The following is a 144,179-nucleotide window of genomic DNA, read 5'->3' as shown; positions in this document are numbered from 1 at the left end:
GTTGTGGGTAATGAGTAGTTAGGGTAGATTAGGGTAGGTAACGCTTTTCCCTGAGTTTTCTCTTCTGTTTTTACAGTTTAATAAATATGTAGTAAACCCTTTACAGTATGTGTGACATGCTTGTAGATCAGGGCCTTGGCATGAGTGTACATGATTTCTTTTCTATTACAATTTGTGTCCTATGCTACAAACAAATCCCAAATTAGCTGTATCATTGGCAGCTACGCCAAAGCAACCTTGCAAAGATTAGACCATTCATTGCAACCACCAATCATAGTTACTATGGATCCCAACGTGTTTCTTTCAGTAAGTATGTTTTCAATGTCACATACAGTGCTTCCAGATTTGGTATTGAGGACACTGTGTTATGTCTGACTGCAGTCTGATGTTCAAGGAAACCCTTAGAAGCTGAGTGGTAGTAAGCACTCTTGTAGTATCGTGTTCATGACTCACATAGATCATTTGTTACACTGTTCAGCATGATTACTTATTTGGATGTAAACTCAGACACCTCCATTCATGCAATTTGCTGACTGTTCGCTTAGATTTGTGAGCAATGTTATATGTGTTAGTTTTGCATGGAGGCAACATTTTGCAGGCACTATTTAATGGCTTAGATATCCCTTGAGTAAGCATTATTCTGTCCAACACAGCATGATGGTGTATAATTTCTCTTTTCATCAGATATTACCCTCAGGAAGGGCAGAGTATGGTAGAATCCAGGCCACTGTGCATAGTTAGCAGGCTACATTATTTCAGGACAGTTGTATTGACAAGCTATGTAATTTGACAGGAGGCAAAATTCAGTGGTCTACTGCACGATTGATGTGTCACATTACACAGAGACAAAGTGGTTGTGGAAGTGCTATTTATTGAAAAGTGCTGTAGTGCTATATGTACATTGTCCATGATTGTGAGTCCATTATAGTGACATCTTCCATTGTGATCCTACACAAGTGCTAAAGGAAAATGCATTTGACATGCTGGTGTGATGTGTCAGACAGTGCAGAGGGACAGGATTTGCCAATGAGTAATTGAGAGACAATCACACAAGGCAGCTGACAAGGTATACAGTGGTTTGCAGAAAAGTCATTGAATACAGTTGTTGCAAGACTGGCATGTTACAAAGCGCAGGACCTTGGTAATAGGTGGCCATGTGGCAGGGACTAGTGCTTCCGGGTACTTTTACGTGTGAAGGTGATCTGGTCTATGTCTTCCTCTTCTGATGTGTGTGTTGCCTTCTCTGTCCTTGGTGGTGGTGGTTGTGAAGGGGCAATACACACCTCAGTGTTTGAAGACGTGGAGTCAGACATCCCGGTAGCTGCTACCTGTGAGGGTCTTAAGGGCAGTACTGCTGCAAGGAGGATCTGCTGGCTCTTAAGAATAGCAGCCACATCACAATGGTAGGCAGCCTGGTCGGGCCTGATGGGTTCAATGTTGCACTCGTGCACGCGTTGACAGGATTGCTGTTGTAGGTGTTGGGTCAACTGTATTACAGCTGTGCTGTTTTCCTTCAGCCTTTTCTAGTTCCTGCAAGATAGTTGTTCACCCTTGCATAGCTGCTGCCTGTTCTTAAGTAGACATCATGCACAAACACACCCCCTCTAGGCTGGCTGCCATAGTTTGCATCCCCACTCGCACCTCCTTGGCCAGCTCCCGCTGTACTCCGACTACAGTTCTCTCAAAGCTGGTGCCTGTGTCATCTGAGTCGTCAGCTGTATTGGAGCTGGCAGGTCTTACAATTGCGGTGGTGGGTGGGTCCTCTGTGATGGCTGCTTGATCTGTGCTCCTCCTTGTGACTGAAGGTGGGGTCTGGAGGGTTCCAAGGACATCTTGGAGGGTCTGGTGGCTGATGTCTGTCAGCTCGTCATCCATGTCATCAGGGTAGTCCTGGACAGGCATATCCGCAGGAGATCCATCGTCCTCTGGAATGAAATAGGGTACAATTAGTGTGTCTGTATTGTGGCATTGGTGATGTGACATGCCTGCCTTGAGATGATTTCACATTGTGATCTTGGTTACTGTTCATTGATCCAGTCTTTCAGATGGGCATTCTTCCAGGCCTATGCCCCACCTGTACGTCATATGTATTGTGGTAAGTTATTAGACTTGTCAGCATCATCTCCTCTAGGTGTTGGTTTTGGCCAAACAGTGATTTGCTACCCTCTTGTCCTACTCAACCCTCCGTCTACTCCATTCCCATGGTGTGGGTGCTCTGATGGCACTAGCAGCACACTTAACAATCTGGACCTGCCCCAGTCTCTGATCTTTCACATCCACTTATATGTAGTTGAAATGTATCGTATACTATGCATAGCATTGTTATGGCACGATATGGATGTCAGCATTGGTAATGTGTACAGCTGATGTTGGGGAATGTGTGGTACATTGGATTGCCCTGCTAGTCGTAGCAGTGTCCTATTTCCTCCTCTGACTGTGCAGGTGTATTTCAGTGACAAGTTACATGTGTCCTCCCCCTCAATGCTGTTGTCTGAGCAGTATGACATTTGGGATGTTGCATTGTGACCCAGGCACAGGGTGGACCCTGACATATGCAGCATGGGTATGACATTAGTGCTGTGTACCTCCTAATGTTGTTGACATTGGCTGATGTTTGTGGCAACTATGGGCATTCACAATTGACAGGACTGGAACATTTGTCTTGTTTCAGGGGATTGTTAAAGTTGTTATCCTCAACCCTCTAATTTAGGTGTATATTATCCATGGGGACGTTACTGCCATTGGCTACTTGAGCTGCACACACAGCAGAGGTGGTAGTGGCAAATGTTGTCACTGTTACATTCCAGTTGTCGGTATGGCTAGAGGTTGTTAATTGGGCCCTAGTTAATGTAGGGAGTATAGTGGCTGACGTGTGACAGGATGTCAGTTTGACATTGTGCTCTTCCCTCCTGGCGTGGCTTTACCTTTGCTACATTGTTGGCATGGCAGCATACCCCCATGGAACTGTTGTTGGTGTTGTGTTATGGTGTGCCCCAGCTTTTCTCTGTACAGGCCATGCCCCCGTGCGTACCCCTTTACCTATGCCACTCCATGTATATGATGACTTCCATGCATTTTGTTGTTGGTATCTCCCCCCCGGTTGTAGTTGACATTAGTGCATTTTAATTCCCCATGCGACTTACCCTGCATGTGCATTGTCTCCTGTGTACATAACGTGGCACCCGTTGACCTAAAATAAGCTTCCTAAAGTAAGGACTCTTAGGGCCAGATGTAGGTAGGTAAAAATTAGCGACTCGCAAATTGAGAGTATTTGCGACTCGCAATTTGCGAGTCGCTAACTGCAATGCAGGTAGAAAGTGCGAGGACAATTTGCGACTCGCACACGGAGTCGCACCGCAGATAGCGAGTCCGCTGTTTGCGAGGTCGCTTTTTGCGACCGTGGAAAAAACGGACTCGCAATTTGCGAGTGGGTGTCGCAAATAGCGACTGTGCTGAAAATTTAATGCAGGTGCTGCAGAACACTCTGGAAAACACTTCAGAACACTCTGGAGAACACTTCCTGGCACATGATGATGACATCACAGCCAGGAAGTTTACAAATACACCTGGGAGGAGGGAGGACCACACCCATTTTAACTGCAGCACAGCTAACTGACAGAGCTCCAGCAACCATGGCTGACAATCCTAGGAAAAGGAAGCTAAAGTTTTGCTGAGAAGGAGTTGGAGGTGCTGACAGATGAGTGCTGTCAGCACCATGACGAGCTGTTTGGCAGGGCAGCCCTCACCGTGCCAGACACAGAAAAGAAAAGAATTTGACAGCAGATCCAGGACAAGGTCAACTCCCTGGGGGTCAGCCACCGGAGTGTGGAAGAACTGAAGAAAAGGTGGTATGACCTGCACTCCCGGACCAAGGAGAGGGTGGCAGAGCGGCTCCGGGAGATGAGAGGCACAGGAGGGGGACCATCGACGGTACCACCACTCACACCCCTGGAGGAAAGGGTAGAGGAGACCCTTGAGCCTGAGGCTGTCAGTGGGATGGGAGATCTGGACACCTCTGAGCCAGGACCATCAACCGGTGAGTACCATGTGACATGTATGTACCCTCATCAATGCCATACCCCCACCCACCTTGTACACAGGTGCATGCACAACCAAGATAGCTCCATTTCAGAGTAGCAAACACCGGAATGATGCATTATGGACAATGTAGTCAAGTAGGCAATTGTTTATTAGGAAGTTGAAAACAGATAGTAGACACTGACAGTGTGTTCCCTATGTCCCACAGATCTCCCACAAGACACCCCCACCAGCCCAAGCAGCCAGGGGCCAATGGTCAGCCAGCACACACAGGAGACAAAAGGGACCAGCCACCACTGCTCCCTGCACCACCAACACCATGCCCTCTCTGGAAACACCTGTTGCAACAGTGGTGTGCGAGCCTGCACCAGGTACAAGCCAGAGTGCCACGTCAGACAATACAGGGCCTCCACCGCTTTGTAGGCGACGTAGGAGATCAACAGCAGAGCAGCAGGCAGAGTCAGGGCATGCCTCCACATCACCAACAGAGGCCCAACTGCTACGGGGTCAGCGCCTGCAAAACCAACAATTAAGGAGGATTAGTGGGGTATTGCAGCGCTTTGAAAGAAATCATGCCATCAGTATGCAGCAGGTGCATTCGGAATTGCAGGTCGTCGGTAACAACACGGGTGACCTTGCACTGTCTATGCGCCAACTAGTGGCAGGAATGCTAACACAGAGTGGCAGTGCACTGCGCAGGGACCGCCAGCTGCTGCAATGCCTGGACAGGATGGCCTCCTCTATAGTTAGGCTGGCTGTCAACACAACAGGGCTGTCTAGGCGCACAGTCAGCCTCCAGGTGGACATGGGCCACTTTGCGGGTGATGTGGCACGGGGACTGGGCCGTCTCTGCCAATCAATGGACCTCATGGAGGCACGGCAGGTGGCCATGGGCACAGGCGACATGCCACAGGACAGTGAGGAGGGCTCCACTGTCAGCAGTGTCTCTGCCAGTGACACCAGGGTGCTACGTAGTGGAAGCACAAGACAGAGCACTGCTGACCCCCCTAGTACCAGCCAGGCTGGCCTACCCCGCCGTAGGGTGTGAGCTCCACACTGTCCTTGGGTTTGGGGCACATGATGTCAATGTGTCCCATGCCAGGTGCACTATTGAAGCCCCGGAACTGTTTCTCATGTACATAGTTTGGTTATTTGCACTTATTAAATCATTTGTTCTTTCCACTTAACACATGGACTCTTTGTTATATTGGTGAGTATGGTAGAAGTTTGCACGTACCTTCCAAAGTATTGGTTTGCAATGTGTTCCCGTCTCAGCCTGCCTTGATTTGCGATGCTCCTATCCCCATGATGGCGATGTGGTTGCTCTTGCTCTTCATCCTCAGAATTTGGGTCTTCAGGGGTGAGAGGTAGCCCACGTCGGGTGGCAATGTTGTTCAGGATAGCGCATGCAACAACTATTTTGAAAGCCGTTATTGGGGTATACTGGAGGGCACCTCCACTTCGGTGTAGGCATATGAACCTTGCTTTCAGCAGTCCGAAGGTACGTTCTATCAGGTTCCTGGTCCTCTTATGTGCACTGTTGTATCGCCTCTCGCAATCATTGCTGGGTGTTAAGTACGGAGTCAGTATCCATGGTCGGAGTGCATATGCACTGTCACCTGTTTGGCACAAAACGTACACTGTTAGCAAGGCATGGGTGGTTTGCACATTGACCTGTGTGCATGTCTTCAAGGTGTATTCAGCTCTACCTAGGAGGTATCTGTCTCCAAACTCCCCACATTCCAGGCGTTGGTGTATCCCACTGTGCCTAAAAATGTAGGAGTCATGAGTACTACCTGGAAATTTGGCAACCATGTCAGTGATGATATAATGAGCGTCACATACCACCTGAATATTGAGTGAGTGGGTACACTTCCTATTGCGGAACAGATATTCCAAGTTTGCAGGAGGGCATATTTGTATATGTGTCCCATCTACACACCCTATGACATGGGGGAAGTTGGCAATCCTGTAAAATTCCAACTTGGTGGTGTTGATTTCTGCCTCATTCCTGGGTAGGTATATGTATCGGGACATGTGTGTGAGTAAGGCGTCTAGGAATGCCCTACAGAACCGTGATAGTGCACTTTGGGATGCCCCACCTGCCACAGCAATGACCCCCTGATAGCTACCCGAGGCCAAGAGGTTCAGTGAGCATAGCACTTGCACATGCATAGGGATGGCGCAGACGCACACAGTCTGGCGTTCTAGCTGTGGTTTGAGTAAATCTATTAAATCTAGTATAGCTGCGCTGCTAAGTCTATATTTGTCATAAATTTCCTCCTCAGTTTGCTGGAAGAGTGTCTGCCTTGTTCTGTAAATCTTCTCCTGTCTCTGGCTCCTCCTCCTCCTCTGCTGGGCGGCGTGGGCTCTCCTCCTCACTGCTATCAGGTATATCTCCGCCATCTAGAGTAACCCAGATGCCTTCTGGGTCTCCTTTTATACTTTGGTAATGGTTACCACCTGCTCTGAGTTAGTGGTAAATTGGAAGTGCAAAATGGGCTTTTTGCGACTAGTCGCAATTTGCGAGTTGCTATTGCATATGGTTTGCGACTCGCAAATTGCGACTTCCTATTTGCGAGACGCAAAATGGGGTCGCAAATTTTGCGAGTCGGTAACGGCTCGCATCGCATTTTGCGAGTCGGAAATGGGATTTTTGGATCCCATTTCCAATTTTGCGGGGTCGCAAATTGCGAATCGGGCCATTTGCGACTCGCAAAAGTTTGCTACATCTGGCCCTTAATGCTTTACACTGATATGCCTCTTCAAATATGCCAGAGCAAACACTCACTTAAATCAAAAATTGTTAGATAAGTACATCATAAACATGTCATAAATCTTGACTTACTATTACTACAATTATCTAATTAAACATTCAGGGGGTCATTCCGACCACAGCGGAAGCACCGCCAACAGGCTGGAGGTGCTTCCTGGGCTATTCTGACCGCGGCGGTAAAGCCGCGGTCAGAAAAGGGGAACCGGCGGTTTCCCGCCGGTTTTCCCCTGGCCCAGAGAATCCTCCATTGCGGCGCTGCTTGCCGACCCCCTTCCCGCCACCCTGTTTCTGGCGGTTCTTACCGCCAGGAACAGGATGGCGGGAACGGGTGTCGTGGGGCCCATGGGGGCCCCTGCACTGCCCATGCCGCTGGCATGGGCAGTGCAGGGGCCCCCTAACAGGGCCCCACAAAGATTTTCACTGTCTGCTTAGCAGACAGTGAAAATCGCGACGGGTGCCACTGCACCCGTCGCACCCCTGCAACTCCGCCGGCTCCATTCGGAGCCGGCATCCTTGTTGCAGGGGCTTTCCCGCTGGGCTGGCGGGCAGGCTTTTGGCGGTCGCCCGCCGGCCCAGCGGGAAAGCCAGAATGGCCGCCGCGGTCTCCTCTTTAGTATTTATACAAATCCAATTTCGTCAGTCCGTCTGAATCCAAGTGAACTGAATACACTAAAGCTGTTGTGTTGATTTCTAAAGTTCATTTAATTCAAACACAAATGTTCTTGATATCCTTATCATCACCTCTAGTTTGGTAGAAATCCATAATAAAACAAAATGTCCAAATTTCTTGCAACGACATCTCAGCCAACACGTGTTTCGTCACTTGACTTCCTCAGGGCTGGAATATAGTTGTTCCTCTTAAAAGGTTTTTCTGGAACCCAAGAGTCATCAAGAGAACATGACATTAACTAAATTTAGTGGCAATGAGTTATTTAGCAGATGCGTGGAACGCTAGGGCCGACGTGGAAACCAATATCCGAAAGCAAGGTTTTGTGAATACATTAGTATCCCCAAAAAATATTTAGATGTTAATTCAATCAGACACCCAAAGAGTGACTTGCCTTATCATGCACTCACCATCACAGTATCGAAAAGTGGAGAAAGAAGAACCATATGCAGACATTATATAATTATGTTTGATTGAGAGACCATAAGAGAAAAAAGTTAAAGTTAGAGTTAATATATAACCTATTTGTTGTCACATTATGCACAAACAACTGAGTACACCCAAGAAAGTCCAAAATCACCCAAAGGATTAGAAGGAATCGAAAGTTACCTTAAAGTAATCCAAACAAATTGTAAACTATGCAACGTTCCAAATAATTAGCTTCTCTGTTGTCAGAGTTAATCTACCAATAATCTTTCCACTGAGTCAGTACGTGGCTCCCAAAAGCAAATCCTATGAGGAAAGGATGTATATGAATCTACTTTAGCTATCCCCTTGTTGTCCGTCATATAATAATGCATCTCATCAGCAGAAACTAATTATATTCTCGCCTGCCCAATTCAGTGCCTAAAAATACTTTTTAAATCATGTACATTAGTAACCTTCTGTTACCAGTCCTATTAATAAACCTGCGTAGTTTGACTGCCTATTCAATTAACCATACCTTCTCGTACTCTTCCCGATAAATTATCAGGGGAAGCGTGGCCTGCCAGCACACCGCCCCCGTAATTGACTCGCTGCGTGTCTTTTTATACCAACCACCAAACACTGAGTAGACGCGAGTAATAGCTCGTATGCTGTGACCAGATCCACATAAAGACGCCGTGTACGGCGTGTCCCTGAATCACTAATGAAGACTCAACCTTAAACAAAATAAAGAAAGGACTACTTTCCTTGTGTTTTCATAAATACAAACAAAGGGCTAACACTATTGATGTATGCTGCTTCAACTGGAGAAACGGTGGACAGTTAGTCCATCCATTATGTGTGTAAAGCAGGATTGAACCTTGCTCTTCCATATCACACAAACAATATATAGAAAAACCTAATTTAGAGAGGATATTCAATATAAATCATTGTATCATTATATACATCAGTGTAACCCTTTAACCCAAAATTGTTTATACTGTGACAACAAATATTGATGTGTGGAATTAAAGAGAGTAAATTGTTATGCAACCAATCGAAAGACAGTCCAAAGCACTTAGAGATGAATATAAATAGGGTGAAAATAGAAATGTTATGAACTTGTCCCTAGTAACATCACACATGTATACCAGTGCAACATATTAAGGTTATACAAGAATAAGATTACATACCATAACATACCATTGTTTGACGAGATGATAAACAATTTGTGGTTAGTTATTAAGCACTCCTTGCAGAGATAACATAACACATATCTTATCCTAGACAAATTAGTTCATACTATATTATCATATTTGACAAGTCATAACCCAAACTCGTATAGGGTAGTATGTTCAGTCTCCCAGAAAGTATTCCAATTCCCTATCTAAGTTCAATCCATCTTCTACTGCCCTTAACCTCATTATCCACATCGCTTCTCTTCTACGTAACGTTAATTCCCTATTACCACCTCTCTGATCTTTTAATACCTGTTCGCAGCCAAAGAGGGTAAACCCAACTCTTGTATTTTGAGATCCACAGCTGATCATATGCGCTACTACTGGATATCTTATGTCCTGTTGAGCCAAAGCTCTAGCATGTTCTCCAATTCTTACTTTTAAAGGTCGGATTGTGCTACCAACATAATATTTCTTGCACTTGCAAACCAAAACATAGACTACGAAAGGAGTATTGTAGTTCATATTTGACCTAATGGGAAATGTCTCACCCAATAAATTAGAAAATATTTCTGCCCATGACAGGCCCATTTGCAGAGTCCACAAAATCCACATTTGTATAATCCCACTCTCTGTGTTTGTAACCAATTAGCCTTGGGAACACTTCTAGGAAAGCTTGGACTAAGGATCTCTTTCAGTGACCTCCCCCTTCGAAAGGTGAAGATAGGCTTACTCGTTAGAAATTCAATCATTGTTTCATCTCGAAGTAGAATATGCCAATGTTTGGTGGTATATTTCTTCAAAATTCTCGTACTATCCGTAAAGTCTGTGACTAATCTCACTTTCTCTTCCTTGTGTATCCGTACATCTTTATTTCTTGATGACAACTTTACATATCGCGGAACGTGTCTTATTCTATTCTGTGCCTTAATGATAATATTGTCACTATAACCTCTACTTCTAAAACGATTGCCCATTTCTTCAATGCACTTTTCAAATTCCCTGTCATTACTACAGTTCATCCGTGCCCTAACCATCTCCCCATAAGGTATTGACTCTATTTGATGTTTGGGATGTGCACTTGCCGCATGTAATACTGAATTACAGGCAGTCGATTTACGAAACAGTTTACTCTCAATATGACTATTTTCTATATTCAGTTCTACATCCAGAAATTCAATACTGGTCGTGCTATGTTTGCACGTAAATTTAACATTCATATCAATCGAGTTAAGATGTTTGACAAAATCCAATAATTGACCAACATCACCTGTCCACAACATGTTGTACTCATCAATGTAATGTCCCCAATAGAGGATATAAGTCTGCCAAGGGGCAGCACCTGGACCCCAGACCCACCTCTCCTCATACCGGCCCATAAATAGTCCTGCACAAGAGGGGAAGAATCTGGAGCCCATGGCCACCCCCTGTTTTTGTCTAAACCAATCCCGCTCAAACATGAAAAAATTATTCTCAAGAATCAAGGAAATCATTTCCAACAACATCCTTGTATGTTGCCATCTATTCACAGGTTGCTTATTCAAAAACCATTCTGTAGCTTCCAGACCCACATTATGTTGAATACACGTATATAAAAAACTACGTCTAAGGTGACCAATAACATGCCGTCTTCCCATTCCACGTCATTGAGGATACTTAGAATATGCATTGTGTCTTTAATGTATGATGGTAACTTTTGTACTACAGGTTTCAAAAAAACGTCTACATATTCAGATAATTTTTCGGTTGGGCCACCTATGCCTGAAATAATGGGTCTACCCGGGGGAAAGGGCAGATCTTTAAGAAATTTAGGCAGTGTATAAATACAAGAGAATCTAGCTCTTATCACCTTCAGATACAGATATTCATCCCTATTCAATAAATTAGATTGGTACCAGGTTTCTAATTTATCATTAATAACACTGCTCAATTTTAAGATTGGGTTGGAGTCCATTTTTTCATAACAATGTATTTGACTCAATTGTGAACGTATCTCCTGCACATAATCAGTTTTATTCATTAAAACAACATTACCTCCCTTACCATCCTGTCTTATAATCTGATCGTTTTGACTCAATTCTTTGAGTGCTCTCCATTCTCCTCGATTTAAATTGCTAATAGTTCTACGTGAACCATGTTTGTATTTATGTAAATCCAAATCCCTACACACCAGATCAAAAAAAGTATCTAGATTCCTATTATAAGATGTTTTGGGAATCCATCTCAATTTACATTTCAAACCACTACTCCCACCTCCAGTACGGGTGATATCCAGGTCCTCCAGCACTTGTTCAAAAATAATCGGAATAATGGTCAAAAAACTCTTCACATATTGTTGAAATTTTCCTTGGTGCACCGTGTCTCCCCTCTTAATACACCTTCTTTGTGTACAAACTGCGTTGTCTCCTGGTAGTCTGCGCTGTCCTGTCCTTGAATCCCCGTGACAATCTCCTCAGGGAGGAAGGCTGCCACCATCTCCTCCATGTGGTCCAGGGCCTCCTTGTGTGCTGGACTCCCACCTCCAGTCTTCAGTGCTGCCTTCCTGTTCCTGGCCATCTTTTCCTTGGTCCTGCACTTGCAGTCATGCCAGCATTTCTTGCACTCGATGACTGTTCTGCGTACTTCTGACACACTGTTAATCTTGTCAACAATTTGTTGCCATATTGCCTCTCTCCTACTGATTGGCAACTTTGAGGTGACAAACAGTTGGTGCTGGTGTTCCATCACCTCTTTTACCAGGATTTCCTGCTCCTCTGCACTGAAGCAACATTTTCTTTTCTTCTTCTCCCTGTCCTGGTTCTTGTGTGGGTCCTCCTGGCTGGCTCCTGGTCTGTTGTCATCTTCCTGGGGTCTGTACAGACATCTAGAATCCATTTTGGCTCTCCGCTGCTGAAATGGCTGTGTTTGCGGGGAATTTTGATACTATTGCGTCAACAAACGCTGCATATCTGGTTTGCGGTGTCGTAAATCGGCCAACAGTCATTTCCGCTGTGTTAACATTGTTTTCCTTTACAACTTGACACTGCGGTGTGTGACTTACACACTGTGGTTTGCAAATTTGATGCCTGCACGGTGCAAAGAAGTGCTGTTAGCCGGTGGTAATATTTTTGACTCAAAACTGCGTCGGTGCAGTTTTGCATCAAAAAGTATAAATATGGGCCTTAATCACTTCTAATGAGTGCTAAAGTGCATGTGCTCACTCTTTAATACATGGTAACATTGGCTTATCCCCAGTTGGCATATTTACTTTACTTATATGTGTCTAGTAAAGTGGTGCTTCCTGTGCCTAAACATTAAATGCTACTAGTGGCCCTGCAGCACTAATTCTGCCACCTACTTAGTAGGGCTTTAAACATTTCAATGGCAACAATTAGTGAGTGTGCTTCATTGTACCTGTTTTAAGCTGTTTTTAAGAGTGTTTTTACAACTATTTTTTGTGTGAGTGACGATATATGTTTTAATACTTCTGGGTCTCATACTTTCACCATTTCCCTGCCCACCTGCACTTTATTTCTTGCAGGTTATACTGCCCATTTCTATTTGGGACTTCTCAGTTCTTTCTACTGGGTGCCAGGTGTGCACTGGCTATTGCTGCTGAGCTTTTTTTTCCAGGGAATTGGGCCTGCTAGAGCCCTCCCCTTTCAGAGTTTTGTGGCGGCCATCTTGGGGGTAAACAGGTCAGCAGGCTAGCTGCTGACCTGTGCTTACGGCTTGGTTGGGCCCTCAGCATTTAAACCGAGGGCGACAAGGCCGTGCAGCAGATGTGCACAGCGGGTGTGCCTAAGGCAAGCCTGTCTGCACCCATCTGAGCTAGACCGGGCCCCGGGGCAGGGTACTCTGGCCCTTTTAGGCAAGATTTGGCTCGCATTTACTATTCCCCGCAATCTCTTAATATTCTAGCTGAAAGACAGGAGTGTAAGGGCTGTGTTCCGGTTGTCCTGGATCAGTTAGATGGGTGGAACTGCAGTAAGTGCACTTGGGCACCCGGGATTATGCCTCACATAGGCTCAACCTACGCCCCTCAGCATGATCTCTCAAAGAGCTGGGATGGGATAGAGAACGCTAGTGTGAAACAAAGGACGTGTGCCCTTATCAATGCTCGCTCTCTATTCAAACATAGGACTGAAATTGAAGATATGATTGAATGCCAGAACTTGGATTGCTTATTTATCACCGAGACCTGGGCCAAAGAAGATTCGGGCCCCGATTTTATAGCAGCCTCCTCACCTGGATACACGTTCTTTAGATTTGATAAAATTGTTGGCAGAGGAGGTGGGTTAGCTATTGTTTTAAAGTTGAAATACTGTTGTCACCGTGAAGCCAGAAATGCTTCACCAGATATCTGTGAAGGCGCCTATGTCGAGAGAGGAAGTCTGCTGTTGTCATCTGGGAACCCAGAAGATGCTGTACCCAGGAGAGAAATGGTTGAAGCTCCATAAACCAACGCAAAATCCATGGATTAGTGTCTTTGTGTCTGGCCAGCCAAGTGAGAGGAGCATGATCGGTGTACAATGTGAACGGATGTCCTAGAAAATTGTATTGAAGTGTTTCAAAGGCCCATTTAATGGCTAGGCACTCTCTTTTTATAATCGGATAGTCCTGTTCTCTGGGCACTAATTTCCGACTAATGTAAACAGTGGGGTGAAGGCTCTCTCCGTCGAGTTTTTGAGACAGGACCGCTCCGATTCCAACATCCGAGGCGTCAGTTTGTAGAAAGAAAGGTTCTGTAAAGTTTGGACATTGTTGTACTTGTTCTGTGGTTAGAATCTTCTTCGGGGTTTCAAAACTACGAAGCTAAGGGGTCGTTAGAGCTGTTATTTTGTTCGGGTTACCCTTTTTTAACAGATCTGTCAGGGGTGCAGCAATGATAGAATATCTGGTTATGAATCGTCGGTAGTACCCTACCATCCCTAAAAAAGAACGTATGTCTCATTTTGAGGTCGGTTGTGGTAAGTCTAGGATGGCTTGTACTTTGTCAACCTGGGGCTGTATCTGTCCATTTCCTATGTTATACCCTAAATAGGCAATGTTGTCCCTCTCCAGCTTACATTTCTCAGGGTTCACTGTTAGTCCTGCCTCGAGCAATGTTTGGAATACCGCTTCTAGATGTTGTAAATGATCTCTCCAACTATCAATAACAATATCATCGAGATAATCTGCAGCATATCCTTTGTGCCCTTTTAACAGTATGTCCATTAACCGTTGGAATGTGGCGGGGGCCCCATGCAACCCAAAAGGGAGAACAGTAAATTGATATAGTCGCTGAGAGAACGCTGTTTTTTTCCTTATTGGGAGGATGCAGGGGAATTTGCCAATACCCTTTTGTCAGGTCAAGGATAGACAAATAATGTGATTTACCTAACTTTTCCAGTAGCTCATCAGCCTGGGGTATAGCATAAGTGTCAAATTGTGAGATAGTATTAAGTTGTCTGAATTCGATACAGAAGCGAATAGACCCCCTGGGTTTCGGAACCAGTACCACTGGTGAACACCAGGGACTTATAGATGGTTCAATGATGCCAGAATGTAGCATTTATTTTGACTTTGTGTTCTACTATCTCTCTCCTGGCCTTTGATATATGATATGGTCGGATTTGAACAATTTTCCCTGTCTCGGTTTTGATGGAATGCTATGTGAGAGAGGTTTTCTCGGGGACTAGGGAAAAAAGGCTTTGATAACTAAGAAGAGCCGTTCGCGTCCTCCTGCACGCAATGTGATCCAAACGGTAGATATGTAATACTTGAAGGTACCCTAGATGGGTCCCCATTAGCCCTGGTTGCACTATACTCCCCAAACTCGAACCAGCGCGACTTCTTATCCACGCTAACTACTGGCAACTTTAGTGACCCTACATTGGAAAGCATATGGGGTGGCGACTTTAATAGCGTCCTAGACACTCACATGGATCGCTCATTTCCCCCACTCAATGCAGCCCCCGCCAATCGTGCTTCAGAATCCTGGCGCATTGGGCGTCAAATAACGGAATAAGTGATATATGGAGGGTGCATCACCCCACTCAGCGCGAGTACTCTTACTTCTCCCCAGTCCATAGATTTATTCTTTGTATCCGCCACCGTCAATTACAAAATATGCTTATCCGAATATTTAGCACGCATAATATCAGATCACAACCCATTATGCCTAACGTTGACATGGGGACACATACAAACTTGGATACCAACATGGCGTTTGCAACCAGAAGCCCTCCTAGATCCTCCTTTTCAAAAAGATATTTCCAAAAGCTTAACCGATTACTTTCTATCAAACAAAAATACAACCTCTTCCCGTGCCATAGAATGGGACGCTCATAAAGTGGTGATAAGGGGTCATTGCTTATCGGCTACGGTGGGGGTCAGAAAGGTACTCATTAAGGAATTACAAGACTTAGAAATAAAGCTCCGCAACGCAGAAAATGCAAACGATAACAGCGAACCCGCATTAGCAACACTACATCTGCTTAGGGCTTCTCATAAGGAGACAGACAACAGACTGTGTAAACACGATTACAGACACTATAGGACCAGACAACACGCCGAAGGTGATAGATCTGGTAGATTATTAGCTTGGCTAACTCAGCAACCATCACAACCAACACCCATTGGCGCAATACGCCTAAATCCTGACACAATCGTTAATACCCAAGCAGGTATAAATGATGCCTTCTCCACATATTATCGGACCCTATATATGCCTCCTCCACCACCTCCAGAGCAACACATAATCAACACACTAAGCCTGGTCCCCCAAAATCAACTTATCCTTGACAACACCGCCACTCTAGATGGCCCCGTTACTATTGAAGAGGTGCGCCTTGCATTATCACAAATAGCATGCAGTAAAACACCCGGCTCAGACGGTTTACCGATAGAATACTACAAGTCCCATGCTTCCCTATTATTACATCCACTAACAGAAGTATTTAACGAAGCACACCATAAATTGCAATTACCGGACTCAATGTGCGAAGCACTGATAGTCGTCCTCCCAAAATCAGGCCGCGACCCTCTAGATGTTAAATCATACAGGCCGCTCTCCTTGCTGAATACAGACTGCAAACTATTAGGTAAAATACTCGCAAATCGGCTCCTCCCTTATTTATCGACTTTGATACACCATGATCAATCAGGCTTTATCCGTGGCAGAAGCACTTTCCTGAACATTAGAAGACTTTTACACATAATACACAGTAATACAAACTCAGTAGCAGTGGCCCTATCTTTAGATACAGAAAAAGCATTTGACACACTTAGTTGGAACTATTTGCTACACACTCTTAAAGCGTTCGGCTTTGGTGCCGGTTTTATTGACTGGATCAGGACGCTCTACTCTAGGCCCACTGCCCGTGTTAAAAATGGACGTGTTATCTCTGAAGCATTCCCAATAGGCAGAGGTACCAGACAGGGCTGCCCATTATCCCCATTGCTGTTCGCTATTGCTATGGAACCACTAGCGATTAAACTATGGAGCTACGCACACATATGGGGTATACCGGAGGCTAACACCCACTACGTCGTATCTATGTATGCAGATGACACCTTAATATATCTGCGCGACCATTCAGCCTACATGGCTGAGGCCCTGCAGTTACTGGACTCCTTTGCTATCGCCTCCGGACTGCACGTCAACTGGTCCAAATCAAGCATATTCCCCATTTCTCCGTCCCCGGTAGCTCACCATATGTCGCTACCACAATACAAACTGCCCTGTCACATATAACCTTTAAATAGCTGGGTGTGCAAATATATCACTCTATCACGGATCTAAAAGAAGGAAACATAGATAGAATCCTTGGCTCCGTTCGCGGCTCAATTCCCTTCTGGAGCTCACTCCCCCTATCTCCAATGGGCCGTGTGGCAATAGCCAAAATGCTCATCCTTCCAAGGTTTCTATATTATTTTACAGCTCTTCCGCTGTGTTTACCGCGTTCCTTTTTTAATAAGCTGCAATCAATACTAACGGATTTACTCTGGGGTAAAGACAGACGCAGAGTGGCGCTGTCAATAACGCAACATCCGCAGGAGATGGGCAGATTGGGAATGCCTAATTTCGAAAGATATTACGCAGCCGCCCAATTATCACGGCTGTCTACATGGCTATGCGACACCCCGTCGGCCGAAAGCAGGATGTTACAGACACATATACCATCACAGAGGCTGCTACTTTCGATACTAACTAGCACCCCCCCATACGTCTCCAAGACTAATATTACTAGAGGCGGCTCGATTCTGCTGGCGCAGATATGTCCAAACTAAGTCTGCATCTTTCCCCTATTCGCCTCTGCTCCCACTACTTCAACTCCCGGACACCCAAAACCTGTCAATACACCATGATACACGCGAAATGAACACGCTCCAACTGGGTGACTTATACTCCTGTTCCGTGTTGCGCACTTTCGCTGAACTGGTAACTGCAGGCACTATGCAAAACGGGGCCTTCCTAACATTTAACGCCATAAGGCTATTGCTTAACAAGATCTGGGGCGCAGTAGACTCGGAACCTCCCGAATCCTCGCTGCTTACCACTATACTAACTATTGGCAGCTCAAAGAGCATTATTACCACATTATATAAAGCATTGCTTGAAGTAATATGCACAACACTACCAAACGCAAAGGCGCGCTGGGACGCTGTCCTTCCTACCCCACTACCACAGAAGACCTGGATCACTGCTCTCACAACAATCAAATCAATATCCCGCAATCCTCGCCTACGGTATACTCAATTTAATTATCTTCACCAATCATACTTATCACCAGCCCGCATCCAAAAAATCTACCCCCATACAACACCAACATGCCCTAGATGCGCTACACCAGCAGCTGATTTCTACCATATGGTTTGGAAATGCCAATCCATAAACTTGGCCTGGCAACGCGTGACGGAGGTTACAGCAGAGATCTCATCCCACATCCTTGTGTCCACTCCTGATTCCTGCTTACTCAGCATAATGCATCGCATTAAAGCAGACAAACACACGCACAGGTTTATCGACCTGGCTTTCGTGGTGTATAAACGCTTGATAGCAATACATTGGAAAGCTCCACATGCTCCTTCCCATGCGTCATGGCTACGAGATTTACACAGCCGCTCTCAGGCTGAAGCCCAGACACTTCACTTGCTACAACACAGAGGTCTCATCCTAGCTGGCCCGGAGATCTGGGACACATTCGTGGTTGCAATGGAGGCCAGAGACGACATGTATCCCCCATGAACAGGTCTCAATCCATTGCACACCACAGCCTGAGCTGACGCTGTTGAAGCTGGGACCGCACAGCAGCAACCTTGGTTTGCTCTTAAACACACTCATTACCACTATTCTTCCTCTCCCTCAGAAGACATTTCTAACCTGTGCCCAATTACTCCTCACACGCTTATACAAGCCTGTAATATACAATCACAAGTAAAATAGTCCTGCCCCTGAACCCGACAACACCGCAGACACCCTTAACACCCCTGAAGTGATTACTATATTAGTTACGGATATCGTTAGTATCTGGCCAATCCCCGTAAGCTGCAATCAGCCCTCATAACAGCTCGCATCTTAAATGTCACTGCACTCTCCTTATACAACGCCCTTAACTCTCTCACATTATTAAGATAAGTTGTTAAAGTTTTCCCTTCCTGATATCCCCGCTTTTTTCTTCCAATTCCCCTCTCCCCTCCTTTCTCTTTTACCCTCTTGTAGTGGCAATGCTGTGTAAAAATTATACAATTGTGTAAATGTATTGCAAAATAACATACAGCTATCGTATTGATGTGTGCAGTTTGCGTTCAATAAACAGATTAAAAAAAAAAATAAAAATAAGAAGAGCGTTTTCTATTTGTTTTTGTTGTTCTGGAAAGAGAGTTGAGGGGAGGGTAGGAAGCTCGCCTTTACTTTGTTCAGACTGTGGGGAAAGTGTGATTTTAAGAGGCTTAGTTTTGTTGATCAAGAAACCTGTTCGTATCCACCCAGTTGTCTCATCTACTTCTTCCCATTTTTTTAGGAGATTTATGTGGTTGATTTGAGTATGATTGGGTCTATCGGTTAGTTCTATCTGTAAGTGACAGGACTTACTACCTTCCTTACTATATAAGGACCCTGCCATTTCTCCAGCAATTTATTCTCTGAGCTGGGAAGTAATATCAGCACAAGGTCTCTGGGTTGCAATGTTCTAAGGAAGGTATTCCTATCGTAAAACTGTTTTTGTCTTGTTTGTGGCCTCCTCCAGGTGTTTTCTAACATCTTCCCATACACTGTGGATTTGTTCTTTTAGACAGTTGGTATAGTCTAAGATGTATTTTCGTTCTTCCCCCGATTCATCCCACTTTTCGGCTTCCATGTCCAATAGGGTTCGGGGTTGGCGCCCGAAAACTAACTCGAAAGGGCTGTGACCAGTTGAGGATTGAACATGCGTTCTTATGGCATACAGTACCAGAGGTAGTTTCCTATCCCAATCTTTACCTGAGTCAGGCATAACCTTTCGTAAAAGCATTTTTAGGGTACGATTATACCTCTCAACTTGGCCATCCGTTTGGGGATAATAGACTGAGGTTCGGATGTGGGTTACTCTGAGTATATGACAGATTTCCGACATTAGTCGGACATAAATGGATTACGTAGCTCTTTAGGAAATCTCACCCTTGAAAAGAAACCAATCAAAGCCTGTGCTTAGATCTTAGTGGTCATGTTCCTCAAAAGGATGACTTCAGGATATCTGGTAGCATAGTTAATGAGGACCAGAATACACGTTACCTTTTGAGGATGGCGTTAGGGGACAGACTAGATTCATCCCTACTGAGAAAAGGGGATGTCAATAATAGATAGAGGGAAAAGAGGTGCTCTCCTATTCGTTCCGGGTTTAATCAACTGACACTTAGGACACTGTTGACAAAAGTGTTGTATATCGCAAAAGACACCAGGCCAGTAAAATCGTCGTAACAAGTATTCATCTGTTTTCTCCCGACTGAAATGGTCTTGCCCATGAGACTATGAGCCAAGTGTAGTGCCTGAGTACGATATGGTTGAGGAACTAATAGTTGTCGTCTTTCCTGTTCTTCCTTCCGTATAACCCTATATAAAAGCCCATTATGAACCAAAAAGTAGGGACCCACCTGTCCATTATCATCAGTCCTGGCTGCTTCCCAGGCATGTCGGAATGACAGGTCTTCCCTTTGACTTTGTTTAAACAGTGGTAGGGATGCTAATATTGACGTAGGTTCTGTGAGTTCTTTGTTATGTGAGAGCCCCTTCTGAAAGCTTCTCTTCCCCTCTCTTTTCTGTCTTTTACTCTGTTTGACCCGTTTGTTTCTTGGAGGAATGGAAGTCTGCGAAAAAGGGGTCTCGGCCCACAATTCATCTACTCAGTTGTTTTCTTTTATACTATCTAATAGGAAGCAAAAAGGACCGTAGTCAGTACCTATAGTTGCTTCTTCTACTAGATGCAGAAGAGCTTCCATTTTTAACTTCTCTGTCTGTCCTTTCCACTCAATTAATATCATTATTAACGGATATTGTCTCATTTCCCCATGTATGCAACAAATAGAAACCGTCTCCTGACTGGTAGATAAAGCGGTTGATACTAAACTTGCACAAATGACTGACTGACTACAGCCAGAGTCAATGAGAGTCTTGGTTGCTCTTCCATTTATAAGAAGTTCTTGGGTGTATTGAGGTACAGTTTTAACCATAAAGAAGAGTCTTTTTCTAGTAACCCCTATTTCCATGGGTTCGGACTTATCCATCTTGTGAGGACAGTTCCGGGCTATGTGCCCCCATTCTGTGCAGTGGTAGCACTGTGGTGATTGATTTAAAGGTTTGTCTGTAGCTTTTAACAGGATGGTTTCTTCTGGTTCCTTTTCCGGCTTTTTCCTGTGTGTGATATTGGATGAATGACTACTTATTGACAATCCTTTTCCTGACTTAAATTCCGGGGCTCTGTGAAATGCACAAGCCAGTTCTATGGCCATGTTGGTATCAACCTTGGGGTGCTGTTTTATCCAGTTTGTGGGGGTAATGCCTCAAGAAACTGTTCCAATAGAATGACCCTAATTACGTCGTCCCTGTCGCTGCTTTTGGGAGCGAGCCATGTAAGACCCAAATCTTGAACTCTATAGTAAAGTGTTCGGGGGTTTTCCATCGGAGTCCACCTTGTTTTCCGAAACTTGAGACGATAGAACTCTGTGTCATGTCCCATTCATTCTAATATGCCCTTTTTTATGTCAGGGTATGGAGTAGTGCCTCCTGGGTTGATAGCCTGGTATGCAGCTTGAAGTGTTCCCCGTAAAAGCAGGGCAATATACTGTCCCCTCCTGTCTTCCGACCATGTTGCCGAGGTGGCCACGTGTTCAAAGATAGTAAAGAACGCATATGGATCTTCTCCCTCTTGGAACTTCTGTAGGACAGAGTTCAGAACGTTAGGATGGACGCGACTTGAGGCTTTGGTATCGGTAAGCTTACGTAAGGCTGTTTCATGTACCAACTGGTTGTTGGCGATGATTGTGGCTTGGCTTTTCAGCACGTTTTGGAGTGTTTTATGGTCGGTACGTGCTTCTTTCTGCTGTTTCTCCCATACCAGTTGCAGATGGCATTGGCCTTCTGCCAACTGGTGGATCATATCGTCCAATGAAGGTTTGTCTTCCATTTTATTTGTCTGATATGATTATTCCTCCTTTCTTCCCTATTTGTGTGGAAATCCCACTTCTGACACCATTATTGTGGGTTCCTTGGGAAGAAAGGGATTTCTATTCGAGAAAAATGAGAAGACAAGAACTATTTTTGTGCTCCAGACTGTTAAGCTTTCTTCATTACTCCCTCCTGGAGCTTTCCAGACGAAAAAACAGCCAACCAAAATAAAAAATAAGTGTTTCTTTTCCTATTTCTTCGTTTGTAATTCTTATCTACTCTTCTTATGTTTTTAGTTCTCTTGTTTCTGTTTCTTTGATCGGAATCTTTTTCCCTTTTAGTTCCTTTCTTTATTGTTTCTTTTTATTCGTATCATAGGCTCCTTGACTCTTTTCGCTGATGTACTGTTTTTCTTTCTTCTAGGTCACTTGGTCCAGTCGCGGCGCAGTGGCGTCCCGTGGGAAGAGAAGGATCATGGAAAATCAGGTAAGTGTTTTGTTTACTGCCATTATTATTACCCAAAAAAATAAAGGGGAAAGAAGGGTGAGGGTCCCAGGGCAGTGTGAGAGGGAAAACGTGAGCAACCAAACTAAGCACGGTGTCTGTGAAAACGTGCAGGGAGCGGTGTGCGATACCTCGTAATGCCTTCAAGTGCCCAATTCTCCCTTTCTCCCATTCTTCACTCCGTTAGTACCTCCTCCCACCTCCCCCGTCCACCAATAACCTGTGTGTCTGGAATACGGGTACGCACCTGAAGAAGGCACGTCCCTGCGGGGACGTGGCTGGGAGTTTCTGTGTTGTCCGTCAAAGGTGCTGAATCTTCAACACCCTCTGCGTCTTGGCAGGTAGACCTTGGGGTGTTCTAATCATCGCTCTTCTCAGCGGCTGGTTCCGTACGTTCGGAACCCGCTCCTCTCACCCTCTCATCCTTTTCCTCTTCCCTTTGTCTCTCTGCTCTGATTCCTTCCGAATGCGCTGCTGTTTCAGTTCCGGTTTCGTTTTGTGTTCTTTCAAAGCAGATATCCGGATTAACCCTCCAGCCACGGGTCCATTCCAAGGTACCCCCGGGGTATGTACATAAAGGCCCCGTGGGTCCTTCAGATGGTGTGGATGTTGTGACCCTGTTACAACCTACTTTAAGGTTCGTCTGAAAAAGGTCCTGTTCTTTGAGGGCCTTTTGATTAATTGTCCTACAGGACCTAAAAACACTCGCCGGCCATTATGGAGCCTATGACCACGGCTTCCAAGTGCATTCTACTGGGGGATTTTATTATTCAACTTGAGGACACTCAGGACCCCAATACTGGCGAGTTCCTGATCCTCATGGCAAATTTTGATTGGCAGCTTAAGATTACATAGGCCACCCACCAGGCCCGACACTTACTGGATGGGATATTTGTTTGCCATGACAATTGTGCCCTTCTGGAGAATAGGGCCCACAAGTGGACAGATCACCATCTTCTTACTTTTAGGATGACAGAGACCTTTCCTCTGTCTCACCCTTCCTTTCCCCTAAAGCACGTTAGACAATGGAGTAGGATTAAGGAAGAGAATCTTATCCCGGCCTTGACAGACAGCTAAGGAACAATCCATGTCGGCTAGCAACAGATTTGACCTTGGGGTCAGAATGGCTATTGATCATCTGGCCACCCTAAGGACACCCCGCTTCCTGCTCAGGAAAAAAGCTGGTTTTCCTTGTTATGCTACGGACATTAAGGTCTTACAAAGAATATATCGATGACAGGAAGGCAGGTGGAAATTAAATCAGAATTCTGCGGAAAAAGGGAAACTTAGATCTGCACTTAGTGATTATAAACATGCAATCAATAAAGCTAAAACTGTTTTTTTCTCACGTAAAATCAAAGAAGCAAATAATGTCCCTAGAGAACTTTTTAGAGTGGTACGCTCCCTCACTGTTCCTACTTCCCCCCCCAGAATTGGAAAATTCACAAGAATTTTGCAACAAAGTTGCAATTTTTTTCAAAAATAAAGTCGTCCAAATTCAAGCTAATTTTCCATAGTACTCTGGGGTGCCAGATCCTCATGAGCAATTAAATGGTTCGGAGAGCATTGATACCTCTATTGTCACTAATTTCCAGCCTCTGCGGATGGAGGGGATAAAGGAACTTATGGGGAGAATCAAGTCGGGCTCTCCCACCGATCCCTGCCCTCATCACATACTGAAGCTTGCCCCAGAGTTAGTGTTCTCGGCCCTTGTACCTGTGTATCAGGAGATTTTGAACAGCGGAACATTTCCTCCCTCATGGAAGGAAGCGTGACATTCCTTAGGAAAAGAAACCTGGTGGTGCCATGAGCGATCTCAAGAACCTCCGGCCTACAGATTTGCAGCCTTTTCAGGCAAACATTTTTGAAAAACATCTTAACACAGAATTGGCACAATTTTTACAAGACACGGGATGCCCGGCTCCTTCTCAGCATGGCTTTAGGAAAGCTCATAGAATAGCTCTGAATCCTCCCGTATCACCACCTCGGATTTTATTTGCAGACTGGTTGATAAAGGTGATGGAGCTATTTTAGTTTTATTGGATTTATCTTCTGCATTTGATACCATTTCACTGCACTTAATGCTACAACGTCTTCACCAAGCGGGCGTTAGAGAGAAAGCTTTGAGTATTCTGAAGTTCTTCCTGTTCAAGAGATCTACCATAACAAGTTGTGGGGATTTTAGAGCTCCCCCTTTTCAACTACCTTGTGGGGTCCCACAGGGCTCCTCTCTCAGCCCTACTCTGTTTAATCTTTATGTGGCCCCACTGGCTAGACTTATCTGTTCTTTTGACTTTCTGGCTGCCTCCTATGCCGATAATACTCAGCTAATTATTCCTGTTAATATGAACTGAGAGGAGGTAGCAGACAGTTTCCACCACTGGATGAGCGAGATGTATAAATGGGTGGGCCACAATTGGCTCAAAATGAATGGCGATAAAACAGAGATTCTCCTCTTTGGCTCTAGCAGTCAGTTGTGCAGTTCACGGTGGTGGCCACAATTTTGTGGTGCCCTGCCTGTCCCCATGGCATTCACTAGAAATCTCAGGATTGTGTTGTACAGTTCCCTGTCCTTCAAGTCCCAAGTAAATTCGACCACCAAAGACTGCTATTGGATTCTAAAAACCTTGAAGAAAATCTTCCTCTACCTCCAGAAGGAACTTAGAATCTCTGTGTCTCTTGCCTTGGTGATCTCCAAACTAGATCACTGTAATGCGCTGATGTTAAATATTGACAAAGGCTCTCTCGACAAATTGCAACTGATTCACAACACTGCTGCCCGCTTGATCTTAGATCTCCCTAGCTCAGCTTCGGCTAGTGGCAGCCTGAGACAGTTGCATTGTTTACCTGTCAAGAAGTGCATTACATTCAATGCTCTTTCTGTAGCTCATAAGGCTCTTCATGGGTATGGTCTGAATACCTCTGTTCTTCCATACAATGGTATGTGCCAGGTTGACAGCTTAGGTCATCAGGTCTTCATTTGATTTCTGTCCCTCGTAGCCGTAAAGCTAGGTGGGGTGACAAAGCTTTATTAGAAGCAGCAGCAAAATGCTGGAACACTTTCCCTCTGTCCATTAGGAAGGATGATAAATATCTGTCTTTTAGGAAGCAGCTTAAAACTTGGCTTTTTCAACACTAATTCCAGTTGTTTTTGGTAGCTTCCCTGCTTCCTCTTTCGGTGCTCTTTTTATTTTTCACTTGTTGCCACTCAGTGTTTTGATGCTATGCCCGGAATGTGCTCTATAAATACCAATACAGACATACATTCATTTTTCAGGCCTTCCTTTGCAGCTTGTTTGTGTAGTTTTAAGTTGCCAAATTGGCCTGGTACAAGAAACTTTTTGCCAGGCACCGAGACAGCTGTCAGGGCAGGGTGCAGTGTATTTGAAAAACAGGGCATATACTTTTAATGTTTATATGTGTTTTAGATGCCTGGTGGTGAAAAGCTCTTAAATTCCTTTTTCACTACCACAAGGCCTGCCTCTCCAGTAGGATAATATTGGTATTATCTTATTATATTTAATAGGCTGTAATTTCCAAATGGGAGCAGGTAACTAGTTCATTTTAGGTGTCTTTGGAATTGTAAAAACAAATCCTAACTTATGGTGAAGTTGGATTTTAAGTTATAATTTTGAAAATGCCAGTTTTAGAAAGTTGGCTTCTTCCAGTCTTAGCTGTTTAGCGCCTGTAGCCTAGATCTGGGTCACACGACTGCTGGGCTTTGTGTATTCCTCCTAGATAGCCACACACAATAGAAAGCTTCAGTGTTCCTGAGGGGGCCATCACTGGCAGGATGGGAGGACGGAGATGGACCCATCCCTGCTTACACTTAAAAAGGTTATGTCCTCCACACAAAGGACTGCATACTCCATGTATGTAGTCTGGAGCCAGAATAGGATAGGCAGGTTGCCTGGGGGTCATCTAGGGGAAACCCTTTAGAAACTTCACCCACTTCCAAGGCAGAACTGGGTATAAATGCTGGACTCAAGACACCAACTATTGAGTACACATCTGGACCTGTGAATACTTTGCCAGTAAAAGGGACTGCTGTCCTGCTGAGAGGAGTGCCACTCTGCTGGACTGCTGCTCTGAATGACTGCTGCCTTGCTCTACTGACCTGCTGTCTGCTGCCCTCTTGCCTGGGTGAGAAGGGCAGGACCTCCATCTGAACCCAGAACCCCAAAGAGACTCCAAAGTCTTGTTGCCTGGCCCCTGTGTCTTGAGCCTCAGGGACATATGGCTCCAGCAACCTTGAACCAAGCCCTTAGACTCTGCCATCTGAGAGTCTACCCTTCCAAATGGTGTCACCCCAGTCCTGGACCCTTGGAAGTGGGCCTGAAGTGCTTTTCCGGGCTCTGTGTTCCAAAAGAACTGACACATCTCCTTTGTTGCACAATCCCACGCAGAATTGATGCATTGCTGCTGTTACATGGTTCAGAACCATCGCAAAGACCTGCATCACAGCCTGTCACTTCATCGGATCCACCACTGTGCAATGCATCCTCAGTGCAGGCCATTCCATCCCTCATCATTTACAGCCTCAACAACAATACCAGAATCTGGATCACACCCTCACAGCTCCTAGGAATTGATGCACCACCTCAACTGTGCAACACATCCTTGATGCCATACTCACATTGCAAGCCCTCTTCAATGGGGTTCTTGACAATAATGCAGGACCTCACACTGCAACCTTACTGCATCTCGGAAGCGACGCATCACTTCAGCTGTGTGACACATCTTTGACGCAGATCTGAGCAATGATCCACAAACCAGGATTTAAGGTACTTTGTTCAATGGGCCATGCTGGATCCCTGTAGCTGACCTGAGCTCCATTGCCATCGGCCTGAACTTGTGACTTTTCAATGGTCCAGTGTGGTGCTTTATGCTTTTTGGCACTGTTTTTACTGAAAACTTTAAACCTACATATCTCTGTGTCTAATGGCTTTATTTTGCTAAACTGGTGTGGGATCCTCTGTGGTGGGTTTTCACAGTGTTGCTGTTTGAAGTGTTGCAAAAATACTTTAAACACTACCTCCAAGTTAAGCCTCACTGCTCTGTGCCAAGCTACCTGAGGGTTGAGCACAGGTCAATTCAGGGTTTGCTTGTGTCTCACCCTGAGAAGTATTGCAGTTGCTGCTTGAGAAGAGTTTCACCTCCCCTCAACCAGTCACCCAATTTCTTGCAGCTACTCACCATTTATGAACAGAAAATGTTATCTGATCTGACCACAAGCATACAGATGCTCATTTGTATCTACACTGGACTTCATGTCACCCACACACATAAATCTCTGCATCATTTACAGTCAAGCCCTCAGAATGAGATGCATCTGTAGCAATGTGGACACTTGTAAAGAACGTCTACAGAAGCTTGCTAGATAATTTCAAATGCAAGGCTATCCTCTGAATATCATATACCAAGAAAAGTATTCGCAGTTACCTAGAGAAGCACATACAGTATTTGGAATACCGATGGCAGAAGCAAAAGTTACAGATTTAAATTTTTGGCTGTCTATTATCCATCCGCTAGTAATTACAAAAACATAGGGCCTGATTCTAACTTTGGAGGACGGTGTTAAACCGTCCCAAAAGTGGCGGATATACCACCTACCGTATTACGAGTTCCATAGGATATAATGGACTCGTAATACGGTAGGTGGTATATCCGCCACTTTTGGGACGGTTTAACACCGTCCTCCAAAGTTAGAATCAGGCCCATAGTGTAAAAAACATTCCCGTTATTATCCACCTGTCAAAAATTACCAAAGGTTTACCCAAAACTGACAGTTATTGGTTATCACAGAGTTCCCAGTTTGCGAGCTCTTCTTGTGAGAGCCAGACTCAAGCAAACTGTAACAAATGCAGGGGTTAATTGCAGTGGTTTTAAAAGATGCATTTGATTTGAGTTAGGGCTGGGCATAATTTTTATAACATCGGAGTAATCTGAGTAATGTCTATAAATAAGTATTATTCTTGAGATACAAAATTACCAAAATTACGTAATTATGCTAGTTTGAATAATTAAGAGTAATTTGGGGCACACTCCTACCACAGGAGCATAGGAACAGCAACCTCAGAAAGAGTGGCTGCTGATTCTGCTGTTCATATCCTGTAGCATTTCGTGCTATTTTCTTAGCATCAACTGAATTCTCTCAGCCATTTTGAACGGAAGGCTGCATTTTGCACTAAGAAAGAAGTGATAAGTGTTGGATTATGCTTATCACATTATTGTGCACAATTCTGAGTAGTTTTACTGTAGTTGAGAGTAATTACGCTAGAGAGAATTACACCTGTTACACCCACCCCAATGTGAATACCATGTACAAACATCATCAGTAATAAGTTCTGTTACACGAAGAACTTTTGACACAATACTGCCTCTTACATGTTACTAAACAAGCATTGTCTATGTGACTCAGTGCAAACACTAAACCTGTAATACAACATTATGAAGGCCTTTCTCAGTACATGATTCAGGAATCACAAATCAGCAATAATTAGTAAGAAACTTGACCAGCCTGTAGGTAATTATTTTATCCTTGTGGACTATTTGTTAAAGATTTTCCCTGTTGAACATGTCTTAAAGGAAGGACTACTAGTCTCCAGAGAAAACGTCTGGATTTACTGTTTAAAATAATTGGCCCTCATTATGACATTGGCGGTAAGTCCAGCTTGTTGTGACGGCCGCCAACATACCACTGCGGTGGTGAATATCCGTTTGTCATATTATGACACACACACACACACCAATCCGACAGAATACAACCACATACACAAATCCACCAGCCCAAAGGCCAGTAATAAAGTGGCGGTCCCAACACCCATACCGTTACGCTAACAAAACAATGCCCACCACATTGTGACCCACGAATCACCATGGTGGACATTCAATGGCAGTAAACCATTGGCGGTACATACTGCCTTGCGCAAAATGGACACCTACATACAAAACAACACTACATTGGCCAATACTAAAAACACACACCTGACACTTATACACACAACACACCCACCCACCCACAGCACTATAAAACACACAACCATATTACCCACAACCCTTTACAATCAACAATTACTGCCAGGAGATTGACAAAAACAGCACAGAGACAAGTAGATGCACACACCACTTACACCCATACATCCCTCACGCACCCCACATCACACACCCCACCACATTACTCAACACACTCTCACCATCACACACCACACAACACCCATGTCCCCCACAAAGGCACCCCTGTTTCACTGATGAGGAGTTAAGGATCATGGTGGAGGAAATTGTCAGGGTAGAGCCACAGCTGATTGGAGCACAGGTACAGCAGATATCTATTGCAAGGAAGATGGAGCTATGGTGGAGAATCGTAGACCGGGTGAACGCCGTGGGACTGCACCCAAGGACAAGGAACGACATCAGGAAGAGGTGGAATGACCTACGGGGGCAGGTACTTTCCATAACAGCAAGGCACCAGCTCACCATACAGAGGACTAGCGGTGGACCCCCACCTTCTCCCCCACAGCTCACAGCATGGGAGGAGCAAGTCTTGGCAATACTGCATCCGGAGGGACTCACTGGAGTAGCCGGAGGACTGGACACTGGTAAGTCAATATTTACTACTCACCACCCCCCATACCTGCATGCCATGTCACACGCTCACCCTCACTCCCAACAGTCCACTCCATCCCACACACTGCACCTACACATATGACTAACCACAATGCCAAGCCATGCATGCCATACCAATTCATGGACAGCCCTCCGAGCCCTGCATGGACACCCATCACCAAAGCATGCACAGCAGAGGGGAACTAACAATTACACAATACATCACCATACACAAGCAAAAGCTGGCAGGGCAACAGCAACGAAGATAGGGATGAACAATATGTCACAGACATGAAGCATAATACATCACTTACATCCTCCCAGCCAATGTCAGCGGAGAGGAGGTGCCACGAAAAACCAGGTCCCCAACAGAAGATGCCCCCAGTGATGAGAGTAACTCTGGACTTCAGGATCTGGACCAACAACCTGGCCCATCAGGGACCAATGGACAGCCGGTCACCCAATCCCACTCACAGTCCACCACAGAGCCTCCCCCATCAGTATCCAAAACCACAGCACCCACCCAGTGTACCCACACCTCTGTCCCCAGGACACATCAAGCAGCAGTGTGCCCACCTGTACAGGGACCCCAGGCCACATCTCATACCCAAGACATTCAGGGAACTGGGGTCAGTGGCAGTGGGCACACCACTGAGGGGACAGAGGCACAGGCCAACAGGGACAATGGGAGGACCACTGTGTGCCAGGGGGAGGACAGGACCAGGGAACCGACTCTCCAGGAGGTACTCTCCGAGATCCTGTGATTCTACCAACATTCCCAGGACATGATGGGCCAGATCCTTGACAACGTGCAAGAGAACAGACAGCTGCAGGAGGGACAGTATCAGGGGATCAGGGAGGACTTGCAGGCCATTAACACCACCCTGATCTCCATAGCAGGGGTGCTGGCAGACATGGCCAACATCATGAGGGAGGCAACAGCACAGCAGCGGGCCCCTACCACTAGCCAGTCCATTGACCAGCCTTCTGCCTCCGCTGCAGCCAGTGGGCAGGAGGCCCCGCTACAGGACTCACAGACCACCAGCACCCCTCCCCCTGCAGAAGGTGAACCACCCCGCAAACTTTCCCTGTGAACCAGACAGAAGCCAGAGACACTAGCCAAGACCACTGCCAAGAAATAAGACTCTCCTGATTGTCCCACTTGTGTCCCACCCTGTCACCTTGTCTATTTTGAACTGTCTTTGCTCCCCTTCCAATGGCCCCTTGGACACTGGACCTGTGCTACAAACACACTGGAACAATACCCTGGACCTTCCTCCATCATCACCCCAGTCCATTGCACTTTTCTCTCAATTTCATAGCACTACAATAAATACCCTTGAACACAACTTGACTACTAGTATTTTATGTTTTGAAAATGTACATTTATAGAAAAAGTCACATCTTGTGAAAATGATCTGAACACTATGGGAGCATATAATTAAAGACCTGTAGCTGTCTGTAATCAGTACATCAGTACACAGTTGTTATATCACCAACATCTGTAAAATGACAAGCCATAGGTGACAGTAAGTTGAGATGCAAAGGAAGTTAATGTCATCATGCTACAGCCACACAGAATACACCAATAGTCATAGGAATGGTGAGTTATATTGTCTCACCTGTGTGTCATTGAAAGTATTTACAGATAACTGATGTTCTGTTGTCCGCAGCCTCCTCCTCCTCATCCTCACTTTCCTCAGGGTCTACTGCTGCCTACTAGTGCAAGGAGTTCGCCCTTCTCTGCACAAAGTCCTCAGACCATATAGGAAGAAGTTGGCACAGAAACTGAAATAAAAGACTAAGGGGGTTATTACAACTTTGGAGGAGGTGTTAATCCGTCCCAAAAGTGACGGTAAAGTGACGGATATACCACCAGCCGTATTACGAGTCCATTATATCCTATGGAACTCGTAATACGGCTGGTGGTATATCTGTCACTTTACCGTCACTTTTGGGACGGATTAACACCTCCTCCAAAGTTGTGATAACCCCCTAAGTTTATTAAACCTCAAGAGGTGGTACTACAGTTCAAACAGCACCCTTCGGTAATGTTTGAAGTAGCACACTGAACTAAGAGAGCATGGTCCTTTTGTACCCACGCAGGGGCTAAAAGAAGGTGGTACAATTATAGAAGCAAGACTTATATACATTTAAGGTCATATGGAAATGCACAGTCGACAAGTAGCAGGGGCTGACAGTTTTCAAGGACTAGTAGACACATTACTGTGGGTTGCTAATTACTAACAGCTGCAGACCTTACTGGGGATGTGTAAAGTGGGAGATGCTAAATATAACTTGTCACTAGACAGATTTGCAAGAGTAGTTAACAGGAAGGTAGGACAGAGCACATGGCAGCATGTGGCAGAGAAAATGGCTGCCATGAATACAAATGGATTCCGCAAAATGTTCACAAGAGTTGCTAAATACAAGATGTCTTCTGCTAATGCTTAATCTAATCGCTACTAAATTACAACAGACGACCCTTTCAGCATTAGCTGAAGACATTCGTCTTTCTGGGATAATCTAAATATTCATCTTGTATATTTATGCTCATCATTTCAGCTATTTCCTTATCTAACATGTGTTGTGCTTTCATTTCTGTAATATCTCTTTTGGTAGGCATTCAAGCAGTGATACACATGGAGCAGAACATTGGAACCACACTGAATACAGATACAGCATGTGAAAAATATTGCAATCATTACACACAGGATAGTCAGTAGTTTCCAGCCCCAAGCGGAAACAAGAGCCCAAAACCATCCAGAAAAAGTCCAAGTACCAGTCTCTGTGTGAATTTCTGCAGTAATTTTATGCAATTTAGATATTGTATCATATACTGAAGGTGAGTGATCTGGAATGAAAACGCAGCAACTACTACCGATGATGCGACATGCACCACCTCGATCAGCTAATATCGCATCTAGTACCATACGATTTTGGAGTGCTACAATCCTCGCAATTTGGAGCTCCTCTGTAATATTCCCAAGTGCCAGAGCTGCCTGATTGTAACAGCTTCCACAACCCTAGTCAATCGTCTCACTTTCCTACTGTTTAACGCAGCACCCACAAAGGAGAACAACCCTAAATTAAAATCAACATATTGTTGCAGGCTAGTGTCCGTTTGGTCTACCTCATTTGTACTTATTGTCCTTTTATATCTATTTTTAATGATGTCATTGAACAGTTTAAAATCTCGGTGATATGATGCAGGTGCCAAAAAAACAGGGGGTAATAGAAAAGATACATAACACACACCTGGCCACCCAACAGGTAGTTGGTAATATCCATAGTTACCACAAACAAAATATGTATTATGTGAAGCTGTAAAACTACTATTATTTACACCCTCAATAATTAAAATCAAGGTACAATCGCTTGTCCCCACTGGAATTCTCCCAGTGCTACGTATACATAAATCTGCTTTAGTTTTTGTAACAGAAATCACAAATTGTTCTTTCTTGTCAGAGTCTCTTATATTTGTGAAGACATATGGTATTGAAACATTGTCCAGTTGATACTCTTCCCATTCCCATTTAGTTCCTTTGGCTTGGGGATACCCATCTTTGTCTTGGTAGCATACTTTATTAAGGCAAAAAAGAAGTCCACCCTCTGTACGTTTTCCAGATGCACACAAAAGCGTATACCAAGCTTGACAAGAACCATTGTGTGAAAAAGGAAGAGGAATGAAAGGTGTTCCTCCGTTCTTTTGATGCGCAGGTATCATTCCACATACCCAACAGTTAGTAGTATTTGTAGCATTATGAGTATGATGCAACATCTGAATGAAAGTATTATTGAAGTACGATTGACGGTGCTTCTGCTCATGATAGGGAAGCATAAAGTAATAGTGATCCTCTGGTACTGGAGTAGTGGCAACAAAAAACTCACGAGCAGGAGCCATGTTTTCAACAAACCAGGTGATTATTGCCATAACCACCAAAACAACAACAAACCCCATAGTACTAATGATCACTTTGGTCTTCATTTTAGCAACAGTGCTAATCGACCCTTCCAGAAATTAATTAAAAACAATTGTTGGAGATCTTATCCCTGGGCAGCTGCTGATTTCTTCACCATGGGCCAAGACGGGTGTCACTACTCTAATGCATGGCTGATCCCTGCCCTTGCCACATTGGCTCTCCGTTTCACTAACCCAGGGCAGTAGCTCAACCAGTTTTGTCCAGCACTACAGATTCTTTCCTCGGTCTCAAATTATATCGCGATACTCCAGAAATCGTATGGTCCGGCAAGAACTCCGCAGATTCGTCAGGTGATATAGCACAGCCTTTCTCCGTAGTCAAGATCTCCCGATGATCGGTCAGCACAGCAGGTTCCACCAAGGTAGGTAGCACTCTCTTGCAGTGAGTACTATGGACCCAATTCTTTCGGTTCGTCACTCGAACTGCTGTCCTTGTCGCAAGGAGCACCTGCTCTGGGCCTCCCCACCTTGGTTCCAAGCTGCTTGATCTTTCAAAGGACTTAATCATCACCTGGTCACCAGGTCGGAGTTCATGGCCTTCACCTGTAGATCTGTCATGAAGTGCTTCTCGAACCTGTTGATGAATTGAAACCAAATTGTCGGTTAACTGTGCCAAATAATCATTCATCAGGACACAAGGTACATCATATACAGAATTTGGTTTAGGAACTCCCCAAATGTTCATTGGCCTTCCAAATACTATTTCATAGGGGGTCAGGCCTGTTCGAGAGTGTGGCACTGACCTAATAGACAATAATGCCAACGGTAATGCATCCAGCCAAGTTAAAGATGTGGAAGCCTGTATCTTATCTAACTTCAGCTTCAAAGTAGCATTATACCTTTCCACCAACCCTGCTGATTGTGGGTGGAAAACTGCATGGAACTTCTGTTTGATCCCTAATCCTTTCAGGACATACTTAATAACTTCCTCAACAAAATGAGGTCTGTTATCATTCCATAAAAGTCTGCAAACACCAAACCTAGGGAAAAATTATTTCAAAAGCACCTTTGCTGTGGTAATGGCAGTATTATCCTTTGTGGGGTATGCCTCTATCCATTTACTAAAGGCACATACCACCACCAAGACATACTTTAAATTGTTGCAGCGTTCAAGCTAAATATAATCCATTTTTAGAACTTCGAAAGGTGCAGATGGTGTAGCAAACCCTCCCACAGGAGTTCGTGTCTCTTTTCCAGGATTGTATTGTAAACAGATCAAATAAGTCTGTACTACTCTCTTAGGTGTACTGGAAATTTCTGGATGCTCCCAAACTTGCATAAGCAACTTCGATATTGTTGAAGCTCCAACATGTGCCAGCCCATGTGCCATCTGAACCATAGGTTGTACAAAAGCTATAGGCGATTTCCATTTATCCATCTGCTTATTCCGCCAACAGCCCTCGTCATCCAATTCTCCTTCTTCAGACCATTGCTCACGTTCTTTCACAGAAGCAGATTTCTGTATATCTAATACGTCTTGTCTAGCATCATGCCAACGTTCAGCTTGTGACTTCACTACATACATAGAAGTAGTAATTTGCTGCATCGCAGTCTCACGTGCTATGCGGTCCACAAGGGCATTACCTTTCCCTATCTTATTGGTCACTCTCTTGTGTGCACTACATTTCACAATAGCTAGTTTCTTTGGATATGTCAATGCAGTCAAGAGGTTATGCACTAATTCTCCGTGCATTATCTGCATCCCGTGGGATGTGAGAAAGCCTCTGTCCTTCCAAAGCAAACCAAAATCATGAGCCACTCCAAAAGCATAGCGGCTGTCTGTATAAATGTTCAAACATAAGTCAGTACTAAGCTCACATGCTTGTGTCAAAGCTATTAGTTCAGCTGCTTGAGCTGACTTCTGTGGTATACGAGCTGTCTCCCCTACAGTGTGTATTGTGGTGATTGCATATGCAGCTGAGGTCGTACTGTCTGGCAACTTCAAACAAGACCCATCAACCCACAATTCCCCTTCTACATCTGAAAGTGGCGTATCTTGCAAATCAATACGACCCTTTGTCTGTTCTTCGGTAAGGAATATACAATCATGTGTTTCTTGTGACTGAGGCTGAGTCACCGGATATGGCAACAAAGTGGCTGGATTTAGTGTTGCACATCTCTTCAGTGCAATGTGAGGCGCCAACAATGTCAATTCATATCGACATCATATCTAGGAGAGTGCTAGTTAAATGTTGCATCTTTGTTTGATTTAAAAGAGCATCAACCGCATGGGGTACTAACACCAACAGCTTATGTGACAAAACTATCCCTTCACTCTGACGTATTGACACAGCTGTTGCCGCAACTGAACGAAAACACCCAGGCAATGCTCGAGGGACAGGATCAAGTACTGCTGAAAAATATCCACAGGGACGCAGCTTATCGCCATGTGTCTGTACTAAAACTGACAATGCACATCCATCTTTCTCATGTACATAAAGTGAAAAGGGCTTTGTGTAATCTGGAGTACCTAACACTGGTGCTGAACAAAGGGCTTGTCGTAGCTGCCGGAAAGCAGTCTCACATTCATCTGTCCATGGGAGGGGCATTGGAGTATCTTTAGTCAAAAGTGCTAGCAAAGGTTTGACAATGTGTGAAAACCCTAATATCCATTGCCTACAAAAAGAAGTAAGACCAAGGAATGCACGAACATCTTTCTGAGTAGAGGATGCTGGTGTGTCTAAAATTGCTTGAATACGATCTGATGTAAGTGCACGGCCCTCCTTAGACAAAAGGTGACCTAAATAGGTTACCTTTGGTCTACAGTACTGCAATTTCTTTTGTGACACTTTATGATGGTGTGAAGCAATAAAAGAAAGTAAGGACATTCACATTGCTCAGAGGTATCAGCTGTCAACAAAATATAATTGACATATTGTATGAGAGCCACACCTTCAGGCAAAACAAAAGAATCAAGTTGTCGTTTTAACGCTTGACTATAAATACCAGGACTGTCAGTATAGCCTTGAGGAACTCTGCAAAATCTATATGATTGTTTATAACAAGGAAAACCAAACAAATATCGGCTGTCAGGATGAATAGGAATAGAAAAGAAAGCATTCTTCAAGTCTATCACAGAGAACGTAGTTGCTGTCGGGGGAACCAAAGTAAGAAGTTTTGTGATGTCAGATACCACAGGATATTGTGGTACCACAATCTTATTCACTTCTCGTAAATCAATAATGAATCGGTAAATCCTAGTATCAGTATCCTTTTTCAGAATAGGAAGAATTGGACTGTTACAAACATTATACGGAACTTCCTCAACAACTCCAACTGCAATAAGATCATGCACAATTCGTGTGAGTGCTTCTTCGCCCACCTGTGAAATTTTGTATTGAGGCAAACGTGGCAATACAGCTCCCTCCTTGACACTAATATGTACTGGTGGAATAATCATTTGTCCCACATCAGTATCTGAAGTAGCCCACAAAGTACTAGGGAGTTAAGCTAATCCAATATCCTCTTTAACAAGACAAACTATTTCCATCACAGGATGATTATCATTCAAAATAACATGCACCCCTTCAGGAGAGCATCGTATTGTAGCCCTGAAATACTTGAGCATATCAAGACCCACAATATTGTCTGGTGTATTTGGAGAAAGCAAAAACAGACATGGAGCAGTAAATCTATCAACATGGAATGCAAGTGGTTGTGACAATGGGCTAGGGGAAGGTGTTCCATCAAAACCTATCAATGTAATGGTTAAGCCAGACAGGTGAGCCCTTGGAACCAATTGTTTAGACAAGGCGCTACGAGTAGCTCCTGTATTAACCAGAAACTGATCAGTAGAACCCAAAACATGTGCTGTAACATGGGGACCCCTCTGATCTACCCCATCCTAGACAATCCTATGCAAAAGCAGAATCTTGGAAATCAGGCTGCACATAGTTAGACATCTGGTATTGGTTCCGTCTTTCAAAAGTGTTAAACCCATCCTGCCCTCGTACATTAGCATCAACCCTAGCATCATCATTCGTGCTTCTTCTAGGCCCTGAATATCCTGAGCAATTTGTCATTTGTCCCCGACCACATGAACACTGTTGAACACGTAGTGCTGGACAATCGGCAGCCCAATGTCTAAATTTCTTACAATACTCACACTGATCAACAGACAAATTTGAACGAGTGTAAGAAGAACCATAAGATCCACGTCCACCTCTATCACTACCTCTAAAAGGCGGACCATAAGCTTGAGCCAACATAACCTTTGTCTTTAATTCTTTAATCTTTTTATACTCACTACCTTTTGCTTCTAATTCCTGACGTTCATAATACTGAGCCATAGTCAAAAGAGAAACCGGAGTAGAGGTAGTCCATGAACTTTCACTAGCTTTTAGATGACTGGCTATTCCTGGTAACAGATTTGCGACATATTTATCGACGAACAAATGCATGCCCGTACCATCTGACAATAAATGGCCGCTAAAATCGGGAAATGCTTCTTCAAAGCATGTAAAGAAACCAGAGACCGATGCATCTGCCTTTTGCTTACAAGATGCTAAAAAAGTCCAATCTTTCTTTTTAGCTTAACTCATGTGGCTGCGGGAAGATCTAGAATAAACTGATACAGCTTTTTCGCAGGTTCCCTATCCCCGTCCATCTGTTCTAATTCTTTCCATGACACCCCAAAAACTACACGATCATCAACTTTACGAACAGTTCTCCACATATCTGGCGGTAATATCAATCCGAAAAATAAATCAATGTCAGCCAAAGTCATAGTACAAGAACTAATTGCTCCCTCAACTTCCTCATAAAAGGCAGCTGGATTTTTCCGCGGTTCAGGTAATGCTGTTTTAAGTGCCATTATATCTGCCCTATTCCAAGGAGTATACACCCAATTATAAATAAAATAACCCTTAGCATCAACAGAAGTTTTATCATCACTTGTACCCGATCCTTTAGGAGGAACATATAAAGGCGCGGCCTCCCGCATTGGTTTTGCGTGAACTATCATAGTCTTATCTGTTCCGAAGATGGAAGCTTGCACCCTGCCAGTCTGAGATGTCTGTGCAACTACGTCCACGGCCCTTTTCTCCTTTTGCAAATGGACTGCCGCAACACATAATTTCACCAAACGCCTGATTGCATCAGCCACTTGGGAGAAAACAAAAAGACCATCACGCATTTGCTTATGATCAGCTGCTACATCATCGGGCTCTAACTCATCAGAATATTTCCGAAATAGTTCAATAACTTCTGTGCCAAATGCCTCAGTAAAATATAGCTGCTCCTTTTTCGTTCACCCTTTCATGTTGTCTAAAAGTTCAGAAGCAGAGCCAACGCTACCAATTGCTTTACAAGCAATAGATCTAAGCTCAGATGCACGGTCAGCAGGCAACATAGAGCGACTGTCTCGTATCTTCCGTTGCTCCGAACCGGGGACCTCAGCTAACTCATGAGGGGCAGAAGGAATGACATACGGAGGTGGAGGGCAATCTAGTAACAAAAAATCATCATGCCGTTTATTAAGGATAGGATAGAGAGGTTGCCGAACAGTGTATTGGCCAGTTACCTGTAATTTACGTTCTTTCTCTTCTATCTCCTTTAAATCGTTTATTTCTTTCTTTCTCATTTCCAATGCTTTCACATATACATTCTTCCGCTGCTCTTTCTCAAGCAAGGCTTGCTCACGCTTCACTCGTCCATGCACTTCTTTCTACCACATTTGTACACAGTCAAACATATCTTGCCTAGACCTTCGCTTACACATACATTGTTCTACATACTCAATCTTTCGCAAATCAAATGACCCATGCATAGGCCAACGTAACTCAGGATCCGCTCAAGTGTATTTATTCCATAATGTGCTGTACATTATAGAAGAAAGACCATGTTTAACATACATATCTCTATTGGCCGTCCCCTCTGTGGGTGCCGGTTGCGATTCTTCCAGTCTCAAATTGGTACCATTACAAAAGCAACATATCCTACGAAGTGCGCTAAAAACAGGCATGCCAAAAATAGTGCAGAATATGCAGTATTATAATCAAAGTAGCACTTAAAGTACCTCTAGTACGATGTGCCGTTTAAATCTAAATTAAACTGGAGAAAATTCTCCTCATTACCTGCCTATATAAATTGCAATTTATATATCAATTCAAAGGACACAAATTGACTAGTCACCCAAAACACGAGAGCCGCAGTAAGTGGTGAAACAAAAGCATCAACTCCCACAGCAAGTGCCGTAAAACGTCTCTTACCAATCACAGGGCGTCCAGGTTCCAACTGCCAAGTTCTAAAATTGACCAAATGGTCACTGCACGACGAATGAACAAAAAGGAACTCAGTCGAGGACCTGCATGGTCAAATCAGAAAGAAGTGAAAAACGCTGTGGTTGCCAAGACTCGGGTCTCCTCAGGCATTGATCATCCGCAGCGAAATCCTAATCCTTCATCGCAACCAATCCGTCAGGCGTCCGAGTCGCCGATGAGTCCCTGTTCAGGCGCCAATTTGTCGAAGTAAGCCTCAGCAAGGCTTACTAGTGCAAGAGGTTCACCTTTCTCTGCACAAAGTCCTCAGACCATGTAGGAGGAAGTTGGCACAGAAACTGAAATAAAAGACAAAGTTTATTAAACCTCATGAGGTGGTACCACAGTTCAAACAGCACCCTTCGGTAATGTTTGAAGTAGCACACTGAACTAATACAGCATGGTCCTTTTATACCCACGCAGGGGCTAAAAGAAGGTGGTACAATTATAGAAGCAAGACTTATATACATATAAGGTCATATGGAAATGCACAGTCGACAGGTAGGAGGGGCTAACAGTTTTCAAGGACTAGTAGACACATTACTGTCGGTTACTAATTACTAAAAGCTGCAGACCTTACTGGGCATGTGCAAAGTGGGAGATGCTAAATATTCCTTGTAACTAGACAGATTTTCAACAGTAGTTAACAGGAAGGTAGGACAGAGCACATGGCTAGCACATGGCAGCATATGGCAGAGAAAATGGCTGCCATGAATACAAATGGATTCCGTGAAATGTTCACAATAGTTGCTAAATACAAGATGTCTTCTGCTAATGCTTAATCTAATCGCTACTAAATTACAACATTCTCATCCGGTGTCTCCGTTGGACTTCTCTCTCCCAACGGTCATGCTGGGTCCCGTATTTCTGATAGTTTTATCCGGGTCGTCGTCAGGTGACTTGGCTTCCAGGTTCTGGAAGGCGCCCCCGGGGCACTGTCCCGGGGGGATCAGATTGTAGTGGAGTCACGTCGGCTCTGCTACATTTTTCTCACGTCACTCTTAATGTCTCTATTGGTTTTGCCCCTCTGAAAATTATCATCAGTTTCCGTGATATATCACTCCCTATCACACGATCATTGGTGAGAAGCTGTCAATGCCTGTTCAAAATGGCTTATTCTTAAATGTGCTGTTGTTTAAGTGGTAATAAACCTATGTTGTCTGGTCTTCTTAGCACTCTGAGGTGGTTTATTGAAGATTAAGGGGCACATGTACTTGCGATTTTTCCTGTCACAAACGGCCTAATTCCATAATGGCACCGTTTGCGACAGGAAAAAACATTTTGGGATGTACAGAGCCTATTTTGTGATTCGGTAATCTATTTACCGAATCGCAAAATAGGTTTGCGTGTCACAATTAGGAAGGGCCGTACCCTTCCTAATTGCGAGTCGCAGCGCGATGTAGCATTGTTTTGTGACCGTGAATGCGCTCAAAAAACGATTGCAGTTAGCACCAGTTTCAAACTGGTGCTAACCCATTCGCAAACAGGAAGGGGTCCCTATTGGGCCCCTTCTCCTTTGTGAATGACAGCAAAAATATTTTTTCAGAGCAGGCAGAGGTCCAACGGACCACTGCCTGCTCTGAAAAATTTTAAAGAAAACTTTTCATTTTTATTTTTGAAATGCATCTCATTCTCCTTTCAGGAAAACTGCTCCATTTAAAAAAAAAAAAAAAACTGCTGTATTTAAAAGCAGTCACAGGCATGGTGGTCTGCTGTCTCCGGCAGGCCACCATCCCTTTGAGGGCTGCATTCCCAATGAGGTGGAAAATTGCAACCTACCTCATGAATATTCATGAGGCAGGTCATTTGTGACCCCATTGGGAATCGCAAACAGTGTAAAGTACACTGTTGTACATCCGATTTTGAGACTTGCAAATTGCGAGTCGCTAAGACTCGCAGTCTGCGAGTCGCAAAACCGGATCTTTGTACATGTGGACCTAAATGCTTTCTCCTTTTGAACTCTATCTTTTTTCATGCATTGTCGAGTATCTCTCTGTTATACCCTTTCTTTCACACTCTCTAAAACTCTTTTCTCTTCATCTACATAACCATTTTGTGTGCTGCATATTCTCTTTGTTAGATATGTCACGGAAACCGATGGAGGTGGAATTAGAAAATAATTTAAGAATCATGGAATCTGGGTATATTATACTTTTTGACAGCAAAGAACCGGTGGGTATAAATTCAAGAGAAGGAATGCATGTCCATGTTTGAAAACGTAATAGTGATCAGCTGTATCTGTATTATATTTTGAAAAGTCAGATAATATAAGTGAACCAGCCAAGTTTTTTATAAGCTATTTTTAAACAATGTTTGTGCTAATTTTTGTTAATTTTAGTTTTTTTCCAGATCTGAAGATAATAGGTTTGGTGTTGAAGAAGCAAAGGAGCTGTGATGCATGATGTGCCCACTAGGGTGAGATCGAATTATTGTGTTTGGGGAGGTGGGAGCTTTTGCCCAATGAGGCATAATCAATCACCGACGAAGGTTATTAGAAAGGTGCAATAATACAAAATGAATTTGTTGTTGAAATTGTGCATTTTTAAACAATATATGAGCTTGGAATGGTAAACTTAGAGTGCTGTGTGAAATGTGCACACAGTTGCTCTTGTTATGTGAAAGTGCTTCAGTATATCTATTGCCCACAGGGGCTGAACATTGGAGGATTTATTTGCTTATAATGTGCTTTCTGAGCACTATGAAATGTTATTTATCCATTGCGTTAATCTGTGTGACAAGAGATTTTTGATTTGTGGTTTGTTTATGCCCACTTCAGTTCTGGGTGTTTTCTTTTGTATTGTGTTACCACTAGTAGGGGCTTGCGAGCCGTGGAAGGGGTGGGGTGGAGAGGAGGTGCGGGGTGGACACCTAAAATGTAATTACATTTTTTTTTAAACCAACACTTTGCTTTTTCGGTGCGGTCCCCCGCCGCTCCACTCCTCTTCCCTTCTGGCTGCACAGACACAGGCTCCCAGCCTGCTCTGCGGCCAAACCTGACGCTGCCCAAAGCAGCGTCAGGATTGGTTTGGAGCGCTCTGGCTGGGCGCTCCCAGGCAGACTGGGAGCCTCTGCAGGCTCTTTCCAGCCCGGCAACAAAGTTGCCGGGCTGGAGACAGCCTACAGCGCCTGTGTGTTTGGCCGGCCCGAGACCACTCCCCCTCAGTGCACGGCACCCTGTGGCCCCACCCCTTTTAAAGAAAACAATAATAAACATTGTTTATTATTGTTTTCTTTAAAGGGTTTAGCAGCTGCTGCTGCTGGTGGGAGGGTGATTCTCCTCCTCCCATACGGAGGAGCAACCACTGGTTACCACACTTTTAGTTTATGGAAATAAATCATGTGTGAGGTTAAAAGAGAAAGGCAACATGGAGCCTCTCAGGTTGAGAAAGACACAGAGTGCCGAAACGCGGGCCGCTGTGTTTGCTTATTAAATTACACTGTTTCTTATGGCATCCCAAGTGCTATCCTCTTTGTATATCAGTTGAGGAGAAAGTGGAATCTAATTGACGCTGTTGGCACCAGTAGGTAGTTATAGTTACAACCACGTTTCCATAAAAAAAGTGTTTTTGGAGTCTATATCTTTGGAGACTTTAGATGGATCTTCACAAAATTTTCCCAAAAAGTGTTACTGAGAATCTTGTTGCACATGGGAAGTTTCGGGGTGATCTGTGAAGTGGGGGCTGGGAAAAAGGGGGTTATAAAACAGTACTTCCCTTTTTAATTCCCATAGGGATTTTGAACACAATTGCAGCCAGAACTGATGGACGGAATTACACCAAATTTAGCAGAAATGTAGCTTTTGGTCCTGAAAGAAGCCTTTTTGCTGTCTGGTGTAAAACCATTCAGTAGTTTTTGAGCTATTAAAGCACCCAGGTGGGCCAGGTCACGGGGGGATTATGTAACAAAAGGAAAGGGGTCCATGGGTCCTCCTCCTGAGACTCTTGGAGCCCCAGGGACTACCACCTCCCTGGGGACAAACAGTTCTTTTTAAGGTGGTAGGCCCATATGGCCTTCTCTGCAGCCCTGAGGACCATGGCCTTCCCAGGGATGAATATTTAATTTATGTGGGGGGGCGCTCAGCCCCCCTGCAGCCTTGGGGACCACCAGCTCCCTAGGGCCGAAATTATATCATTAATGGAGACCGCTATGGACACCCATCCCTGGGAGCACCACCTCGCTGGGGCAATTAATGGCAAATAAGGGGGTGGCAAGTAGCTGCCATGCAACTCCGGGCACCACCACCCCCCTGGAACTGAAATAAGATCTTGAAGGTGGTATGGCAGTCAAAAATGCCTACTCTGCCCTCTATATGTTTTATAAACATTTTTGAAGGACTAGGCACTGAGTCATCAGGTCCTAAAATGTCTGCTGACATATCTTTGTTGATGTGGTGGTAGCCAGTCCGACTTCATCGTTAAATCTGTCAGCTCCATGGATCCTCGGTGATGTGATATATACATACATTTTAAACCTTAATTTCTCTGAAACCACTGAACAGATTTACACAGAAACACAAAAAGCACACTTTCTGGGCCAACATCTAGCTTCCTACCAAATTTGTGCAATTCCGCTGTCCTATGGAAAATTACATGGGGAAAACATGTTTCGGAACCCCACTCTAACCTTCGGTCAGCCTTTGTTTGACAAATCACTCCAACACTTTCCAATGCAGATGCTGTGGTGGATTAACTTTTTTTGGAGAGTTTAGTGAAGATTTGTCAAATGGCACCAAAGGTATAAGCAAAACAAATAATTATTTTTTCCACTGAAATGTTGTCCTACCTATAGTTACCAAGTGTATTATTTTAATGCCTAAGCTCCAGAAAAGCCCTGCACCCATCTCTCCCCAAGCACTAAACCTCCACTTCACACGACTTTTATCCATACCTAGGACAGATTTGACACCGGGCTTAGCCTGCATCCAGGGTCTATACTGACCCCTCCACAAGAGGTCAACCCCCACTGTGCACAAACCTTTGCCAAATGAATGAATGCAAGTAAGTACGGTTGCTCTAAATAACGTGCTACATGTTTTTACTGCCATGTCATAATTACTGTATATACAGATGTGCATCATTTAATAAGCTATTCAATACTATTGATGAGTATGGCGAGAGGTCATGAATCGTGAGAGGCGAAGCCTCGATTGAGTCAAGCTGCCCCACACTTCCCTCTGAAATATTAATAAATAGCACAACAATTGTAATAAATAACACATTCAAAGTTTTTTTTTCATATGTATTTAACTTTACCAAAACAAAGATGAAAGGGGTTAAATTTATACAACTTGGTAAAAGCACACTCAAGCTATCATGTCTATTAGGACAGCTGTTTCCATCTGTATATTAATTGTTGCATACAATCTGTATGGCAGATAAATGGTTGTTAGTACAGTTGCTCTTAATAACATGTTTTGGGTCTCTATATTTTCAGTTTCAAGGTACAAATAAACGTTTCATTTGTGAGTTTGTTGAAGCATGGATAAGTACTTTCCTTGAGGACATATGCTCTAATCAAGGAACATCTGCTATGGCAAATAGTTTCATGGAGCTGAAAGTATGCTAATATCTCAATCGTCAGGCCCGTTCCTGGCTGAAATCTTTTATGCTCCTGGTCCTTAAGTTCTGGAAATTCATTCCACTGGTGGTTCACTGTCCCTTACACTGTCATATTACTTTGAACACGTATATTATGTCTGAGGCTTTCTCCATCAGTTTTCCAGTCATTTACTGTTTTCACTTTCTATTGTGTTAATCGTAATAAGCTACATTGGCCCCGATTCATGGTAAGACGGTTAAAAGTGGTAAGGGCACAAATCGTTGCGCCTGCTTCGGCCTTATAAGTTTAACATTGATGCATTTCAAATAATTGTCCCCTTTCATACTTTGCAGGTAGCAATTGATGGATGTTGCACGAGCTGAAAATGAGGTAAAATATACTTTATTCAGCCACACAAACATTGGTGCCGTACATTGTTCCTCATTCCTACTTCACTAAAGCAGAAACATTTGTGCAAATAAGGCTGTGATAATGCCATAACAACGAATGCATTTTGGCATGGGTGCATGGTGTTACAATTATTGGACGGCTGCAAATGAAATCCATTGCCCTCAGTACTAACTTTGAAATATTGGCATATTAGATTTCACGTATTTCCTTGCACAAACAGGACTTGGGGCCCTGAAAGCAAAGTGGTTTTACAGTATAAATTGCATATTTATTCCTTTCTTATTTGCCTAATCCTAGAAACTTTTACGGGATGCGTCCAATATAGATAAAATCAAATTAAAATCTCCAACCACTATCGGATCAGGATAAGAAGCAAGATCCATCTTGACTTCTATCAAGGCTTCCAGATTGTAAATTGTTGGATCATAGTAAAATAGACAGGAATATATACTTCACCAGGTGCTTGGAATGAACACGATAATTCATCCCTCTTTTTGTCTACCTTTACCATACTGACTTCTACTGGGTAAGCCAACTAATCAAAATAGCTGTGCCTCTGTCCACTGCAGAATCAAAAGAATACATTCCTTTAAGTATCTATCAAAACCTTGTTTTCAGTTATATTCCGCCGCGCCTTCTCTTGAGTAAGGTGCATTTCTTACAGCATGATAATCTGGGTATTTCTTTCTTTTAAGTAAGTGACTATGGCGGTCATTCCAACCGCGGCGGGCAGCGGAAGCCGCCCGCCTGGCGGGAACCGCCGAATGACCGCACCGGTCATTCTGGCTTTCCCGCTGGGCCGGCAGGCGACCGCCAAAAGACCGCCCGCCGGCCCAGCGGGAAAGACCCAGCAACGATGAAGCCGGCTCCGAATGGACCCGCGGAGTTGCTGGGGTGCGACGGGTACAGTGGCACGCGTCGCGATTTTCCGTGTCTGCAAAGCAGACACTGAAAATCATTATGGGGCCCTGTTAGGGGGCCCCTGCACTGCCCATGCCAGTGGCATGGGCAGTGCAGGGGCCCCCAGGGTCCCCACGACACCCGTTCCCGACATCCTGTTCCTGGCGGTAAAAACCACCAGGAACAGGATGGCGGGAAGGGTGTCGGAATCCCCATGGTGGCGCTGCAAGCAGCGCCGCCATGGAGGATTCCCTGGGCCAGGGGAAAACCAGCGGGAAACCACCGGTTCCCCTTTTCTGACCGCGGCTTTACCGCCGCGGTCAGAATGGCCCAGGAAGCACCACCAGCCTGTTGGTGGTGCTTCCGCGGTCCCCGGCCCTGGCGGTCATGGACCGCCAGGGTCGGAATGACCCCCTATATGATTACTTTTCCTAGGATTATTAAGGTCATTAATTTTCATTGCCACAAGTCAAATCATTTCTGTGCTTTATTTTTGCCTTTGACACTTTTTCCCCTGAATTATTATTTTCATAGATGCGCCTTCTATTCCATCTTTGCTCATAGCCTATCACCCGCAATCCCTTGCCCAACCCAATTCCTCTGTCTGTCATTTTAATTTATGTAATAGTTTTTTTATTTTTGTGGTTTTAAATAGCGCAAATTTATCTGAAGGGCATACAAGATTTTTCCAAGAGAAAAAGAAGAATATGGATAAGAATGAATTTAAAAATAACAAATATGCATCTAAGAGTTCTCAATGATCCAGCAGTCAGAATCAGGGGAAACAGTCAGGCAGATTTTATCTGGAAATATTGGATTAGTCAAAAAGGGATGAGGAAAAGTGACTATAGCTTCATCCACATTGTCTGTCAAACAGGAGGATATTGAGTTACTTTTAAAATGTAGCCACACTCAACATTGTCTGAAGATCTGGTGGGAGGAAATCCAGATCCTTGTTGTACTGTCAGTGAATGCTTGCTTCATAAATGTTCTTGCCTGAGTGTTGGAGGTTCCAACAGAAGTGCTTCAGCATTTCATCATCCCTGTTTAGAACCACAGATTGTCAGTTTCTCAATCAAGTAATAATACAGCACATTGTGGAGGTTTTCGTGGGTGATGTAGGCAGTTTTATATTGGAATGTTACTTCAATTGGAAGCCATTCAATGTTAAACATTAAGGGATAGATTTACATGAAAGTGGCGCCACTGTTCTTGCTTCCCCCTTACGACACCATGTGCGTGCCGTATTCACAAACCGGCGCACCATGACCCACATTAGGACAATGGTGTCATAATTTTTGACGTTATTGTGGTACTTTGCAGGATTAGCACCATAAATTGTGCAGCTAATCCTGCAAGGCCCATTGAAAGTAATGGGAGCACCATTTTAACGACTGCCTAGGGCAGGCGTTAAAAATGACACTAAAAATGGTGCAGTCAAATGTTGTAAATTTCACTTTGTAATTTTTACATGCCTCCGTCCGTAACAACGCTCCCCTTGCATGCATTATGCCTGGCGAAGACATAATGTGGCGCAAGGGGTTACAATGTGGTGCAATGCATGCATTGAGACACTTTGTAAATATGGCAGAGGAGAATGGCCCCTTTAACGCCATATTAGCATCAGATGAAATGATGCTAGTGTGGCGCTGAGAGGCGCTAGGGCATTGTAAATCTGGCCCTAAACCTGGTTAGGACACAAATCGTTGCGCCTGGTTCGGCATTATAAGTTGTGCAACATTATCATATTTCAAAGAATTTTCCCTTTTCATATTTTGCAGGTAAATGTTGTCCGAGCTAAACATGAGGCACAATATACCTTATTCAGCTGTACAAACATTGATACGCTCCATTGCCCCTCATGTCTACTTCACTAAAGCAGAAACATTAGTGCAAATTAGGCTGTAATAATGCCATTGCAACGAATAAATTTTTTGCATGAGTCATGCTGTTACAATTATTGGAAGGCTGAAAATGTAATCCATTACCTCTAGTACTGACTTTGATACATTAACATGTTAAATTTGACGTATTTCCTTGCGCAAACAGGAGTGGGGACTCTGAAAGCAAGTGGTTTTAATATTTTTTTTAAAATAAAAATGTAATTTTAGATAGAAATAGTTCATGTTTTGAATGGAGAACATTTGTGTAAAATGAAATTAGCCTGGTGCTTATAAAATCCAATGTAATCACTTATATGAAAGCGGTTAGCAAGAGCTAACTGCACTCATCAAATGGAAAGGAAGGATACGCGATTACACATTTGACTTGATTTTAATAGTCACTTTAAGGATCCAGCACTTTACCCACCTGTTTTTGCGACTGCTCCAATTTAAATTCAGCGAGACAGCACATGCTTAACAAAACGCAGCAGTAACAGCCTTTCACTCCCCACAGCGTAACCGACTCTGGAAGTTTTTTTAAACGTATCGGTCAGTGGCAGACCAGGCACCTTGTCCTCTGCTGAAGAATTGTCATTCAGTCGCGCGTTCCCGCCAAGCTGTGCGGCTGATTAGTCCGCTGCACCTTACTTGCAAGTCCTGAGTGTGCTATTTGTTAAGTACTGCTATGGGCCTGTCTGTCTTGAAAAGTTCTGAGCGCCTGCCCCATCCCTGATTTCCCACGGGTTACTTTTTGAGTTTCCAGAAAGTTCTTCCACTTTTGAAATGAGCATTTACATTGGTAGCTAAAGCTTTGAATTCCTCTAAAGTTCTGCAAAGCGTGGTACGATACGGGATCATCAAATCACAGCACGGGCCTCATTACCTCTCCTTGCTCGCCAGCGTAATTATTGAAAGAACTTCTAAGAACTATGTAGAGATGTGACAAGCTTTAAATGCAAGAAAAGGCACTGTCGACTATCACAACTTCATCACAACTATATAATACCACTGACACCAACAATTTCAAGGTTAAGTGTCAATCTTATACGAAATTACTGGAGTATTTCCTGCAATAAAGAAATACCATGGACAGAAGTAAACCATAACGTTGGTCAAAGTCATGGAAACGTACCTTATGCAAAAAAAAAAAAAACTTTGGTTCCAGTTTTGACCAGGAAGCTCTTTTCACATTGACTTCAGGAAGCAAACCTTGGTAGTGTCTTTACCCTTTTTAAAATTATTTCGAAGCTGACTTTACTTTGGATGGTAAATACATCATATTTGAGTGTGTATTATTTTGTGAATTGGATTACTGAAAGCCTTGTACTGTCACCCAAGGTAAATTTACATCTGTCAGAATAGATTATTCATTTCCAAACAATTTTGCTCCGTTGCAGCAGCAGTATTTTATCAGTATGTGATGCATAGCGTAGACTTATGCACGATGAAAGAATTCTGAAACTCAGTTTGACCAACAATTTATGTTTTACTTTTATGAATTCTCCTCCATCAGAGCAACCACGAGTATATGTGCATCATACAACTGCAGACATAGGATTGATTGATGGTAGACTAGGTGCTAGACTATAGTTTTTTTAATGTCCAGTGGTTTCCTTGGACTCTACTCTTGAGAATATTTTGAGAACAGAATCATGTTGACATATAAAGATAGGGTCATAGTAATATCTTGCTTTGTTTTTACCCTTGTGGGGATACCAATAAAACAATTTTTACCCACCACCATACAATTTTGCAGGATTCAGCTTAATTAGTAGGTATAGTAGTAGGGATGCAGTAGTAGGGATGCAGACTAGATTATGGTCTATGTAAAAAGGACCCTGGCACAAGGTCATTCTGAACTTGCATTCAGATTGATGAACGGCCCTGTGTTGAAGCAAGCCTGATTTCCTCTGGCTGTATCAGGAATGTTAGGGCTTTACAGAGTCATTACTGCACGTATTGAAGAGTTGGGGACCAATGGGTAAAATGTATGGTTCCCTAGCAATGCTGGCTGTCTTGTATTCATGGCAATATAAGTAAAGAGGGGCCACTAAATAAACCACTGCATTTGGAGCGATATGTATGAGTTCAATGCATTATTCAAAATGAATTCAAAATATAAGAGAAACACTTTATCAGTTTTAATTGGTAATTCAGTTGATTATTTCCATTGTGTTGCTTATATCAAATGAACTGCGCTGCCCAGCATCAAGACCTCCCAACCACCATCTTTGTTGTGTAATGCACATTTACTTTGTTTAAAGGCTTGATGTCCAATGCTGCTTGAGGAATTTCATGGTGATGATATATTATTCAATACATAATCTCCACAGAAAAAGGCTTTGGGTCAGACTTTCTGCCCTTGGTTTCTTCATCCAAGCACACTGCCAGCATTTGTTTTAGATATTGTAAATCACATCCACGATTAGCTACCACAAGTACCTTATTTTCATTTTATTTCTATTGGCTGTTTCCTTACGCCTCTCTTGGGGTGGATAAGGCACTATTTAACATCTTAAAATTATAATCATCACAAATCAAGTTTTTTTAGTCTCAATTAGGCACCGTATACAAAAGTACCAGCAGAGCAAGGAAAACGTGCATGTTCTTAAGCTAAACCCAGTATTTTTCTTTCATTGTAAGCTTTGTTACAGTCAATTTGGGTCTGGCTCTTTTGGACTCAATTTAAAGGAAAGCTGTGTGTTTTTTAATCTAAAGTGGATCACTTTCTTCTCACTGCCTGTCAGCGGATGGGCTCTTGTAAGCAAGCTCTGATGAAATAGCCACTTTTAGTAAATGTGTTGTCCATTTACTGATCCTCAGTCATAGTCACAATCTTACACTTTCAGTGTCAGTCTCTGTCTAGCCCCATCGCTAATAACAATTGATACACCTTCAATGGCGACTCATCTATTTTCGCCTGACTCTGGATAGATATACTGGTAATGGCTTGTTTTGGCCTTAAAGGGAGATTTGCTTGTTTACCATGTCAGATCTGAATAATGCACCTCACACTTCTGTCAGTAGAAGGCATCTTGCAAACAACCACTGATGAAACCGCAGCTCGAAATATGCATGTTATATCCTTTTTGAGCCTCTGACACCAGTTCACAATTGCATTCTCAAACATTTACTAAATGTAACAGCAAATGAACCCCTTGCCCAAGTAAATAAAACTGCTGGAAAAAGATAACGTTTAGTCAAATGACCCAGATACATTACAAGAAACCCTTTTAAGGAGGGGGCAGGGGGGTCTCATGAATGGCACACAAATAAACTATTGCATTAAGCTAACAAGACGTTAGCATATGTCAAGTCAATTAACTAGCTGGCAGAAAGAAAGTAACTGAAGGATCAAACAGGGGGTAAACAGTCTACCACACAGCTTAAATCAGGGCTCAAGATACAGGATTCTAAGCTAACATTTGGGCTCTGCTTGTTAGAATGATCTGGAATAATGTGATAAATATGAAACAGAACTAAGTGTTCTTTAGCTATGAAACAGGTTCAAGTAATGGCACTAACCTCCATAAAAAGTCTAAACAGGCACAAAAGACAGAGAGAACACAGGAGATAGAATGTCATAAAACCTGTCAGCAAAAATATTACTAAAAGACACACTTAAAGAAGGAAAAGAAATGCAAAACACTCAGGATTGGCAAATGGGTAATCTGGAAAATCTACATTACATTTCAAAGTTGATGATATGACTGAAAGAGCAAATGACAATTGGGAAAAGGTGTCAGCTGGAAGCCCAAGCTATGACCAATATTACTAATGAAAAAAGATTCAGACTGTGAAAAAATGTAAAACTGCTCTCGAAGGACAAACAGTTGAATTGCATTGTCATTATATCAGAGGAAATTGGAAATGCAATAGATGCCAGTGGGAAAGAGATCAGCAAATTTGTTATCAGGATGTTTAGTGGGTGTTGGAGGCATCTCGGTCCTGTTGGCTAAGACATTGGCCCAGCCAGGTGGAGCATGCTATTCCTGTCTGGGATGGTCAGATACACCCATTAGATAACCTGTTCTCACCCTTAGGTAGCTAGACACAGAGCAGTCAGGCTTATCCCAGAGGCAATGGGTAAAGCAATAGCACAGCACGTTCCCACAACACCTCAGCTGAATGACCCCAAAAATAAACTTCACACGGGTTGCATGTATTGAAAACTTGTATTCAACACACACACATGATCAACACAGATCAATTACAATGTGATCTCTGCCTATAGGTCAATGAGCATACAATGCATAATAGTAGACACTGTACACGTAGGTGTGAATCTCAATGAACAAAGCAGCACGTGATAATAGACCCCACTGTGTTACCACCAATCACTGTATATACATTTGGAGAAAACACACCTTCCCTTCCCCAACCAGCATAAGGTACCTACCAGCTGTCAGCACTAGGATCACTCTCACATCACCCACAATCAGTGTAACACGCGTAAATCAGGGTGTGCCCCGGGGCTGTCAGTAGCAGTAAAAAATGTATATCAGAGTACTCACACTCTCCAACCCAGACTCATGGACTAAGCCACACTATAAAGTGCTATGTCAATCCTAGGACCTCCCTGGCAGAACCAGAGTACCCAGTAACACTAAGGTGCTGTCCAAGCACTCACTCTTTCTCACTTGGACTCACTCCTTCACATCCACCCGGTGCTTAGGCATGGGGCCCGGTTATTAGTTGGCACAGGTGGGCACGCACACACTGTAGTATGCACTTGCTTCCGGCACCTTAATAGGGTGCCCTGATAACTAGCAAGTGGGTGCCCTTCTGCTTTCAGACTCCCTGTGTGCTAATCCACCCTCCACCTGCCACACAGCACTCCAGTTGCCACCAGCCCACCGCAACCCCTAGAGTATTGTACTTTCCCCAGGGCACCTAGCCACTCCCAGGCAGGTCACAGTTCCCAAATGTCAGGGATAAGGTGGGAGACAGGACAAACAAAGGCCAGCAGACAAACAAGGCAGAGACATTCAGGCTCCAAATAAGAGGTTCACTCAGAGGTCTACAAAACACAGAGGTAGGGTGCCCGGGACCAGTCGACAGACTCGGAGGTGCCCAATCCCACTAGACGATCCAATGTTTCAAATTACTAATGAAGTTCAGCACCTTTGGAGAGAAGCTGTTAAAGTGTGTTGTCTCCACCTGCCCCAGACATGTTCAGCTTGTTCACAGCAAGTTACCAGGTCTGTGCCTCCAGACAAGAGACATCCTGTCTGTTAACCAGGATCCTCCACTGGCCCCCCAGACAAGTTTGATCTAATGTAAAAAGTGCTCTGTGACGTGTCCCCACATAGCAATGGACACTATTCAGAGATATGATGACTTGGGGTTCACTAAGGCAAAAGGTGGTTTCAAAAAACTCCTGGTTTCCCATACCCCTCTAAATTAAAATACTCTGTCCAGTACACTATGGCCTTAACAGTGCTGGACTTTCCCTCCGGACAAACACACTAGACAAAAGCTCCATTGCGCTGCACTAGGCTACGTACAACACTCTTTGGGTTGTACTCACACCTCTGAGGGGCCCAACCTATGAACCAGCATAGCACACAATGAATATGCAGTTGAGGTTTCACACAAGAAAAATGGTTCCCACTCGACCTCCGCAAGCCCCAGTAGAGTTCCACAATAGTTATCCGTTCACTTACCAAGCCATCTTAGGGTGCAGTAGTCCTCATTTTTGAGGGCCACACACCAGTCATGCCTGTAGTACTTTGCTACTCCACACCTGATGCACCCAGTCTCCAGACTTCTTCCTTAGGCCACGCACACACTTCTCCTGCCAGGTGTAATCAAGCACAGTGTGCGTGCAAAAGAGGGCACTGGTCTCCAGATATTACAGATTATGATGTATGTTCCCCTGTGGTGGTCATTGATGTCCCTGAGACCTCTGCTGAAAACAGGAGGCAAGCCAACTTCCCCTTAAAGAGACACTCTCAGGATGCCACACAACAGAATGCAATCAGCCAAAGGCAAGTCCCTTATTCTAGAAGGGTGCACATATCCCCTCCTTGGACACCCATAATCCTCTGCAAGTGTGCTGACACTGTCCAGCCACAGTGGTACTGCGCATCCATAGGTGGTACTCTGAGATGCAGACAGTGAGTAATCCTTTTTATACTAGGTAAATGCTTTAAAGTTGGGGATGGTTCAAAGGGTATTCCTTTCAACCACAGATGTCTCCACTAAATTTCCCCCTAGTTTGCCCTGGCGTCCTGGAATGCAGATCTGTATCTTTATGGGTGGCAGGCTCAGGCTTCTGGAGGCCAAGTATCACAACCGCTCCCCCCATCTATCTAACCATGCCCCAAATGGCAGGGATCTGTTGTTCTTGATGCCTGAGTTTTATAGCGTCATCTGGCGAATGCACAGTTCTTCTCTTCACCGGGGGCTGATGGAATAAACCCTAATTTACAGGGCACCAGAAACAGCCCTGACATAGAAATGCCCACTTACCCAAAGTGGCACTTCTTGGGCAGTGATGACAAAACTACTGTTATCAACAGTGAGGGTTTGTCACCCTTAGTTCAATGAAACCAAACAGTATGAGATTGCTCCCCCCGAATCCAAATAGTGCAACCAGACTTAATAAGCCTCAGCTTCCCATATTGCTATATGTGTAGAGCAACTCTCTTAGGTAGTGCAGCACCTGTGGGTGTTCGGCACTTCCTGGCCATGCATGCCCTGGTGCATGCACCCTCCTACTAATGCAGGTGACACTTTGCTACAGCGGTCAACATGGTGTTCGAGTGCCTTGGTTAGCCTGAGCCCAGAGGCTTTGTTTCTATTTGGAACTATTCCGCCATGAATGTGTGCACCGTGGTCCAGACGCGTCGTCTTATAGAAATCACTCGGCCTGGCTAGGATCAGGCACCCCCGGGGTCAGAGAGGCTAACCCCCATCCTTACCTGGCTCTGACCCCCATCCTTACCTGGCTCTGCCCAGGTACGCTAACCTTGACTCCTGGCATCAGGGTCAGGGTCAATCCGTAGGGATGGTGTGTACACTTTCACTCTGCATTGTGAAAGGGAAAGGGCTCTGGGCCCTAGGGACTTGATCGTATGGTGCCCTGATGCATCTTTATTCATTGGTTGGGCCCCTGCCTCGCCCCCCCTTGTAGGGAGTTCTCTCCTGGTGTACCAGGAAATGGGTGAACACCTTATCGGGGTCTAACCAGTGCCAGCTATGCCCAGGGTTCCACACGTGAGTCAGAGTGGTCTCACCCTTCAGGGTGCACCCATGCTTGCCCCTTCCTCTTGCCAACACAGGGACTCGGAGCCTGTGGCCCACAGCCACTTATCTGGGATCTGGCTCCTGCCTTGGAGTCCCGGCCAGCTTCCCTCCAGTAGGGGCCCGGGCACATCCTTTGGGATGCACCCGTCTTGATCTACCTTAACCTCTGACCTGTCTATTGGGTGCCACTGGGGACAGGGTAGGGCCCACTCAGGGGTTGCTCCCATTCGAGGGGTAACAATTCTGAGCGCAGGTGCATGCAGGCCCTACGGTCCAATCCATCAGGCCATGGACGTGGCTGTGGGTGCCCCTTCTTGTCCTGGCAAACAGGCCTCACAGCTGTAAAAACAACACAGCACCTGTTCTCAATGCAGACTCTTCACACAGCGCGTCAGAAATTTCCACGTATGGATCCTGGGCGTCAAACTCTTCATCATCACTGCACGGACCCGAGTCTGTGCAACCAGAATCGACGCAGAGCCTCCCTTGCGAGGAAAGAATCAACACAAGGCCTCTGGTATGAGTAAAGAATCAACACATGGCCTCACTTGTGAGTAAAGAATCAACCCATTGCTTGCTTTCCGATGACCCTTGCAGCTTTGTTTTTGACGCATACCGGGTTCTTTGTGCTAAAACAATGCATCCATTGATTTCTATGGATTAAGACTCTTTTTACATTAAAAATTCATAGCTTTTCTTGTGTATATTGGATTTTTGTTGTTTTGGTCTTGTTTGATTTAGATACATTTTGACTATTTTTCTAAACTGGTGTGAAGTCCTTTTGTGGTGTTTCCACTGTGTTACTGTCTGTTTACTGCATAAATACTTTATGCATGGTCTCTGAGTTAAGCCTGACTGCATGTGCCAAGCTACCAAGGGGTTAAGCAGGGGTTATCTGAGCTGTGTTTCTCCCTTACCCTAACTAGAGTGAGGGTCCCTACTTGGACAGGGGGTAAACTGACTGCCAACTAGAGACCCCATTTCTAACACATGCCTTCTCCCATTCCTAGCCCCAAAGAACAGCTGGGGAGAGGGAGCAGTAGACTGCAGAGAAGAGCACGTGGATCATCTCTGACACCTTGACACTCAAGGGAGCATGAGGTTAGGACAGGTGGAGGGAAAAATCCAATGTGCCTACAAAAGAGTGGCTCAATTCTTTGACTCCTCTGAACTATAATTTTACCATTAAGAAGATTGCTAAATCAATGGGATTTATCATTGACAATTACCTCAACCCTCAGAAGCAAATCTAATCCATGGACAAGATCGCCCCCACCAATTTAAACTGCTGTGTAATATCAGTCAAGTCAGCCAGTAGCAGGACACCCCTGAGAGCAGTGTTTCAAAGATGCCCTTTTCGTGATTGGCCACAAAAAATTGATCATATTTCTCCTACTCTTCACACCCTACAATGGCTTCCAATTAAAGCAAGATTCAAATATAAAATTGCATGCATCACCCATGAAGGCTTCCGCAATGTCCTGCCTTCTTACTTGGTTTGGAAACTGAAAATCTCTGGGGATGAAGAAATGCTTAAGCACTTCTGTTGGAACATCCAACATTCAGGCAAGTACATTTATGAAGCAAGCATCCACTGACAGTACAACAAGGATCTGGAATTCCTCCAACCAGCTGTACACACAATGTTGAGTGCTGTCATATTTAAAAAGTATCTCAGTATCCTCCTATTTGTCGAACAGTGTGGATGAAGCTATAGTCACTTTATCTCATCCGTTTTTGACTAATCCAATCTATCCAGATCCAGTCTGTCTGACTTTTCACCCCTGATTCGAACTGCTGGGTCTTTCTGTTCTCTTTGTTGCATATCTATCATTTTTATCTTCATTGTTATCCATAATCTTCTTCTCTTGTAAAGTGCTTTGATGCCCTTCGGACAAATTTGTGCCATTGAAAACCACTAAAATAAAAAATTATCAAATAAATTAAAATGAGAGACCGATGAATTGGGATTGGGAGGGAATTGTGTGTGATGTGGGTAGGAGCAAAGATAGACGGCGTATGTATAAAAACTATAATTCAGGGGAAAAAGTGACAAAGGCAAAAGAAAAGCACAAAAAGGATTTGACTTGTGTCAATGAAAGTTAAGGACCTTAATAATCTTAGGAAAATAGTCATATATTCACTTACTTCAAAGACATAAAATCCCAGATTATCATGCTGTAAGAAATGCACCTTACTCAAGAGAAGGCACGGCGGTATATAACTGGAGAAAGGTTTTGATGGATACATAAAGAAATTAATTCTTTTGGTACTGCAGTGGACAGACGCACGGCTATTTTAATTAGTATACTAACCCAGTAAAAGGTCATTAAGATAAAGGTAGACAAAGTGAATGAATTATCCTGTTCATTCCAAGTACCCGGTGAAGTATATATACCTGTCTATCTTCCTATGGTCCAACAATTTACAATCTGGATGCCTTGAACTCAACATGGATCTTGCTTTTTACCCTGATCCAATAATGACGATGAAGATTTTATTTTAATTTTATCTATATTGAACGCATTCAGTAAAATATTCTAGGCCTAGGCAAATAAGAAAGTAATACATAAGGAATACATACAACTGTTAATGATTGTGTATCTTTTGGTAGATGTTTGGAGAGAATATACACATACTAGTTCGCAATTTAAGACTGACAGCAGATAAGACTACGTTCTGATATCCAAACAGGTCATCAGCATGTCGAATGTTTCAAACAAGCCTGCAATTTTTTCAAAGCACTGTCCTGCAGAACTTAATATAATTCTAGGTCTCTTCGTGAAGATTATAATAATCACTCATGAATATTTAAGAATAGTCATTTACAACTATCTTTCGATGGAACAAAATAACATTGTATTTCGAATGAATGAAATCTGCCCCCGTCTTGATAAAAAACACATACTTTCTAATCTGAAAAAATGTGAGTGCACTATCACGAGAAGTAACTGCCCCTGTGCACCTACAAACAAGCTATACGGCACTGGTTGGCAATATTTGATACTTTCCAGGAGTATCCCTGATGCTTTCCAAAAATGGCACGCTAATTCCTCGTTAAGAAAGGTTGCATTGGAAGTGAAGTGAATGCCATTTTGAATGCACATGTAAGCAAATACATTGTTTAGCAGGCCTCAGATCCTTGTAGCGGCACATAAAGCTAGCAGTATCTAAAAGCAAAGGGTTTGAAGGTGAACATTAATGCAGACGGTATTTCTTATGTCATTGACATTAAAACTGTATACATCAATAATTGACAAAACATTTTGTAATACATGAACACCTATTTTTCAGTTTTATGAGCTTTCACATTGCAATTTTATTGCACTGGTTTGCTGCCTCATCTGGGATCAGATATGTTTGAGGAGTTTAATCCTGATAATGAGCTGGTCAACCATCCTTTAAATTCTGATTTTTGCCTTTGGCTGTTCTCCTTGATTTTAAACTATTAATCAATTTCTTAGAATCTGTGGAATTAACCACTTTTTCCAGTTGTTTAAGAATGGTAATAACTAGGGCAGCTGGATTCGGTGATTTCGGTGGAAGACTTTTGTCTATTCACCTAAAAATAGAATTGGCATTTGGATAGTAAGGATTTCAACTGTCTCATTTCCTCCTTGATGAAGTGTCTCATAAGTTGAAAGTAGGGGCCAGGTCCAATTGTTAGCCATGAAGGGGTGGGCAGAATGTTTATATTTTTTCACTGATCGTTCACCCCCAATTATTTTTAGTTGCTATTGCCAAATCCAAGCATTGCATGTGTATCCAAGCTGCTAAAATATTGGACCGGGTGTGTGGACAGAATTGGCATTGTTTTCAGGTTTCACCTCCAGGAATTTTCCTCACTTATACAACCTGTTCTTCTGTAATGATACTAATCAGCTCTGTTGTTTGTAAAGCATGTTGTTGGCACATGGCAAGGTCCGCATTACGGTAGTATTTAAAAAAAAACAAATTATACACTGACAGACAAAAATCGTTCCAGCAAATGGGTTTTAAAGTTCATTTGATAATTAAAGTCTATTAGTGTGACAAGTTATCTCGGTTGCAACCTTATTTAAAAAAAAAACTGCAATTTTTCTTTGTAAATCTAAAAGATCTTGAACAAATCTGTAAAAACACTACGCTCTTTTGTGGCTTCAGTTTCTTGCTCAAGAATATTGAAGAACACACCTATTCGAGGAAAAACATGGAATTCAACAAGTTTCAGAATGAGTGCATCTGGTTGCCTGTAAGTACAATTATTATTTATTTTGTCTGTCAAGATCTCTAAATACAGCTCCTAATGAATGTATAATGCTAGAGAAAGCCACAGCTCTTTCACTCACACATAACAGTCATTGCGCTATATGTTTCTAGGCCCTTCTTAACTGTACAAAGAGTAATGTATATTTTGAGATATCACTAATGGGGAAATGAACTTCTCATAACACATCCACTGGCAGTCAGCTGGATTGGTTTGAAAGGTTTTTATAAGGTCACTACATTTTTGTGCCACCTATGTGAGTTTGAAGTTATATCAAGGATGTTGTGGACTTTCGACTGAAAAGAAATCTAGGGGGTGGGGGTTACTAGGTTACTAACACATTTCTGTGATTTTTAGAAAACTCTTAACAATGCGAGGTGTTTTTCTATGTCGATAAGCAGTCTGAGTATTTGGATTTTAGCACATAACATAACAAAGTCAGTAACACATGTCATTGAAGCTTCGCCTTACTTTTACCTGCTGGAGTTTCTGTAAGTATTTTTAAAGCTCAGTACACTTACATACAGTGGAATTTAGCGGATTTAATCGCTTTTCAACAAGTAAAAACATCACGAAATTAACATATAGATGACTTATTGTTTGCTTTAGTAGTCGGAACATTTCATTGCGCTATTTCCTTTTTTCTCCTAGCTTTGTAAATCTTTATCTCAAAATACAGATGATTGCATGCACTGAAAACGTAGGCGAGAAACCATAGTCTTACAATTAAGATAGTGGGTGTGGCCTTATGAGGAACAAGCTGGCATTGTGGTACAGAAAACCCTTGTCTACAGGCAGGAAGTGTAGTTGAGTGTTGGAAAACAGTTACAGCAGGAAGTTTGATCCTGAAAGGGCACGTAATGTCTAGTGTTAGTGGAAAAAACCTGCTTGTAGTAGGGATGACCTGATGACAGTTCAGTGTATTGTGTTAGCATGTGTGGTCAAGTGTTAAGAGGGGTATTTTGTTGAAGCCTCTTTTACTGTTAGGTACAGCAATTTAATTGAGGTAAATGTATAATTGTTGAAAAGGTTTGCTTTAATATCAGGTGTTTTCTAGTACTAGTAAATGTAATATTGTTCCAGACGGCTGGCTATAAAGGCAATACTTTAGTAGAGCTAGATGGTGTGACTTAGATGCAGTAGTGGTTATTACCTATGACAGCCTTAGGCGAGTCTCCCCACCCCAAAAACGTTTTATCTTACCCCTCAATTTTTGCTGATCTCGTTTTAGTTGGCCTTAGGACTCTGTGGATTTACCATTTACTAGTGCTTAAGTGTTTGTGCTCTCTCCATATTGAAATGGATTACACCAAATTGGCACATTTAATTTACTTCTACGTCCCTAGTAAAGTGGTATTTCATGTACCCAGGGCCTGTAAATCAAATGCTGCTTGTAGCCCTGCAACATTGATTATGCTACCCAATTATATAACACTTCAAACATGTCATTGGTGTCCCTAGGGGGCCAAAAGACAATAAGCCTTCCATTAGTTGCAAGTATAGACAATGGGTCATCATCAATGGGCACAGGTTGGAGACTCTGAGAGACACAGGAGTCAGCATGACTACTGTGACGTGTCGTCTGGTGTCTTCAGAGCATGTCCTCCCTAATACATTTCACCAGTTCATACTTACAGATAACCGCGAGGGACATTACTGAGTGGCACTGGTTCCCTTTGAGTGGGGGGCTTGGAGGGAGCTGTCTGGTTCTCTAAACATAGCTATAAGTCATGCCATGCCTGCAGGGGCGGCTCCTTCGCAATGGCAAAGGAGCTTCACCCCCCTGGCTAAACCAGGAGCTGAAGGATAAAGGAATATTTCAATATTGCTTTACCTTTCAACTGCTGGCTTAGCCATCAGCAGGTGCCGGGAGGGGTGGGGCTGGACCAGGGGTGGGGGTAGTGGAATCTGTGATCTAAGTGTGCGTGTGTGATTGACCAGCGTCTCAGGCCCGCTAAACATACAGGTGCACTTAGGTTTCTTCAACCCGGCTGTACTACACAGCCAGGCTGGAGAAACTGCACAGAGACCAGGACAGTGTCTGAGAGGCTGTCCACGCCACTCAGACCAATCCTGGCACTACTCTTATTCTAGGTTTAGCATGAGAGCAGTGCCAGGATTGCTGAGGAGCATGTGCTGGTGTCCCAGTGAATGCGGAGACACCAGAAGACGAGCAGAGGAACAACATGGCAGGGACGGGAACAGGTAAGATTTTTTATTATTAATTGTCTATACCCCTGTCCCCATCCCTCCCTCACCCGCCCCTCCCCTTGAATTTGCAGTAGACATCACTCTATGCCTGTAGATTTTCTGTTAGGCAACAACCCAGAGCACAATGTCTGTAAAGAAGTGGAGGTCTGGCCACACCTGAAGATGTTAGGCATGCCTGAATGGGTCTGTATGACCACAGAGTCCATGGCTGCTCAAGAGAGAAGTTAAGGAAGCCTGCAGCCTGGACCAAAGGCCCAGACAGCTGCCAAAAAGAGAAACAGCAAGGGGCATGGGAAACCAGCCCCTAAAGTTCCCACAGGCTAGGTTGAAAGGGCACTTAAGGAAGATGCCCCTGAACCTACCGGGAAGGACATTGCCACCCTGGGAAACCTGCCTATGCTTGCTGGATGGCAACTTGAGGGTGGGCCTACCAGGGAGGAAATTCTGCAGGGCTCATATGGAGTGCCCGACTCTAGAGGGCTTGATGCAGCATAATGAGACTCTGGCAGCATGTGATGCCTCTGAAGAACATCTTATCTCTTGGGAGATTGACATCCTTTACCATGAGCCTAAGGTTCCTGGACCTGGGGCAGCCTTTGTGCTAGTGGTCCCCCGGTGTTACAGGGCCTTCCTACTGGTACTGGCTCATGTTATAATCATAGCAGAACATCTAAGGCAGAACACAACCTTTACCAGGTGTGCCCCCCCACTTTTATTGGCCCTGGATGTTACATTCTATATGTGTTGTCCTACACACAAGGCCAGAGGAAAAGCAAGGAAAAAGCTTAAGGATCCCCTGAATCTCCCTTACCAGTTGTTGGCATTCCCTTTGAATAGGTGGGCATCAACATTGTAGGTCCCTTGGAGCCCAAGAGAGCCACAGGCAGCAGGTTCATCCTGGTCTTTGTGGATCATGCCACACTTTACCCAGACGCCATCCCTCAGAGGTTGGGGACTTTGTCCAGGCTGTCTAGAAACCAAATGGTGATTTGTACTTGCTTGCAGTTCCCCAAGGAAGTAGTGTCTGATAGACACACTAACTTCACGTTAGCATACATGAAGTCCATGTGGGATGAGTGTGGGGTAACTTACAAGTTCTAAATATCCTAATACCCTTAAACAAATAGGCTTGTTGAGAGACTCAACGTGATCCTAAATGGTATGATAATGGGCCTCCTAGAGCTCATAAGGTAGAAGTGGAACACCCTCTTGCCATGCCTGCTGTTTGCCTATTGACAGGTGCCAGAGAAGTGGGTTGGGTTTGGTCCATAGGCGCTCCTCTATGGCCATGCCATTAGGGGAGCTCTCAGCTCTGTGAGAGAAAAGTAGGAGCCAGCTCCCAGGAAACATCCACAGGATGTAGGCAGCTACATGTCGGCTCTCCGTAACCAGATGCAACGCTTTTGGAAAAAGGTGAAAGAAAATCTTGAGGCCAGTCAAGAAGTAATTAAACTCTGGTGTGACCAAAAGCCACTCTGATGGAGTTTCACCCTAGCCAGGAGGTGTGGGTCATGGAGCCTGTAGAGCCCAGAGCTTTCCAATATCATTGGGAAGGCCCATATGGGGTGATGGAGCTGAAGGGGAATCCACCAACCTGGTGAAATTCAAGACCCCTAGAAACCACTTAAGGATGCTCCACATAAGCAACCCCAAACCCTACTTTAAGAGGTCTGAATTCACTATGCTGTTGATGAGATATGAATGAGTGGAAGAGGAGAGTAAACCTCTCCCTGACCTCCTGTCTGCCCAGGGGCACGATGGGTCAGTACAGGTTGTTAACCTCACCCCTACTCTGACCTCAGAACAGTAGAATGATTGTCACAAGTTGTTGGAGAATTTTTATTCTCTATTCTCTCTTATCCCTGAGCTGACATATTTGTATACCCACAACACAGATACTGGAGAAGTATGCCTGCCAAAAAACAAAATTTACAGGCTGTTGGATAAGGTGAGGACCACTATCAAGGAGGAAGTCTCAAAATGCTAGCATTAGGGGTAATGGAGTGCCTCAACAGTCTATTGTCCAACCCTGTTGTTCTGTTACCTAAAGCTGTCCTACCAGGTTTCATTCCAGAACCTAGGTTCTGTATGGACTACTGAGGACTCAGTTCTATCACTTAGACTGATGGTCACCCAATACCCTGGGCTGATAAGCACATTGTCAGTTTGAGCACTGACAAATACCTCAGTACCTTTGATCTCACTTCAGGGAAATGGAAGATTGCTCTGATTGAGGTGCCAAAAGAGACATCTTCATTCTTGACCCCAGAGGGTCACCTCCAGTTCCAGACAATGCCCTTTGGCATAAAGAATGCCCCAGGCACCTTTCAGCGGTTGGTGAACAGGGTTGTGGCTGTGGCTGAGAAAGAGGTATCCTGTGCAACCTACCTGGATGGCATAGCTGTTGTCAGCTTCAGCTGGGAGGAAAATCTGTGCCAACTCCAGGTGGTGCTCTAGGCCCTGCAGCAGGTAGGCCTAACTATGAAGGCCAGTAACTTCCAGATGGGGCAGGGTATTGTGGTCTATTTGGGCCAAAAAGTGGGTGGGTACAAGGCGTAGTCCCTGCAGATCAATCTTGAGACTATCCTAGCCTTGCATCCCCCCAAAACACAACCCTTCCTGGGTCTCCACAGATATTACAGGCAGTTTAATGGCCATGGCACCATTGTTGCCCCATTAACTGAACTGACTTCTCAAAAGCAGTCCAAGAAGGTGATTTGGACTGAGGCCTGTTATAAAGCCTTTTACTTCCTTAAGGAAGCTATGTGTACAACACCTGCACTCAAGGCTCCTGACTTCTCCAAGGAGCCTATTGTTCAGACGGATGCATCAAAACATGGCTTAGGGGCTGTCCTAGTACAGTTAAATGAGTAGGGCCTAGTCCAACCTGTAGTCTTAATTAGCAGGAGGTTACTTGCCCGTGAACAGAGGTAGAGTGCTATTGACAGGGAGGTGTTTGCACTGAAGAAACTGAGACCAAACCTGTTTGGGACACACTTCTGGGTTCACACAGACCACATGCCCCTCAGGTGGCTTATGAAAATGAGGTTGAAAGTCTCAAGCTGTTCAGGTGGTCCATCTCTCTATAGGGAATATACTTTATGGTGAAACCCCTTCTGGATCAGACCATACCAATGGTCTCCCCCGGTTCTTCCACCTTAATGATGAGAACTCCAGGATCTTGAGTAGTTCTCCCCACTTTCAGCTGGGGGGCATGTGTAGACATGTTAGCCTTATGGTGTTCTTTCCCCTAAACTTTTCCCTTACCACTCCTTTTCAGTAGATCTTGTTTTTGTTAGCGTTAGGACTCTGTGCACTTTACCCTGCTAAGCAGTACTAAAGTGCATGTGCTCTCTCCTTTAAACATGGTGAAATTGGCTTACACCAAATTGGCACATTTAATTTACTTGTAAGCAGTGGCTGCTCCTCCGTTTGGGCGGAGGAGCTTTGCCGCCCCGCCAGCAGCACGAGGGTGAAGTGCACTTCCCCTCACTGTGTATGTATGTTTGGCCGGCCGTCTTGGCCTGCCAAACACAAATGCGCAGTAGGCTCTCTCAGGCCTGGCAACTCAGTTTCCAGGCTTGAGAGAGCCTGCACAGGCTCTGTGTCTGCCTGGGGGTACCCTGGCTGGGTGTTCTCAGCCAATCCCTGTCTGCTCTGAGCAGTGTCAGGATTGGCACAGGACAGGCTGGGATCCTGCAGCATCTGGTGACAGTGAGGAGCAGCCGCAAAGAAAGGTGAGCGTTTTTTTTTTTTTAAAATAAATATTTATCCCCTCCCTCCCAATCCCCTCACCCGCGCGTGCTGCCCCTCCCCTTCAGCACTCCTCAAGCCGTTACTGCTTTTAAGTCCTTATTAAAGCCATACTACAGGTACCCAGGGCTTGTAAATAAATGCTACTAGTGGGCCTGCTGCATTGATTGTGACACTTACTTAGGTAGACTTTTAAACATCTCTCAGGCCTGCCATTGCATTAGTGTGTACAGTTTTAACAGCATCAATAGCTTGCAGTGACCACCAACACAAAGCTCCAGCAACGACTGTCTGCGATGCCCAACAGGATCTTCATGCTCCAGTGACGACCATCCGCGATGCCCGGCTTGATCTTCACACTACACCGACAACTATCCGCAATGCTCTTCATGCTGAACGGGGCCCTATCTACCGCAAATAGAACTGTTCATGCTGGACTTTGAAGGTAACTCTTTCAGCGCGGCTAACCTTATCCCTGTATCCAGCCTGCTCTCTATTGCAGTCGGCCTCAACTTGTGACTTTTACCAGGTCTTGCTCGACCATATAACCATGAGTGGCGCTTTTTGCTTTCAGGCAGTTTACTTACCTGAAATCTTTGAAATTGCAAATCTCTGGGGCTATTGATTGATTTATTGTTATTTTGGTCTCAAAAAATTTATTACATTTTGCTCTATTTTTCTAAATTGGCATGGGACTTTTCTAGTGTTGTGTTTTCACTTTATTACTGTTTGAAGTGCTGCATACATACTTTAGAAATTGCTTCTAAGTAGACCCTGACTTCTTTGTGCCAAGCTCCAAGGGGTTAAGCACAGATTAATCTGGAGTTTGCTTGTGACTTCACCCTAACAGAAATTGTGATTGTTGCTTAGGAGGGGTTTCACCCACTTCAACCAGTAACCCAGTTTCTAACAGTGATCATACATTTGTATCAGTAGATGTGGTGTAGCAGCAGTAAGTTTCAGCCAGAGGAAGTCGAGTGGGTCGGATGGTAGTCTTTGTTTTAGTGGCAGAGGAACTTATTCAGAGGTAGTTGGTGTGATGTGGATGCAATAAGAATGTAGCAGAAAGTAAGTGCAAATAGCAATCAGAGTTTACTGGTGAAAGATGGTGTGGTCTGTGGTAATAAATGTGGTCTGGTGACAGTAGGCAGGATCATGGTAAAGTAGAATATTCTTGGTGGGCCTTGTTCTTGGGCATTTGATGACCCACATGACAGCGAATGTGGCATGATGCCAAGCGGAAGCAGATTTGATCAAAGTACAAAGTCAAAATGCATGCTCAAAGGACACAAGTGGCCACACATTTCATTACCTTATCTTTAATCAGGTAATCAACATCAACAATGAGTCCTAATTAATGTAATTTCTGTATTATAGTATTCAGTGTAGTCTACACTGCACAGACTATAAAGATACTGAACTCAACATATAAAAGGCTAAATAATGGCTAAATAAAGGAAGTTCTAGCTAAACAGTGGGCCATTTCAAGATTTAGCATAGAAGTCTGATATTTTCAGTTTGCCCTATCTCTTGGTCACAACCATGCCCAATTCTTCACAACAAATCTTAATTTTATTTTATCCATATTCTTTGCAACAAGGTCAAATGTGTAATCAATTATTTATAAAGTATTGACAAGTACCTGGGAACACATTTTGTTCTGAGAAAATATATAGTACATTATTAAAATGCAAAATTACATTTTCTGAGGGGTCTTGGAAAAAAGTGCAACAGAAGAGAGACTGTTTAAAATAATTAACAATAGCAGGTGCTTCAATTTATCATTATTAGTCAGTGCCCCGCTTGTAGACCTCACCATGTCTACTTGATTTGTTTAATCTGATCAGACCCACCATAGTATATCACTCCTCTGGAGGGCCTAATGCTTTCTTTGGGTTTCTGTTAAAGGTGGATTGTGCTTGATTAGTATGTCAAAATTGGAAATACAGCGGCAGTTGACAAACTGCAGCAAACAGGGAATGCAGACAGATTCGTGATATCTTGCTTCCAGAGGAAGGGACATATACAATGGGTAATTGGTGTATGGGTCATAGTGTTTTGGGAGACTTGCAGGAGGAAAATTGTGTGAGACACTGTAATGGGGTTTCTGTGGAATAGGGAATTGAAAACAGAATAGAGGTAATTAATGCATGTGGGTAATTCATTGGGGGACTTCACTCTACTGTCTGTGAATAAACATACTTTTTATATTATTCCCCTCAGAAGAGTAGGTTTAGGGCATTGATGTTTTTGATCCCATGTCATGAGTGGCCCCTTCAGCCACATTGAAATTTTAATCACCTGCACAATGCACCTTGAGAATAGTATTTTAGATTTTAACATGTTCTGCAATGTGGGCAAGGCCTCATCTCTACTGAACACTCATTTCTGTACAGTACCTGACAGTGCTATCTCATCAAAATGTATCTGGAAGCAAAAAAAAAAGGACATTTCTATTTACCCAGTTGCTATTCAAATAGGACAAGAATCTTTGCTATTTACTCCGCAACCATCACCTATGATATGTAAGTTTGACCAACCAAATAGTATGAGGTGGTCTTTATTTAGAAGACCATAAAAACAGGACTCCAGGCAATGGTAGGATGGTGGCCATCTTCCAATGGGGATGCAAAATGTGTGAAATATTTGAAAGTAAGTGCATGTACAAATATATGATAGATTGCAAAAAGGAAAGTGCACACATTAAGCTAAGCTGTTTACAAACAAAAAACTGTAAAGTCAATTTTAAATAAAGACATTTATGTTATTTTAATATTCAAATAAGACATGTAGAAATCAAACAGAATCTTCAGGATACGGCACACAGATATTTTGTTCTTCAGTCAGGGAGTATTTGGCTGTCAGCAAAGAATACTGAGTATGGTTAAAAGTATGTTATATAAATATTTTATTCACTCATTGCTCTTTTTGAGCTTCTTGTTGAAGGCCTTGTGCTACTTTAGGCTTCTGTTTAAGGGGTATTGTGCTTGCTTAGTATTGCTTAGTATTCCAAATCTGGCAACACCGCAGTAGTCAACAAGCAGCAGCAAATAGGGAAACAGAGAAAAGGACACGTACATTGGTTTATTGGTGCACAGTACTTTGGGGGACTTCATGGAGGTGGAGTGAGTGAGCCACTGTAATGGGTCTTCTGTAGAATGGGAAAGTGAAAGCATCTGGTTAATTCGCAAGAGGAGTTCACTCTTCTGCCTGTGAATAAACATACTATTCTCTCAGCAGAGTAGGTTTAGGTGATTGATGTTTATTGGTTGCATGTCATGAACAGTCCTTCATCCACACTGGCATTTTAATCACTTGCACAATGCATCTTTTAGATTTTTAACATGTTAAGCAGTGTTTTAAATGGGCAGGGTTTTGTCTCTATTGGACCCTCTTATTTTAAACATGACAGTGCAGTTTCAGCAAATGAAATTGGGAAGCCCAAAAAAAAAAATCTTGTGTGACAGGCTTGCAGACTGTACCTGACTAAAGTCACTGTAGAGGGGGCGCTGAGGAAGGAAGCAGTACAAGGATGAGGGTGAAAGGTAGAAGATTAAAGGCCAAGAGGTGGATCACTAGGAAGGCTAGGAAGACCAGAGTCACAAGCTCCAGGTTAAGAAGACCCAGGCCCAGGGCGTCCCAATCTATGAGGACCAGGGTTACTTACTCCAGAGGGGACCAGGAACACAAAGACAATGAGGAACAGGACAATGAAAAACAGCAGAAGGTGTACTGGTACCAGAGTGAGAAGGATCAAAAGGGCCAGGAAGATGTGTAACAGGTTGATCAGGACACAGTAGACAGTGGCCCAAAGGAAAGTAAGAATCAGAGGTAGAAGGAACAGAAGACACTGAACCATAACAACAAGAAGGGCTATGAGGGTCTTCTGCACACTGATCAGGACCAGAGGGACTAGGACAGCTAGGGCCAAGATCAGCAAACCCAAGCAAAGAGACCAAAGAGGGCCAGGATCAGGAACCAATGGAGATAGGAGGACAAGGCCACAGACATCACATCACGGAAGATCAAGGTGGCTAGAAGCAAAAGGACTGGAGCCAGGAAGACCACATCCAGAAAGGACCACGGCTAGCAGGACCTGGAACCCTAGATTAGAATGAACAGGGAGTTATAAAGAATGATAAAGACTAGGTCCAGTGGTTCCAGAATCAGAACGTCAGGGGATCCTAACCCAGGGTGGCGGCCAGGGTGACAAGACTACATGAACCAGCATGACCCACAATATAGGAACAAGGAAGACCAGTGCTAGAGGGATTAGGAAGACCAGATCCAATAGGACATTAATAGAAGGACCATGATAGAGGAGCCCATGGTCAGATGGACAAGGTACAATAGGCAAACCACAAAGGCTAGTAAGAGTAGGATGGGCTAGGAAGACCTTTAATTAGGAGGGCTAGGGAAACCAGGACCAATGTCACTAGCATCAGAAGACCTGATACCTGAGGGCCAGACAATGAAGTACCAGAATGAAGACCAGGACTACCTAGACAACAGTGACCAAGATTAGAAGAATTAAGAACAGGCAAATGAGGTGACTAGATAAATGAGGGGAGCTGGACCAGGAGGACTGATGAACACGAATTAGGGAAAAGGAGGATAAAAATGTCTAGGACTGGGGGCATGTGAAACAGAAGACCCAGGATCTAAATGTCTAGGGGCAGGAGCACATGGGAATGATGACCAATCAAACTAGGACTATGAAGTAGAGAGAAAGGAAGTTCTAAGACTAGCATGAACCGGAAGTCAAGGGACATCAGAACTAGGAAAGGCCAGGATGATCTATGACAGTGCAAGTTATTGCAGAGGCATGTGAGCAAGAAGCAGGAGGTGAGGTCCAGGAGGATCAGGACCAGATTGAAGAGGACTAAGAGGATCCGGATCTGACGGGCAATGGCCAGCATGTCCAGGATAGTAGGATAAGCAGTACAGAGATTAAGAAGAACGGGGTGGCAATACCCAAAAGATCAGAGCAAGAAGATTAAATAAACAAAAAGGATCATGACCAATATGACAGGAAACAGTGCTAAGAGAATCATGAAGATCATGTCCTAGGGGAGTAGGGCTTAGATTACAAGTGGGGGAGAGTAATCATTAAAGTAGCAGGACTAGGGTGAGAAGGATCTGAGGTAAGAAGGACAACCAACATCTGGTAGGCCAAGTGAAATGGACAGTGGTGGGCAGAAGGACCAGCACCAAAATGACCAGGCTCAAGAAGATCTGAACAAGGATAACCAGGATCAAGAGGACATGGGTCAATGGCTGCAGTACAGGGGACTAAATGAGCAAGGAAAAGATTGAGGAGAATGAGGACAACCCAAGCCAGGAGAACAACAAAAAGAGTGCCAGGTCAGGAGAAGCAAGATGGGCCAGTACCTGCAATACCAGTGCTAGGAGAGTGATAGTGAGGAGAACCAGGAAAAAATGACTAGGACCAAGAAGACCACAAAGGAATAGGGCCAGATGGTCAAAGATTGTGGTAACCAGGAAGGTTCATGAAGGTTAAAAGCAAAGTGTATGATAACAAGCCCAATAGGACAAGAATCACCAGTGCAACCAGGACCAAGTAGACTAAGACTACGATAACAGATGGGTCAAGGTCAGGTTCAGGAGAACTAGGTCCAGAAGTACCCAAACTATAAGGGACAAGATCAAGAGTATCAGGGACAAGGACTATGGAAACAAACAATTTAATGACCTTGGCCTGGAGTGCCAGGTAGCTGAGACCAGGAATACACCTAGCCACAGTCAGACGTAAAAATTCTAAGAGGACCAGGAAACAAAGGACTAAGGTGACCAGGAATTTCAGGGCAAAGAGGATCAGCACCTTAAGTACCAGGACCAGGTGGACCATGGTGAGGAGGTAAAGGAGGATCAGGACCAGAGACATCAGGGCCAGGATGATCACATTCTGGTGGTCCAGGCCACAGGGCTAGGAACAGGATGACTCTGAAGATGAGCAGCAGGAAGGCGAGACACAGGAGGACCAGATAAAGTATGTCATTGATGAGTTTGAGTGCAGGAAGCCCAGGGCCAGGAGGATCAAGATCAGATCCAGGCCAATAGGACCAGGGGGCAGAATAAGTACGGAAGACAAGGGGGCAGTACCAGGAATACCAGAAGGACAAGTGCCAGAAGGGACAAGAACAAAGCAAAAAGGATTAGAAGGATCAGCACCAAGAGGACCAGAAACAGGTCGAGGAGTGCCATTGGGAGTATGACCACTGGAACAGGGTCCAGGGTATCAATTTGTGGAGAAAGACCAGGGCACGGGGATAGCAGGGCCAGTGTGAGAAAGATCTTGAGGATCAGAACAGCTTGAGCTAGGAAGACTAAGGGAACCGGACCTTGGTGTTTAGGAGGACCAGGACCAAAATGACACAGCTCAGAAGGACCCAGACAAAGGAAACCAGGACCAAGAGGGCCCAGACCATTATATGTAATGGCAAAAGGAACATAGGCACAAGGCACAAGGCCAGGAGGGCAAGGATGATCCAAAGCAAAAAGACAACAGCTAAGAGGGTAAGGCCTAAGAGGGCAGGAACACAACAAGCCAGGTAGACTGAGAGAACTACCAGGACCAGGAATTGATGTAGTGAGAATCAGATGAGCATGGTGTGAAGGATCAGATGGACTAGGTTAATTGAACGTGGGTCAAAAGGAAGAAGAAAGAAAAGAAAGAACTCAGAGGTGGGGGCCAGACATGAAAGGACTAGGATGGTCAGAAGGACCAGAACCAAAAGGATTAGGCACACAAAGACTCAAACAAGGAAGATCAGAAAAATAGGGTCAAGTCTAGCGGGCACAAAATCAGGAAGAGAACAAGGACTATGAGGACCAAGAATAGGAAGACCATTGCTAGGCAAACCAGACTAAAAGTGAGAAAGACTACAAGAACAGGACCTGAAGAGTAAAGAGGAAATGGACAGGCAAGGCAACCAGAGTCAGCAGGACAAGAGCTAAGAGGACTCGGGCAACGAGGGCCAGTAGGACCACAAGCTCTGGAAAAGGAAGGTCGATTCACAGAGGCCCAGAGTATCAGGACCAAGCATTCCAGGACAAGCAGGACCAGGATGAGGAGAGAAAGAAGGACCTGGACACGGAAAGCCAGGACAACAGGAGCCATCATGACAAAGCTGGGTGGCTAAGAAATTGTAAGAACTTAATGACCTGAACAAGGAGAATTAAGATAAAATGGACAAGTTAGTACAAAATGACAACAAGCAGGCGGACCAGGTCCAAGAGTCTCATGACATGTTGGATAAGGACCCAGAGAACTAGTCAGGTCAGAGTAGGTGGATTAGGGTCATTAAGGCCAGGGACCAGATTGGGGATGATTAGGTGGACTAGAACAGTGGTTTCCAGTCTGTGGTCTGCACACCCCAGTACACCACCAAAACTAGCCAGGGGTACTGCAAACAGAGGAGTACCAAGCACACAGTTTGGGAACCACTGGACTAGGAGGATCAGAATAAGCACAACTAAGGACAGGACTAGGAGGAACAGAGGGGTCAGAACTAAGGGACTATGACTTGAAGTTCCAAATGGAGCAGAAGGAATAAGAACTGATGGAATGGGACCAGGCTGGTCAGGATCAGGGGAAACAGGAATAACCAGAGCCACAAGAACCAATGGGATCAGACTAAAATTGCCAGACCCAGCCAAGAGGACCTAATAAAGAGGCCCAAGACCAGTGGAGGCAGTACCAGGTGGACCACAGGGAGCAGGGCAAGATGAACCAGGGTGACCCAAATCAGGAAGACTAGGAATGCGAGCCCTAGGAAGAGGACGAGCGCTAGGTGCATAAGGACTTAGCAGACCATCAGGATGAGGATCAGTACTGCTAGGACCAGGAGGCTAATACAAGAATAAGCCAGGAGCAGAGCCAGGAAGACTAGGATTAGGAATCACTACAACCAGGACCCCCATATTTAGTAACAATACAGGGTGATCAGAAATAGTTAGATCAGGGCTAGAATGAGGATCAAGAGAACCAAACAACCCAGAAAAGGAGGATTTTGGAACAGGACTAGGTGTAAGACAAATGCCCAAAGGCATAAAGGGACCCTGGAAGTGAAGGAAGAAGACCAGGAGCAGGAAGACATCTGTGTCAGTCTAGACCACATTTATTAAGATGTCCCTTTTGTAAACAGTTCTTATTCATGCTGCTTATACTGCTAACCCCTAGAAACCCTAACGTCTTCAGCCCACATATAGAAATAGTAAGCATTTGCTGAGAATCAGAGCATGCAAGTGAATAAAAAGCAGGGGACTGTTATAAAATGACATCTAATGTAGAAGATGCAGTCTGCTGCTGCCACAGTAGTCTGAGGGCTGATATGAGGACATAGGGACTGAAAATTGGTACAGGCGTTTAAAGGTAGATGGGTGAAAATGAGTTTGGCCTGTGAAGAATGGCAGAAAGGGTTTAGGAAACTAAGATTGCCTAGTCAGATTTTTTTTTTTTTCCAAATGTCTTTGTTGTCATTTGTGAACATACAGATGTAACATAGAACAGTCTTGCAGCATATCATCACTGCACTCCCCAAAGGCATCTCCCCATGACCATGCATGTTCCACCCACAGTCGGCTCTGGGGGCGGGGGAGGTGTTGCGAACTTGCGTGCTTATTAAATTCAATATAGCGTACTATTGAACACTAATCCAGGGAGAGGGTCCCCTAGCCCAGCTCCTCCATTCAAACCCCCTGTGACACTTTTCACAGTTCCCAGTCGCTAATTCAAGGTAACACCGTGGGGAGGCAAAATGGCTTATAGCTATCAAAGGGGTCAAAATGGATTTGGCAAGCAGCATAGTGGAGGTCAAGATCACAAGAAGGCCTGAATAAACAGAAGAGGGGTGAAGGAGGTCCCAGATAGTGCTGACATTCCATGTGTCTTTATTTGAGGTGAGTATGTAGCAAGAGGCAGATTTACTAAGAAGTAATGCAAAGCATGGCAACAAGACAACTTGCTGTAGTTCTTTGTGATACAGGGAGAAAACAGAATGTGCCATATCTACTCAGATATGACATATTTCTGCTCTCTCCCTGCCATGGCACACTGTGTGCTGCTAGCTCCAACACAGACACCCTAGCATCATGGGACAATGGTGCCTGCATTACAAGTAGGATACCTTTTGTGCAGGAGAGTCACCTTACTGCACAAAAACAATCTGTTGAGGGTTGAGGCATTTTCCTCCTTCTATGTGTGCTGTAGAATACAGCAGGCATAGAAAGAGGATGTAATGAGGAGCAAAACCAATATTTATCCTTGTTATGCCTCAGTTGAGAAGCCATACCCTTTCCCAAGTTTACTCACCTTAGTAAATCTCAGATTGCATCAGAATCTATGGGTGGGTGTATGTGAATGTCCATGCTCTACAAATGGAGCACCCTCTCATCACAAGGTAACGCAAGGCAGTGATTTATTGAAGATGCATAGTAATGCAAGGTGGCTTTGGGTGGCTTAATAAATCCCATTTAAAGGCTTGTGTTGCCTCACGTCACCTTGCTTGATGGAAGGGCAATGCACGCCCAAGCAAATCTGCCCCTAAGAGCATAGTAGTAAGACTCCATGTGTAATGAAATTCTTAGTGCAAGTACCAGTGGGACGCATTTTGCATGACGTGATGGAGAGTAGATACAGCTTCCCTACACAAAGGGAGAGTATTGACTGCATACCTGTGGATAGAGGGTGGAAACTCAGTACTGAAGTGAGGGAGAATGGAGGCTACCTAAAAAACATTTGTGAGATACTTCTCAGCAAAGGACGGCTGATTAGTTCTTGCTGAGTGACAGCATAGGGTAGTTGGTATAAGTAATGGGTAGCTCACAGGTTTCTCTTGCTAAAAGTGTCAAAGTTTCTAAGTAGGGCTTCCATTTCATCTGTGCCTGATGACTACTCTAAAAGGCTGATGGCAGCCAGGTGCTGCGATCTTATCCTTATTGTGTCCTTGTCTCGAATACTTCTGTTTGGATCCATCACTATTGCTACTGCTATGAGAGTCATCACCTAGCATAAGGGCTGTGTCTGAGCCACAGCCAGAAAAAGATATTTGAAAGAGAAACTCCTCAAATCAGTTCTGAAACATCAACAGTAGGTCGATATTCCGTGTCTGGAAAATTAGCATTAAGTTGAACTGTGAAATGTCAATTAGTAGGTCACAAACATTTTGGTTAAAGGGAAGATGGTGGATGCTCCTGCTTGAGCGCCCGTAGCCCCACTCTAATGTATCAATTCTCATCCATACATGAATTGCAGCCCACATGGTCTACTTTAGGCATGGGGACTTGGCATGCTGTAGTAGTGCCTAGCTTCAGCCGTTTGGAGAAGAATTCCCCCAGACGCTGACATTGAGGCTGTTCATGGTGGTGGGGTCTGAGAGGGTTGCTTGGTGAGGAGGCTTGCAGTGGCAGGCCCTGAGGCAAACAGCAGATTGGGGGGTGGAGTGAGCGCTGGCCCCTGGAGTTTGTTTGGTGGCCATGTTATGCCACAGCAAGGGCCTACCTCTGGTAGGTGGACCAGAGGCAGCGCAATGTGGCATCTTGTCCTTGCCCTGCTAGACTGGTCTCGCTAGGGCAGGCCAGAGCCTACCCGGGCCTCAACTTCTGGGTATGTGGTGAAAAGCCAGAGCCTAGTGCCTTGGGTTGAAGTGTGTGGTTGCCGTTAGAATGAGTCAAGGACTCCAAGTGGGTGCCGCACACTGGATCTCACTCCCTCTTCTACACAGCATGATCAGCAACTGTTTTGAGCCCTTGGGGGAGAAAGAGAGAGGGGCACTGCACATTTGTTTGGGCCCACTGATGCAGTTGTCAGTACCACCTTCTAGATACGAGGGAGCGGGTAGGCCCACGAGGTGCATCTGCTTCAAAATATACTACAGTGCCCAGCCTTGGGACTATGTGACTAGACTAGTGCCCTGGTGGGGCGAGCAAGGTGGACTCCTTCATTTGGTTCTTGCCTGCTCTTGCACCATGCTTACTTGGATCACCCAGCTCTTGGTGTCTCCCTGAATTTGGCTGCTGTAGAAGCATCAAGGGCTGTGGAGAGGTACACAGGTTGGCTACTTGAACCTAGAGCACATGCTGCACATGGGAACAACTAATATGCAGTGTGGGGTTTGACCCTAAGGAGAGAGAGTTCATACAAAACACTACACTCTTTTCAGTCCACCTCAGTGGGGAGGTGGGCCTGGCTGGAGCAATTGCCATTCATGCCTCATGGGATAATGTTGCCCCCGGGATCCCTACTTGGAGATCACACTAGATTACCATAACACTATGCTGAAGTCTGAGGGCACTGTAAGGACAATGGCCCTGGATGTCCTAAGGCTGTGTGACTGATGTGTGGGAAGACCACTTCCCTGGATTCTCCCCTGCGCCGTCTCCCGTTCACCTGCTGCACCCTCTCAGACCATTGGCTGGATTGGCTGCATTTTTCTTCACAAGCTTCTCTGCAAGGTAACATTGACAAATTCACAAAATCTGGTGCCATGGCAGAACTCATGCCTGTCGGTGCTGGGTAGATGGCTGGGGACTACCCCACCAGAGGTTCCCCCGTCCTCCAAACCATCTATGAACTCTACTCCTTTGCTGAGGGGAAGGTTGGGGAACTCAATACAAACCTCTCCCTCATCCGCCAAGAACTCCATAACACTTTTAAAAGGGTTACGAATACTGAAACTAAAATCTCTAAGGTGGAGGACTCCTTGAAGACCTGCTGAGCAGAGGTGAAGACCTTGTGGAATGCTGTGATCCAAATGGTGGCAGGAGCTGAAGATGCTGAGGGTCACTAAAAGCCTGATGGTTGTGAGGGTCTCTGAGGGGGAGGAGAAGCCCAGATCGACCGCCAACATCACCACTTGGTTACAGTCTTGGCTGCCACTGGACTCAGTCTCCTGGTACTATATAGTGGACCACACCCATTGATCCCTGTAAGAGCAAGCCCCTCCCGGGGCTACCCTGAGACCATATTGCACGCATACTGAAGTACACTGATCCTGATTCTATACTGCTATCCTCCCGCACATAGGGCTCCCTACATTGTGAACCCGCTCTGTTAATGATTTTCCCCAAATATTCCCTTAAGGTCCAACAAGAACACAATTCCTTTCAGGCTGTCAAGCAAAACTTGGGGACTTTGAATGTTCAACACATGCTACTTTTCCCCGCCCTACTCAAACTCATATTTGGAGGAACATCACTGTTGTTTGATGCTCTTGAGGTGGCTTGGGAGAGGGCTTAGGAGAGGCACGACAGCAGGATAGTGTGGAGAATTCCCACCCTGTTTCAGAGTCGGGGACTACCTCAGGACATGAGGTTGCTTTGGAGGACACACGACAGAGGCCATGGAAGAAGACGACCTGCAGAGGACGGGCTGCCGGAGAGAGGGGTCTATCGAGTCCTGCGACCATGAGGCTACCTAAGAGGGAGACTCCTCATGGGCTACAGACCCTGAGCGGGCTTCCTCTGTAGTTTGGACCCCGCTGACTTTAGGGATCATTTTGCCTACATTCCTAAAACTCACGAACCTCTTGGTTGTGCAATACTAATAATGTGTATGATTTTTAAATGTACTGCAATTTCTTCTTAGTATGTTATTTTTTAGTGTAGCTGGCCCTATTAAGCGACCTTTGGCTTTCGGATCCTGCTCTTCGCTTCAAGGGTAGGGCTTTAGGTTAGGGAATATGGGACCGACAGTCTGGGGGAGGTGTGGACTCCTGTACATCATATTGGCAATACCCAGACATCAGAAAATTGTAGAAGTATAGGGTGGGAGCAGAGGTTTATGTTTCAAACTTTAGATTATATTGTTGTTTTGATTGTTTATGTTTCACCCACATTATACGTTGCCACATACGCCTCTCCGGACTGTGCCCGCTGACCCTGCCTCTCATGCCCATTGTACCATGGCCCTTGTGACCACTGGCCCAGCCCCAGTGAAGTGTCAGGATCCCTGAAACTCCTCACCTTGACCATTAATAGCTTACTCAACAAGATTAAAAGGGGGACCATCCTGAAGGCTGTTCGCCGGGCAGGTCCTGATATCCTGTTTCCCAAGAAAACTCACCTGTTTGGCAACAAATGTCCCTTTCTGGCTTAAATGAGTTTCACTGGGGGGGTTCATTTGAGATTCCAAATGAGGCCTAGGAGAGTAGCCACACTCATGAAAGGGCACGTACCATTTCACCACCACTGGTCTTCTTAATGGGAAACCTTTCTCCTTTTTCAGTGTTTATTCTGCTCCCCCTTTCACGGAGGCATTCATGCATGTCCTGTACAGTGTTATCTTAGATTTACCAGAGGGGCCCTGTCTTTTGGGGGCAACATGAACTTCTTACCCTCTACACCAGTAGACTGCTCTTCTGGGAGTTGGGGACACACAACACACATAACTGCCCTGGCCTGCTTCATAGACTCCATGGGTTTCCTAGACACTTGGTGCAATCGCCATCCTGTTGAGAGAGGGTATACCTTCTTTTCTGGAGTTCACAAAACCTTCTCTAGGCTGGATTACTTCCTCCTCCCTGGGGCCCAGACACATTACACATGGCCAACATTTGTGTGTGAGGGTTGTACCATCACTCACCAGTTGAACTGTTGATGGCCTTTGGAGAGGGTGAGTTGCCACCGGTGTTGCTTGAGTACATGGACCCTAGTGGATGCTGACATCAAAGTGTCTCTCCACGGGCAACCTGGGAATACTTACACAATAATGTAAACTCAGTGGCCTTTCCCCGGGCTGCAAGTAAGGTCACTTGTGCAGCTTTATCAATAGCCACCATGCAGCACACAACAACCGTGTAGACACTGCAGTGGAGGAGATGGAAGCACAGCTCCTCAGGCTTGAGGCTCAATATCCTGAAACTTCAGATCCAGCGATCCTTAGAGACTCACTTCAAACAGGATTTGTCTTACGCCAAACCCTGCTCATTGAGGTGAGATTGGCTTGGATGGGCACCAAGAGCCGTGTATATCAGTGGGGATATAAGTCTAGAAAGACTCTTTATTTACTCAAAGGCAACTTCCCAGACCCTATTCCCTAACTCTTGTCTGACTGGAGCGAGTGGATGATGGGGGAAATCGCTTAGGCTTTTGCGGCTTACTACGAGGTGTTATGCACTTGTCAGAAGGTGGAAAGCCCTTTGGAAGAGGAAGCATTTGTGAGACACCTCCCAACCCATTTCCTCTCCAATGAGGATAGATGAACCTTCGACCTTGACATCACAGTGGACGAGCTACGGTGGGTTCTTCAGATTCTCTACCTGGACAAATCTCCGGGCCCGGATGGATGCCCTGCTGATTTGTACAGAGTCACTTGGGTGCTTACTGGTCCTCATCGGCTGGGGGTCTTTCAAGAGGCCCTTGGGGCAAGCCAGTACCTTTAAACCTTAGACCAGTGGACACTGTGGTTATACTAAAACCTGTTAGCCCCCGAACCCCTGTGATTCATACCGGCCAATTTGTTGTTTTGAACATAGAGGTCAAGGTGTGGGCCAAGGCTTTGGCCAAGCATTTGCTTTGAGTCATTACCGTACTAGCGCACCCAGATCAAGCTGGCTTTATGCCGGGGAGGACTAGGCTACTTAATATCAGAAGGGTGTGTAATGCAGTTGCTTTGTCTAGATACTGTCATGCAGATGACACTTTGCTTCAGGTTGACTTCTGCAAGACTGTCAACTCAGTCAGCTAGCCATTTATACTTCCCTTCCTGACGAGGATGAATTTCGGACCCCAGATTATCATCTGCATGAAGCGGTTTCTCCGCTCTTTCAGACTGAACTGGGGACATGGCAGGAGTGTCCCCCCTACTGCTACTATTTTTCCTGGCCATCAAGCACCTGGCTATCTGTACCAGAATAAAACACAACTGCAGGGGGTTGAATGGGGCCACAGGACTGAGGAGAGAATAAACTTATACACAGATGATGTGCTTATTTTCCTGATGGATTCACCCGCACTCAGAACTGTGTGCACTCCAAATGCTGAAAATCTTTGGAGACTATACAGGACTTCAGATAAACCCTGGTAAATCTTCAGTGTATGTGGTGGGAGAGGGACTATTGCACTTGACTTGGGCCTCCGTCAGGGCTTCATGTATTTGTGAGTAAATATTACCATTGATGATGCCTGAGTGGGTGATCTGAACATACAGCCAGACTGACAACAGATTTTAAATCCTAGGAAGCATTCCCCTTTTCCCTCTTGGGTACATCAGCTACTTTTAAACTGTTGCCACTACTGTGTTCGATGTACCAGCTTCAGAACTTCCCCTTTCCCATACCGACATCTTTATCCTCGCTCATAGATTCCCTACTGCGGGCTTCGTGTGCAATCATGTTTTGCCCCGGATCATCCTTTCCGGGTGTTCCAAATCTACCTATGATGGTGGCATTACCACTACAGACATAGGATCTTAGTACAGGACAGCCCAGCTGACTGCCCTAAATGCCTGGTGGCTCCAGGGCTTTAAGGACCTGGCCTAAGTGGCATAGGGGTGAGCAATGGGGGCACAGTTGCTCCTCCATTAACTATATGGGGTGATATCCCCAGGGGCTCCCCTCGGCTAGTGGAGTGGTCCTTGCGGCCTGGAAAATGCTGAGTTGACCGTGGGATTAAAGGGACAGATCACTTAAGAGACCCCCGTTTGGTCCAGCATGGCCCTTCACCAGATAGTTGGACTACAGGGGTTTTGGTGCAGGGACTAATTGATATCTCTGGACTGGGTGGTTGTGCTCAAGGGGACTACACTAAAAACATTTGCTGACCTGCAGGAATAGATCCAACTCAGTTGTATAAATATCTCCAGCTTCACCATAGTCTTACACTATACCTACGCCGTCTGAAGGAGATTCCAGAGTTTATCCTCTAGAGGGTACAATATTACTGACACATTTTCCAGCCATCAAGATCTCTGCCATATACCAGTCCCTAATCAATAATGCCCTGGATGCCTTTGGGTTCCTTTGGGAGACATGGGCCCATAACATGGACCCCATGAGGATGGAGACTGGAGGGAGGCAATGGCCTCCCCTGGAGAGATGGCCATTGCTTCCCAGTACCACCTCATTAGGCTGCAGTATCTGTAATAAGTGTGCTATACACGGGAGTGGCACTGTAAAAGGGGACTGATTGTATCCACACCAGGCATGCACTGCCAGGCGGAACAGGGAAACTTCTTGCACACAGTCTGGAGCGGCCCTGTACTGATGCCTTTTTGAGTGGGAGCTTTTGACTGTTTAGAGGGTGGATTGGAACAGGCATTGCCACGGACTCCAAGATGTTCCTTGATTCATATTTCTGATGACATAGGTGGGAACATGTATTGGCGGGCTCTGCCTTATCTGGGCCTGGAAATAGCCAAGTAGGACATTGCGCAGGCCTGGAAAGATACCACTGCTCCTTCACTGGAGAGGTGGAAGGGGGGATTGGACCCTGCCTAGGTTTGGAATGCCCTATTTATGTAGCACAGGGTTCCCCTCTGAAGAATTATAAAATCTGGGAGAGGTGGGAGGTTCATTGCGGGATCCATTTGGACCCAAACCCCTGGCCATGGGTATCGCTCGAGACAGAGATCAGTAACTTCACACCATTAATACACCTTCTGGCGGGTGGAGGCGGGAGGGACTATTTTTAAAGTCAAGTGTTCCATCACTGCAGCTCCTGTTGGCAGCATGTTCCCCTAGGGCCGATTGGCCCAAAATCAGTCTTATCCACACATTGTAGGATCTGAGTGACTGGAGTTCCTGAGAGAAACCCTTCCAACGATGCTGGAGTGGCATCAGCTCATTCAAATAAGTTCTTGACAGCTGCCCCTTCTAACATATAGGGTCACCACCCACTACCACACACAGGCTACGACCCTTACCTCACGGCAGTCTTCTCACTGCTGACCCTCTTGGTACACAGGGACACTGCTACCTGATACTCATGTCACCCGGCCCAAGCATCAAAAGGATGCGCATGGCTTAATTCACATCTGCCCTAGGCACATGTAGTGCACTTTACTAGGGACTCACAGGTAAGTCAAATATGCCAATTGGGTAAGAAACAATGTTACCGTGTTTAGGGGTGAGAACATATGCACTCCAGCACTTGGACAGCAGTGGTAAAGTGTGCAGAGCCCTAAAACCAGAAAAGACAGTGTCAGAAAAATGGAGGGAGGCAGGCACACATTTGGGGAATGAGCACCCTAAGGCTGTCAGATCTAACAGTGCATATGACTCTATTTTTAAGGTCAAGTGTTCCATCACTGCAGATCCTGTTGGCAGCAAGTCCCTCTACGGCCGATTGGCCGAAAATCAGTCTTACCCACACATTGTAGGATCTGAGTGACTGGAGTTCCTAAGAGAAACCCTTCCAATGGTGCTGGAGTTGCATCAGCTCATTCAAATGAGTTCTCGACAGCAGCCCCTTCCAACATATAAGGTCACCGCCCACTACCACACACAGGCTACGACCCTCACCTCACGGCAGTCTTCTCACTGCTGCCCCTCTTGGCACACAGGGTCACTGCTCCCTGATACTCATGGCACCCGGCCTGAGCATCACAGAGATGCACATGGCTTAATTCACATCTGCCCTTCTGTGGCATACAAGGGTCATCAACTTAATTCTGCACAGGGCAATGACCAGATCGCGGAGAAGCCTTCCTCTCACACATCACAAAGGCAGTCCACTCAACAGGCTCCAGAGCAGGTGGACTAGGATTCCCTTGGTGATCTTCCTCACCCAGCAGGGAGGCTAGAAGTCTGTGCTCCCACTGACGGTCACAAACAGACGTCTTTCAGAGCTTCACCTCCTTACAGAGCCCATCTGTCTTAGCAGATGATATTTTTGGGGGTTCCAAGCTACCCTTCATACACTCAATTTCCAGAGACCATATATGATATTGGGGCTGAGTCTTTGAGGTTTATGTTGGAGGTCTGCTTTGAAGTGTCGACTTTTCAGCTTTCTTCTTCCTTGAAAGCAGTTTGTCACTGTTTGGTCGACCCCAAAACTGACAGTCCCACAACACATGCCATGGGAGTTACAAGAGTTCACACCTGGATGTCAGCCACAGTGATATGTGTTTCAAAAGGTTTGCCCAGGGCTCCAGCCCTACTCTTTATAATTATCTTATCAGCCCCATCTCTGTCCTGAGATGTGCCAAGGCCCATTCTTTGTGACTTCTCACTTATTTAAAGAGTGTCCTTTGAGGTGTGCAAGAGAAGCCTGGATCTCCCTCTCCAGTGTTTTTCCCACCCAGCTTACAAGACTGCAGCAATACATAAATCTGTCTGGGTGCATTCCTCTACCTCCTCCACATGTTTCACCATGCAGGCCTGGGATTCTCAAAATGGAACCCAGGACCCTCCTGTATTGTACCATTCACAAGCACACATACACCACTCATAGGCACACATGCATCATGGATATGCATTTACTATGCACGCACTACACAGAACTACATCCTCCATGTATTGTACCACTCAAAGGCACACCTACACCCAGCAAATGCACTCACCATGCTTGCACTGCTCAGTACTACATTATCTCGATTGTTACCCTTCCCAGGTACACATACACCCAGCTGAGATACACCACTGCTGCACTGTGCAACACTCCAAAATAAACCAATGTAGGCCCTACTGAGTTCCCTACTGAGTTAAGCACACAGCAGCAGAACATTAACAAGCATTTGCAATGCAATGGGTCTCACATTTGCTTGACTTAGAGCTATTAGCATTGTAAAGTCCTAACTGGACATTTATTGCCACATAAAATGAAAATGAATATAATACAGTTTTACATAAGTGAGCTGATTTAAAGCACACACCATTAGCATGAAGGACACACAAAATGAAATAGAAGTTTTCTCACAGTCAAACATATCAGCAAATGTGCAGCGAGATCGCGCTGCATAGGAAATAAAAAGAAAAAGTAGTCCAGAAACCATGCTGAAAACACGGAGCCTCGGATGTTTTCAGTAGTTTGCCAGTGCGCTCGAGGAAGGCTAAACACCAGAAAAGGCATGACGTATGCATTCCTTTCATAAATAAAATCAAGCAATTTTTAAAAGGCAAGCCCACAAACCAACAAAACTGATTGTCATGTGGTGGGCGTGGTTAAAAAGCCCACAGAGAGATTACAGCAGGCTAGACCGCTTGCGTGCTCAACCCTAAAAATGAGTGAGCGTGTAGGCCTCACTTCTGTGACATAGGGTAAAAACAACCTGTTGTCTCTCACTGATCACTACACAATATGCTGCCACCACTGCTCTCATGCTGCCTAACTCCTGTTGAAGGAAGTGGCCTTCTGTTGCAAAGTCATCCTTTTGTCCTGTTCACCTCCATTCTGTTTGCTGACAATTACTGATGGTAACTGACTCCGACTGTGCCCTGGACCATGCTAGCCAGTCCCTGGCCAGTGCCATGTTAAAACACATACATGTAGTAGAGTACAGTAGGTATTAGGGTACCCTTACAATTGGCCTGATAGACACTGTAAGTCCCTAGTAGCTAATAGGGCAAGGGGGTAAAATCTGACTTTTTAAAGTCCCTAGTACACATTAGGGAATGGGGATTAGACTCCCAGCAGAATTTCTGCACTTGCATGTGTGCACTGCTGTGTACATTCTGTCTTTGTACAGGCAGGCCTGCCTTGCAGCCTGTGTGTAAAAGTCAAATTCTTCCCATTTGCATGACAGCACCTCTAAGTCCCTCGTAGATAATAGGGCATGAAAGTTAGAGGTCTAGCAGATTTGCTGCCCTTTGCAGGTGGTCACTGCTGGAGGTTTTCTGTCATTTTTAAATGCAGCCTAACTATGCAGACTGCAGTTCAATGTAAATGGTGTCCCAATTTGACTTTGGTGCTATGGGCACTTTGAAAGTGATTATATACATTATTTGATTTTATATGTATGTATAGTATGAGGTCAACATGTTTTGTGCTTAAAAGGTCCATCCGGATCACTTGGCGCTTCATCAAGACCAAAACAGAGAACTCCTAAGCTGCAATGCTTGTCCTCGACTGAGTATGAAGGGCAAAATGTAACTTACATCACATGCTACACAACTGGAAGCCTAAATAGGTGGAGTGTCCCTTTTGGCTCCCTTGGATTGTTAGAGTGGTGGAACATCATTCCTTTCCCACTCTCTTGTGCTTTTAATCTTGACCAAGATCCTCAAAGCATTAAATAAATGATTTTTTTATCGAGATTCTTGAGCCAATTTTACCTGTTTCTTCTCCTGCTCTTTCCCGACAGTAGGTTTACTTCATCCCTACTGTACCTATCACGGCATACACTTCCTAGCCCTATGAGGAAGGATGACATCCATTGGATGTGTAAGGGCTCTTGCTTCTAATTTTAGAAGTGTCTTGAGGACCCATGTTCTGTTTTCTCCTTCCAGGAACAGTGTACCTTTTTGATTTTTGATAACAGAACCTCACCTTTATCATCTCCAGCAAGAGTCCCCAGCATGGAGTGCATGCAGTGGAAGTTTAAGGATTTGGCTAGGTGCATTGTGGAAATTGTGGTCTCCACCTTCCAAGGATCATCCAGGATATTCCAAACCCTTAGATTTGTGTTTTGGACCCTTTGAACCTGCAAGGAGGACTTCAGAGAACATCTCTTGAAGTTTGGAGAAATTTGGAAAACTCAAAAAAAAAAAGTCAAGCTGGCAAAACCTCAACAAATCCGGCCTGGTGAAGAGCAGAGAGGGCCCTCAAAAGAGAAAGTTCCTAAAAGGTTTCTATGTATAAAGGTAAAATTTTGATCAAGGCCACCGGCTTAGTGGAACCAACCAGGGCTCCATCACTGTTGGCCTCAAACATTGACTTTGTCCCAGTCTACTGCGACCAGATGTCCTGATTTGGCTCTTTGTATTTCAAGAAGTAAGTACAAGAAAGTGTTTATTGTTTAAAAAAATCACATCTCTGGTTCCCTACATTGGATTTGTGCATTTCTGCATGTGTGTTATTCGCTTCACAAAATACGGAAAACATTTGCACATTATGGCGGTCAACATCAGCATTTGGATAGATGAAGTTTTTAGTTCAACTGTAACATTGTGTGAAGTGCATAACTCTAGCTCGTAATGAAACTGTGAAGTTTTTGCACTTGACATAATTTCACCAGAAGACATTGTGGTAGAGTCTCCCTTCAAAAACTGTTCTTGAAAGGGATTTTACTTGATAAAACCACATACTTATTTTTTTATTTTCTATCACTAAACTTGAAGCACTGTTTTTCACTTGGTTTTATTTTGCACAACTTTTGTGGTGTTCACAAAGTTGGAACGGTTTTAAGGTAAGCTTCACAAGTAGAGAAGAAGAATAAGAATAAGACAATGAGTTTAGGAATTCCAGGTTGGGTGTCTGAATCATTGACAAAGCTGTTCTTACATATAAAATCAAGTTCACAAAATTACTATTTGAATGATTTTCACATTAGTTAAATGTCTAAAGATAGTGTATTTTAGTAGAAAGTTTTGTGAAATAAGTTAATGCTCTTTTAAATTCCTTTGATAAAATTAGCAGGACATAAAATCAATACCTTAAATTAAATTAAAGTAATTTCTAAAACTATTAAAAAATATCTGAACGTCATTGCATGAAAGAGGCCAAAGCTAAAATCTGCCTCATGGACAGTTTCCACTTCGCATATTCAATACTACCCTGTTTGGGGAGATGGCCACAAGATATTGCGATTCAAAAGGTAAGGTGACAACCCCTTCTTCAATGTCTGTATTGTGACTGTGTAAGGCATTTGAAAAACACACCTTCTGTACAGATCTAAGACATTGCGTTCACAAAGACTACGATTTTGCAAATTAGATGCTTTGTGACTTTTAAACCCTTTAATTCATAAGGACCATGATTGGTTTATTATGACATTCAGTATTTTTAGGAGTATATATTAACTGTGAATCAATATCCAAGTGTAATGATCAAAGATTTTTTTAGGTACATGTTTCTGAAACAAGCAAGTGTGCAACATGTGTAATAGCAGAAATTCTGATAACTAGGGATGTGTGAAATTCACATAATATTATTTTTCATAATATTGGAAAACTTTGACAAAACCATGCAAAATGCACACCATTTATTGATATATTTCAGCATGAGTCAGCATGTGTCAGTTTGTGATGTGAGAACCCATTTCATACTTTAAAGAAATAGTGCTACAAAGCTGTACACATTCTGTTGTTCCCACTCATGTTGAATTTCTACCATGAATGGTGCTTTCACATTTAGGGCCGGATCTACAATAAAGCGGCACATCAGCCCTGATGCGCCACTTTTCTTGCACCGCCCTTAGTCCCCTAACATCACCATGGTAGTGCCATGTTAACAACACAGCGCACCGTGGCGTAAGTTAGCACAATAGTGTCAGAATTTGTTCTGCTATTGTGGCGCTTTGCAGAATTAGCACCATTAATTACAGCGCTAGTTCAGCAAAGCACTAGGGAGGCCCGTAGGTTTTTATGGACCAGTCACCTTAATGCCTGCAGTGTGCAGGCATTAAAAATGACAGAAACAAAATTAAGCAGTGAAATCTTGTAGATTTCAATGCGCTGTTTTTTATCACCTACCTGCAGAGGAACGTCCCCCCCCTTGCATACCTTGTGACTGGCAAAGGTATAATGTGGCACAAGGGGTTAAAAGTGGCGCAATGAAAGCATTTCGCCACTTGGTAAATATGGTGCGTCAGAAATGCCCACCTAACGTCACATTAGTGTAAAAAGAAATTACACTAACGTGGCGCATGGAGACGCAAGGGCCTTGTAGACCTGGCCATTAATTTTTACTGTGAAGGGTGTATAATTATGCAACATGGTATAATGGAGTAATTTTGAGAATTTTTAGTTAAAAGTGTAACATGATCTTTCCAAAACTTCTTGAATTATGCTTGCATAATTTAAATTTTGCCCAGTCCTATTGATAACTAATACAAGTGTGTGTTTCAGGATCCTTGAATGAAAAGTGTGACTGAAAATATCACCACTAGAAAATGTGTCACACTTGCTATGACATTGTAATATAAGAGATATAGGGCCAGATGTAGGTACATTCCAAATTGCGACCTGCAAATTGCGAGTCAGAGCGACTCACAATTCGGAATGTTGGATGGTGTCCCTGACACCCTCTGCGACTCGCAAGGGGGTCGCAAAGGCCCACCTCATGAATAATCATGATGTGGGTTGCAATTTGCGACCCCCTTGCTAGTGGCGGCCGTCACAGGGATGGTGGCCTGCTGTGCACAGCAGACCACCATGTCTTTGACTGCTTTTTAATATAGCAGTTTTTTTTTTTTTTTGTAATGCAGCCCGTTTTCCTTAAAGGAAAACGAAATGCATTACAAAAATGAAAAATGAAACGTTTTTGTTTCATTTTTACAGAGCAGGCAGTGGTCCATGGGACCACTGCATGCTCTGAAAAAATGTTTGCAGTGCCATTCACAACGGGTGCAAACTGCGATTGGTTTGCGACCGGCAATCCTGCATTGCACTGCGACTCGCAATTAGGAAGGGAACACCCCTTCCTAATTGCGACTCGCAAACCCGTTTTGCGATTTGGTAACCAGGTCACCGAATCGCAAAACGGGGTTTGTGCATTGCAAAGAGCTTTTTGCACGTCGCAAACAGCGAAATTCGCTGTATGCGACGTGCAAAAAGCTTTGTACATCTGGCCCATAGTGAAGCTCTCTGAAAATAACAAAGGGCCACCAGTAAAGAAAAAAAAGTTCTTTTTATCCTGTCTTGCTTCACTAACAACCAACAACAGGCATTCCAGAAGAACTCTGTTTGACTATGTCAAGTAGGATTTTGAGATATATGGTGGCATTGTTCAAGACATGACTACATGAAATGACACTAATATAACTGGCTGTCTCGCCGTGCCGTTTGGGAAACTGCATAGTGACTGTGAGAATACATAGTGACACCTGATGATTTAAACACAAGCAAATGTAAAGGCGTCAAATGGAACTGAGTTTGAATTATTGGCCGGCTCCTCAACCGATGCATCATGATTCGAGTCTTGTGATTCAAGCATATTAATAAAATGTTTAAACTCCTGGAATTTTAAACGATAATGAGTTTCTAAATTAATACCGCAACTTTCCATTTCGGGATTTGATGAGCTGAATCCAAAGTTCATTAAATCTCTCTGTTTTGCAGGGTACAGTTTGTAATCAGTTTTGAAGGGTTCATTTATTACTGTAGGTCTTGTCCAATATGCCGCGCGCCATGTGCTAAGCCATGCCTCTCGATGACTGGCAGCCCATCATACCATGCATAATGAGCGATGTTAATGGGGCAAAAAAGAGACGTAATTATATGGTCTTATGAATATGGCCTTATCATTTTGACTGGTAAATAAATACTGATTACAGAACTACAAGGCTTACAAAATATGACCTGCTAATTTTCTGATTGTCCACTATAGCTTAAGTCTGGTGTGCCACTTTAAGCCCAATCAGAAACATGCAAGGATGTTATTCACTCAAAGTAAAATGGAAATGTCTTGTTAGAGAGCTCCCATTTTCTTAAAAATGCGATGCTACTTGGTAGACCTGACATGCCTTAGGGTGGTCACCCCTAACCTTTTGCCTGCCTCCCTCCACTTTTTGGACACTGTTTGTGCTGGCTTTTAGACTCTGCGCACTTTACCACTGCTAACCAGTGCTAAAGTGCATATGCTCTCTCCCTTTAACCATGGTAACTTTGGATCATACCCAGTTGGACTATTTAATTTACTTATAAGTCCCTAGTAATGTGCACTATATGTGCCTAGGGCCTGTAGATTAAATGCTACTGGGGGGCCTGCAGCACTGGTTGTGCCACCCACTTCGGTAGCCCCTTTACTTTGTCTCAGGCCTGCCATTGCAAGGCCTGTGTGTGCAGATCCACTGTCGCCTCGACTTGGCATTTAAAAGTACTTGCCAAGCCTGTACCTCCCCTTTCTCTACATATAAGTCACCTCTAATGGGTGGCCTAGGTAACCCCTAGGGCAAGGTGCTGTGTGGGTGAAAGGCAGGACATGTACCTGTGTAGTTTACATGTCCTGGTAGTGTAAAGCTCCTAAATTTGTTTTTACACTACTGTGAGGCCTGTTCCTTTCATAGGTTAACATTGGGGCTGCCCTCATACATTATTGAAGTGGTAGCTGCTGATCTGAAAGGAGTAGGAAGGTCATATTTAGTATGGCCATAATAGTAACACAAAATCCTGCTGACTGGTGAAGTTGAATTTAATATTACTATTCCAGAAATGCCACTTTTAGAAAGTGAGCATTTCTTTGCACTTAAATCTTTCTGTGCCTTACAATCCACGTCTGGCTGGGTTTAGTTGACAGCTCCTTGTGCATTTACTCAGACAAACCCCAAACACAGGGTACTCAGCCTCACTTGCATACATCTGCATTTTGAATGGGTCTTCCTGGGCTGGGAGGGTGGAGGGCCTGCCCTCACACAAAGGACTGCCACACCCCCTACTGGGACCCTGGCAGACAGGATTGAACTGAAAGGGGACCTGGTGCACTTCTAAGCCACTCTTTGAAGTCTCCCCCACTTCAAAAGCACATTTAGGTATAAAACAGGGCCTCTGCCCTACCACCTCAGACACTTGCTGGAGAAGAAACCTGAACCAGAACCTGCATCCTGCCAAGAAGAACTGCCTGGCTGCCCAAAGGACTCACCTGACTGCTTTCTACAAAGAACTGATGCCTTGCTGTTGGCCTGCTGCCTTGCTGAACTCTTGCCTTGCTGCAGAAGTGCTCTCCAAGGGCTTGGATAGAGCTTGCCTCCTGTTCCCTGAAGTCTCAGGACCAAAAAGACTTCTTTCTTTCCACTGGGCTCCTTGTGTGGCGAAGAATTCCACACACAGCTTGCTCCACGGTGAAAAATTCACTGCACGCCGACCCGGAATGACGCCGCTCGACTTTGCAAGGAAAAGATCGATGCGGCCCCTGCGGTGCAACCGGAACTTCGACCCACGGCCCGCCTGGACAACGCCGCCTGACTTCCAGAGAGGAAATCGACACGGCGCCTGCCGTGAGGGAGAAAATTCCACACACAGCCAACTGGAACGACACGCAGCCGGACAACAAGCCCACGATTCCACACACAGACCCCGGGGCGTCTGAAAACCCCGCGACCCACAGAGGAGACTGTCCGCGCGCCGGAAATAGACACAACGTCTTCCCCGCATGAAAAATAACGACGCAAGTCTGTGTGTGAAGGGGCAAAACCGACGCACACACCATTTTCCACGCATCTCCTCCTCTGCGGCCCTCTGCTGAGAATTTTCACTCCAAACCAGGTACTTTGTGCTTGAAAGAGACTTTGTTTGCTTTTTAAAGACTTAAGACACTTCATATCACTTTTCAGTGATATCTCTACAATTTCTTATTGCATCTTTTATCGTGTTGATCTGCAGATATCCAGATAAATATTATATATTTTTCTAAACACTGTGTGGTGTATTTTTGTTGTGATATATATAGTGTTATTGTATGATTTATTGCACAAATACTTTACACATTGCCTTCCAAGTTAAGCCTGACTGCTCAGTGCCAAGCTACCAGAGGGTGGGCACAGGATAATTTGGATTGTGTGTGACTTACCCTGACAAGAGTGAGGGTCCTTGCTTGGACAGGGGGTAGCCTGACTGCCAACCAAAGACCCTATTTCTAACACTACTCATTAAAGTCATTTTTCAGTAAATTGGTGCCTGCACTATTCATACACGTTTCAGAACTCCCCACCGAGTAGCCAGCTGTATATTATTGTATTTGAAGGAAGACCTGTGAAAGGGGATGTGTCTGACTGGGATACCAATCAAAGCATGCGTAGAGGAACATACAAGTTAAGTTCCCACAGCTGATTAGAAATCTATATGGTACAGGTACTTTGATGGAAGGTGTCTCCAAATCCAAACCACAAAGTTCATTAAACAGATCGGGTGCAACAGTACGCAGAGCAGACACTCAACTCCAAATTAAGGGTAAAAGTCTGCTTTAATAGCACAAGTCTGGAAACTGAGTCATTATCCCTAGAAAACCCTAGGCTAAATGGCCTTACAAAACTAAATAACCTTACAAATACACAGTAAATCTTCCTCAAACTCACCCACCAAAATCTTATTGCCCCCTCCTCAAAACTCCCCCCTTCCCCCAACACTTTGATGCAACACCTACACCCACTGATGTCATCAAAACACTCCTCCGTTACTTTCGCCCAATCCATTCCTTTGCTCCTTGATCATATCCCAGACATCCCTGAACTGTGTTCACCCCCTTTAGGCTCCCCATATCCAACAACTATCCTCTTGCCACGCTTAAACAACACCACACCTTCCTATTAGCAGCAATACCTAATATACACACAATAATACAAGACTTGCCTACTAAAATTAGAACTAATAAATAATGTGTCGCTCTTTCATTGACAACCCAAGAAAAACCTCCCAAGCTAAATCTGTGGAGGGAGGGCAGGAGATCACTAGCTAAGTGCTCTGCTCCTAGGTGTGATAATGGCCAAAGAGGTCGTTCCACACCAACTAACTAAATTACTTCTTACCCCGCCCACAAGCACCCTGGTCAATGGAAACCCCGATCATCCACCAGAGGTACCACTTTGCCTGAAAAGCCCAGGGGGGGACCTGGCAAGCAGCCTGTCTCCCATCTGTTCCCCATTGCAGGGCATACTGGCCTTCCTTTTTCACCATCTTTAACCTGTACTGATGTGAGTGCCAATAAGATGTTTGGGGTTGCTGAGTAAATCTAATGTTTTCAACACAAAAATGAGAGAAGACAGCAACCATACTTGATTTCATTGAGCGTTTGAGTCTTGTGGGCTGACTAGCCATGGATTGCTTGAATCTGATGACTCACTGCAATAAATGGGTCTTGATTTATTCTACAGACCGGCAGCACATTTCCATATATCAAAACAGCAAAACACTGGCTGCATATGCCTTCAGTTAGGCTGAAATCGAGTTGCCACTGTATTGCCTGTCAAACCTCGGCTGGTGAAGGCAGAGCTATTCTGTTATTTGACAGCAATGAATGGTTTGTTTGTGATGAGCCACTCAGTGACTGTCTCCAGCTAGGACACTCAAGAGTGCCAGCTATGAGTAGTTTTGCCAGTTCCAAAATGCATAATGTTTGTATAATTGTAATTCACCAGAATACTGGTGAAAAAGAACCAAAAAGGTCATAAAACCTGTTTTTTCACTAATGGTTTTCTCCTGTTTAAATGGACTGATAAGTATTGTAACTCTTTCTGTGTAGTCAAACCACTACCCATGGGTTAATCAGGTTCACTGGTGACCAGCAGACACAAATGAACACAACATAAATGATGAACATTGTGATCCCTCTATTGACTTAAAAAGTCCTCTATAACAAATACTTATTATAAGGACCAATACTTTAACCCAAAATAGGCTACCTCAATTTTATTTGGTTTCACTATAAAACCTCTATCTAATTACCTCACATAACCTAGTTTATATTTATGGTTGTTAGGAGCATAAATTATTATCTCTTGACTCAATGGTATTGCGAGTGTTGTTTATTTTGCCAAAACCATATTGACAGGTCTTCTGAAAGCCCCAGAAGGGTGCCAAAAGTCTCTTGGTCTTCAAGGTCTACTCTGCAGTGATTTTCCAGACATAGTGACAAAGTGAGAGATGATTGTTCTCAGTATAGGAGAAAAGAAGCTACAATATGTCACATTGACAAATGTCTAGCTAGGTTGTGGTGCATTGTGTGGTGTGTTATGTAAATTTCCATTTTTTTAAAGTACCCAAGGCAGACCCATTGTGGGGTTTTATTCATTATTTCTCACATTCTCTTCCTCTCCTTCTGTCATTTTCATCTCCCAGCTTTCTGTCTATCATAGGTTCCTGTTATATTTCTCTAATAGCAATGCATTTAAGAGAATGATCATTTTGAGTTAGAAAAGGAAAACTAATAAAGCTTTGAAGTGCTTGGTTCACGGCTGGACAGGCCTATTATTCCACCTCTATTTCAGCAGTGGGCTGAAAGTTTTTAAAGCCGGGGTCTGCTCTTGGTGCTTCTTTCCCCAGCTCTCAAATGTCAATTGCAATAGGCAGAGGGGACTTCATGAGAGAGAAAGGGAGGTGGGAAGGTATAAAGGAAGCAAACAGAGATGGAGAAGAGTTTGGGGAGGCAAGGAGAGAGACAGAATGGATGGAAAGAGAGAGCAAGAAGATGAAGGGGACAGGGCTTGTACAAGCATTTTTGACACAACTGCTTTTGATTCTCCAGTCCTGCCTGGTCTGATTTTCTAATGTGGCCACTTTTTGCTAAACTGAAAGTTATATTATTGGTGCCCTAGTGCCTTTCATACCATCTCCAGGATTGGTGACCAATGATAAGCTCACTAAAGAGCTTTTTAATCAACAGCAACAGCAAAGAAACATGTTTATTTAGGCCATAGCCTTTTAAACATTAGCAAAACACCTAATCACATAGAAACCCACTTTACACAATTAAACACTAGATCATAAATATAGTAAAACATGTCTTAGCTATATAAATACACCCTACTATATAAGGTAATTGTTCTTCCTCAATCTAGTAAATAACCAACATTATTATCTCTCAACGTTGTCTCCACAGTGATTAAAAAGTGACCCAGCGCACATGTTTCATCTAAAAATCTCATGTCTATTAAAAGGTCGATCACTTGTCCTCTTTCTCTAATACCATATTTAAAAAAAATAGGTTTTAAGTACTTTTTCCGTTGGGGTAAGAACCACAAACAATCAATCAGGATATGGATTGAATTCATTTTCCCATTAAGACCACATTCACAAATTTTCTGTTCATTTTGCAGACCTTCCTGGTTGCCTGACATAAAGACTACATTTATTCCACAGTGAAACCTTAATATGCTGTGATGTATCTTAATGTTTGGAATCTTTTCCAAATAGGGGAAGATTCTATCACTGTCCCAGGAATTTACCAAGTGATAAACTGATCTTTTATTACTCAGATACAAGAGATCTTCGGCCCTGGAGGCCTGTTTTAATTGGCTTTTAACCTCTGCTTTACTCACATCCATCTCATCAATCCCTCTTGTTGCCTGTATTTAGTACCTTGGCACATGTCAGAATTCTTCCTCTACCCCGGTGCCCAAGTTAATTCACTTTGCAGTATCTTCTTTTTACATAACTGGGAGATTTTTTATATTTCTACACTATAAATTCTTATCCAGAATTTTAACATCTCTGACTAAGCTTTGTGTCGACCCTAATAAACATGTCTTTATTCTAATTGCTTGCGCCTGGTCGAGGTGGGGAGGCCAAGTAGCCTTTTCAGACACTTTCCTTCTTCCAAATCCCATCTCTTCTTAACCTCCTTTACCCATCACCTCTGCTCCATACATAAATTGCGGTCTTACCATAGCTTAATAGGCTCGTAATACTGGGTAGAGACAGGGGCCCCCATATCGTTTACCAAATTTCCTTAGGTCAGCTATTGACACCAGTGCTTTATCTTGTGAGGAGGCGAGGTGGTCCTTCCAACCTAAACTCTGTGAAAACCATACCCCTAGATATTTATATTTGATCACTCTCTCTATTTTTGTTTTATTAATTGACCAACTCATACTCTTTTCTTGCTTCCCTATTTTGAGCACTTTCGTTTTTTTTTCCATATTATTATTATTTTTTTTCCTTATGCAATAACCCCCAAATGCATTCAGTTTCCCTTGTAATCCAATTCCTGTCCGATCAAAAATCACCAAATCATCCGCATACAAAAGACAACTAATATTTCTGCCATTCATTTTTGGGACTGAAAACATTTGACGAACTTAAGACTTCAGATAAGTTGGCAAGAAACAACTCCCTGCAAACCTAAGTAAGCTTCATTCATCCATATTTATAGATGGTCTATGACACAAAAGTCCCTCTCTCATCAGAGAGGTTTAGCTTTGTGCAGACACAAGGGAGCACCCAGTATAAGTCAAAACAAATCCCTTTCAGGGTTAGAGTGACGCATAAATTATGCAAAAAATAATAGAGAACTCTGGGACGTTCTAATGAGAGCAAAACACGTGTCAGGGGTTGCTTTTACTAATTCCAGGTTGGCTTGGACGGTATTTTACCAGTCCAAAGCTGTAATACTGTGCCTGGAGTGGTAAATGGCTTTTGTCATTTTACAGCTCAGCAAGGTTGACACTGTGTCAAACCTATGCTTCAAGACTTTGCTGTACAAATGGCAAAAGACTTTGTCACTATCTAGCTCAGCATGGATAGCACTGTGCTGATCCTATGCTTAAAAACTTTGCTAGATAAACAAACATTTGAGATGAGCAAATCTAGAGTGTCGCTGGTGTTGCAGAGTGCTCCTTACTAGAGCTGCTCTCCACCTAAACTTGGGAATATCCCAGAGTTCTCTATTCTTTTTGCATAATTTATGTGTCACTCTAACCCTGAAAGGGATTTGTTTTGACATATATATGTATATATATATATATATATATATATATATATATATATATATATATATATATATATATACATACACATACATGGATGGACTCTTTATTGTAAGTCAATTTTCTATCAAACGTTCCATATTCTCAAGATAACACCATTAGTTAATTTCTGTAACCCTATCCATAGACTCCTCCATTGCATGGGAACTGGTTACATATCACACAGTACACATTTCTGTTTACTGTACAATAGACTTGATGCTTTATATCACATTCCTTCAAACTCGCCCATATGGGCCCAATAATTTTCACCAAATTGTTAAATGTCTGGATGAAATCCATGATCAAAAATTAGTAGATAAAATATTTCATAAAAAAAGGGACTCACCCACTCCATGAACAATAAACCAATTGCACTTTGACAGTATAATGTATGATGCCTATGTATGCACCCTCAGTTTTTCTTCCACAGCCAATCCTTCTTTTTTTTGTTTGAAGATCTGTGATATACCTTGATTCAAGAGGGGGTTTGCTCTAACTCACTGTTGGTATGTGGTATCCCTTCAACAACAAACTAGCTTAATATTTTCTCTCTGTTATGATGTAATTCTGCAAACTGCCTACACTGGATAATGTTTATCCAGATTTCTAATGATCCGTTGGTTGTCTAATAAGCATTTTGTACCTATTTAGTACTTCCAAGAAATCTTTTCACACAGGGACAGATGAAAATGTACACCATACAGTCAGATTTACATGTCAATAATTTGTTGTTCTTCTTCTTTTGTGTACTGAAGGGAACTTCATATTCCTTTATTTCTTTGCTATTACCACACGCCTTACAGTTCTTACACAGAAAGAAACCATAAGTTCCCTTTTTTGTTATTGTCAGTGGTTCCTTTGCATTCCCTTTTTGTCAATGTATCTGTGATGGAGGCTCTCTTTCTATATTTGATCATGGGATACGTATGAAGTGAGATCTTCATCTATCATATTATCAGCCTTCAAGGTCCCCCAGTGTTTTCGCATTATCCCTTTGAATCTATTAGCACCAACTGTGAAGGCTGACATTAGTCTAACCTCACCCTATTTTTCCACCTTCCTCACCCTATTTCTCCACCTTTTCCATTGTGTTCTTATAAAGGACCTCTGATCTAGGGGTATTTATAATTTTATCTACTGAATTTTTAAACACACATTCTGGGGTTTTCTCTTTCTAAATCTTTGGATAATGATTTTCTTATGTGTATCAAATTCCTTGACATTGTTACACATCTGTATGGCTCTGATTAGTTCACCCAATGGGATACTCCATTTCAGTGCAGCAGGGTGACTTTCTGCATACAGCACATTGTACATGCTGTGGGTTTATGATATGGGGAAGTTAAGCATCACATCACTCTGAATTTTATGCTCCCATCCAGGAACTCAATGGAATCATTGCTTATCTTACCTGAAAAGTTAAGATTCGAGGTGTTATCATTTAGAGAATTGATGAATTCTAAGACCAATGCCTTGGGGCCTTTCAAGATAATGAAAAAGGTCTATAAATCCAAATTATAGTATGATGTTATCATGGTATCTGGCAATTTCTTGTGACCAGAGCACCCGTCCTCCCACCAACCGATCAAAGGTTTGGTGTAGTTGGGGGCGAAGCATTTGCCTATAACTGTCCCTTCGGTCTGTCTATATATCCTGTTGTTCAAAGACAGTATGCTATTTTTCAATCAAAATCTGATCATCTGAATGAGCATCTCTGTGTGGTAGTAAGGTCTCGTTTTTAAGAAATGCTTGTGAGAAATTAGGTTGGTGGTTGACTAGAGATGACCTCGTGTCAAGCAACATCCAAAATCCTTGTCAGGGTAAGCCACAAAAGTCACTAAATTAACCTGTGCTTAACACTCTGGTAGAGTGACACAAAAGCAGTCAGGGTTAACTTAGAGGCAATGTCTAAAGTATCTATGCAGCACACAAACAGTAATAAAGTGAAAATGCAACACAAGAAAAATATCACACCAATTTAGAAAAGTAGAGTCAATTTTGTTAAATTATTTGACACCAAAATGACAAATAACAAGTAGTAGAACTGGAGTTATGCATTTTTAAAGTTTAAGGTAAGAACTAGAGCCTGAAAGCTGACAGTGACAACTCGGGACATCTAGTTGTCCGAGACGGAGTCAAATTACAAAAATATGAATGCCCACAATTGAGCTTAGGTCACATACAAGAAGTAAATTGGGCAGGTCAGCACTTTCCTTCAGATCTAGAAGAAATTCTGATAACAATGTTCTTAGAAGGTAAAGTGCAGCAAGGCAAGGCTGCGGCAGTGTCCAAGTAGGAAGCATCATTATTGGAGAGCCACTGGATGAATTTGTGGTAAAGATTTCTATGTTCAGATTTAGGGCCTCATTACGACCTTGGCAGATGGGATACTCCGTCCCAAATGTGACGGATATCCTGACAACCGTATTACAAGTTTCATTATATTCTATGGAACATGTCAAAAGGCTAAGGGGACGGAGTAATCCACTCCGCCAAGGTCGTAATCAGACCCTGTGTCTCTTTTATGAAAGTCAAAAATCTCCAGGGGGCTGAGGCAGGAGGCTGTAACTAAAGAAAGTTCCACGAGGCTTTGGTGAAGGACCACTGAACAGAATTTTCTGCTGTGGAGAAGAACATAGTGGGAGCTGCAGCAAAGTTAGTCTGACTGGAGAGGCACCTTTGATGGACAGACAAGCATGTTGGTCCCTGTCTTTTCTTGGTTCCCAGAGCAGTATTAGGCAAAAAGTTTCAAAGTCGCACGTTTTTGATTTTGGCACCTGGGCAACTTTAACACCACAACCAAGCATACAGGACTGGATGGCCACCACTTGAGATTTAGGACTCACTCAGCTGGGTATAGGTGTGGGTTTAAGGTCATTGGAGACTTTTCTGTCTCAGAGGCTCTGATCAGGAAGCCATCCAACTAGCCCTAAGAGTCACTCCAGTACTCCTGGGTTCAAGTGATGAAACAGGTCTCAAGCAGCAGGACAGGCCCCTAAGGGTTAAAGGTGGTCTCCAGTAAGAAAAGCAGTCCTTCCAGGTGCAGCAAAGCAGTCTTCTGGAGTACACAGCAAGCCACAGCAGCAAACATTCCTCTGCGAGTCCCTTTGCAGGTCCAGAAAGTGAACTGAAGAGTGGGTCTGAGTTTTTTTTTTTTTAATACCAGGTGCCTTAAGTAGATATTTTTCTAGGGAATTCCCTTTGAAGTGCTTGAAGTTACCTCACTTTCCTGCCCTGGCAACAAACTAGGTGAATGAGTACAGCAGGGATGATAAGTCTTTTGTGTGAAGACAGAACACAGCCTATTCAGCTGCAAGTGAGGCAAATCCCAGCTCTGCTCCCACCAGCCTGCTAGCTGATAATCCATCCAGGGAGACCTAATCCCTCCATTGGGTGGCTGTCTGAGGGAAATTAAGTTCTACTGCCTATTACCCCCAGTGATGTGAACTAGGATGGGTTGCAGGCACCAAATAGCTAGGGCAGGAAGATGCCAACTTTCTAAAAGTGGCATTTTCAAAATTGTATCTTAAAACCTAACTTTAACATTAAAGAACATTGTTAATTACAATTGCCCAGACATCAAACACAAAATGTTTATCTGTTCTCAATGAAAATTTAGCACTTATTATATGTATTAAGGCAACCCAATGTTATCCTATGGGAGAAGTATGCCTCTCTCATAACACATTTAAGAGTTTTTCACTATCAGGACATGTAAAACTTAAAATGTGATGCCCAACCTTTTAATTACAATGCACCATGCCATATGGGTTACCTAGGGCCTATCTTACAGTGAGGTATATGCAGAAAAAGGAGACTGAAATTGAGGAAATTATTAAAATTGAATTTGGAATGTAAAGGAATCAGGGATGATATGACATAAGAGAAAATCTTGAATTTCGAAATTAGAGACATAGGGCCTCATTCAGAGCCTGGTGGTCTCATGACCACCAGGTTCGCGCTGGCAGTCAGACCGCTGCCTATGCGGCGGTACGAGTGCCATATTATGACCACAGCAATTGCGCCGCGGTCGGACTGCCAGCACTGCCAGGATTAATCGTCCCAATGGTCTGGCGGTCCCGATGGTTCTAACCCAGAGACTGGCAGAGAACAGGTGCAGGGGGCCCCAGAGGTGCCGTCTCTTAGCAACGACTCCCACACAGAAGACGCGCTCTGAAGGAGACTCGCCGAAGTGTCAGTAACATTAGGACGCGCCGGACTTGATAAGACGGGAGCCGATATGAGCCGCATTGTTTGACTTCGGATAAACAAACACAAGCAGCGTGGTTCACCACTTAAATTACTTGAGGATGATATACAGGATTTTTTGATTTTTTGTTTCCCCGTCTTCTCCCTACAATTAAGAACTACTATTGCCCTTCTCTAGTCCTGATGAGGCCCTAAATCAGTAGGCCGAAACGCGTTGACTTCTTTGTATTGCAAGTGTATTGGGCTTGTCAAATAATGGACTATATTGTAAAGACTTGAGATGCACTATATCACGCTTGTGTGAAAGAAATACACAATACGTTGATAGTTGAGTGTACAAAAAGCCCAGTGCCTTAGTAAATAGAAGTGGATCACATGTGGAGTTACACAATAGTGACCACTATCCAAATACGTAGGGCACCATCTTAGGATGGGTTTTTATACTGTTAAATCTTATATGTGGTTTATTTTGTGTGTATTGTGAGTAATATTTTGTTTATACTTTTCTATGTGATGTTTATTAAGTCTTGTATTATATTACCATAGATCCTTTTTTGCTAATTAATTTTTTTTTTTTAAATAAATATGAGAAAGAAATAAACTCAGAAGTAACAGAAGTAACAGATTTAAGGACTGTTCTTACAACTCAGGATTGAATTTGTCCCTACCTGTCATCTTTTCCTTTTTGATGTTCCTTTTTGATCATGCACTCGGTCTGGGCAGTGCAGGTGACCCCTGGCCAGCACAGTCGCAATGTTCACTGGTTCAAGGGCACCCTTGCACATGTAATACAACCCGTGAGATTAGGGGCTACATGTATCAAAGTTTTTTTTTGCGACTCGCAAATTGTGAGTCGCAAAACTGTATGTAGTATAGTGTCATTGACACTACTTGCGACTCGTAAAGGGGGGTCGCAAATGCCCACCTCATGATTATCCATTAGGTAGGTCGCAATTTGCGACCCCCTTAGGAATGGTGGCCCTCACAGTGATGGTGGCCTGCTGGAGACAGCAGACCACCATGTCTGTGACTGCTTTTAAATGAATCATTTTTTTTTGTAATGCAGTCTGTTTTCCTTAAAGGAAAATGAGATGCACTACAAAAACAAAAAATGAAACATTTTTGTTTCATTTTTTCAGTGACATTCACAAAGGGGAAGGGGTCCCATGGGGACCTCTTTCCATTTGCAAATGTGTTAGCACCAGTGTGACACTGGTGCTAACTGCGATTGTTTTGCACCCTCATTCTCAGTCACAAAACAATCATACATGGGACTGTGAGTCGCAATTAGGAAGGGAACACCCCTTCATAATTGCGAGTCCCAATCCCGTTTTGCGATACAGTAAAAGGTTTACTGAATCGCAAAACTGGGTTTGTGCATCGGGTCGTGCAAAATCGTTCAAACATGTGGCCCTAGGTCCTTTATGCAATGATGGACCAACATGGCCCACGTTTGGCATGTACACACATCCTGATGTGCAGGCTATGCAAGTAGCAGACCTATGCACGCTTTATAATGAGCTAGTAGCAACTTATAGATGATTGATTCAGTTCTCAATGCGGACTTTGAACACTGCCGCAGTGAGGGCTGCTCCAGCTAAGCATCAGTTGGCAGTTACAGGAATGAATCCCCAAACAGTACATTGAATAATTGGCAAAGTTCCCACGGAACGGGAAAAAATTCTGTTCTGGATAGCACAAAAAACAAATCAGCTGGAAGCAGTGTTTCCCCATATGGGACCCCAAGATAAACATAGAATTCTCACTATGTGCTTGCCATGTGGATTGGTTCCCTCAGTAGAAGACTGCGTCACTTGGGGTACAGTTTTCACCACAATTTACACAACCACACATAGTACCCAGACACTTGCCAACTTGCCAGAAGTGTTACAACAAGTTCAAACTGAACATGGAGCAGCCCAGGCCCTGGACTTGGGGAAGAAACTGATGTCTAATTTCAACACTGTCTCCGCAATCATTTTAAGTAATATTAAAGGGGAAGCAGTGGCATTGGCCATCCACCAACAGCATTGCGAGCTTCCTCAACAGAACCAGGAGTGCAATCTGCTAAAGGTTACCTTCGAAACCTATACTAGTTTAGATCTGGGGGCCATATCAATTTAACCTCAAATTCAGAGTACTGCTCCTAAGGAAGGTACTAAACAAACACAAGAAGTTTCTAAAAAATGCTTGGATAAACAAAAACAGAATAAAGACAAAAGAGGTGAGAGAGCACATGATTCTCTGCACCCGGAGACTTCTGAACGGAGATCTAATCTCTCAAATTGGGAAACTTCAAAACCACCTGATAGATATCAATATACTGATACACATCCCTCTCATTCCTTTCAGGACATGCCAAATAAATGTAGTGAGAGAGTGGGCTGGTCTAACACCATATGGACTACACAACACAGAAAAGGGACTCACAATGCTCCACAGAAACTTACATTAAAAAGAGGATAAATCACCTCAACGGAAGCCCAAATTTAAAAAGAAAAAAGTGGCAGCAATTTCTGTTAAACATGTCAGCAATCTTGAGAACATTGCTGAAGAACAGCGCATGGGCAGCAACCCTGCTAGACAGCTGTGCAGAAGTCACAATTTGTCTTCAGAGTGTTATAGATCAACTGGATATGACAGCAATTAATGATTTCTCATCATAGAGACAGTGGACAGGTGCCTTTCCCCATGCAACAGTGTTTATAAGTTAAAATTCTAATTAAAGGGGACATAGAACACACTATTGAAGTCAGCTTCTGTGAAGCACTTAACTGTGATATTTTATTGGCAAAAAAAGACTGGCCACCTGAATTTGTCTGCAAGCTTCCACATGGGGAATATGACATTTTGCCTTCTTTCTCAATCCTAGTTGTAAAGGAAGCCTATGCAGTGTTAGCGCGTCTGACCCTATTTGGTTTCTTATCTTTAATTTATAAGGGGACACATTAGAGGTTCGATGGACCTTTTAACTGCGCTTAGAGTGAGTCCCACGGTTAACTGCGCTTAGAGTGAGTCCCACGCCAAAACTCAATTTCAATACAAATCATCAACAAATATCAACCAGCAATATCAATAATCTTAAGAGTCAGTAATCTCATGTACCATGACCCCTTTGGCCATGAATAACCACAACTTTTTATAAAGTCAGAATGTTTATTTCCCGAAATTAACAATGCTAATATCATGTAACTTAGTCTCAAAGTCAAATGGTATACATACAAAAACAACACTGGTTGACCAAACCTTCTAAAGAATCTCAATTTAACTAATGCATGAATTAGTATGCCCTCAAGAGTCACAGTACAAATCACTAGCAAGAACAACTGCGCAATAGAAATAGCATACATCTAGATTCAGCAACTGAGAAACATCAATTATTTATTAATAGCAACCTATTAGCCTTTTAGGGTCTTCCCTCACCAACCCTTCTGATTAGAATAGCATGTTTGGACTACATGCAAAGCAATTTAGTTAACATAAATTTGGAAAAACATCTAACTATGGCACTATCAAAATATCGGTTGGTACCGAGAAACAAAAGACAGATTACAACAAGAACAATAGCATTTTGTTATACCTCTCCTTCAGAATGGATCATTAAGCTGCGATTATCTTCGTCAGTTGGACATCTGTTCGGTCAGCATCAGCCATTGCAAGGGCAACCCTTGACCCTGCTTCTGCAGGCATGTCGCTCCCCGCTCCGCTGCCCAGCGCCATCCTCACCGTCTCTCCCTTTAATTCCTTTCCCCTGCCGCTGTGCCCCCTGCAGCCCCTCCTGCCTCCCCCCTCCTTTTCTCACTGTTATCCTCTGTGTCGTTCCCCTGCCGCTGGGTCCCCTGCGGCCCCTCTCGCCTCCCCACTCCTTTTCTCACCGTTCTCCTCTTTGTCTTTCCCCTGCCGCTGCGTCCCCTGCGGCCCCTCCCACCTCCCCCTCCTTTTCTCACCATTCTCCTCTTTGTCTTTCCCCTGCCGCTGTATCCCCTGCGGCCCCTCCCGCCTCCCCCCTCCTTTTCTCAGCATTCTCCTCTTTGTCTTTTCCCGCCACTGCGTCCCCTGCGGCCCCTCCCGCCTCCCGCCTCCCCCTCCTTTTCTCACTGTTCTTCTCTTTGTCTTGTCCCGCCGCTGCGTCCCCTGCGGCCCCACCCCCAGCCCTCTCATTGGACAGGCCCCCCGCCTCCCAGCTGCCACTCCCACCCTCCCCTCCTCTTATGGCAGCCGCGGCGCAGTAACGAGGAGCAACCCTTGACCCTGCTTCTGCAGGCAGGTTGCTCCCTGCTCCGCCGCCCAGCGGCATCCTCACCGTCTCTCCCTTTAATTCCTTTCCCCTGCCACTGCATCCCCTGCGTCCCCTCCTGCCTCCCCCCTCCTTTTCTCACCATTCCCCTCTTTGTCTTTCCCCTGCCGCTGCATCCCCTGCAGCCCCTCCCGCCTCCCCCCTCCTTTTCTCACCGTTCTCCTCTTTGTTTTTACCCTGCCGCTGCGTCCCCTGCAGACCCTCCTGCCTCCCCCCTCCTTTTCTCACCGTTCTCCTCTGTCTTTCCCCTGCCACTGCGTCCCCTGCGGCCCCTCCTGCCTCCCCCCTCCTTTTCTCACCGTTCTCCTCTTTGTCTTTCCCCTGCCGCTGCGTCCCCTGCGGCCCTTCCCGCCTCCTCCCTCCTTTTCTCACCGTTCTCCTCTTTGTCTTTCCTCTGCTGCTGCGTCCCCTGCAGCCCCTCCCGCCTCCCCCCTCCTTTCTCACCGTTCTCCTCTTTGTCTTTCCCCTGCCGCTGAATCCCTTGCGGCCCCTCCCGCCTCCCCCTCCTTTTCTCACCGTTCTCCTCTTTGTCTTTTCCTGCCGCTGGGTCCCCTGCAGCCCCTCCCCCCAGCCCTCTCATTGGACAGGCCCCCCTGCCTCCCAGCTGCCACTCCCATCCTCCCCTCCTCTTATGGCAGCCGCGGTGCCTGATTTCTGCTCGCCGGCCCAGGGGGGATCTCAGCCACAACACAGGAGCCGGCTCCAAATGGAGCCGGCGGTGTTGCGGCCGTGCGACAGGTGCAGTTGCACCCATCGAGCTTTGCTATGCAGACAGTGAAAAGCTGCATGGGGCCCTGTCAGGGGGCCCCTGCACTTCACATGTCAGTGGCATGGGCAGTGCAGGGGCCCCCAGGGGCCCCGCAACTCCCTGTACCACTAGCCTTTTCCTGGTGGTTCAAACCGCCAGGAAAAGGCTGGCGGTAGGGGACTCGTAATCATGGATGCGTAGAATGAAGAATGGAGGCAGCAGCAGTAATAGTAACTTGAACTCTAGGGACCAACACAAATATGAAAAAACACCCTATAAAGGGCATGAAAAGGAACTAAGAAAATGGTGAGAGACAATCATGTTGCAGAAGTATATTGATGTAAACAGAATACAAAGTGGACTATGAATACTTGCTACACACTCCTATGAAAATCCAAATCCACGGATGAAGGGAGTGTATAGACACACTGGCCCATATTTATACTTTTTTAGCGCCGCATTTGCGCTGCTTTTTGACACAAAAACGGTGCAAACTTACAAAATACAATTGTATTTTGCAAGTTTGCGCCGTTTTTGCATCAGAAAATGACGCAAAAGCGGCGCTAAAAAAGTATAAATATGGGCCACTGTGTTTCTTTATAATAAGGGATGTCACAGGTAATAGTCAAATGTGCCTCGAACGATCAAGAGGTAATATAGAAACAAATGGCAGAATTAGACACTAAGGGCCTCATTCTGAGGCTGGCGGGCGGCGGTAGCCGCCCGCCTGGCGGGAACCGCCAAATGGCCGCTCCGCGGTCGAAAGACCGCGGAGGCCATTCTGGTTTTCCCGCTGGGCTGGCGGGCGACCGCCAGAAGGCCGCCCGCCAGCCCAGCGGGAAACCCCTTCCCACGAGGAAGCCGGCTCTGAATGGAGCCGGCGGAGTGGGAAGGTGCGACGGGTGCAGTTGCACCCGTCACGAATTTCAGTGTCTGCACAGCAGACACTGAAATTCTTTGTGGGGCCCTCTTACGGGGGCCCCTGCAGTGCCCACGCAATCCTGTTCCTGGCGGGCGAACCACCAGGAACAGGATGGCGGTATGGGGTGTCGGAATCCCCATGTCGGCGCAGCAAGCTGCGCCGCCATGGAGGATTCCGTCGGGCAGCGGAAAACCGGCGGGAGACTGCCGGTTTTCCTCTTCTGACCACGGCCAAACCGCCGCGGTCAGAATGCCCTGCAGGGCACCGCCAGCCTGTTGGCGGTGCTCCCGCCGACCCCGGCCCCGGCGGTCCTTGACCGCCAGGGTCGGAATGACCCCCTAAATGAGCAAAAGTTGAATACTAAGGAAGGAATGAAACAAAGACTTGACAAGTTGGCACAAGATATAAAGAGGAAGAGAGGAAGAAACAACGTCAATTTCAGAGGGACAGGATTACCTAACAGGAAGGATACCAACACTTGCACTACTATTTTGAAGGATCCAGGAGAGAAGCATAGAAATTTAAGAACAGCGAGATATGGGACAACTTAGGGATAGCCATCACTACAGAAGGTAGTTCGGATTCAGAGATATCAGAAGTGAAAACAGCAACAAGTCAGCAGTCTTTTTATTTGGCACTTTTTTAGACAAATTCATACTTTTACATCAAACACAGGAAGAATCACAGAAAGGAAAATATATAACAAAACTCCCAAGACGACAAGCCTATTTAAAATAGAAAAACAGAAGCGGAGTATGAACTTAGACAGACAAGAGGTCAATCAGGGAGACGAGGGACTTGGCCAAGAATGGGGAACCAAGGATTACTGAAAGAGTTTCCCAATATAGTCATCAATTTATCAAAATGGCCTTTGACTGATATTGAAACCAAATTGTTAATTTTAGGACTTTCCTTTTGCCAATCCAAAAGGAGATTTCATATGAATAAGAAATGACACGTTGAAATTTATACGAAAAATCAAAATGAAAAAATATTTTGGCAGTTTCAAGAACACAAGAACCAAGGGCCTGATTTATACTTTTTTAGCGCCACATTTGAGTCATTCAATTATATTTTGTAAGCTTGCGCCGCTTTTGCGTCAAAAAATGACGCAAATGTGACGCAAACAGAGTATAAATATGGGCCCAAATGTCTCATTAGAAACACAATTTATCACCCAGGATGTCCTAACAAGCTGAGGCACATAGATGTTACAAATTCTGAACAGTCTTATGAGAGACTTGTCAGCTCCCATTAGATCTTTGGGCGAACAAGAGGAGGTCATACATTTCTGGCGTCAGCAACTTAGTGGGAAGTGCTCTTCTCAACAAAATTTTACCTCAAATAACTGATGGCGGTATGAACCCTTTTTATGATACAATAATCAATGACGTAAGAAAAACCTGAGCAACCTGGGAGTACTCCAGTGCAATCAGACTACCACAATTGGCAGAACTATTGTCATCCTGGAGAAAGGCAACTACAAGGCAGAGGTCTTAAGACAACTGCAGGACTCCACATGCTGTGAACTCATTGCCAGACTAGCATATCAACTTTATTGAGAAAATCTGGTGTTTTTCTCACAGATTGGCCTGTCCGAGGTGTGTTGTAACAAGATGAATACGTTTTCTTCAAATGTGATCATCCAATGACACCGGAATGTTCCCACCAACTGAAAGTCCACTAAAAACCGTGACAACCTATTGTGGTGTATCATGATATGTTCCAAACCAAGCCTTCTTGAGAACCCATCTATCTACGCAGATCACTATCACTGACTGAATGAATGAATAAAGTGTATTGCTTTATTACTTAAAATCACTGCAATTGCCCACATTTGTTACCTTACATCAAGACAAGACAATTAAATGTGGAGACAAAACAGGAAAACGAACCAGTACATTTGTATTTAAGCTATACTTCCGGCGTCATTTAAGCTCGGTTCAGCCGCCATGCTTTGGATAAGCAGTCTGCATTTTAGGGCGACGAGAGCATTCCCGATGCACATGAGCGTCTCCGATAAATTGCTTGGGGTTTCTGCTTACAGTTTGCTAAAACAGCTTACGATTCGCCGGCAAACTCTCATCCAATCAAATCAAATTTAGTAAAAACATCTTTTAGATACATGGAGTTCCCCCTATTTTTGAGCTGCATCTTATCATAAGACACCCTCCCTCAACATTGATAAAAACGAGAGTATACATTAAAAAGGGAAACAAAGCATGCATTCCAGATTGAAATAATTCTCACTTGTAGATTGCTTATGCTTTTCTAAAAACTGCAACTGCCACTGTGTTTAGACTGTGTCTTTCCATAAGACTCAATCGAGCCTGGTTTAATTAAACTAACGAAATGCTTTAAGGAACACACCTATGTGTTCCCAAATAACCCTAGCGTGCGAGTGCGTGTGCCTCATAACTAAGCTTTCAAGAGGCAGCTTGTGGATCACACCAGCAGGCTCTATAACTCCCAACCCAGGGCCCGTCTGGTTTACAACACATGCTAAAAGCTGCTAGCGTTGGGCTGTCAGCTCAGTGTGCACAACATGCTTCCAAATTTCTTAAGAAATTCATTTCTTTCTATACCCTCATATATACATACTCATGTAGTCTGTGTCCACTGTGCGGTCAGCGAGGAACTAAAAGTACTGTCCTGCTCCAGATGGCCAATACTTCTGCCACTGCCACATAACTGATTTTGGTGTCACTTCTTCGGTGTTCTTTGTTGCTATCGGGACCCATTGCATACGTCTGCCCAGACCCGACCGCTCTCATATACTTTCCAAATGTGGCCAGCTCCAAGGGTGCTGTGCATGACAAAAGCCATGCAACTGCTTCTAAGCGTGACCTCACCTCGTTCAAAAGGAACATTGGTTTTCAGAGTGCCTGACGTTGTTGGAAAAAGGTAGGGCAGCATCTTTCAAGATGCAGCAGGGACTCCTCCCTGTGATTGCAGAATCTACATTTAACTGTGTGTGTTAGCGATTTTCATCCTGGGTTTAATTCCTTAACTGGAAGGGGCACTTCTCAGGGCGTTGTTCAAATAAGGCTCAATATTATTTGCCTCATATGATGAAATTTGGCCTAGCTGCCCACGTCCTTTTATCTGATCGTATCCTCTTCCCTCTAGAACTGGTGAATTCGTTTGTTTAGAAATTTCTTTATCACCACATAGTTTATTTTATCCTGTGACCAATTTGCTGTTGCCAAATTCAGTTTTGGCAACACAAAAGGATGATGGACGGAGTGCTGACAATGCAAACACTCACCCCCAGTCACAGATCTGGGTTTAATCCATTGTTCTTTAGCTCACCATGCCACCCCAGTTTGGACCCAGCCATATGCAAATCAGTCTTGACCCTGTTCCTCATGGGAACAGTCCAGCCCGAACTGCCAGGCCAGGTCCTCCCTGGACCGGAAACAAGCATCATGGGACCGGTTTCGGGGTTTCACCCCTCATCAACCAGGCTAGCTTGATTCCAGTGGCACAGTGAGCAAGGGACCCACGTCTCGGCATACCCTTCCCACTTAGGGCAACTTTGGCAACACAAAAGGATGATGGACGGAGTGCTGACAATGCAAACACTCACCCCCAGTCACAGATCTGGGTTTAATCCATCGTTCTTTAGCTCACCATGCCACCCCAGTTTGGACCCAGCCATATGCAAATCAGTCTTGACCCTGTTCCTCATGGGAACAGTCCAGCCCGAACTGCCAGGCCAGGTCCTCCCTGGACCGGAAACAAGCATCCTGGGACCGGTTTCGGGGTTTCACCCCTCATCAGCCAGGCAAGCTTGATTCCAGTGGCACAGTGAGCAAGGGACCCACATCTGGGCATACCCTTCCCACTTAGGGCAACTTTGGCAACACAAAAGGATGATGGACGGAGTGCTGACAATGCAAACACTCACCCCCAGTCACAGATCTGGGTTTAATCCATCGTTCTTTAGCTCACCATGCCACCCCAGTTTGGACCCAGCCATATGCAAATCACTCTTGACCCTGTTCCTCATGGGAACAGTCCAGCCCGAACTGCCAGGCCAGGTCCTCCCTGGAACGGAAACAAGCATCCTGGGAAGGAGTATGGCTGCCTTCCCAGTGTTGCTTAACCATGCCCCCAAGTAATGATACATTCTCGTGGTTGCTATGGTTTGGGTGCCCAGCCTCCATTGGAGAGAACTCATTCTTGAGTGGTGACCAAAAACCACCACTTTGGTCTTGCTTCCATTGACTACTAGCTCATTGGAATCGTTGTAGATGTTCAAAGTATCCAAACCTGTTTGTAAGCCAAACTCTAGTGTGGTCAAAAATCACCAGGCTGTCCGTGTACTGCTGTAAGTGCACTTTATGCAGGCCAATTTTTGGGGTGACAAAATCTGCTTCTTGTTGGGCCTTACCTTGTTTGGCGGTGTAATAATTAAAAAGCATCAGATCTGCAATGCAACCCTGTTTTAGGACCTGGTCCGTGTACAAGTTTTGAGAAACCGTAAACCCAGTTTTTCTCTTACCTAGGTATTACCATACAGTGAGATGATGGCATTCAAGAGAGGATTAGGAATGTTCCAGTCTTGCAGATTCTTCCATAGTTTATTACAGGAGACCCCATCAAATGTCGCAGAGTAGTGCACAAAGCAGGCGATCATCAGCTTGCTGTTTTTTGTATTTGCTTGCCGTGCCATGTAGGATAATGCCACTATGTTATCGATGGTTGAGCCATCTTCTCAGAACCCTCCTTGACAGAAGGGTAGAAAGTCATTATCCATGATCCATTCGGTAAACTCTTCTAATAAAGTACTGGCATATGCTTTCCCTTCTCTATTTAACAGGGCGATAAACCTATACTTATTCGGGTCTGTATTTTCACCTTCCTTGAATGTTGGCTGTAGCAATGAGCCTCACCATTATTCTGGGACCTCAGCTTGTATCCTGCACTCTGTAACGAGGGTAGATTGAATCTTCCCCCAGGATGCCATGTCCTCTTTGAACATACCGCCAGGAAGACCATTGGGGCCTCGTGCCCCGCCCCTTCTTATCATTTTTATAATTTTTCTGACTGCATTCTCTACCTGTGCCTTGCTTCCTTCTTTCTCAGAAGATTTTGCACCACATGTAGAGCTGTCCACTAATAGGATCTTCTTACTGCCTTGCTGAGGTTCACCTGAATTTTGAAACGTGGACTAACCAAGCTTCCCCAGTAACTGAACTGCACCTGTTGATTCTTTTGTTCTACAATCTAGCTTCATATGCCCAGAACTGCATCTGTTTGTCACTTTTGTACAGCTCGTAGACATTGATCCACTTCTACTCAATATGCCTTTGTTTTAGTTTCCAGATGAGCTGTTTATGGACCCAGTATATTTGTTTCAAAACTCTCCCAGAGTCTGATGTACCTGCTTTTTGATGAATCCTTTTGGCTTGCCTTACGATGTGGGTGCTCTCCCTCAGCCTTTTATAATATTTAAAGTTTCGTCCTGACTTCCAATTCCTGTTATAAGCGGGCCTCCGGGCTCCCCTCAGAAGGACGGTGCATAGGTTTGTTATCCAGTTACCCCAGTTCCAAATAGAGGCTATACATTTCACTCACTTTCTCTCGCTTTCTTGTCCCGCCTTCCATTTCTCCCATTTAGCCCTATTGTCTGCATTCTATTTGATCCTCCTAAGCAATTTATAATCCTTTGCACCCCTTGTGTGACTGATGCACTCGATTCGATCTCGATGTTCGCTATGTAGCTCGAATCCAGCTTCCAGCATAGTGTAATGACTTGATCCATGTCAGATCATTAAACAATCTGATGTCAGTTGTCTGATGTTTTTACTTAGGACGGTATAATCAACTGTTGTGCAATTGTAAGAGAAAGTATTGGGCACCTTGAGATGGAGTTCTTTGGCCCAGGCTTCTGCCGAGATAAAGTCATAGGCTTGGAGGAAGCCATTGAATGCTCATTCTGCTGGCGTGCCACCCTGTTCTTAACCTTTTCTGTTCCCAGGTGAAAATGACTGAAGTCCTTTGTAATGACTGTGGCCATGGACAGGTATGAACACAGTACTTCTTCTAATGCAAAGATGCCATTTTTGGTTGCCTCTAGCTTTGAGAGACTATTTCTGTTAAGGTATACAGTGATTATTAGCAGTGCCATCTTCCCCTCTCTATCCGGGTTGCCTTCCACTATAACACTCCGAAGATTATCCGTGATACTCGTGAGTTCTTTGGTGGTGACATCAAATGCATGTTTCACATATATTTAAAGGACACCAGATGCCCTACCACAAGACTGTGATTAACTCACTGGTATATATAAGCCCGCGAAGCCTTCCAGGTGTGTGTTGTTGGTCGCTCAAGTCTCTTACAGGCAGAAAATGTCCCCCTCCTGCAACTTTTCATTGCAGATTCACTATTTAATGTAATGGCTGTGACATTCCACATTATAAGTTCGAAACTGTTTGTTTTCCCTTTGGAAGTAGATATTTCCCCTTTGGTGGCTTGTGTTGCTATTGGCATCTCACTCAATTAGGACCTGAACTTTTCCTTATACTGCTCAGGGGCGAGACCATATCTTGTGAGTAGGGCATCCTTCATGATGGAGTAGGTGAGCCCTTGAGAATCCCAAAAGGATACCAGCGTATCCTGCCCCTCTACCTCAAAGTGCTTCATTAGACCCGCCCCCAATGAGCTTCAGGGACCAGATTCATATGGAGAGCTGACTCATACCCCTTGAACCACAAGAATATGTCATCCTCCCTCTTGTAATTCTTCACAAGGTCTTTAGGAATGTGTACCCTCCTCTCAGGCTGCACTGTGGAATTGCTACCACCATCTCCACTAGACTGGCTCCTCTGATCTAGCTCCCTCAAGCTAAGCTCATGAGCCAGCAGTATCTTATTTTCCTCTATGGCCATCCTCCTTTCTTCCATCTCTCTCAGCAATCTAAACTTTTCCAACTCCAACTGGTGAGCCCTCTCTTCCTGTCTGTCCTGTAACTCTTCAGGGATCAGACCCTTAGATGAGACACTGCCTTGGAGACCCTGGACATAACAGGCCCACCCACAATACCAGTGTGTATGGAATGCTCTTTCTCCTCCTCATCCTCATCCTCTGTGTGCCCTTCAGTTTCCTTGGCTGTCACCCAGGCCCTCAGCACTTTGCAGCTCCTCCTTCTTGGAAGAGCCTTTAATGGGACAGGCACCATTTTTACAAAACTGCTTCTCTAACTGATGTATCTTCAGATTGGGACATGATGAAAAGTCAAAAAAAAGTGTAAAGTTCCAAAGGCAGAAAACAAGTTCCCAATGAAGTTCAAAAGTCAATCAAGGATCAGCAAAACATGGAAGTAGAACAAAAAAAGTTCCAAAGAGAAAAGGCAAAAATCACAAGACAAGTAGTATGTGGTCAAGTAGTGGTCTGCACTGAAAACAGTAGTGTACACTTAATCGCTGTGTGTCAAGTACAAATACAAACGCAATCTCAACTGCTGATCACCGATGTTAGAAATGGGGTCTTTGGTTGGCAGTCAGGTTACCCCCTGTCCAAGCAAGGACCCTCACTCTAGTCAGGGTAAAGGAAAATCACCCCAGCTAACCCACGCTCACCCCCTTGGTAGCTTGGCGTGAACAGGCAGGCTTAACTTCATATTCTAGGTGTAAAGTATTTGTACCAACATACACACTAACTTAGTGGAAACACTACAAAATCACACAACACACATTTAGAAAAATAGGAAATATGTATCTAAACAAAACAAGACCAAAACAATAAAAATCCAACATTCACAAGTCAAGTTATTAATTTTAAAAGCAGAAGAGTCTTAAATCCTTTTGTAAACAGTAAAAACACTGTTAGCATTAAAAAGTACCTGGGTAGCGTCCAAATAACACGCATGTGCAAGTGTGCGTCGAAAAAGGTTAGCGATGCGTTGATTTCTTACGCGCAAACGAGACCGTGCGTTGTTTCTCCTCCGGTCGGGTTGGCGTGCGTTGTTTTTCCTCTCCACAGGAAAGCGATGCATCGATCAGGACAGCACTCAGGTCCAGGCAGCTGTTGCGTTGTTTTTCTGCATCCAGCAAGGTTTGCGTCAAAAATCCTGCCGCACAGTATCAGCAAAACCGCACTGTGTGGGTTGCGATATTACCAGCCTCCGTTAGCGGTGTGGCGTTGTCGTTTCTCCAGCCATGTGCGTTAATCTTCCAGCCGTGCTGCAGGCGGTGCATAGATTTCAACCACGGAGTCAGCGGCACATTGTTTCTTTAGCCTCGTCTCAGAGTTTGCGTCGTAAATTTCCCTGAACAGCGGCCTTTTCAATCTTGGTCTGCCAGCTTCCCCTGTCAGGGCCCCAGAAACTGGATAGGGCACCAGTTGGCAGGGCATGAGTCTCAGAAGAGAGTGTAGGTGCTAGCAGGGGAAGTCTTTGATGGTCCTGAGACTTCAACAACAGGAGGCAAGCTCAGGACAAGCCCTTGGAGATTTCTTCACAAGCAGGAATGCACAACAAAGTCCAGTCTTTGTACCCTTTCACCAGGCAGAAGCAGCAACTGCAGGATAGTTCCACAAAGCACAGTCACAGGCAGGGCAGCACGTCTCCTCAGCTCTTCAGTACTTCTCCAGGCAGAGGTTCGTCTTGATGTCCAAAAGTGATCTAAAGTCTGTGGTTTTAGGTGCCCTTCTTATACCCATTTTGGCCTTTGAAGTAGGCTTACTTCAAACGAAAGTCTCTCTTGTTTGTGAAATCCTGCCTTGCCCAGGACACGGCCCCAGACACACACCAAGGGGCTGGAGACTGCATTGTGTGAGGGTAGGCAAAGCCCTTTCAGGTGTAAGTGACCACTCCTCTCCTCCCTCCTAGCACTGATATGCAGGCTACACCCCAGCTCCCTTTGTGTCACTGTCTAGAGAGAGGTGCAAACAGCCCAACTGTCAAACTGACCCAGATAGGGAATCCACAAACAGGCAGAGTCACAGAATGGTTTAAGCAAGACAATGCCCACTTTCTAAAAGTGGCATTTTCAAACACACAATCTTAAAACCAACTTTACTAAAACATGTATTTTTAAATTGTGAGACCCCAAACTCCATATGTCTATCCGCTCCCAAAGGGAATCTTCGCTTTGATAATATTTAAAGACAGCCCCCATGTTAACCTTTGAGAGGTATAGGCCTTGCAACAGTGGAAACCGAATTTAGCAGTATTTCACTGTTACAACATATAAAACACATTAGTATATGTCCTTCCTTAAGCATACACTGCACCCTGCCCATGGGGCTACCTAGGGCCTACTTTAGGGGTGTCTTACATGTAAGAAAAGGGAAGTTTTAGGCCTGGCAAGTGGGTACACTTGCCAAGTCGAATTGGCAGTTTAAAACTGCACACACAGACACTACAGTGGCAGGTCTGAACCATGTATTCAGGGCTACTAATGTGGGTGTCACAACCAGTGCTGCAGGACCACTAGTAGCATTTGATATACAGGCCCTGGGCACCTGTAGTGCACTGTACTAGGTACTTACGAGTAAATCAAACATGCCAATCATGGAAATCCAATCAGCAATACAATTTTTATAGGAGCACTTGCACTTTATCACTGGATAGCAGTGGTAAAGTGTCCAGAGTAACACAACCGCAAAAACAGAGTCCAGCACACATCAACAACCTGGGAAACTGAGGCAAAAAGTTAGGGGAGACCACACCAAGGATGCCAAGTCTAACAATACCAATCTGTCCATTTGTTAAGGCGATCGCACAGAGGATTTGGGGGGGGGACACTGCTTGCCTAAGGCTATCCTAAGTGGGGATATTAGTGGATTTAGTCGTTCCCCATGAATGTTAGGAGTGGAGTTTCCTACTGAACCTCTCGGGGAGCATTCAGTCAGCACCTTCTTCTCCTTTGCTTCCTCCTGGGCTTCCTCCCTCTGACCACTGTTTTTTCTTTGCAGCCTCCACTTTCACCCTTTGCAAAAGCTATTTCTCATCTTTGGAGAAAAACCCTGTGGGCAACCTTCCGGCCTGCCATGAAATGAATGCCCTGCTCAGTAGTTTTGTGTCCTTGGCTCCTGTTATCTGGGAGCCGGTCAATCCCTGAATTCTTTCCTTCCAGACCCCATACTCTTCTTCCCGGGGAGATCTTCAGGCACTCTTCTGGCCCTCCTGGGTGGCTCCTTAGACCATGCAAAACCTATGTCACTTTCTTTACAAAGAGAAGGGTATATTGCTTTGGTAAGACTATTTCTTGGTACTGCCACTTATGCTGCACACTGTAGTATACTTTAGTAGGCACTGTAGTGGGCTCTAGAGAAGAAGTTTGCACTCTCAATGGATTTTTGGTGCTTTGCTGGTTTTTAGCGCACTTACTCATATGCGCAGCCCCTTACTTGTACAACAGGGCTTGCAGACCTTCAAGGAGCTGGGGGGGTTTAGGGACAGGAGCACACCCCGGGTCACAAGACGCACCTCCATGCCCAGGAGGCTCAACCTGATGCTGAGGCTCTATCGACTATGCTCCCCTCTACCACCAGCTGTGCAGCTGCTGTGTGACTGCTGACAAATACCTTGAATCCTCAAATTCTCCCCTGTGCAGAAACAGAGGTGCATGAGGTGTGGGCACCCACGGCTCATCACTCCTCACTTCTCACTTCTCATGCCTCACACTTCATCTCACTGGTTGCTGTCCCGGACAGGGGCCCCTGGTGCCGTAGGATGTGGCAGACCACACCGTAGGCTGAGAACAAGGGCAAGGAGAGTTTAGGGTAGGCACCGGCTGCTGGAGCGGTGGAGTGAGAGGACGAAGGAGCAGTGGAGTGGGGCACGGAGTGCCAGCAGAGTGCTTCCTCCTCTGCTTTCAGCGTATCTGGCATATCTGATGCGATCAGCGTGTCCTGCATCAATGTGAATGGATAGATCACAATCATTTCCCTTCATAGAGGCATTGAGTTCCTATGTTAAGAATACTAGGACATTTATTTGTAAAATTACAATATTGGTTGGGAAAGTGACTACATAATTAGTTGGGAAAAGTCTCTATACCAGCATTAGAAACAAAGATAAGGTTGAGGTCTGTAATCATTTCTTACAGAAAAGATCCAAGACTATTACAGATAAAAGAGTGAGTCAGCAATTGGCACCCGCTTCGCCTCCAACTGCACAATTTTATTCATGGGCTAGTAGCAGGGACAAGTGATTGGGCTGAGGAGATGATGGTCTGGACGAAGAATGCAAAAGTTTGGTTCCGTTAAATAAATGTTTTCTTTATCATCTGGAAAACCGAAGAAAAAAAATGGTACGGGACTTTATAGCTCTCCGAAATCAAAATAATTTAAACTTATGATTTACAGCACATATGAGTAGCAAACAAAATAGGACATTACTGATGAAGTAAATCTATTGGAAAACTGACGCCAGGGAATAGAATACCTTGATTGGAATATGCAAAGAGAGATCGTATGATGGAACAACACATGCGAGAACCACACATGCCTGAACAATCTGATCCTAACAACAACCATGTTGTTACAACGAATGCCTTTGCCACGCAATCCGTTACAATGATTTTTTATTGTAAAAGCATGCCTAGTAAAGGCATGTGGCAACGCCATGGGTGGTTCTAACATGTCCCCCCCTCACCGCCCTAAGGCCCAAAAGTACCCCACTGCTAATACTAATACATAATATTTATCTGGATAAATGCAGGTCTAAACGATTAAAATCCAATAAGTATATGTTGAGATATCACTGAAAAGTGATATGAAGTGTCTTAAGTCTTTTAACCCCTTCATTGCCAGGCCTTTTCCCCCTCCTGTGCCAGGCCTTTTTTTGCCTATTTGGAATAGTTCTCGCTTAGGCCATCATAACTTTTTTTCCACATAAGCTACCCACGCCAAATTTGCGTCCTTTTTTTCCAACATCCTAGGGACTTTGTGGGTTCCCCTGAAGGAGGCCAAGAAATTAGCCAACATACAGGGAAAATTTCGTTTTTTTCCAAAAAATAGGAAAAAGGGTCTGCAGAAGGAGGCTTGTGTTTTTTTCCCTGAAAATGGCATCAACTTAGGGTTTGCGGTGCTACAATCACCAGCTTCCCAGCTTTCAGGAACAGGCAGACTTGAATCAGAAAACCCAATTTTTCAACACAATTTTGGCATTTTACTGGGACATACCCCATTTTTATGATTTTTTGTGCTTTCAGCCTCCTTCCAGTCAGTGACAGAAATGGGCATGAAACCAATGCTGGATCCCAGAAACCTAAACATTTCTGAAAAGTAGACACAATTCTGAATTCAGCAAGGGGTAATTTGTGTAGATCCTACAAGGGTTTCCTACAGGAAATAACTGAAAAATAAATATTGAAACTGAGGTGAAAAAAACAGCATTTTTTCTTTGCGAATATACCATTACGTCTGCTGGACTCCTCTGGTTGCGTGGATATATAGGGCTTGTAGGTTCATCAAGAACCCTAGGTACACAGAGCCAATAAATCAGCTGCACCCTGCAGTGGGTTTTCATTCTATACTGGGTATACAGCAATTCATTTGCTGAAATGTAAAGAGTGAAAAATAGCTATCAAGAAAACCTTTGTATTTCCAAAATGGGCACAAGATAAGGTGTTGAGGGGCAGTAGTTATTTGCACATCTCTGAATTCCTAGGGTGCCCAGCATGTGAAATACAGGGCATTTCTCAAATAGACGTCTTTTTTACACACTCTCTGATATTTCGGAGGAAAAAATGTAGAGAAAGACAAGAGGCAATAACAATTGTTTTGCTATTCTATATTCCCCCAAGTCTCCCGATAAAAATGATACCTCATTTGCGTGGGTAGGCCTAGCGCCCGCAACAGGAAATGCCCCAAAACACAACATGGACAGATCCCATTTTTTGACAGAAAACAGAGGTGTTTTTTGCAAAGTGCCTACCTGTAGATTTTGGCCTCTAGCTCAGCAGGCACCTAGGAAAACCTACCAAACATGTGCATTTTTTAAAACTAGAGACCTTGGGGAATCCAAGATGGGTTGACTTGTGGGGCTCTGACCAGGTCTGTTACCCAGAATCCTTTGCAAACCTCAAACTTTGGCTAAAAAAACACATTTTCCTCACATTTCGGTGACAGAAAGTTCTGGAATCTGAGAGGAGCCACAGATTTCCTTCCACCCAGCGTTCCCCCAAGTCTCCCGATAAAAATTACACCGCACTTGTATGGGTAGGCCTAGTGCCCGTGACAGGAAATGCCCCAAAACACAAGGTGGACACATCCCATTTTTTGACAGAAAACAGAGGTGTTTTTTGCAAAGTGCCTACCTGTAGATTTTGGCTTCTAGATCAGCCGGCACCTAGGGAAACCTACCAAACCTGTGCATTTTTGAAAACTAGAGACCTAGGGGAATCCAAGATGGGGTGACTTGTGGGGCTCTGACCAGGTTCTGTTACCCAGAATCCTTTGCAAACCTCAAAATTTGGCTAAAAAAAACACATTTTCCTCACATTTCGGTGACAGAAAGTTCTGGAATCTGAGAGGAACCACAAATTTCCTTCCACCCAGCGTTCCCCCAAGTCTCCCGATAAAAATGATACCTCACTTGTGTGGGTGGGCCAGGTGCCTGCAACAGAAAAAGGCCACAAACTTGTAGAGATTATGGGGATAGCACAGCGAGTTGATAAGCACATATTCTTCTGTTATACATCTTTAGGCTGACTCTGCTTTGGGGACCCACACAAGTGAGGTGTCATTTTACTTGGGAGACTGAGGGGAATGCTGGGGAGTAGGAATTTTGTGCTGGAGCGGTGATCGTACAAACAAAAGTCAGGACAATATGCTTTTCTAAGCAACGTTTGAGGTTTGCAGAGGAGTCTGGGTAAGAAAATGTTGGGGGATCCACGCAAGCCACACCTCCCTGGACTCCTTGGGGTGTCTAGTTTAAAAAAATGTCTGGGTTTGGTTGGTTTCCCTAGATGAAGGCCGCACCCAGGACCAAAAACATAGGTGCCCCCTCACCCCCAAATACAGGTAGTTTTCTAATATATCATTTTGATGTGTCCACATACGTCTGTGATGTGCCAAACACTAAAATTGTGAAAAGAAACGCACTTGGGTTATGTGAAAAAGACCCCTCACCCACGAACCAAGTTGGTGGCATGCTTCATCATCGGGGTCTCACCTGAGACACCTAGCGTGTCACAAGTGTGCTGTGACGCCTGATTACAGCAGAGCAGGTTTTTTAATTTTTACCACACATACTGGTTGGATTTGGCACGAGGGTGAGTGATGGTTCAGTAGATAAAATTTTATTAACAAGAGATTTCACAAAAGTGAAATGCACTGGTAGTAACTGAAAGGCCAAAAAACTGAACCAGTGACTCACAGCTCGTGAGCTGTAAAGCCACGGCAAAGCACCAACCGCTTTACAGTCCATTCACACACCTCTCATACATGACATGCACAAGACCATTCACGCTGCCAGCCACGGGCCCAGCACATTACAACACTCGCATCGACAGACAGCGCCAGTGAAGGGCCCATCACTTTCATACGCCCACATGCCTGATACAGCAATCACACCAGCTGATGAGTGTGTGGACTGGCACCGCTAGCCAAGCGCCACCCCACCCATACCGCCAGCCAAGCGCCACCCCACGCACACCACCAGGCAAGCGCCACCCCAAGCACACCGCCAGCCAAGCGCCACACCACCTATACCGCCAGCCAAGCGCCATCCGAAGCATACCGACAGCCAGGCGCCACCCCAAGCACACCGCCAGCCAAGCGCCACACCACCCATACCGCCAGCCAAGCGCTACCCCAAGCACACTGCTAGCCAAGCGCCACCCCAAGCACACTGCCAGCCAAGCGGCACCCCATGCACACCGCCAGCCAAGCGCCACCCCACGCACACTGCCAGCCAAGCACCACCCCAAGCACACCGCCAGCCAAGCGCCACACCACCCATACTGCCAGCCAAGCGCCACCCCAAGCACACTGTCAGCCAAGCGCCACCCCAAGCACACTGCCAGCCAAGCGCCACCCTATGCACTCCGACAGCCAATCACCACCCCACACACACCGCCAGCCAAGCACCACCCCACGCACACCACCATCACTTTATTTTTGTTTATAAAAAACAAAGAAACCACTAACTAATTATAAAATAAGTACAAAACTACAAACACAAAAGTTCTAACTAAATAGATGACAGTAATGCCAACCATGAAACTGAACATATGAAAATATAAAACAGGCAGTTTACGCTCACGGTATTTCCCTAAACAATTTTCCTAGTGTGGTAACTTCTAAAACAGCCGGGACACACAGCCCAGGCTTTGAAGGGCATTCGGGGCAGTACATCTGGCTCTCCATCCCGATTGCTCTCCGGGCACATACTCTACATTTCTTTGTGGGCAAGTCTTTTTTGGGAGTGGGAGGAATGTGATCTGGAAAGTGGCGATCTTTCAATCTAGCCATTTCCTCCACCACTTCTACTCTAGGAACTCTTGCCCGTTCCACCACAATAAGGCTCTCTATCACTGACTCTTGAAATTTAACAAATGTCATTCTTGACTCAGGTGAACAATCCTTGAACACAATAAAAGCATTAAAAGTTGCCAAATAAAATAAATGTAGGGACAACTTTTTATACCACACGTTAGACTTACGAAGAGCAGTGTAAGGTTCCAACCTCTGATCTACTCTATCAACACCACCCATGTGCCTATTGTAGTCCAAAATGCACGCAGGTGTGCGCACTTCCACAACCTGACCCCAAACAGTCACAGGGGAAGTACTCTCATCATGGATGGTAGATAGCATGTACACATCCCTCCTGTCTGAAAATTTCAGAGCTAGCAGCTCATTATTCCGCAAGGCACTGCACTGTCACCTCTCAAGTTTTTTTACAGACAAGCTCCCTTGGATAGCCTTTCCGGTTAGAACGGATTGTGCCACAAGCAACAGTGTCCACTCTAAACAACTCCTTGAACAACTGCACTCCCGTGTAGAAATTATCTACGTACAAATGGTGACCTTTGTTGAACAGTCGTCTACCAAGTTCCCACACAATTGTTTCGCTAACTCTAAAAGTGGCCGGACAACCTGGAGGGTCAATACTGGAATCCCTACCAGTGTAGACCCGGAAATTATGCACATATCCTGTACTGCTTTCTGACAGCATATACAATTTAATCCCATACCATGCCCTCTTACTAGGAATGTACTGCTTAAAAACTAAACGCCCCTTTAAAAGGACCAAAGGCTCGTCCACACTTATCTCTTTGCCTGGAACATAGAACTCTGAAAACCAATCTACAAAATGATCAAGGACAGGCCTAATCTTAAAAAGACGGTCACAATCAGGGTGATCTCGTGGCAAGGCTAAAGCATGGTCTACAAAATGCAGCATACAAAGAAGAAGCAAATATCGATTATGTGTCATAGTTGCAGGAAATATAGCAGTTGCCATCAAGGGACTAGTAGACCAATAAGAAGCCAGTGACGGCTTTCTGATCAACCCCATCTAAAAAGTCAAACCTAAAAACGTTTTCATGTCTTCCAGATATGTGGTAACCCACTGAGTAGCTCTAGACTGAGGCCCAAGTCTGGCAGCGTTGTCCCTCAAATATTGCTCTGCATACAAATTAGTCTGCTCCACAATCTCTTCCAAAAATACATCGTCCATAAACAAGTGAAAGAAATGGACAGGCAAAAAGTTTTCCGTATTGACTCTACACCCTGGGAGACCAGTAAATGCAGGTAACTGTGGCTGCTCCATGTTTGGGGCAATCCAGGTGTCAGGTCTTCTAATGGGAAACCCTTCAGCCTCAGGCTGCTGCACTCTTGGCACATCAATGTCCTCCTCTAAAACAGGCCCTTCATCTGCACTGAGAGTAGCTTCCTCATCAGAAGAATACTCTCGGACAGAAAACTCACTGCGACAATCTCCCACTTCCTCCTCTGCCTCAGATGCAGTCAGTCTCATAATCATGGTCTGAAGACGACTCAAAGAGCATGCCAACAACCTGCTGAGCGGTCACTCTGCGGCTAGCCATGATCCTCACTAACAACAAATGGATTGCCAACAACAACTAGCACTAAAATAAGTAATAAACAAAGTGTAGCTTTATCACAAAGAGTTATGTACTAAACAACTATACCACTCACTTGCCTGAACAAGCTACTCACCAGCAACAACTCTGCACAGACAAAGCAATCACCAGTGATATCCCACTAAAAAGAAAAAAGAAAAAAGAAAAAAGCAAATTAGACATATGACAACACAAATATCATTGTGCTCAAATCTAAGGACAATTTCACACACAATACTGCATTTAGTACACCACCTACAAACATGTCATTCATGTATGTCAACAATACTCCTTTGGAATAAATTGCTTTCACTTACCTAAAACATGCAACTATGCAAACCGCAGGACAAGTGCTGCCAAAACCACAAGGATCCACAGCAAAGGAAGCAAAAGCTTTGAACTAGAACAAAAAGAAGAAATAAACTGTTATAATCACAAATACTTTGCCAGTTGACAAACACCCCGCCACCAAGAACTTAGAAATTGTCCCTGGTGCTTAAGTGGCTTCTGCCCCACTAGGAGGCAGATGGGCCTAAAAAAATAGGTTGATCTGCCTCCAAGGTGGGCAGAAATGGCCATCACTAATGTGCCCCCTTTGGGGGGCGACCCTTGCCAAAGGTGCTGCCCCCCACACAAAACACACACACACACAGGATCCCTGGTGCCTAAGTGGATTCTCCCCACCCTTGGGGGCAGATGGGCATAAAAAAATTGGCAGAAATGGCCAACAGCTCTGCGCCCCCTTTAGGGGGCGACCCTTGCCAAAGGGGGCAAACGGGGGCACCCGCAGCACTAAACAAAAAAAGGGGAACCAAAAAAAAAAATCCCTGTCGTTTTGGTGGTTTCTGCCCTCCTTGGGGGCAGATGGGCCTACAAAAATAGGCCCATCTGCCACCAAAGGGTGTCAGAGATGGCCAATATGAACTTTTCCCCTTTGGGGGGCGACCCTTGCCCAAGGGGTGCCCCCAAACACACACACACCTCACAATCCCTGGTGCCTAGTGGGTTTCTACCCCCCCGGGGGCCAGGTTGGCCAAAAACATGGCCTATCTAGCCCAAGGGGGGCCGAAACATATAGAAAAAATATTGTCCCTGGGGCAGCGACCCTTGCCTAGGGAGTCGCTGCCCTAAAACGAAGAAAATAATTTCTCTGGTGTCTAGTGGTTTTCAGCCCCTCCTGGGGGCAGATCGGCCGAAATAAGAAGAAAAAAATTGCCCCCAATGGGAGCGACCCTTGCGCACTGGGTCGCTCCCTAAAAAACATGCCCAACATAATTTCCCTGGTGTCTAGTGGTTTTTGGCCCCCGGGGGGCCGAAATAAGAAAAGAAATTAGCCCCCAATGGAAGCAACCCTTGCCCAAGGGGTCGCTCCCAAAATACATGCCAAAAATAATTTCCCTGGTGTCCAGTGGATTTTCGGCCCCCCCCCCCCCTGGGGGCAGATCGGTCGGAAAAATCGGCCGAAATAGGAAAATAATGGCTCCCAATGGAAGCGACCCTTGCCCAAGGGGTCACTCCCAAAACTAACACTGAAAACAAATCCCTGGTGCCTAGTGGGGTTTCCTGCTCCACAATCGTGGGCCGCGCCCTCGATCGTGGAGCAGGAATCCACTGAAAACAGGCACAGGGGGAAAGAAAAAACCCTTTCCTTTCCCCCTGTGTCTGTTCCCCCCCCCACCCAAAGAAGGAAGGACTCACCTGAGAGTCCTTTCTCTCCGACGCGCTGGAAGCAAATGTTCTTCTTCCATCCACAACCGGGGGGTCTTGGCAGGACGGGTTCTGGTTACAAGTTTCTTTTCCAGGAAGTGTCTGAGTTTGTAGGGGCAGAGGCCCTGTTTATATACCCAAATGTGCCTATGAAGTGGGGTAGACTTCAAAGAGTGGCTTAGAAGTGCACCAGATCCTCTTTCAGTTCAATCCTGTCTGCCAGGGTCCCAGTAGGGGGTGTGTCAGTCCTTTCTGTGAGAGCAGGCCCTCCATCCTTCCAGCCGAGGAAGACCCATTCAAAATGCAGATGTATGTAAGTGAGGCTGAGTATCCTGTGTGTAGGGTGTGTCTGAGTGAATGCACAAGGAGCTTTCAGCTAAACCCAGCCAGACATGGATTGTAAGGCACAGAAAGATTTAAGTGCAGAGAAATGCTCACTTTCTAAAAGTGGCATTTCTAGAATAGTAGTATTAAATCCAACTTCACCAGTCAGCAGGATTTTGTATTACTATTTTGGCCATACTAAATATAACCTCCCTACTCCTTTCAGATCAGCAGCTACCACTCAAACAATGCATGAGGGTAGCCCAAATGTTAGCCTATGAAGGGAGCAGGCCTCACAGCAGTGTAAAAACAAATTTAGCAGTTTTACACTACCAGGACATGTGAACTGCATAGGTTCATGTCCTGCCTTTTGCCTACAAAGCACCCATCCCTAAGGGTTACCTAGGACATGCCTAGGGGTGTCATATATGTAGAAAAAGGGGAGTTTTAGGCTTGGCAAGTACTTTTAAATGCCAAGTCAAATTGGCTGTGAAACTGCCCACACAGACCTTGCAATGGCAGGCCTGAGACAAGGTTAAGGGGCTACTTAAGTGGGTGGCACAATCAGTGCTGCCTGCGCACTAGTAGCATTTAATCTACAGGTCCTGGACACACATCGTGCACTCTACTAGGGACTTATAAGTAAATTAAATAGTCCAATTGGGCAAGATGCAATGTTACCATATTTAAAGGTAAAGAACATATGCACTTTAGTACTGGTTAGCAGTGGTAAAGTGTGCAGAGTCTGAAAACCAGCAAAAACAGTGTTTAAAAAGTGGAGGGAGGCAGGCAAAAAGTTAGGGGTGACAACCCTAAGGCTGTCAGGTCTAACACTCCCACCCACCCTGAGCCCTAAAACCTTTCCCGACTGCACACCCTCACCCCACCCCTAAAAACCAAACTACCCTGACCCCCACCCCTCCACTAAAAACAAAACTATCCTGACCCCCCCACCCTTGCCCCTAAAAACAAAACTACCCTGACCCCTTCACACCTACCCTTAAAAACAAAACTACCCCAACCCCACCCCTAAAATCAAACTACCATGACCCCTCACCCCTGCCCCAAGCCCTTAATCCACCCCTAAAAACTAACCCGAACCCTGACCCAATCCCACTTACCTGACCAAACTACCCCGACCCCCCCAAACTGCCCCTCACACCACAACTACCCCGATCCCCCAACCCTGTCCCTAAAAACAAAATTACCTCAACACCCCCGCCCTTAAAAACAAAACTACCTGACCCCATCATAAAAAAACAAACTACCCCAATACCTCCCACCCACCCTGCGCACTAAAACCTTCCGACACCCGCAACTACCCTAAAAACAACTGACCCGAACCCCTGCCCCCTAAAAACCAAACTACCCTGAATACCTCACCCACCCCGAATAACAAAACTATTGTGACCACTCCACCCCACAGATAAAAACAAAACTACCAGACCATCCACAACTGCCCCTAAAAACAAAACTACCCGACCCCAGCAACTCACCCATAAAAACAAAACTACCCTTACACCACCCACCCACCATGAGCCTTAAAACCTCCCCTGACCCCTTCACCGGCTATAAAAACAACCAACCTCCACCCCTGCCCCTCTAAATCAAACTACCCTGATCCCACCAACCCTACCCCTAAAAAAATAAACTACCCTCATTCCCCCAACCCTGTCCCCAAAAACCAAACTACCTCGATACCCCCACCTACCCTGAGCCCTAAAAACACAACTACCCAACCCCCACCCCTAAAAACAAAACTACCCTCACGCCCACCAGCCTGCCCCTAAAAACAAAACTAACCCTTACACTCCCCATCCACCCTGGGCCCAAAATCCTTCCCCAACTCTCCCACCTGCCCTAAAACCAACCATCCCCCCACCCCCTCCCCTAAGAGCAAAACTACCCCAATCCCTCACCCCTGCCTCTAAAAGCCAAACTACCCCGATCCCCCACCTCACACCTAAAAACCAAATTACCCTGATCTCTTCACCCCACCCTTAAAAAACAAACTAACCCGACCCCTCTACCTCCACCCGCACTCCACGCCCTTAATCCACCCTATGTCAACATCAGGACAGGGCGCGCTCTACGGGTGACAAAAATGCAAAAACCCAGTCTTTATGCAAGAGCATAATTCATGCTTTGTGTTTATAAGCAGTATGTTGACCTTTTGCATTGCAGATTTTAACCTTGAAAAACACTATTACTGATGTTTGCAATAACAGCTCATTTGCAAGGTATTGCTGCAGGCTTACTGAGTGTGTTAGGGTGTGGTCCCTTTCTAGGACCTTCTAGAAGCTTTCCCTGCAGCATGACTGGTTATGGTTTGTGGGCTGGGCCAGACTCTATAGAAGGGAGCCAGACCAGCTCACGTGCTCACTATTCAGAGGTCCCGGTGCAGAGCAGCAGCAACTTCCCGAGCTCCTGTTCCAGAGGCCTACCTTGATGTTCCAGGCCTGCCCTCATTACATTGGTGATCCTTGAGCAGGGTGGTAAGGTGGAGGTCGGGCTGGGCCCCGACCCCGTTCTCAAAGACTTTCGAGTTTTGGGCCTAGTTGTGAAACTTCTAGTGTGCGCGATCTTTTCATGGCATTTGCATATTCTTGTTCGAATCGGCAGAGTGCGCGATTCATTCCCAGCATGTAAACCTTGACGTTCAAATCGGCAACGGTGTGCACAATCATTTCATGGCATTTGCATATTCTTGTTCGAATCGGAAGTGTGCGCGATTCATTCCCAGCAGGTAAACCTTGACGTTCAGATCGGCAACAGTGTGCGCGATCATTTCATGGCATTTGCATATTCTTGTTCGAATCGGCAGTGTGCGCGATTCATTCCTAGCATGTAAACCTTGACGTTCAGATCGGCAACAGTTTGCGCGATCATTTCATGGCATTTGCATATTCTTGTTCGAATCGGCAGTGTGCACAATTCATTCCCAGCATGTAAACCTTGACGTTCAGATCGGCACAGTGTGCGCAATCATTTAATGGCATTTGCATATTCTTGTTCGAATCGGCAGAGTGCGCGATTCATTTCTCTCATGTAAATCTTGACATTCAGATCGGCAACAGTGTGCGCGATCATTTCATGGCATTTACATATACTTGTTCGAATCAGCAGTGTGCGCGATTCATTCCCAGCATGTAAACCTTGACGTTCAGATCGGCACAGTGTGCACGATCATTTCATGGCATTTACATATTCTTGTTCGAATCAGCAGTGTGCGCGATTCATTCCCAGCATGTAAACCTTGACGTTCTGATCGGCACAGTGTGCGCAATCATTTCATGGCATTTGCATATTCTTGTTCGAATCGGCAGAGTGCGTGATTCATTTCTCTCATGTGAATCTTGGCATTCAGATCGGCAACAGTGTGCGCGATCATTTCATGGCATTTACATATTCTTGTTTGAATCGGCAACAGTGTGTGTGATCCAACCCTGGCATAAATCGCTTGGCTCTTAGTTCAACAGTGTGCATGATCATTTCATGGCATTGAAAACTTTGGTATGTTGTGTTTGTTGAGGTGCACACATTTATCCCTAACCGTTGGATTTTCTATGAAGATGCTTAATTCAAAGTGCTACATTCTTTGTGCCTATTAAATCCCTAGTACAGTTAATGTTGTTTTCAGGGAATGTTCAGATAGTCTTTGTCCTCATATAAGAATGCAATGTTTATTCTGAAACATTATTCAAGAAGGTTCTTGTTTTCTAGACAGCATGTGGTATTTCATGAAAAGCTCATATGAAACATTGTATTAACCCATTCTTGATTTATCCAGGTACCTAGACTTCTCGAGGTCTAGTCAAAGTCATTTCTTAGGTTATTCATGATTACAGTATAAGAGCTCTTAGAACCATAGTCTATTCAAAGTCAATGTGATTATATCTTGATATTGTGTTGTTTAACCTCTTGCTTCCTACAGGTCTCCTTCCCAGCTGTTCCCTACCTAATCCCCTTTTCCACCACTTGCACTCTCTCAGGCTCTGTGGTATTTCTATCGGAGCTTTGGAGCTGTCTATTGGTGGACATGTTGGGAACGTGCACAGACCCTGAGGATCTGGTCTCCCTGACACCCTACCCCTAAAAACTACCTCTAAACCCTTCTCCAACCCCACTTACCTGACCGCGTCCTCTCCCAATTCACTCTGCCTCTTTCTCTGCCTTAACCACGCATAGGCGTAGTTCAGCACATGTGTTGTTAAGGCAGAGAAAAAGGCAGTCTTTGTTCCGGCAGGCATGGTTACACTTGCATTGTAGACGTAATTGTTGTTTGGGTGTCGTTGTTCATGATGTTTCCCGCAATGAGATTCTTCTCATGTACTAAATGCAAAGCATACAAAATAGCATAAGCAAAACAACCTAAGTGGTTTACCACATCCGGAAACAGTAATATATCACGGTACTAAACATACAACTCTGATTACACAGTGGATATTTTGATCTGTCCATGCAATGAAAGATATGTTGGTTGTACAGCACACCCTGTCAAAATGAGATTTCTAGAACAAAGGTGAGCGATATCAAAACAAGATCCTTCATACTAACGGGACAGACATTTCAGAGACAGGCACAGCAGCAATAGGAATCAAGTCCATTATTTTGGAATAGACAAAATTCCTCCTAATCGGGAGGGAGGAAGTAGGATGAAAGGCCCTTTGTGTTATTTAATCTAGATACATAATCGAATTACAGCAGACTAACGTACCTCAAGGTCCGAATATGGATGAGGAACTAGTCATGCATTTGGACTGAAGCTACTCCCTTTCAACATATATAGAGTGCCCTGTTAAAGGGGACATATTGTAACCAACGCTTAATACTTACATGCCCACTTGGGTGTACCAATGTAGACTAATAATAAAAGAAGATAACCGGGGACTGGTACATGTCAAAAGGAACCTAGGAACCTATTGTAAGATCCTGTAATGTCATAAATTAATGCATGGAATACTGCAATCCGAATACTTATATGAAAAGTAGTACATTTTAAACACAACTTGAAAGAGTATTTTTCCTGTGTTTAACATCTCAAGATCTAAGCAGGTACAGACTGTATTTTTGGGAATTTGAAAATTATGTAATAGCATTGGACATATTGGACATTGCCCTGAAGGAATTTCACATTATGATCATCAACGTAGTTTGAATGAAAGTATTTTCTTGATGTTTACTATGCAATGGTCAGGGAGTGACATTCCCTTTTGATTTCTAATTGTTGCACAAGCTTTTTAACTACAACTGAAATAGAATTCTGTGAACAAAGCTCAGCTCAAGCCGAAACGAGTTTGTCTGTATCCATAAAATAAATTCCAACATTTCTGCTTCAGAGTGTACCTGTCTTGTGCATTGATTCTCGTAACTTAAAGGAAACAAAATAGCACATGCGTTTCTCACATCTATCCTAGTGGGGCATTGATGTGGATTGTAAGTCAAACAGCGATGGAGATATATTTCTTATTTGCCTGCTTAGATAGGAGGCCGGCTTCTCTCAGGGTGGTGTGCGCTGGCCAATGCGAGGCTCCCACTTTCAAACCAAAATCACAAATGTCCAACATCTTGCATGGATTGTGCTCACTCATGTGATGCTAGACGTCAATACGATTATTGCCAGGTCGGTAGTGCATTGTGGCCTGGCCTCCTTGCTTAACCAAAGAAAACCGTAATAGTATGATTAATTAGCATCTTAGGCTAGTGGTAAAACAGACAATCTAACTCTACTTCATAGACAAGCTACGAAATGCATACAGAATGACTGATTTGATCATCATGCCCCCAGATTAGGGTGCAAATGTGGTGTTCTGGGGAAAGAAAACGCTGTCTGAAGAAAGCATCTTCACAGTTGAATGGCCACTTATGCTATGAGAAAATGATGTTGGAGAAATACAAACAAACATTGCTCATGGTTAAAGAACAGTTATGGTATTGTAGAGGAAAAGGTCTTTTGGATGATGACAAATTTACTTTTTTGAGCAATGCTTCCCCCAAGATTTTATTTTTCCATGCTGCCCAAAGTTCACAAATACCAGTCAGAACCACCGGGAAGACCTATAATTACGCCTATAGACACCCACCTGTAAGGAATCGCAAAATATGTAAAATAAAGCCTGTCTGTCTTTACACAGAGGTTATCCTAGTAGGTAAGAGAGTAGTCAGGCTTCGTAAGCAAGGTGTATCACGCACATTGGAAAGAGATCTAATTATAATAGGGGGGGTGTGATGAGCCTACACACTTCAATCAAGCCTCAGGTAGATTTAGATGTCTGTAAATATTTCTTGAGATCAGGACCCTTCAAGAATGCCCAGCACATGAGGATGCTTTTACAGATTTTTAAGCTTTGCTTGACAAAGATCTATGCTAAGCTATTTGTATGCTGGTGGGGAGGCCAGATACTATGGTCACAAAAGTATGAGCAATTCAGGCAATTTGTGTAAGTTGGCTGCCTTATATTGCTGATCTAATCATCATCATATGAAATGGAACAAAAGGACTAGAAATGAAATTCATCATTGAATTCAGTCAGATTTAACTAAATCTAAGATTCACAAGTCAAATCAGCAAACAGGAAATTACTTTCCCTGACTTGAAGAAAATAGTAGCAGAAGGTAGACTAGAGACCTCGCTGTTCATGAAAAAGCCAGCTAGAAAAAGTTCCCCACAGCCAGTAGCAGGCTGCCCAACCCATTGAAATGGAATATCTGTATGAAGAGTTCTTGAGTCCGGCATAATTGCAGTAACAAAACATCTTTCCAGAAGGAAAACAACAGCTATGAACAAAGGATTCGGAGACAAAAGGTTACTCAAAAAAGTACTTTACATAGCAGAGGGACAGATTGCTAAAAGCAAAAGGATTAATCTACTGTTTAACTCAAACAAAAAAATGCAGGGAAAAGAACAATTCATAAGAACGATAATGACATACAGTAATCAAGCAAATAATATTCAGGATATGTTGAGAAAGTACTGGGAGGTGATCCTGGCTCATGAAATTATCAGTTTGAGAGTAGGAAAATGGCCTCTGGTCACAATTAGAAAATATCCATCCCTCCATGAGAAAATGCAATGGTTTGGCAAGGTAGCTTTTTAGGAGATGACGGAAAAGCAAAGCGTGTAAACATATTAACGAAGAAACAAGTGAAATGCCATTCATCAAAAGAAAGAGTAAGGAAAAACTGAATTGCAGTTCAGGTTTTTTTGCCTACAGTTTGATTTGCCCAATATTAAATACTATGTCGGAAGCATAATTTCTACTCTGAAGAAAAGAATGGTGAAACATCTTTGTGCATTAAAGAACAATGATGCAACCATGATCTGTGGCTAGACACCTCAAAGAACCACATCTGAGTAACCCCAAGATATTAGAATTTCTATATAATGTTTTTACAGAGCATTGACTGATTGCAGATGAGAAACTGTGCGTTCATATGTGAGAGTGTCCACGCTGACATCTAATATTATCAGACCAATATTAGAAATCACAAGCATATAAATTTTGTAGCAAGAGCTATTAGTTGATTCACATAATGAACGATGTGTGTATATCATAAGTAATTACATGACATTGATTGAATTATGAAATAATAAGTAACTTGGATATTGTTTTTGACTTTTCTAAACTGCTGATGATTGTGTCAAATTCTAGGACATATTACCATCTGCCTACTGATATACAATGTGTGACTTAATATCACAATACCATTACGGGTCTGATTTAGAGTTTGATGGGCCGATACTCTGTCACAAACATGACGGATATCCCGCCCGCCTTATTAGAAGTGCATTATATCCAAAAGCACTTGAAATAAGGTGGACAGGGTATCCATCATGTTTGTGATGGAATATATGTTACCCATTATGTATTTTTGCATATTATATGTTTATTTTGGGCAGATAGTTTGAAAAGGCTATTTTCGTTAAAAATGCAACAAACAATGGACGCTTATTTGAATAAGAAGGGCCAGGCTTTGTTTTTCCTTCTTGAATATATGGTTAGTAAGCAATGAGTATTGGTGAGGGCCAGAGGATTTAGGCGATTTTGTGGATGCAGCAATCACTCTATAACTATGGATTCCCACCATTTCCCAAATAACTTGCTATATAATTTTCAAAATTTGTACAAGTCATCACAAGGTTGTTTCTATCCCAAATGGCTCACAAATAATACAGAGAATGTGCAGAGTAATTTTCATTTTTTGTCGCATAATTTAGGTAGCCTTGCCACATAAATTGGTCCTCCGTGCTGCATAAGTCTAGCAACTTTGACAATGTTAAAGCTCTGTAGAGTAGTTCAGGAGGCTGTCATTGTGATAATGAAAATCATAACATACAAACCTATAGCAACAATAAAGCACAACTCTCTCTTTAAAAAAACTTGTTTTTAAAAACTCAATTTAATAATGCTTGTGCCATTTATAAGCCCTGTACACAACGAGTATTTACTGTTCAACTGTTAAATGATACTCACTTTACTGACTTCGAAAGGATGAAACAATGAGTCGTTCTAATTTATTTTCCAACTGGCAACCTGCAGATCATTGCATGTAGCAGCAGCAACCATTAAAGTCACAGAGCCATTCCTGCTGACGTAAGTATAATTATGGCGACAATCAAAATTCTAATGTAGTCTCTTACTGTTCTTAATATTTTTAAGTGTGCACACATCTATTCTTCATAGTTTTCAGTTTGGAAGGTTTAGGGTGACAACTCTGACTATGCCGGCATATCGGTGTCAGAAACTAATACACCATCATTCAAGTGTCAGCTTGTACGTAGTGGGACCTCCAAACATGCACTTTATGCAATGCACACAACGTCATAAAACACATTTTGTATGTAGGGTACATGGAATATTGCAGTCGGCGATGCCCTGTGTTTAGTGTACAAGTGGGTGCGCATACAGACCATGCATGACCTGCAGCCAAGCCTTTTATATACTGCAACAGAAAATGACGTACGCCCAGCCCCCTCTAGACTTATATATTAGTCTTGGGGCACATTTCCACGCACAATTCACTGGCTTTGGACTGGAGCACAGCCCTGTGCATGCTTCAGACGGATACATTGCTAATTTAGGATGTGACTTGTTTCGTGAGTGATGAAATCTGTCATGTCATATGGGACGTCATTGGTGCCACTTGTGATGATATATTTGAAGCCATGAACAGTGCTCTGAAGGAAGACAGCGCTGCTTAGTGCACCACAAATGTCGAATTGTGTCTTTCTTAGATTTTGGATCATAACCTCTGGATTATGGCTGTCCTATCAACTAAAGACTTTAATAGGGACATTTGAAGCTGGAAGCTTCCTGGAACCCTCAGCTCCTGCAGGACAAGGTCACTGGCAGTGTCGTCTAGCTACCAGCTACATGGCAGGGCTATGCCTTTTGACCAGTTATCTTTAATGAGGTACTGATAATTCCTGGGAACAGTGATGGCCAGTAAGTACAGAGCATAAGACATAGGCCCTCATTACGAACATGGCGGTACAGGTAATGAACGATGGAGGCCCTCCGCCACTGCCAGGCTACTGCTGACAGACAGCCTGATGATGGCAGAATACTTTATCTGATGATAAAGAACCTGTGTTCCTCCAGCCATTCCCTGGCGGGTTCCCCCACCAGGGAAAGACTGGCGGAAGGGGTGCTCTGGGGCCCCGTGCAGTGCCCTGTCGCGCAGGTCACTGCCCGATTTATGGGCAGTAATCTGCGTGACGGGTGCTGCTGCACCCGCTGCACAGCGGGTTTGACGACGGCTCCATTTGGAGCCGTCGGCAATGTCCCGGCCCTGCATTCTGCTGGGCTTGCGGGCGGAAACACTGTTTCGGCGCGCCGGCCTAGCAGAATGTCTATTATACGGCCGGCAGAGTCTCAAGGGGGCTGGTGGTCTGTGAAAATACCACCAGCATGAACACGGCGGGTTTCCATCCCTTTGTAGTGTGCCCTGGTCAGTAAAAGTCTAGGCCCTAGGGGGATGGTCTCACAGATACATTTCTTGGCACGCTCCATAAACAGAATTGTCCTGTTTACAAATTTCAGATCTGCAACCATAGCAAATGTGTTTAGTAGCCAATCCGGTGGTCAGCACAGATTGAAATGTTAGTCCAGAAATCCAACTGATTTACAACTACCTGTTACCTTTTTTTAGCCATTTCTCAAAAACAACGAATAGCAAACAAAATGGCGTGGCAACCTCAATGACCGTCATATTCATGTTATGTTTAGAGTCATTCAGTTTCTGTTTTTCCCTGTGCTTTTCAAAATATTTACCTACGTAAATTTGGATTTGAAGTGCACATTTGGTGCCTCAGAACACCATCCCACATTTAGCAATCTGTACAAAATATTCTATGAAACTAACGTACCTGCATACCTGTTAGAATGTTTCATACAGAGTCTTCACATGAGGATGAAGTCAAAAACATAGGGCCCAATTTAGATTTTGGCGAAGAGAGTAGCCTCTCTGCAAGCCTCAGAGTTGAACAAACCTTCAGTTTGTGATGTTGACGGTGGAGGCTAGTCCATTTCCATGCCTGATTGCCCAACAGAGTATTGGTCATCAAATGTTTTGTCATTTGTCTGCCCACCCTATTTAGAGTGGGCAGATAAATGGCAACTTTCCACTGTCCGTCACTGACAGGTAAAACCTAGCACTAAGGAGCAGTGAAAACTGCAAAATGACCTCCACGACATGGTGAGAAGGTGATTAAAAAAAAAAATTAGTAACAAATTCCCACTTTGGGATTATTATTTTTTCAAATTGAAACAATGTTGAAAGTATACCCCATTTTTACTATTTTGTGTGATTTTAGCCTTCTACCAGTTAGTGACAGAAATGGGTGTGAAACCAATGCTGGATCCTGAAACGCTAAATATTTCTAAAAAGTAGACAAATTCTGAATTCACCAAGGGGTCAGATGTGTAGATTCTACAAGGTTTTCCTACAGAAAATAACAGCTAAAATAAAAGAAAATTGACATTTAGGTGAAAAAAACAGCAATGTTTCTCACGTTTTACTCTAACTTTTTCCTGCCATGTCAGATTGTTTAAAGCAATACACCGTTACGTCTGCTGAACTCTTCTGGTTGCAGGGATATATAGGACTTCTAGGTTCATCAAGAATCCTAGGTACCCAGAGCCCATAAATGAGCTGCACCTTGAAATGGGTTTTCATTGTAAACCGGGTATACAGCAATTCATTTGCTGAAATATAAAGAGTGAAAAATAGGTATCAAGAAAATCTTTGTATTTCCAAACTGGGCAGAATATAAGGTGTTGAGAAGCAGTGGTTATTTGCACATCTTCGAATTCTGGGGTCCCCATATTAGCATGTGAATTACAGGGCACTTTTCGAACAGACGTCCATTTTACACACTGTCTTACATTTGAAAGGAAAACATGTTGAGAAAGACAAAGGTCAATAACAACTGTTCTTCTATTCTGTTTTTCCTTTAGTCTCACTTGTGTGGGTAGGCCTAGTGCCTGTGACAGGAAATGCAACACGGACACATCACAATTTTACATTGAAATCTGGTGTGTTTTTTGCAAAGTGCCTAGCTGTGGATTTTGGCCTCTAGCTCAGCCGGCACCTAGGGAAACCTACAAAACCTGTGTATTTTTTTTAAACTAGGCACTTAGGGGTATCCAAGATGGGGTGACTTGTGGGGCTCTCACCAGGTTATTTTACCCAGAATCCTGTGCAAACCTCACAATTTGGCCCAAAAAACACTTTTCCCTCATATTTCGGTGACAGAACGTTCTGGAATCTGGGAGGAGCCACAAATTTCCTTCCACCCACCGTTCCCCTAAGTCTCCCGATAAAAATGGTACCTCACTTGTGTGGGTAGGCCTAGTGCCCGCGACAGGAAATGCCCCACAACACAACGTTGGCACATCACATTTTCCCAAAGAAAACAGAGCTGTTTTTTTGCAAACTGCCTAGCTGTGGATTTTAGCCTCTAGCTCAGTCGGCACCTGGGGAAACCTACCAAACCTGTGCATTTTTTAAAACTAGACACCTAGGGAAATCCAAGATGGGGTGTCTTGTGGGGCTCTCACCAGGTTCTGGTACCAGAATGCTTTGCAATCCTCAAAATGTGGCCAAAAAAACACGTTTTCCTCAAATTTCAGTGACAGAAAGCTCTGGAATCTGAGAGGAGTCACAAATTTCCTTCCACCTAGCATTCCCCCAAGTCTCCCGATAAAAATAGTGCCTCACTTGTGTGGGCAGGCCTAGTGCCCGCGACAGGAAATGCCCCAAAACACTATGTGGACACATCAAAATGATCAAATACTAAACTACCTGTTTTTGCTGGGTTGGGGGCACCTGCATTTTTGGTCCTGGGCTCAGCAGTTATCTAGGGAATCCTACCAAACCCAAAAATGTCTGAAAACTAGACACCCGAGGCAATCCAGGGAGGTGTGACTTGCGTGGATCCCCTAGTGTTTTCTTACCCAGAATCCTCGCAAACCTCATAGTTAGCTAAAAAATGACATTTTTCTCACATTTCTGTGTGGGATAACCGCACCGGCACAAATTTTCTACCACTCAACGTTCCTCTCAGTCTCCCGGTAAAAATGATACCTCACTTGTGTAGGTGGGACAAGTGCCTGTGACAGAAAGAGACAAAAACATGTCAAAAATGAAGGGGAACCAAAGCGGGTCCAAAAGGGCAGCTTGGAAAATAAATGTTTTTTGGCTGACAAGAGGGGCATATTCTTTTTATCGATATAGATGTGATAATACTGGGTGGTAGGACTTTTGTGAATTCCTGCAGATTCTGAAAGGTTCCATCACAAAAATGCGGGAAAAATATGTGATTTCCAGCAAAGTTGGAGGTTTGCAGGGCATTGTGAGTAAGAAAATGATGTGGGGTGTGTGTGAAGCACACCACCCTGGACTCACCCAGATGTTTAGTATTCAGATGTGTCTAGGTCTTGCGGATTTTTCTACATTGCAACGTCCCAAAGTCCAAAAAGTGCAGCCCTCACATCCCAAGTGGGATGATTTTGAGAGTTAGACAAGCTTTTATCGCCCAAATGTAAAACCAAAACCCAAAATAATCAAATGTCCTCTTGCTTTCTGTGGGACAAGATGTTTGAGGAAGAGCTGAAAGACTTACCCCATTCAGTTGGGGTGGAGGCATAACCATGCCCACACTGGTTGGTAGTCACCACCCACTATTTGTAATGTTTTTAAAATTCCTTGGCCTATAGTAGGCTTTCTGCTCCTCCGGGGAGTAGATAGGTGGTACTTGCCCCATCTACCCACCAGTGGGCAGAACAACTTTGGCCCCATTTATTTGGGGTGGGGTATGGCCATACCACCACCCTTTAAAAAAAATAAAAAATCTTCCCTGGTCTCTGGTGGGCTTTCTGCCCCCCTTGGGGGCAGATGGGCCTTCCAAAAATAGGCCGATCTCTCCCCAAGGGGGGCAGATATGGCCAACAGTAATGTGCCCCCCCATGGGGAGCGACACTTGAGCAAGGGGCTGCCCTCCTAAATAAAATAAACACACATATACACACACACACCAATCCCTGGTGCCTAGTGGTTTTGGCTTCCCTTTGGGGCAAATTGGCCTAATGAAAATAGGACGATCTGCCCCCAAGGGGTGAAGAAATGGCCTAAAATAAATGTTCCCCCGAGGGGAGTGACCCTTGCCTAAGGGGACGCTCCTCTTGCATGAAATTGATGCAAACAAATAAAAATCCCTGGTGTCAAGTGGTTTCTGCACCCCCCTGGGGGCAGATCGGCCTAATTATAATATGCCGTTCTGCCCTCAGGGGGGCAGAAATGGCCTTAAAATAAATTGCCCCCTGGGGAGCGGCTCTGGCCCAAGGGGCAGCACCCTTTATGCATATAATAAAAAAACAAACTCCCTGGTATCTAGTGGGCTTATCTGCTGCCCGATCCCATTGCGATCGGGCAGCAGAAATGCAGAAAGAGACATCAATGGAAAGGAAAGGCCTTTCCTTTCCTTTAATGCCTCTCTCGCCCCTCCTCGTGATCTGAGGAGAAATGCTTTTGTATTTCTCCCAGCACGGAGGGAGCAGCCTCTGATGAGGTCAGCATGCGATCACGCGCAGACGTCATCAAACGCCACAGAGAGGTCTGGGGTTGGGGATGAAAGAGGAAGCGATTCCCCTTCCATCCCTCCCCATGGAAGGGGGGTGCGAGGCCCTGGGGGGAGCATTATTGCTTCCCCCGAGGGCCCATACCATGATGTACTATGCAAACGAGGACGTAACCTTTATGTCCGGGCACCCTAGGGGTTAACTAGTCCCACACGTAATATTAAATACACAAACACAGGTCCATCCAGTTTGCATGTTCCAATACCTACTGTAGCAGTCTAGACTTTATTTAGTATTAAGCTCTGGTTTTATCCTCACATTTTGACTCTTCCCTTGTGTGTGATTGCTGGAGTTCTTATTGAATTCTGTTGCTGATTTTGCCCTCCCTCTGCTACTTATATTGACCACTACAAAACATTGTAAGGGTGTTGATACAGACACATATTACAATAAATACACAATGTTGTGGCACTTATTAATAATGGTGGGAAAGTGGATTATTAGTTGGAAGAGATGTGAGTCCTCACCAAAGAATAATGTCATAATTCCATACCAGGTCCAGTTATGTCTCAAAAATGTAAACCTGAGCTCAATCCATAGTAGGTGTAGCACAGAGAAGACATGCTTAACTTAGGAGAAATGTGTAAAGCATGTATCAGTAATAAAACAGCTAAAAAGTAGAAAACGCAACACAATAAAAATCCCCACAATCCTAAAAATAGAGTAAAATTTGATGAACGAATGGACACCAATAATAGGCCTGGCCAGAATTTCAATTATGTCAGAGTAATTAGAGTAATTTTGGTAATTTTACATTACTCTTTTACATAGGCTTACCAATAATAACTGGAATATGCCTGCTCACATAATTAAGAATATTTGGGGGAATAAAATTCAACTGTAAAAGCAGTTAGTTAGTGTGACTGTGTTGTAAATCAGTAGCGATTAGATTAAGCATTAGAAGAAGACATCTTGAATTTAGCAACTATTGTGAACATTTTGCGGAATCCATTTTGTATTCATGGCAGCCATTTTCTCTGCCATGTGCTCGCCATGTGCTCTGTCCTACCTTTCTGTTAACTACTCTTGAAAATCTGTCTATCGACAAGTTATATTTAGCATCTCCCACTTTCGCACATGCACAGTAAGATCTGCAGCTGTTAGAAATCAGTAACAGACAGCAATGTGTCAACTAGTCCTTGAAAACTGTTAGCCCCTCCTACCTGTCGACTGTGCATTTCCATATGACCTTATATGTATGTAAGTCTTGCTTCTATAGTAGTACCACCTTCTTTTAGCCCCTGCTTGGGTATAAAAGGACCATGCTCTCTTAGTTCAGTGTGCTACTTCAAACATTACCGAAGGGTGCTGTTTGAACTGTAGTACCACCTCATGAGGTTTAATAAACTTTGTCTTTTATTTCAGTTTCTGTGCCAACTTCTTCCTATATGGTCTGAGGACTTTGTGCAGAGAAGGGCAAACCCCTTGCACTAGTAGGCCTTGCTGAGGCTTACTTCGACAAATTGGCGCCCGAACAGGGACTCATCGGCGACTCGGACACCCGACGGATTGGTCGCAATGAAGGATTGGGATCTCGATGCGGACGATCAATGCCTGAGGAGACCGGAGTCTTGCCAACCACTACGTTTTTCCCTTCTTTCTGATTTGACCATCCAAGTGGCGCCGGTCCTCGACTGAGATCCTTTTTGTTCATTCGTCATGCAGTGACCATTTGGTAGATTTTAGAACTTGGCAGTTGGAACCTGGACGCCCTGTGATTGGTAAGAGCCGTTTTACGGCACTTGCTGTGGGTTTTGATGCCTTTGTTTGGTTATGAAGTTTAGCACCACTTACTGTGGTTCTCGTGTTTTGGGTGACTAGTCAATTTGTGTCCTTTGAATTGATATATAAATTGCAATTTATATAGGCAGGTAAAGAGGAGAATTTTCTCCAATTTAATTTTGATTTGAACAGCACCTTAAGTGCTACTTTGATTATAATATTGCATATTCTGCACTATTTTTGGCATGCCTGTTTTTAGCGCACTTCGTAGGATGTGTTGCTTTAGTAGCAATTTGAGACTGGAAGAATCGCAACTGGCACCCCCAGAGGGGACGCCCAATAGAGATATGTATGTTAAACATGGTCTTTCTTCTATAATGTACAGCACATTATGGAATAAATATACTCGTGCGGATCCTGAGTTACGTTGGCCTATGCATAGGTCATTTGATTTGCGAAAGATTGAGTATGCGGAACAAGGTATGTGTAAGCGAAGGTCTAGGCAAGATATGTTTGACTGTGTACGAATGTGGGAGAAAGAAGTGTGTGGACGAGTGAAGCGTGAGCAAGCCTTGCTTGAGAAAGAGCAGCAGAAGAATGTATGTGTGAAAGCACTGGAAATGAAAAAGAAAGAAAGAAATGACTTAAAGGAGCTAGAAGAGAAAGAACGTAAATTACAGGTAACTGGCCAATACACTGTTAGGCAACCTCTCTATCCTCTCCTTAATAAACCACACGATGATTTTTTGTTACTAGATCGCCCTCCACCTCCGTATGTCGTTCCTTCTGCCCCTTATGAGTTAGCTGAGGTCTCCGGTTCGGAGCAACACAACATACGAGACAGTCGCTCTATGTTGCCTGCTGACCGTGCGCCTGAGCTTAGATCTATTGCTCGTAAAACAATTTGTAGCGTTGTCTCTGCTTCTGAACTTTTAGACAACATGAAAGGGTGGACGGAAAAGGAGCAGCTATATTTTACTTAGGCACTTGGCACAGAAGTTATTGAACTCTTTGGGAAATATTCTGATAAGTTAGAGCCCGATGATGTAGCAGCTGATCATAAGCAAATGCGTGATGGTCTTTTTGTTTTCTCCCAGGTGGCTGATGCAATCAGGCGTTTGGTAAAATTATGTGTTGTGGCAGTCCGTTTGCAAGAGGAGAAAAGGGCCGTGGACGTAGTTGCACGGACATCTCAGACCGGCGGGGTGCAAGCTTCCATCTTCGGAACAGATAAGACTATGATAGTTCATGCGAAACCAATGCGGGAGGCCACGCCTTTGTATGTTCCTCCTAAAGGATTGGGTACAAGTGATGATAAAACTTCTGTTGATGCTAAGGG

This window comes from Pleurodeles waltl, chromosome 3_1 (assembly GCF_031143425.1).
Source record: "Pleurodeles waltl isolate 20211129_DDA chromosome 3_1, aPleWal1.hap1.20221129, whole genome shotgun sequence".
NCBI lineage: Eukaryota > Metazoa > Chordata > Amphibia > Caudata > Salamandridae > Pleurodeles > Pleurodeles waltl.
Note: the sequence above shows the minus strand (reverse complement) of the source record.